At 41.4% G+C, this 143,708-nt stretch overlaps 1 protein-coding gene across 1 annotated transcript; it reads left to right on the top strand.

Moving 5' to 3' along the window:
- Window positions 1-31,522: 31,522 nt before the first annotated feature.
- LOC124545808 (odorant receptor Or2-like) lies at window positions 31,523-131,757 on the top strand. The gene is made up of 5 exons (XM_047124754.1): window positions 31,523-32,325; window positions 50,078-50,177; window positions 64,907-65,008; window positions 68,223-68,378; window positions 131,596-131,757. Exons 1-5 carry the CDS (start codon window positions 31,523-31,525, stop codon window positions 131,755-131,757), a joined length of 1,323 nt encoding a protein of 440 aa, XP_046980710.1.
- Window positions 131,758-143,708: the final 11,951 nt, after the last annotated feature.

The following is a 143,708-nucleotide window of genomic DNA, read 5'->3' as shown; positions in this document are numbered from 1 at the left end:
TATTGATAGCAATCGATAGTTTTGCACCAAAAAAATTAACAGACGACAGAGCTCATCCCTCGTGATACACAAAACTGGTTAACATGCTACTGCAAGAACAACGAAAAACAAATTTAAACGAACGCAAAATCCCATCGATTGGCGATCTTTTACAGAGGTTCGAAATTTTGCATGGACTTCAAACCGAAATGCTTATAATAGTTTCCACAACGAAACCGTGCTCGAAACTTTGCAGAAAATCCAAAGAGATTCTGATGGAAAGTATGCTAGCATCAAGTCACAAACAATGCCTTCTCTGCACGATAGCAGTGTAAATACTATGGATGACAGCGCTGCTAAAGCCTTCCGAAATTCCTTTGCCAATGAAGAAGAAGTTAATATTTTGGAATTCGAGTTAAGAAAAGCTGCCAATATGAGTAACTAGAAGTATGTATACTCGGAGTAGTGATGCAACTTAAATAAGTCTTCCGGTCCACACTCTATACCAATTAAGTTCCTGTCAGAATGTGCTGATAAAATAGCTCCATACCTAACAATCATACACAGTCACTCGCTAGATGAAAGCTCCGTACCCAAATACTGGAAAGTTGCACAGGTCACACCAATATTCAAGAAAAGCAATAAGCGTAATTCACTAACTACGGGACAATGCTATTAAAGTTGATATGCAGCAGGGTTTTGGAACATATATTGTTTTCGAACATTATGAATCAGCTCGAAGGGAACCCTATATTATCACAAAGTCATCTTTCATTTAGAAAACATCGTTAATGTGGAGGACAACTAGAACTTTACTCACGGACATTGTTGAGTGCTATCGACAAGGGATTGCAAATTGATCCGTGTTTCTAGATTCCCCGAAGGCTTTCGACACCGTATATCATAAACGGCTTGTAATCAAATTGTGTGCTTATGGAATATCGTCTCAATTAAGCGAACAAATGCGTGATTTTCTATCAGAGAGATCCAATTTTGTTGTAACTGACGGAAATTTATCGAGTAAAACAGGAATGACGAGGTTTTGTTATAGGCCCTCTGCTGTTCCTGATCTATATAAACGATTTAGGACACAATCTGAGCAGCCGTCTTAGGTTGTAAAGTCATCAGAAGATTAAAACAAATTGCAAAACGATATATGTATTGCGCTAAAATTGGCAACTGACCCTAAATAATGAAAAGTGTGATGTCATCCAAATGAGTGCTGAAACGAATCCGTTAAACTTCGGTTATGCAATAAACTAGTCAAATCTAAAGTTCATAAATTCAATTAAATACCTAAGAATTACAATTACGAACAACTTAATTTGGAAAGAATACAAAGAAAATGTTGTGGGGAAGCCAAACCGAAGTCCGTTTTTCATTGATAGAACAATTATAAAATATAACTTATCTACTACAGAGAGTGCTTACACTACGCCTGTTCTTCCTCTTTTGGATTTCTGCTGCGCAGCGTGGAATCCTTACCACATGGGGTTAAAGGAATATATCGAGAAATTTCAAGGAAGTAAAGCACGTTTTGTGTTATCGAGAAATATGAGAGAACTTGTCACGAAAGCGACACAGGGTCCGTGGTGTACATCACGAAATTTTGATCATCAACTTTTTCCTCCGAACGCGGAACCATTTCGTTGACGCCGGCCTACGTCATCAATTATGATCATCATAATTAAATAAAGGAAATCAGAACTCGCACGGAAATAAACAGATTTTCGTTTTTTCCGCGAACTGTTCGAGAGTGGAATAATAGAAAATTGTAGTGAAGGGGGTTCGACGAGCACTCTGGCAGGCATTTAATGTGATATATGGAGTATCCATGTAGATATAGGTGTAGATGTAGTGTTAGATCAATTTTTGATACAGACCGCAATTAACGTTCTGCACAAAAAAAATGTAAACTTAGTGTTTATAGCAGTGTTTAATAAGAAGTTGTATTCGCATTTCATCAGTGTGTAACAGCCAGTGTGTTTTTTAAGTAGATAGAGTTCATTTGAACAGTCATGTCTCATATATATAACTCTTTTTGCGGGGAGCAAATGCAGAAAATATGAACAAAATGTCCAATCAACGCAGAGGGCCATAAGAACCATAACCAAAAATACTGACAGAGTTCATCGTAAAAATCTGATAATTACTACAGAGACAGCTCTCTCCAATACCTGCAACAAAATTTTGACTGAACTTGTATTTACCAAGAAAGAATAAACGTAAAACTCAAAACTGCATTTTCTACAAAGTTATGAAATTTTACAATAAATTGACCGAGGAGATTATAGAGATCAGTGAAAGAAAGTTATTTAAGAACAGTGTTAAGAAGTAAGTGTTAAGCAAAACGTTCTGAAGACTAAAGGATAGCTTAGGCAAAGCGGAGTAGTAGTTTGATAAAAAAAGTGTAAAACTATAAAATAACATAAAAAACGATCACTATAACGTGTGTCAATTCATATAACATTTTCACACTATGCTCCTTTTCCTTTCTGGAAACCTCATCCCCAAAGCAATACAATTTATAATACTGACACCTTTCCTGCTATTTCAGCACAGCATCTTATTCATTACACAGTAACGATGATTAAATTATTCGGGTTAGCATGAAGTTGTGTTAGCAAAACAGATACCAGACAACAATACAACAGTTCTGATGTCAACTGATGGTGTGTATAGTATTCCGTTAAGTGTGTGTAGTATATGCAATGAGTACAGTGACTGGGAATGAGAAATGAACAACGTAGTAGCTGTCTCTTACATCAATAAATAACTTCTTTGCACAACAGTACTGTACATTAGGCATAAACCGAATGAGGTAGGATTGTTTCAGATAGATTGGATTTATGTTCAGGAAGATGAAGATTCCACTCCCCTGATTTAGCTTTTCTGTGGTTTCCCGTAATACCTCAGGCAAATGCTGGGTTGGTTCATAGTGTAACCACAGGGCTGAGTACATGTGGCGCCCCTGTCAAACTAAAACTGTAAATATGTAACATATGAATTATGTCACTTTTGTGTTTCTTAAGTAGTAATACTACGATTGTCCTAAATCTCAGTAATAGTAAGCTGCAGATGAATTTAACTATTACTACTGCTAATAGTACATATAAATACTACAGTTTCAAAGGCATGGATCAATATACTTCCAACTACGACAAAGTTACACTTTGGAAAGGTAATACATCAGCTTGGTTCATTATTATTTGAAAAATTGGTTTAAGAACTATAACTGTTACTTTAGTAGTGTAACTTTGTTGGAAAGTGTCATACAAACAAGAAAAAAGTGACAGTAAATGTTTAGCGCAGTGCCATATGTTGTTTTCAATAAAATTTTTCTTTAATCTGTCACTGAAACCTTATAGGTTTTAACTTATAGGTAGGAAACATTATTCTTAAGAGAGCATATGTTGTCTAGTTCCCTGAGTGACGGATCGCTGTTTAACGTAGTAAAGCTTTATCTGAATATTAACTCAGATAATATCCACAACTGAAGGAACAGCGTGAAATACCAGAAAAGTTTACAGAAAAACGCATTGACTAACAGTTTTAGTTTATCATAATGTCCAAGCAGTCTTGTTCTGTAACAAACACAACTGAAACCACTGTTCGTCCTTAAACAGAATAAGCTGTTTGATTGCAGCTGTAATTGTGAAACCTAGGCACAGTAGAAGCTTGAGAAAACTGTAAAACACAAAAAAATTATACACGAGCTTATCTGTATAGATTCGTAATTTTTATTGTGAGATACACAAAACTGATTAAACTACACTGTTTAATATATCACGGGATGGAGAATATCAATCGGCCTTCTAACAGAATCAGGAACCCCTCCTCACTGTAAGACAAGACGCTAAATGAACATCGACATATGTGTTTTATAGTTTTCACCACTGCACAGAAAAAATACTACGAATCATTGCAGTATCCCTATTTGTAAAGTGTTCTCGTTTCGCCCAACCTGACTCATAGCTGGTTCAGCTTCACCATGGACCACTCTGAATTACCTAACTTTCGTAAATCTTTCGGAAATTTCGTTTCTCACTGCCGCCTGAGGAAAAGGCAGCGGGAACTGCCCATTCGCCTTGCTGATTTTCGAATTTTACATTTCGATAACTAATAACTAAACAATAACGAACTAACCATAAACAATCGTAGCTCAATAAAATCTTAATCGATCACAATTGTATCATGCAGAGCAGTGGAAACACAATGAACATGATATAGTTCTGCCATTAGCTAGGTTTCATCGTTACTCCCACTATGTTTACGTATCATGTCTTTGCATAGTAACAGGTTGATAGTTATGTAAATAAATAAAAATATGTCGGAAAGGTATATAAAAAACTAAAAATTTGACGGAAGTACTCTGTTTCTGAACGTAAGCCAGCGCTGTGGTAATAAATGAACTGTCGTAATGAAACTTGTACTGTCGTAATGTGAAAGACAAGCTTCACTGTACAAGACTGCAAGAATTTTAAACAGTATAAATTGCCTGAAAAATTAACTTGGACATGAAACCTAGAGTAAATGGTTTTGCAAAATTGATCAGAAAAACTGTCCCCTAATAACCTAAGTTGGCCCTGATTGAGTAAAGAAAAAAAATCATATTATTTTCCCCTTACCTCTATTCTGCGCAAATCTGGATAACGCGTCGCATTACTGATCTGTCTTGTGCACCGCTATGCTAAACCTACACATTACTGTATCTACAGAGAGACACTCGAGAGGTGCCATGAGTTCTCTGTTAATTGCAAATCGAACAGTTTATCGAACATGCTGGACTGGATGATTCATTGAAAAGAATTGTACGAGAAAGGTTGGTAAAAAAATGAAATATGCGCAAAATTACAACTCTGTGTTTCTTTTTTTTGTCTACACCTACATCTACGTCTTCATGGTTACTCAACAATACACACTTAAGTGCCTGGCAGAGGGTTCATCGAACCATTTTCATACTACTTTTCTACCATTCCGCTCTCGACTGGCGCGTGGGAAAAAGGAACATATAAATCTTTCCGCTGGTGCACTGATTTCTCCTATTTTATGATGATGATCATTTCTCCCTACGTAGGCGGGTTTCAACAAAATATTTTCGGATTCGGAAGAGAAAGTTGGTGGTAGAAATTTTGTAAATAGATCTCGCCGCGAAGAAAATCGTCTTTGTTTCAATGACTGCCACCCCAACTCGCGTATCATATCTGTGTCACTCTCAACCCTATGACTCGATAACACGAAACGGGCTGCCCTTCTTTGCACTTTTTCGATGTCCTGCATCAATCCTACCTGGTAAGGATCCCACACCGCGCAGCTATATTCCAGCAGAGGACGGACAAGTGTAATGTAGGCTGTCTCTTTAGAGGGTATGTCGCATCTTCTAAGTGTTCTGGCAACAAAGCGCAGAATTTGTTCCGCCTTCCCCACAATATTATCTATGTGGTCTTTCCAATTTAAGTTGCTCGTAATTGTAATTCCCACGTATTTAGTCGAATTGACAGCCCTTAGTTTTGTGTGATTTATCAAATACCCAAAATTTATCGGATTTCTTTTAGTACCCATGTGGATGACCTCGCAATCTTCTTCGTTTAGTGCCACTTGCCACTTTTCGCACCATACAGAAATTCTCTCTACATCATTTTTTCATTGGAACTGATCGTCTGATGATTTCACTAGATGCTAAATTACAGCATCATCTGCAAACAATCTAAGGGGGCTGCCCAGATTATCCCCTAAATCATTTATGTAAATCAGGAACAGCAGAGGGCCTACGGCACTACCTTGAGAAAATGGGCTCAATGCACATTTTATGTTTAATGAACTTCTCAACATCCAAACAATACGCTTTCCTATCTCCCAAGTCTAACAACTTTCATTAAAATAACCAAGTTAGTTCGGTGGCGAAGCAGTAGTGATAAGAACCATAACATTATTATTGTATTTACATGACATTCCATTAGTTTTCTTCCTTTACAAATCAGTCTGATAATCAGGTCGACTGAAACATCATAATATTGCCGTAGCTTCCTAACTTGCATAACACAGATGAACTTCGACAGCACCCTCTACCAAAGCTAAACATTGTCTGCTCCCCATTGCGCCCTCGCACTGCTCAAAGATACTTAACTTCTGCGATACAGCTTCCAACTTCGCTGCTCACTCACAATCGATTCAGTTACCAAAAATTCAGATACAAAAATTATACATAACACTTATCATTACCTCGCGGTCCGGCGGACCAAACTTTGACATGCGAAGTGATTTCAGTGGCATTACTGAGACTGGGAAATTTTACTTTACAAAAACATAATTCTGATAGAGAGATGTAGAAAGGTGAATAAAAAAGTTTAATGATACAATACGAGTACACAATTAATAATAAAACTGTAAATGACAGAAAGTGAGTAAACATTATTGCTGGTCATAAACAGCTTCATATCTGGAAATAAGTACAAAATATTACTTGACATTAATAGCTGCATGACTGAATATAGGCACAAATCATTGCTTGACAAAAACAGCTGCATGAATGAAAATAGGTTCGAATCATTACTTGACATAAACAGTTGCATAATTGAAAATAGGTACAAATCATTACTTGACATAAACAATTGCATAACTGAAAATAGGTACAAATCATTGCTTGACATAAACATATTGTTGAAGTATATTATTTGCTAAATATTATTGTACACTCAAAGTAGTGCACACTGCATCACATGTGTGGACTCTTAGTACAGGGAGCCAATAGTACACTGTACGTAGCAGTGTCCAAAGCGCAAAGAAAACGTTTATCACCACCCTAGGTTGATGCACAGTAAAGTGTCCTAGGAGCAGTAAAACTTGTAACTGCCAACCGTAAGTGCGTAGGCAAACTATATGACACGCTGAGGGAAAATCTTGCAGTCCCACTGACCAAGACAGTATTGAAAGTTCCCCTTTGTATGTAAAGAATGACTGTGCTGGTAAACGTCTACGTTATTTGACACTGAAACAGCTGAGTAAAACTGAACGTACGCAGACAGTTTTCTCTTTACTTATTCTGATCATTGCTAAACTAACAGACAATATTTTAGCGCAACGCAATCTGACTTTAATAATCCCTACAAAAGAATAGCCGTGACTAACAGTAACCTATCCTTCATGAATCACTTACCTCACCAAAATCTACTTTACTCGAACTACAGCAATACAGCGAGCGCCAATACTGCGAGCTAAATAAAAGGTTCTAACTACTGAAGGCACTAACTACTGATAGGCATACAGTTAGCAAATGAAAGATTTTGATAGAGAACAAATAATGTATTTACCATTTAACTTAATAATGTTCAAAAGTCATTATATTCGTGACATCCAGTTTGACAAATTTCCTTTTCCTCACGGACACACGTCCAGATCGTCTGCTCATATTAACGTCTCAAAACTCTGGCATCTCTCTCCCCACATCCATCACTGCTGGCGGCTCACCTCCACCTGCCCAACGCTACAGGCTGTTCACATCCAACTGCCTAACACTACACTAGCGAATAATCCAACAGTGAGTCCAACCAGTGACAGACGCAGTCAGCGATTTTAATACAGAGTACTACGAGGCGTCACCAACATAAAAACCTAAACAGCTTACTTACATCGCCCCATGCTCCCCCCAAAAAATTTACAAATTGTTTTGTGCAGTGGCCAATACTGATATGCTAAAATTTTTCATATTAACGATAAAAAATATATCAAATCCACACACTTATTCGTTTGCTGTTGGTCAAAAGTAAAAATTGTCCTCACAGTCCATAAAGACAGTCCTAATCATTCATCAAAGTAGTAACTGCAGTCTTATGCACAAAGTCTGAGCAGTAAAAGAAAATGCACATGGAACTAGTGTATTTCCACGCAGTCTTGAAGAAGTAGTGCTGTCCTTCCAACGGAAAGACAGTGCTGACTCTTGACATGCAGACCGGTAATGGGCCGCAACAAGGCAAACCCACAGCAGAGTCAGTCGAAGTTTTGAAGAATATTGGTAGGTAGATCATCACAGAGAGATAATGGTATTAGTCAGCCATCACAGGTGCAGACCCACTGTAGTGTTGCTAGAGACTATGGTACTGTGGGCCCCCACAGGTGTAGACCCACGTTAGTCCTTGTAGAGATAATGGTGTTGGAGGGCCACCATAGGTGCAGACCCACTGTAGTCCTTGTAGATATGGCTATCAGCCATCCATTGTAACTGCGCGGGTGCACAATCACCAACGAAGAGACTTGCGGATAATATAGCAAGTACATGAACCACCACTTGAGCATTCCCAAAAAATTTTTTGAAATGTTCTTAGAACCAGCAATGCTGTTAACGAGTCCCTTGCTGAATTATCAACACACGTGCAAGCACCAACAGTCCTTTTTGTTTTCTTTTAACTTCTCACATATTGTGCATATAGGCTACTATGACTAACAGAAATGTCTGCAGTGAAACGAAACCCCACGATACACTTAATTTGAAGAACTGGTGTATAATTTTATAACATGATAATACAATTACATAGGTACAAAAGAAACTTAGTTAAAAATATAAAAATAACATTAGTAGTAATCCAGGCGTTACAGAAGAATATAAATAAGCATATGCATGAGTATTATAGGAATTGTGACATAAGTAAGTAATTGAAAAACATGAGAATATTTGTGTGCACATCAAATTGATACATGAAAATAAAAAGGAAAACATAACAGAATAACTAATATCCAAACATTTTTTCAAACTAAAGAAAAGGTTGTATCTGAGGATAACAGTACTCCTCATCATAGTAAATGCACCTTAGTATTAGAAAAATCCTACAACATAACTCTTATCAGATATACACATGAAGACAGGAAGAACATAGACACACAAGGGTACACATAAACACATAGTGAAATAACACAAGAGGAAAGGACAGGGTTTGTTATCAGTATAACGTATGGTACTGCAGTATTTATCGTATTTCGTTTGCAAACAAAACTTTCTTTACTTCTCAGAGGTCTCCCTTAGTTTATCAATATTCCCAAAAAGTTCTATCTACGCATGATTTCTGTATTAGTATTTTCACGTATTTATTACCCCCTTATGTGTTTTCAAGAAAATCCTACCTAACAATGTTGTCCATAAACCCTACTTATCTATTCATATCCTCTTTCAAAATAATTATTTCTCATTGTACAATACTCATTTTGGCCCAAATATAACTTCTCAATACTTTTATTACCTATTCTCCATAGTTAGTTTCTTATATAGCATCCCCCCCCCTTAAACTAACTTAAATTTACTGAGCTCAGACGCATAAACTAAGGGATGAGGCATTGCAGCAGCACGGACATTAACACAAACAAGAATGAGGAAAAAATGCAAAGTGGCGAAGCAAGCAGCAATAAATGTAAATTATCAAAGAAAATGCAGCATTAAAATTAATATGAGCCAATGTGCAGCAACAAGAAAATAAATCAGTAGTAAAACTGGCTTAATACATCGTAAAGATCAGTAGGACAATGCCTGGCAAACAGCAGCAACAAAAGCAATAAACTATACCTAAACATGACAAAGCTCAAGCAGAAAAAATATTACAGTAGAGATAGTAAACGTCTAATAGGCCTACCTATGTCACATATTAGCACTAGAGTGATGCATCAGAATCACTTACTCTACCAAACAAGTTACCAAGTCGTTAAAAATTGTGTATGCAATTCCTGTCATGGGAAATGTCTATTTACATCCAAACATCTATATCAGTTCTCCTTCCTGTACTTATTTTGTTTCCTAGTGCCCCTTTTTTTAGAGAAAGTAGATCATAAAACTATTATTATTAAGTAAGGTGATACTATAGCAGTAGTTTTTCCTGAGGGCATGAAGCTTTACTGTATGGTTAAATAATGATGGCGTCCTATTGGGTAAAATAGTCCCCCAGTCGGATCTCCTTGAGGGGATTACTCAGGAGCACGTCGTCCTAAGGAGAAACAAAACTGGCGTTCTACGGATCGGAGTGTGGAATGTCAGATCCTTTAATCGGGCAGGTAGGTTAGAAAACTTAAAAAGGGAAATGGATAGGGTAAAGCTAGATGTAGTGGGAATTAGTGAAGTTCAGTGGCAAGAGGAACATGAGCTCTGGTCCGGTGAATGCAGGGTTATAAATACAAAATCAAATTTTGGTAATGCAGGAGTAGGTTTAATAATGAAAAGAAGAAACGCGGATAAGCTACTGCGAAAAGCTTAGTGAACACACTATTGTGGCCAAAATAGACAAGAAAACCCACTATTACCACAGAAATACATATTTATACAACAACTTGTTCCGCAGATGATGAAGAGATTGAAGAAATGTATGATGAGTTAAAAGAAATTATTCAAACGGAGAGGCGAAGTTAATACTCATGGGGGACTGGAATTCGATAGTAGGAAAAGGAAGACAAGAAAAATTAATAGGTGAATATGGACTGGGGGTAAGAAATTAAAGAGGAAGCCGCCTGGTAGAATTTTGCACTGAGCGTAACTTAATCATCGCTAATACTTGGTCTAAGATTCATGAAAGAAAATTGTATACATGGAAGAGATTGGCAGACAATGGAAGGTTTCAGACTAATATTATGGTAAGACAGATATTCCAAAAACAGGTTTTAAATTCTGAGGGTGACAGGGGTAAAAAATAAGAAGCGGAAGGGTCTTTTGTAGTTTTACAGAAACCAGAAGAGTCGAGGGGCACGAAAGGGAAGCAATGGTTGGGAAGGGAGAGAGATAGGATTGTAGCCTTTCCTAGATGTTATTCAATCTATACATTTAACAAGCGGTAAAGGAAACCAAAGAAAAATTTGTAGTAGGAATTAACATCCAGAGAGAAGAAATAAAAACCTTGAGGTTTGCCGACGACATTGTAAATCTGTCAGAGACAGCAAAGATTTGGAGAAGCAGTTGAACGCAATGAACCGTGCCTGAAAGGAGGATGTAAGGTGAACATCAACAAAAGCAGAACGACGGTAATGAAATGTTAAGGTGATGCTGAGGGAAATTGATTAGGAAATGGGACACTGAAAGTAGTGGAAGAGTTTTGCTTTTTGGGCAGCAAAATAACATCCAATGTTCTACCAGTACCCAAGATGTAAAGTGGATTTATTCTCTTCCTCATTCCTGCCCTACTGGGTCTCTCGGCGGTAGGTTCACTGGTGGGGGCGTAGCGGCTATTGCAAGGACGGAATGCACAAAACTCCCAGGAGCAAATGCAGGAGGCATGAAGACATAACTGAATGATGGAGGCAGCAGCCAACGGAAAAGGACTGAACTTGAAACCATGTAAGAAAAGACAAGCTACCTTCATAAACAAAAAATATCCCCCTAGCAGTACTACCATACAGCGCGCTTACGAATACATATCTGCTTAAGCGAGTTCAGAAGAAATTCAGAATTCTGAGAGTCCGAGGTGTGTTTATGCGGAAATCATTACGAAGACTATGTGGAAATCGGGAGAATGCGGAACTGTGAATCTAGATGTAGCAAGAGGACATGGAACCCACATGGGTAGCATTCGTTAGAAAAATACAAATAACGTTTACAGCATCGACTCATTTGTCGACCTGTAACTTCCAGAAGAATTACAACGATACTTTACAAGAAGAAGATATATGTTCTACAATTGTCGACGCTACCTAAACTTTAATTCATTCCTGTGTGGTCATCTAAGCATCATGTTACTCCAGACATTTGAATGAATGATATATACTGAAGCGCCAGAGAAACTAGTATAGGCATACGTATTCTAGTACAGAGATATGTAAACAGGCAGAATACTGCACTGCGGCAGGAAACGCCTATGCAAGACAACAAGTGTCTGGCACAGTTATTAGATCGGTTACTGCTGCTACAACGGCAAGTTATCAAGATGTAAGTGTGTTTGAATGTGGTGTTATAGTTGGTGCACGAGCGATGGGACGCAGCATCTCCGAGGTAGCGATGAAATGGGGATTTCCCTTGCGACCATTTCACGAGTATACCGTGAATATCAGGAATCTGGTAAGACAATGCATCTCTGACATCGCTGCGCCCGGAAAAAGATCCTGCAGGAACGGCACCAACGACGACTGAAGAGAATCGTTCAAGCAAGAGAAGTGCATCATTCGGCACATGCTTGGCCGTCAACAAGTGTCAGTTAGTGACCGATTCAACGATCATCGATATGGTCATTCTGAGCAAGAAGGCCCACTCCTGTACCCTTTATGTGTGCACGACACAAAACTTTACGCCTCGCCTAGTCCCGTCAACACCTACATTGGACTGTTGATGACTGGTAACTTGTTGCCTGGTTGGACGAGTCTCGTTTCAAATTCTATCAAGCGAATGGAGCCAACTTTATGAACCCATGGACCCCGCATGTCAGCAGGGAACTGTTAAAGCTGGTGTAGGTTCTGTAATGGTGTGGGATATATGCCATTTGGGTGATATGAGACCCCCTTGCGTCCAGATACGACTCTGATAGGTGACACATGCGTGAGGATCCTGTCTGGTTGCCTGCAAACATTCGTGTGCATTGTGCATTCCGACCGACTTGGGCATTTCCAGCGTTGCAATGATACGCCCTACACGTCCCGAATTGCTATATAGTGGCTCCAGGAACACTCTTCTGAGTTTAAACACTTCCCCAGATATGGTCATTATTGAGCATATCTGGGTTGCATTGCTATGTGTTGTTCAGAAGAGTTATCCACCCTCTCGTAATCTTAAGGATTTATGGACACCCTTGTAGGATTCGTGGTATCCATTCCCTCCAGCACTACTTCAGGAATTAGTCGAAAAAATTCCACGTCGCATTGCGGCACTTCTGCATGCTCAGTGGTCCCCTACACGACATTAGACAGTTGTACCAGTTTCTTTGGCTGCTCAGTGCATAAGGAGGGGCATTAAGCATCCATTCAACAGTTAATGTTTAGATGCAATGTCGAACACTGTTGCTGTCGTTGTGGTGGTCTTCAGTCAAAATACTGATTTTTATGCAGCTATCCATGCTACTTTATCCTGTGCAAGCCTCTTCATCTCCGAGCAAATATTGCTGTCTACATCCTTCTAAATCTGCATAGTGTATTCATCTTGTGGTCCACCTCTACGATTTTTACCCTCCACGCTTCCTTCCAGTGCTAAATTGGTGCTCCCTTGGTGTCTCAGAACGTGTCCTACCAAACGAACCCTCCTTGTAGTTGTGCCACAAATCCCTCTTCTCCCCAGTTCTATTCAGACTTCCTCACTAATTACGTGATCTACCCATCTAATCTTCAGCATTCTTCTGTAGCAACACATTCTAAAACTTTTCTTCGTGTCTACAACGTTTATCGTCCAAGTTTCAGATCCATACTTTCGTAAACGGCTTCCTGATATTTGAATCTATACGCAATGTTAACAGATTTCTTTAGAAACTCTTTTCGTGCCATCGCCAGTCTATATTTTATATCCTCTCAACTTCGACAATCCTCAGTTATTTTGCTGCCCAAAAAGCAAAACTCATCTACTACTGAAAGTGTCCCATTTCTTAATCAAATTCCCTCAGCATCACCTGAACATTTCATTACCCTCGTTCTGCTTTTGTTGACGTTCACCTTATATCCTCCTTTCAAGACACGGTTCATTGCGTTCAACTGCGTCTCCAAATCTTTGCTGTCTCTGACAGAATACAATGTCGTCGGCAAACCTCAAGGTTTTTATTTCTTCTCTCTGGATGTTAATTCCTACTACAAATTTTTCTTTGGTATCCTTTACTGCTTGTTAAATGTATAGATTGAATAACATCTAGGATAGGCTACAATCCTATCTCTCTCCCTTCTCAACCATTGCTTCCCTTTCGTGCCCCTCGACTCTTCTGGTTTCTGTAAAAATACAAAAGACACTTCCGCTCCTTGCATTTTACCCCTGTCACCCTCAGAATTTAAAATCTGTTTTTGGAATATCTGTCTTACCATAATATTAGTCTGAAACCTTCCATTGTCTGCCAATCTCTTCCACGTATACAATTTTCTTTCACGAATCTTAGACCAAGTATTAGCGATGATTAAGTTACGCTCAGTGCAAAATTCTACCAGGCGGCTTCCTCTTTAATTTCTTACCCCCAGTCCATATTCACCTATTAATTTTTCTTGTCTTCCTTTTCCTACTATCGAATTCCAGTCCCCCATGAGTATTAAATTCGCCTCTCCGTTTGAATAATTTCTTTTAACTCATCACACATTTCTTCAATCTCTTCATCATCTGCGGAACTAGTTGTTATATAAATATGTACTATGTGGTAAGAGTGGGTTTTCTTGTCTATTTTGGCCACAATAGTGTGTTCACTATGCTGTTCGTAGTAGCTTATCCGCGTTTCTACTTTTCATTATTAAACCTACTCCTGCATTACCAAAATTTGATTTTGTATTTATAACCCTGCATTCACCGGGCCAGAGCTCATGTTCCTCTTGCCACTGAACTTCACTAATTCCCACTACATCTAGCTTTAAGCTATCCATTTCCCTTTTTAAGTTTTCTAACCTACTTGCCCCAAAAGGATCTGACATTCCACACTCCGATCAGTAGAACGCCAGTTTTGTTCCTCCTTAGGACGACATATTCCTGAGTAGTCCCTACAAGGAGATCCGAATGGGGGACTATTTTACCTCCTGAGTATTTTACCCAATAGGACGCCATCATCATTTAACCATACAGTAAAGCTCCATGTCCTTGGGAAAAATTACAGCTGTAGTATCACCTTGGTTTCGGCCTACGCAGTACCAGCACAGCAATGTAGATTTGGTTTATGTTACAAGGCCAGTTCAACCAATCATCCAGTCAGTTGCTGCTGCAACTACGGAAAAATTGCTGCTCCTTTACGGGAACCACACGTTTGTCTGGCCTCTGAACAGATACCCCTCTGTTGTGGGTGTCTGCATCAGTGGGACACGAAAGCCTTCCCACCAACATCAAGGTCCATGGTTTATGGTTCACGTGGTCCCATGGTTCACGTTATTTACGTACATTATAACTTTAAAACACGATCGTCTTATTAGGTGCGAATTACTTTTCACCAATTGGTTTAAGAGTTGGAGATATCACACTGATTGGACTGGAACGAGCAACACCATACCAAATACCACAGAGGCTAACCATAAACAACATTTGGAAATTTATCGTAAAAGCAAAATTGTGTAAAGTGAATCTGTTGCATACGATATTGACGATTTAAACGAAGTGTTAAAACAGTCTGGAAATGGGATTAAGCTCTGAGGAAACATCAATACACATAAATGTCAAATGAGGACCGTCAATGCATCCATTGACTTTTAGCTTAAAGGTTGTAGGCTCACTGCTGGATTTCCCAAAGAGACAGATTTTGAACACAGATCCCAGTACATTTTACAAATCTCATCAGGCTGTGGATATTCTCCCTGTCAGTACAATCGTGGTTGAATTTAACTGTGCAACGAACTCATATCTCAATGATAAAATGACTCATTCAAACCACGCATTCTTCCCATTAGCTGGAACAGGGTATAAGATTTTTGTGACTTCTACCAACGCTACGTAAGTTCCAGTGACAGCGCAGACATTCGACTAACTGCAGCTGCGTGTTGTGCACCAGAATAACCAACTGGTTGACTTTCGTGGTGAGGAAATCATTGGACGACTACATCTTAGACACAACGGGCGTAAGGTATAAAACCAGCGCACACTGCGCGCAGCACTGTACGTCACAGCAGAACCGCACGGTGATAACACGCGTGAACTACTAATTTCTTAAATCAGTAGACTTGAAACCTCCCAATGACGTCGTCGCCCAGTATAACTCACCCAGTGGAATATGATGAGCGAATGATACGAGAGGAATACTTCTCTCATAAACCTTGTGCTACAATGAAATTTAACAAGAATGATGAAATTAAGATTTTCATCCAGCTCCGTGATGCTTTATATGTTACGTGTAAGAGTTTAAAGATTGGATGAATCGTAGAAGGAAAAGGATGGTAGCCATACTGTGGGATCAAAGCTTACCGGTAATGCCTTCGCCTTTCTGTTCGAGGAAATATGATGTGAACTGAATGTGGATCGTATTGATTGTACACGTAATGTGGGCATAGCATCAACACTTAAAAATATGTCCCATCAACACCCTCGGACTTGAATTGTTCTGAAAATGCAGGTTGGTGTATAGCTGATCCTCTGGAAAGAGAGGCACAAGATTACCGCCGATTTACTGACACATACCTCTAAGAGTCGAGGGGCATGAAAGGGAACGAACGGTTGGGAAGGGAGTGAGACAGGGTTGTAGCCTATCCCCGATGTTACTCATTCTGTATATTGCACAAGCAGTATAGGAAACAAAAGAAAAATTTGGAGTAGGAATTAAAATCCATAGAGAAGAAATAAAAACTTTGAGGTTCGCCGATGACATTGTAATTCTGTCAGAGACAGCAAACGACCTGGAAGAGCAGTTAAACGGATTAGACAATGTCTTGAAAGGAGGATATAAGATGAACATCAACAAAAGCTAAACGAGGATAATGAAATGTAATCGAAGTAGGGTGATGCTGAGGGAATTAGATTAGAAAATGAGACACTCAGAGTAGTAAATCAGTTTTGCTATTTGAGGAGCAAAATAACTGATGATGGTAGAAGTAGAGAGGATATAAAATGTAGACTGGCAATGGCAAGGAAAGCGTTTCTGAAGAAGAGAAATTTGTTAACATCGGGTATAGATTTAAGGGTCAGGAAGTAGTTTCTGAAAGTATTTGTATGGAGTGTAGCCATGTAGAGAAGTGAAACGTGGACGATAAACAGTTTAGACAAGAAGAGAATAGAAGCTTTCGAAATGTGGTGCTACGGAAGAATGCTGAAGATTAGATGGGTAGATCACATATCTAATGAGAAGGTACTGAATAAAACTGGGGAGGAGGGAAATTTGTGGTACAACTTGACTAGAAGAAGGGATCGGTTGTTAGAACATGTTCTGAGGCATCCATGAGTCACCAATTTAGTACGGTGTAGCCAGAAGATGTGGAGTTTGGAGACGCTCAGTATGAGCTTCCAAAAACAGATAGATTTTGTAACAACTACTGAAACCTTCGACATCGCCACACCAATGAAGTTCTCATTGAAAATAGTGACCCACCCAAAATATTGTCTGGCGATCCTCTCTCATACTCCCCAACAACCATCCCTTTCGGCCCTAATCCAAATATCGCGTTTACTTCTTACATTATACATGGTTTTACCGAAAATGTTATTATTCTTTCATTTATAAAAATCTTTATCGAATTCACTATTCATGTCCATCTTCTTTTCGGTATTTAATTCATCATACTCCTTCAACCAGGGAGACTGAAGGAGATAACCTGCTTAGTTCTATTTGTTCCAGGTGTCTAATTATGAGCCCTATCCAGCTGGCCTTCCTCTGAAGAATTGCATTCAGAGTAATTTTCTTCTCTTCTAGTCTCCTCAGTAGATGGTCGTCTGTCTACATGATCTTCTCTATTCTTCACCATCAGCACAATGCAAAACTTTCCAGGTATTTTTCTCCATTTTTCTTGCGGCCCACGTCTATGCTGTGTAGTGTGCAATGTCCAGATGTTACACCTAGCTAGTTTTTTCCTTAGTTACAAACTCACCTTGCTTGTCAGCAGAGATCTCTTGCTGCTTTGATCATGGCGATTCTTCCTCTAATTTCATTGTCTCGTTTTGATGTTCGCATCAGTAGTAGGGTAATGTCAGTGTGAGGACGACTTTGATTTGAAATTGATATCAAACTGATATATAAATTAATTAAATTGATAAATTAGTTACCCCCACCAACAACCCAGATTGCATCATGTGTTTTCCTCACGTTGTTGCCTGCACCACTTCCACTGTCTCCGCCTCCCTCTCATCCCAACCCTCACCGTCACCTGTCTACCCTATTGACGAAAATTTAAAATTCTGGCGGGAATTTCGAATTTCGGCAGGAATATTTTTATCCCATAGCTATGATGAAGTCTCATCCTGCCCCCCATCCTGGAATTCGAGGGAAACTGGAGATTGTGGTGCCCTTTTTGGGACACAAACCCTGGTCCATCTGGTCAGAAATCCCAAGTGCAGTCACCAACACATGGAAACTGTCCAGATGCAGTAGAGAAATGTAATGTTAGTGTATTTCTCTTTGTGGGAAACTGAAGTAAACAGCAGTCGTAATTACGTAATTAATCATAAAGATCTGTCCTAATAACGCAACTATATGAATAGTGCTACACAAGGAGTGCCTAAAATCACAGTACATCTCAAAAACTGACGATGCCATACAACTGGTGTTAACTTGATGGGAAAAACTTCATCACACAACTCGAAACTAGTGGCAGATGTACTCAAATTCAACCCTTAACTGGCAAGCTGTCTGGGAGTAAAGGGTAGAGTGAGAGGCACTGTATTAAATTTTTTGGTGGGACTTGAGTTCAATTGATGAGATGCTGGTGAGGAATTTAACAAATGTATTGTCTGTAAGCATACAGCTCAGGACTGTATCTATTGCTGTTTGATGTCAAATACCTGCTCGACAATCACCCTGCAGCCCACGTAAGTGAAATCAATACACTCTACAGCAACTGATGGAAGATGCATCACTGCTCTACTTACACATCGTAATTCTCGTGAAAAATACAGCATTCACAATCTACAAGCAAAACAAGGATAATGGAATGTAGTCGAATTAAATCGGGTGATGCTGAGGAAATTAGATTAGGGAATGAAAGACTTAAAGTAGTAAAGGAGTTTTGCTATTTGGGAAGCAAAATAACTGATGATGGTCGAAGTAGAGAGGATATAAAATGTAGACTGGCAATGGCAAGCAAAGCATTTCTGAATAAGAGAAATTTGTTAACATCGAGAATAGGTTTAAGTGTCAGGAAGTCGTTTCTGAAAGTATTTGTATGGAGTATAGCCATGTATGGAAGTGAAACATGGACGATAAATAGTTTGGACAAGAAGAGAATAGAAACTTTCGAAATGCGGTGCTACAGAAGAATGCTTAAGATTAGATGGGTAGATCACATAACTAATGAGGAAGTATTGAATATGATTGGGGAGAAGTGAAGTTTGTGGCACAACTTGACTAGAAGAAGGGATCGGTTGGTAGGGCATGTTCTGAGGCATCAAGGGATCACCAGTTTAGTGTTGGAGGGCAGCGTGGAGGGTAAAAATCGTAGAGGGAGACCAAGAGATGAATACACTAAGGAGATTCAGAAGGATGTAGGTTGCAGTAGGTACTGGGAGATGAAGAAGCTCGCACAGGATAGAGTAGCATGGAGAGCTGCATCAAACCAGTCTCAGGACTGAAGACCGCAACAACAACAACAATCTACGGGTCATAATGCAACATATGTTGTGGGGATAATTGTAATCCCAAAAGATTGCAGAGGGGCAGCAGTTGACCATGCATTCTTCTCGAAGTACAATCACAGACTGCAGAAATTAGTTGCCCTCTTACCTCCCCTCATCCCTTCCCCACCACTTCCCCTCCACTTATGGTGGGGACACAGACCTTTACAAATGGTCAATTGCTCCAAGCGCCTTGAGGCGGCATTCTGCATCACAAAAGAATTTAATCCCAACTAAACAACATGAGATAAATTAGGCCAGGCCACCAAACATCCTGCACCCTAGTCGGTGCACAGATGCCTAGTGGAACCACACAGAAGCCCACACACTGGACCATCACCACATACCCCCCAGAAGTACCCATCTGGGAACAGAATTGTAACAATTATATTTAATGCCATCACACCTCCTACAATCGAGCAGCTATTGAAATAGAAAACACAATCGTGACGATAATAAATGTCCTCTTTCCACTAAAATAGGCACAGACCATTTTCTTTCAGTTTTATAAGCAAAATCGGTGTAGTATTCATGTTCGACTGCAGAATACAATTCGCATCTCATTATTTTGTGACATTTAACGAAGTGCACCACCACCGATTACAGATGACCAAAATTCAGATGTTGGAGTATAGAACCCTTATACATTTCCACCCTGTGTAAGATTGGAAAAAAACTTTCACTATTTTGCTGCAAAAGTTACCAATCACTGCAGAATGTTTTCACTCCACTGAAGCCATCATCGGAGTAAATAAAAAGATAGCTCCAAAGAAAAAAAATATGTTAAGCAATTTCTTTCAGCTTGCTGGGCAAATTACACGACCTGAGAGTGTCTCTCGTATTCAAATCAGTGTCTGTAAATCATCTGTCATGCACGTATGTGTTACAAGCATTTCAGATACTTGAAATAGCATTAGAGAATACAATCTTTCACGCCATTTACTCACATGTTGGCAAAATCATATTAAATTCGACAAAAACACGTTATAATTCCAGAGGATAATGCTCTTCTACATATTATGGCAAATACTGTTTTACCAAAGCAAAGGTGGGTCACACTGGCGTTCATGAAACAAATCGTGAGATCCTGTCTTGTAATAGAATATCCCATAAAAATTTTCGTGTCTTTCTCTTCTGATACATCGAAAGCAGCAGATTTTTGTGCTCAAGTGTTGTAAGCAATTGCTTCATCACAGCCTGATCACACACAATTTACTTACATGTCGGGAGAAACACTATCATTTTCAGGTTCCACAACAACCTATAATTCAAGCGATGTCTACTTTATAATTAGAGATTATGAACTATGAAATAACATAGGACTTTCAGTAATATTTTTAAACACACAATCGTGATGATAATAATAAAAACAGTAATGATTCCATGAGAATAGATACAGCTGATTTCTGTTAGTTTTAGGAGCAAAATCTGTTTAGTTTTGACAGAACTGGATGAATCCAAACTTTAACCAGTTATACCACTCCTTCTAATAGAACCTCCTATAGATTTTCTTCTGCTGTATCAAAAAAAAAAAAAATACCGTCTGCAAGTTGACATCGAGCATATTACGTATATACCTATCACTCCAGTGGAGCTGTAGGCCAGTGGTCGAAGTTGTTTGCAAAGTCTGCACAAAATTTTGTCGACTGCACTGGAGGAAGACCATATCCAACAGATTAAGAATTACAAGACAGGGTTCCTGTATTGGTCCTTCATAAACAGGTTGATACATTGCGTTTTTGCCTTTAACATATCCAAGCAGTGTATGACTACAGTTTTGTATACCGCCATACACTTTGCTTCTCTATTATGACTGAATGTCACATGATGTAAACTAAGCACCTCCCACAACTCACAGGTAGCTAGAAATGAAACACAGAGATGATGTTTCTCACTGATAAAAGTGTATAAGACTTTACTACAAATAGAAACTAAGAGTTTGCGGCATTGGACAGCGTTTCAAATAACTACCTCCAGATGACAACCTATATAGTTAATCGTATCTTCCACAGTGATAGGGTGGCAGATGTCTCAGTGTTCCGTTTCGTCATTTTGCAACCATGTAAATGATTATTGTTCCAGTGCTGACCATTGACAGAAGGATACTGAGGTAGTAGAAATAAAAAGTGATACTGGGTGAAGAAACACAGACATGTGAAGGGGGTTGCAGCATATGGCAATAGGACAAGTCGGCAGCATTGAGGAACACTTCTGAACAACTGTCTGAAGGCAGTGATCTCTACTTTTAACCCCATGTTCCACAGTGAGAAGCAGCAGATATCCATATTTCCACCAAGTATCTCTCCATCTCAACCAAGTGAAGTCAGTTAGTCATCATGTGGTTATCAACAGCTTACCATCGGATGGATGGGATGTGAAAGACACAATTGATATGGGACTGTATACTGCAATATACACTTCAGTTGTTAGGATGATCGTTTCATCAAATTTACCAGTTGTTTCGTAATTTCTGCACCAGCCATAACACAGCAGAATGCTTCCCAATTTCTGTGTCATCGCTAAATCACCCCTGCACTACTACTTTTCGAGTACCATATCCTAGATCGCAAATGTAGATAGATGACTGTGCAGTATGTCCATTCAGTTGTATACATCGAAGTATACCAGCGGTTTCGTAATTTCAACACCAGCCAATAACAAGTCAGAATACTTTCCAGATTCTAAATCATTCCTAAATCACCTATCCACTACCTTTCAAATACAACATACTAGATTGGGAACACACACAAAAGTGTACCAGAAAGCGTCCTATACCGATGCAATTATCTACATATTTCCAGAGCATCCGTCATAGTGAAGAATTAAGAAGTACGACTGGCCATCTTTCCCTGTGTGGATGGCCGTCACAGAGTACTCTCGCATTCCTATGATGAAGTCGGAGATTGACAGATCCCTCCCACATTGTCTTTGACCAGTCTCTCTTGCGACACCAATCTTACCTGCAGCATCCACTAAAATGCACAAGATTTATCCAGATGTGTGCAAGTCGAGTAGGATAGCACCACATGTTGGTGTATAGCAGACACGAGCGTATGTAACACCTATTTTGTATCTGTATCGATATTTCTGTGTCAGTTTGTAGTATTGCTTGTGTATGATGTTGTATCTATCATGGAAATTCTTTGACTATGTATACATGTTTCAGTTATGTGAAATTTTGAACGATTTTTTAAAATTATGCTTGTGAATTTAAATACCTATTGAAATGATTGCTGTTTAATGTACTACAAATGACTTGGTGCACAATTGGGAAATGTAGGATTAAATGTAAAAGATTTGGGAAGCCCCACAGCTAGGGAGGTAGCCTGGCGGAGTGGAAAAGTTGTGGTTGGCGCGCAAGTGACAACTCGTCCTTTGTGACGGGTAAGGAGTCTGGGCTGAGCAGTGCTGTGGTTAACGCCTAGCTAGCATCAGCGGATCATAGTGGCTCATATTCCTGGAGTTTTGAGACCAGAAGAGATTAAGGGAAATATTTATGGGCCTCGGATGCTGCATGTAGTGATATAATTATCATAGTATGGTTTTCGGCGCTATAATTATAATACCAACGCCAAGAGGATATGTAACAGGGCGAGGCCAACGGTATTGCTGTGATTGCATCGCCGCCAGGTTGACAGCCACTGCAAATTGCGCCACCAGTGCCACCAGCCTTCCACAAAATTTTTTAAATTTGGCACTCTGTAAACGGACCAGGTATTTGTGAAACTTGGTTGATTTTGTAACAATTATTGTGGTGTTGCTAAAGACTGTATCTTACACCTGTGATTATCCGAAATCAGAAACCTGGACAGGAATCCTATCCTAGTGAATTTAATCCCGAGTGTCCTAATTCATTATGAGAAAGTGGTTGAAATTGAATATAATATTGTGTTGTTATTCGCAAGACCAATTATAAGTTTGAGTAGTCAAAAGACTGCTTATGAAAGCACATTTGTTAATTGAAGAGTTATGGTTTGTTACGCTTTACTTAACTAATAATTAATGATACGAATACTTACCATTTCTCATACGTAGTGGCGTACTTCTGGCTAATGAGCACGGTTCTTCAAACCATGAAAGTTGAGGTGCCTCATCAACTAGGCTAATTAGTTAATGAAGCAATGCAAATACTCCTTCAGAGTCACAGTTGTTAGATTTACATTCTGCTTAGTTGCTTCAAAACAAGTTTAAGAAAGAACTATTTACTGTGTTATCTATTCTAATGCTAGTTGGTTAATGCACAGGCATAGAGTCCCTGTACGAAGCAATGAAGTAGCAGAGTATGATCAGTAGCAGACCCCTTGATTTAAATTCAGAATCATTTCAAGCTTTTTCCTGTTCAGTATTGCTACTAGTTTCATGTAATTGGTTTTATAAACTGTTGCAACTAGTTCACTTAAGATACGTGTTGTTGAGAGGCATATGTTACTGTTTCCCATATCACTGGCCATTTGTTCATCTGACTTACTAGTTCGTAGCACATTTATCTGCAAGGTTAGGTTATAGTGTTGTAGTGTGAACAGATACAAGGAAAGAGCCTAGTGTGTGTGTGTTTGTGTTTGTGTGTGTGTGTGTGTGTGTGTGTGTGTGTGTGTGTGTGTGTATCAAGAAAGGTTAGGTTAGCCTTAGCACTGCCTTCTGCTTTATCATGTTGCCTAATTAGGCTGGCGACCGATTCTAATATTTAATGTTAAAACTTGTTTTTGTGCTGGGAGTACGTCTGTTCCTGACCCACCTGGTTACTGTTAGTGATACTCTGCTGGAGTGTTTTGGAAACGAATCTCAGTCTGATTGTTCTCTTTCCATTAGGTTATTTCACGGTCACAACTAACAAAAATTCTTCGCAGAAGTATAACGTTAGCCTGATTGCTGTTTATGGTGGTCGGTGGTACCGTTACAAGTGTTGCAGCGACATAACAAACGGTTAAGAAGAAATGTGTGGTTTATACCTGATGGTGCTCCAAACAGATGTAGTTTGAAACATTTTACGTAAATCCATAGTTCTATCAATTATGAAGCCCTATTCCATTGTCTGGATTAAGTGCCGGGAAGGTACCGGAATCACGGAAATTATCGTAGAGCATAAATACACACTCCTATGGTTACATGGTTCTGCACCTAAAAATGCTATGCTGTTAAAGCCATGTGGTTTCCGACGTACTGCATCGGTATAGGACACTGTCTGGTACGCTTTTGTGTGTATTCGCAATCTTGTATATTGTACTTGCAAAGTAGTGGACGGATGATTTTGCAATGATTCAGAAATTGGAAAGTATTCTGCTTTGTTACTGGCTGGCGTTAAAATTACGGAAACGCCAGTATACTTCGAGGTGTATGACTGAATGGACTGTATGGTACGTGAAAAGTAATAGTGGAGGGGTGACTTAGCGATGATGCAGAAATTGGGGAGCATTCAGCTGTGTTACTGGCTGGGGTTGAAATTATGGAACAACTGGTAAAATTGCTGAAATTGATCATCGTAACAACTGAGACTGGTTCCTGCACGAACTGCCCAAAAATTGCAAAGATGGATTTTAATGTTGCCTCAATACCAGTACGAGATTGTGTATCGTCCGACAGCTCAATATGGTAATACGGACGCACTTTCACGTCTTCCGATTGGCCCTGATACAGACTTTGACGCTTCTGCTGCATCTTATTATCAAATGGTTCAAATAGCTCTGAGCACTATGGAACTTAACTTCTGAGGTCATCAGTCCCCTAGAACTTAGAACTACTTAAACCTAACTAACCTAAGGACAGCACACACATCCATGCCCGAGGCAGGATTCGAACCTAGAACCGCTCGACCACCCTGGCCGGCGCATCTTATTATCACATCGATGCTCAGGATTCTGAATTTCTTTTGTCTTTTCCGATGAACTATAGGAAAATTACCACGGAAGCTGATTCAGATTTGAACATTTTGCTAAAATGCATTCGCACATCTTGGCCTCACTCATTGAATAGCGTAAAGAACTCTTTAGTGCACTAATACTTTGCCCTTCGGCATAACCTCGTTGTATAGAAAGGTGTAATTCTCATTCAAAATGACTGTGGACAGTCACTTGTGTTGATCCCTAAAGGTTTGCAAAAAGAAATGTTGCAGTTACTTCACCAAGGACACTGGGGGACTGTTCGTACGAAGCAGCGCGTCAACACTGTACGTGACAGGGTATGGACACCCGAATAGAGCAAATGCCTTCACAGTGTCAGGCACGTGCGGAAAACTTGTTAGTTGATTGTGGTTGACTCGTATAGCAAATTTCCTTTCGCCACGTAGCACAGTTCAGGTGTTGTCCTCCATTTTTTGCCTAGAAGGTATAAATGAGATAATAGTGTCAGACAACTGCCCTCAGTTCACGTCAAATGAATCTGAAAAATTCTGTGAACGCAATGGCATACATATCTAACTAGCGCACCGTTCCATCCACAGTCAAATGGCGAAGTGGAACGTTTTGTCAGAACATTCAAGCAACAGATGGCCAAACTTCGCTCCGCACACACCAGGGATCAAGCATTGCAACTGTTGATCGCTTCCTGTCGTTCGGACTACCAAGGTGGAACATCGTCGGCGGAATTGTTTCACGGCCGCCGCCATCGGACACTGCTGCACCTTCTCCAACGTCCTCAGCATCCGGCGCCGAAGGAAGGCCGCAACTATCGCTTCTCGCCGCATGACATTCTCTTCCAGAAGGTTTTCAGCGGCAGCAGGCGGTGGGCGCGAGGCGAGATCGTCCGTTGACTTGGCGCTTACATGCATCTTATTTGAGGTCCAGATGGCCTGCAGTGCCGCCATCAAGACCAGCTTCGCCTCTGTCTAGTGCATGATGATCTTTCAGTGTCTCTTCCACTAGACTCACAGGTCCAGAGGGCAGCGCCGCGGCCACAGTAGCCGCCTGAGGGTCCTCACGACACCGCGGAAGGACCACATGGAGACGGAGCCTTCGCCTCCTCCTCCTCCTCCTCCCGTCTTATCGATGGAGCTGGACCCGCCCACACCGCAGCAGTCACCGCTTTCATCTGGTTCATGGCATCAGGAAGGGGTCGCGTACCCTTCTCGTTGTTTTCCGGAGGACGTTTCCGCCAGAGTGAAGGTCAGATGGCGGGGTACGACTGGAAACATGACGTCCCTTGTTCCCACAGCTTCCGGTCCAGCGATGCGCCCAAAGTCCTGCCTCCCCCGCCGTGGTCGAACTCCCTACACGACGAATATAGAGAAATGCCGTTGATTATTTGGATGTTTCCCAACGCTTGCTACGCCATTGTATACCCAAGTTAAGTATTGTCAGTCTACTTTATTGTAATAAAAGCTATTAATGAGATCTGCTTGAACTGTTGTATAGTCGATCGCTGTTGGCAAGCGGGGTGCACTCAGCCCTTCTGAGGCAAATTGAGGAGCTACTTGATTGAAAAGTAGCGTCTCCAATCTCGTAAACTGACATACGGCCGGGAGAGCGGTGTGATGACCACATGCCCCTCCATTTCCACATCCAGTGACGCCTGAGGGTTAAGGATGACATGGCGGCAGGTCGGTCCCTTTGGGCACTCATGGCCTGTTAGGGCGGAGTGTAGTTTTAGTTGAAAGTGGTGCAACTATAAACAACACCTGGAACGAACACTTACAAAGAATGAACTATAGACTACCTCCTCAACTAGTATTAACTTATGAACTAGCATCAAGAAGATATGTTGGATGATCTAAGAAGAGAAGGACAGGCGATATGTGTAGACGGAACAGTCTCATGGTCCAATCCATGAGATGTATAAGAAGAAGAAAAATAAAACTACAGCAAAGATTAGATTACTATTTTGAGTATAGCCACCAGTAGACTTTCCTAAAAGGAATGACATTCATTTCCATAAGAGCTGTTACTACTTTTTGGTGAGGGTGACAGCAAGTTATATTCGGGGTGGAAAGGAGGAGCAGCGTCACAACACAAGTCAAAATCTGTAGCCTCTCTCCCTACTCAGTACCGAACGCAGGAATCGACCCTGAGGCGGACTGCAGGTGGTAGACCGACGTATAAAGCTGCAGTAAACCAGTCTTATGACTGAAGATCACGGCAACATTGCCGTTGGGTCAATGAATGTGTGTGCAGACGATTCGACGTAATAAATGATTGATCGTTTGAAAGAAAATGATATTGAATGTAGCTTAACAACTTATCTGATAGAACGTCCAAAATGAGCAAACAGTGCGCTATTGTTTATTGGCATCGACAAAGTCAACTGATGAGTAAAATATTAGTAGTGCAGAAGCAGTAGAACAGAAGTAGTCCTCCACTGTTATTACTGCTACAACCACTAGTACTGCTACTACTCCATTGTAGTAGAAGTAGTACTATCAGTAGTACAAGGAGGCTACTACTACTACTACTACACGTAAGTCTGAAGCGATTTTAGCAAAAGCACAACTGTTGACGACGTAACTCCTAATTAGTAGCATTTGTGATAATCTGGGGTACTGTTGGTCGTTCGTTGTCTTACTTGTATTTTCTTGCACTCAGTGGGCAATGGGGAAGTCCTCGACTGTTCAAATTCCAAGAAATATGCTCGCTCTAATTTTCCAAGTTTTTCTGTATGAAACTATTTCCTGAATAGCAATTAAACTGCTATCGTGACTTTGTTTGACAAAGTAAAAGGAAAATTAGTTGTGACATTTATGGAAATGAATGTTATTGTAAGTCTATTATCACGGTTACGATGAGTTTAGAAAGAGATAGAACACTGGAATAGGATCTTTCTCGATGTATACTGTCTTTTCTTGCCTTCACTCAACACAGTAAAAATACTACACTGTAACGTGTTTCCCCATAAATAAATAGTTATCAATACCAAGGACAATAAAATAATATGATCAATGCACACCAGAATAATTGCCTTCAATCTTTGTACGCAAAATGCTGACCTGATTGCACAATACAGTAATTCGTGTCTTGCTAGGAGAACGTCTGATGATAGAACGTCCATTCAATTAGTCTTCCTCTAAGAGACTGAAATCAGAGAGCAAAACTATATGTGATGGCAAAGATTTAAATTACCCACTGTGGGTCTCTGGTGTAGCACATACCTCATAATATGTTTTATGTTAATTTAACGTATTTTCAGAAACATTTAATTGCGATACAAAATCCGCGAATCAGCAGACATTTTGGAAAACGATTGCTGGCCGTAATAGATTGAGCAATTTACTTTCTGTTGCCTCCTTACCACGTAGCTTATGGGTAAGATATAAACACGGTAGTAGATATAATGATACGTTATTTTCAGTTCTAAGCAAAAAGTCTTTGAAAAAACTGACACCCTGCATGAAAACATAAAAACTCGTAAACGTACTTCTTGACCAAATTCGTCAATGGCTGAGAGATGTTATACTGATGGACAAAAGTCTGTACAAGGAGCGAATGCTATCAATGAAAAGAGTCGCTGTGAATTTTTGTAAATACAGGTATTCGTGTTATAGAAAAGAAAAGACTGGATTTAAAAATGTCCTGTACATGATAACAATGATTTTTTTTGAACATTTCACGCCGAGTCCATTTCTACATTGGTCGTACAGCACCGGGACTTTCAATTGTCTTTCAAAACGCAAGGCCTCTCATGACAACAACTCATGACGACCGAAAATTATGAATATGAAAACTCCACTCAAATGCATCGCAACAGTGCATATAGCCGACGAAATTCTTAAAGAAAATGTATATGACTGCACCTGTAAACGAAACATATACGCAACAGCGCTTCATTAATCCCAGTGGCTACACTTCATCCGTACACCGCTATCTGCAAGGAAACATTTACACGATAACGCGATAACGGGATTTGCTATTAGCAATATCAGTTAGCTCGAAAAAGCTACACGATCCAAGTTAGCAAGAGAACGAATATTCGTCTTCTGAGCACGTCCTAGCTAATGTAGAAATGAAAGTGCGGCGGGAATATTGAACAGGCTTCTGCCACAGACGAAAGATGTTATGAGAGCTGGAAAGTAAAGAGCATTTGAAAAATAGAGTTCATGAACATAAATTTTTTACTATTTCTCTTTTGTAGCTGTTGTGGAAGAACGTAAGTCTGGTACCAACCTTAGCTAAGAAGTAATTTTATTTGTATGGCACTTGAAAGCGATGCTGATGTGTTTGATTAGTCGAAAACCGCTTTTTTAGTGGTTTAGAGCCAACGTAAATTCATGTGAAACTGGTGAAAGTTTACGATAGATATGGTCCATCATCTTAACAATTAATGGATGACTGAATTTTAATTTAGCAGTTCGACCACTTACTTTTAAGGTGTTCATAGCAAGGACGTTTAAAACTGCAGCCGCAGGCGAAAACATAAAGGAAGTTCGAATTGGGCTTCCACGTGATGGACGATCAAAGTTTGTGATATAGGTGATGGCACAGGATACCAAAACACAGATAACGGGATATTTTACTCGAATAATTAGTAGTGAGGAAGCTTCGAGAGCTACAGTTTGTTTAATGCAGAGAATGAGTAAATGTGGAAACTAATTTCTTCGAAACATTTGGAGCCGTTTAAAAACAATGCATCTTTTTTATTCACAGGTTTGCTGCCGTGGATGATAGAAACCAAACGGTAAAACAGTAGTCAGGCAGTGACGTCGCAGCTAACAAATTGGATTCCTTTCCATTATTTCCTTGGAAAGGGAAACCACAAGCAGCAAAAACTATGCATGTTTTTTATACTAAGTTCGAAAAAAATTAAATAATTAATCTCATTAGAAAAGTACAATACCAAATGAAAACCGAGGTATTTGAAGATAGTAGTTACTTATTTCTTTTCCCATCCAAGGAAACTGTCACTGAGAAATGTTTTCTATCTTGTGACGTAGTTACGACAGCCGTCGATGAGTATGTCGTCTTCCATACGCATATTTGAGGGATGGAATCTCCTCACAAGAATAACGCTGGACAGGTACATTCGCCTGAGAGTAGATCATGCTGAAAAATAATTTGTTCTTCTACACGAAATAATTATTATCGCTCTTCCACCTCGCCTAATTTTTTCTTTTCTTCGTACTGAAGACTGCAGGTTTCCAGAATTATCTGAATGTCTCATTTCTCTTGGAAATTGTAGCATCTGGACGTGGGAAGTGAAACTTATGCTGTAACATGATTCTGTGTTCCTATTGCTGCAAACGCTTGTTAGAGGACGATGCCACTCGAACTTGTTGCTGGATGTATTAGACATAATCATATTCTGGGAATAACGATGTACTAAAAACGCTATACGTTCAGTGACTTTGATTGGTAATCATGAAAATTATAAACGACAAATTTGTCTCTGTTTCGCATACAACTTTCCTCATCATAAGTTTACTTTGTTGTGAAATTTAAAGCCGCTACGAAGCTGAACGTAAACGTAGTGTTAATCAAACTTCTAGAGTTGCTCTTGTGCCATGACGATACTCAGTTCTTCAGAACAGCCAGGTACTAGAGCAGTTTCGGTTATGGCTTTCTCAGGAGGTGTAAGTCTGTGCTTGCAACGAAGTAATCAGTAATCATGCTTTCTCATCATCACGGACAGTGCGTACTGCCGTGTACTCATACATATTGTCACATAGCAGCAATTCCTTCGCATAGTGTTCTGTATTCCCTTTTGAACAAAATTGTTAAGTATTTTATTTTTTTACTTTTCGTTTTTGTGGAGATGTACATTAATTCAGCAGCTTTTTGTCTTCCATCTCGTAACATAAAACAGACGGAGATAAGTCTAACGGAATGAGGGACATGCAGCTTTTAAATATGTCGATTTATAGCTTTATAAATGCAGTAACTGATACCTGGGAACTCCTATTACTTATTGATACTGTCGTACTACGTCGGTTTGCATTATGCAACTGAGAAGAGGGTAAAAGTCGAAGAAATTAAATAATTCAGATATAGATGCTATTGTGCTGCTGGATAATTTAAATCTCATCTCAAACTCAGTAATTTCTGGGACCCACCTGCCATGAATATCTATACACAGGCTACTTTCAATTCGACTGGATTACGACAATGAGTGATCTGAAGTTTTCAACAGTATTTCACACTCCCCACTCCTCCGTCTAGCGTTGGGAAGGAAGCAGTTCAGTCGCTGGTCATTCACTACAAGGCTGGTACCGACCCCAGGCAAATACAAGAGGTGGTGGTAGCAGATCATACGGTTAATTCAATGGGCAGTGGACGACCAGCGGGTGAGCCACTCTCCTGGCCCTCCAGCGGACGATCGGTCCTCAAGCTCAACATACGTCACCTATGGCTCTTCGGAGTGTGGCCGTTAAGTAATTCCCGTCTTTTCGACCTGTACGTCGTCTTCGTTTTCGCGCTGGGCGTCTGGAACTTCGTGGAAGCTTCGCTGGCTGTCTTCTTCAGCTGGGGAGATTTCGAGGCCACAACATTGGTGCTAACCAATACCTTTACCATGTGCAGCGGCACTTTCAAGTTGGTCTTCTTCACACGAGACCGACAGCGGTACAACAGTATGGCTCGTTCCGTCGATTCGCTGATGTTGGCCCAGAGGGAGCAGTACTCCAGCGATCCTGCGCTGGAGAATATCGTTCAGAGGTCCCGCAGGAGAGCGACTCGCCTCACGTTGGGCCTGCTGCTCTTCTTAGCTTCACAATGCCTCCTGTGGTTCCCAATGCCTCTAATCGCTCACCCCGGTGAGCGGCGCCTGCCCTTCGCGCAGCATCCCTGGGACAACACCACCAGCTACTACCAGCTGTCCTACGTCATCCAGTGCGTGACGGGCACGTGGATGGCCGATGTCAGCATCGGCGTGGACTGCCTGTTCGCGACCATCATGATACTGGTAGCTTCACAGCTAGAGGTGCTCGCGCTGAGGATCAAGAAGCTGAGGGTGGACCAGAGTGGAGCAGGTGAACTTCACCGAATGCAGAGCGCATCTCCCGTCGTTCACGACAAAATGTACAGCGACCTTTGCCTTTGCATCGAAAGTCATCAGGAAATACTCAGGTACGTTACACTCAAATGTATTCGACCTACGCGTGATGTGAACGCTTTCGTAGTTTCAATACTGTGTGCTATGTCGGACTGTGCTAGGAACCATCTAAAGTGGAAACAGCCACTCTGTTTAGAATCAACAACAACAGAAAGCTGACTGGAATGGCAGGAAAAAAGAGAGACATATAGTAGGTAATCTTAAAGTTCAGCTTCGATTATAAACCAGTCGATTTTTAAAAAGATGGAGAGATCACGTTAAACTTTCACGACCTGCTTCATATGAGCGCTTTCAAACCAAGAGCAATGTAAGTAGTAATTATGTTCGTGTCTGTGCACAAAAAGATTTTTGAAACTCACGGAGTATGTGTCTGCCACAGCTTCGTTGAACCTCCATTCTACATATTGTGCAAGGATTCGAATAATCTTCGAATCGGAATTTAAATGCAGACTCTCATACGTACATACTACGCAAGTCTCGAGATGATAACAGAAAAAACTGAGCAGAAACAGATCTTTACGCCATAAACAGTCTATAAAATGGCGTGTAGAAGTTGTGTATTTGTAGTTACTAAAACAAAACATCATTGATCACTAATTGTTCCGAGTAAACAACTTGATTATCTGAGTGATTTACTAGTTTCCTTTGTTGTGGTCGTAGAGGAAATGGAACAAACCCGAAGCATCTGGATTTATGACACTGGACATATAGTCGTAAAGTGGAAAGCTCAGATCCCAGTCACGCCGTTGTTATTTACGCATTCACATTTTCCACATCACTTAGAGCAGATGAAGCAATGTTTCCTTCGATCTCAGTGGCCTGTTCCTTCCCACATACCCATCCAACAGCGGTGGCGCTCTGTCTGTATAGAACTCAATGTCTAACCATACTGTTATGTCTAACGTTTTATTTTTAGCAAATGAGCTGGCCATACATGCCTTCCCCTCGGCCCACCTCATCTTCCAGAGAAGCCAGATCGTGCAAAAGAGGAGGAGGGACTAGATATTGAACTATGGGGTGTAATTCGTATTACTCAGAAACTTAGAGTTTTTCACGTGCAAAAACCATTGAAACAAGTGAATGTAATTAGAAGACCTAGAAATATGTTCACGAAAAAAAAAGTAATAAAATTAGAAGCTTATGGATTTCTAATCTCCCAAGCAACCACCGCAGTTTTTCAGTCAATGTAACAGCTTTTTGTATGGCACACAGCGTCTCGTGATTAACCTACATCGGAACTGCAGACAAGAAAGCCTATATAATAATATTTCGCCAACATTTGTCTTACGCGTAGGTGACCTCTTCATCGTACAACAAACTTCACTGTGTATGCGGAGCCTGAGGGAAGAGTTTTCTCGCATCACCGTGAATTTGTTTTTCGCACCATATTAGTACGCAACTGCAGTCTGAATTTGAACTGTTTCAATATGCTCGATCAACGCAGCGACAGTGGGTATGAGGTTCACTGCATATGCGTTCTCATCGAAAGAGAAAGTCGGCGGAGCTATGGTGCAGCCTTACGGGAAACTGAGTACTAAAACGTTTTCAGAAACGAATGAAAAATTTTGTGACTTAAAATGTGCCCTACGTAACAGGCCACACCCACTAACTGAGCAAGTATATACATTTTCAGCATAAGTCTCAAATATTTTGTTTCAGGTCAAGTAGTCGATAATTTGAAACAAAGGTTATGAGCATTTACGTGGTAAACCACTGAGTTGATTGACTAGACCACTGTGTTAGCACACGCTACAAGGACTTAAGACAAGTGGACAATAATTCTGTACGACAAATGATTCGTCTTGTAGGGCCGTACTACCTGAGGATTATTCATCTATTTATCTATTTATGTGGGTTTTCTCAGTTACCAATTAATGTGACGCATTTATGTCACTGGACTCGCATTAGAGAGGACGTCCATTCTTATTGCTGTTCGGACATTCAGATTTAAGTTGTTTTGGTTTCCCTAAACCGCTTAAGCCGAATACTGGGAGGAAATCTTTGGGAAATACATGCCTCAGTCCCTTCTCTTCTTTTCCCGAACCAGTCTTGTGCTGTGACTCCAGTGGCTTCGTCATTAACAGGCATTTACACGAAATGTTCCTTCTCTCAGTGTCCTGTACATTTTTTGTTCCAACCCTGGGTACTTACTGTTGCACACGAAGTCTTTGCTTATCAATTGACATTTTTGTGCCTTAGAAACACAAGCGCAATCTCCGGTGAAGCTGACGGGGAAGGAGATTAGGCGTGTTATTTTTTAAACTGAACAACCGCAGGATTTACTTTATGTAATGGGATGGGTGGGAAGGAAGTGATAAGGTGCTGGGCCAAAATTACCTTACACATTTTGCTGTGAATAATGTATTACGCAGAAATTCAAATTCCGATATTAAAACCGAAGAACCTTGTTGTAAATGCCACAGAGTGAACAAAACTTTTATGATATCGTGCTACAAAAAGTAACAGTCTAACACAATGTGATGGTGATCCACAAGAAACTATAAATTTTACAAATGACCTACAGATCAGGAAAAGAGGGTTTCAAAACAGGCATCAGTTTCGTAGAGTTTAAGTTCCATCTATATAAGTTAAAGCCTGAGTTAAAACATTTAGCTGCGCTTTCGTGACTAGACGTAACTCAATTGCCAAAGAATGAACTTGCAATTATCATACAAATTATTAAAATTTGTGAAGGTGTTACACCCAAGTTAATTGCAGTGAACAGACATTGAAAGGAACAACAATAATTACATGACTTCAGCTAGTGAACCCTTCCAGTTATAAAAATTAAATGCACAAATGCCAAATGACGTAAATCGTAGGTTCAAGACGGTTCAGATGGCTCTGAGCACTATGGGCCTTGGCCATCTAAATCGTAGGCACACAGTCTTTTCAAGTGGTATCTACCTATAGGAACTAATGCATCTCATTAGAAACAGTGATAGTTCCAAAAAAACGGTAGTGAAAAGCTTATTAGGACATAACGATTCTTTGTAACTAACTGAAAGAAAAAATTATCATTTGCAGCATGACAAATTACAACACTGTCTAGATTACAATACGACAAAATAAAGCCCAGATTACTTAACTTAAGAGCCTGGTTTCCAATAACAACACTCAGGTACAAGCCTCACCGTCAATTGGTTGCTCCGTGTGCTTTTAAGAAAATATCAGTCATCAAGGTGGCCTTTGCAATGCATCAACAAAGAACAACATTTGGGTTCAAATGGTTCAAATGGCGCTGAGCACTATGGGACTCAACTGCTGAGGTCATTAGTCCCCTAGAACTTAGAACTAGTTAAACCTAACTAACCTAAGGACATCACAAACATCCATGCCCGAGGCAGGATTCGAACCTGCGACCGTAGCGGTCTTGCGGTTCCAGACTACAGCGCCTTTAACCGCACGGCCACTTCGGCCGGCAACAACATTTGGGTTGAACATAGATTTGTTACAACAAACAAACAACATAACTATAACACAAGGGATAGCACTTATACACTTGTTACGGGCAGTAACAATTGATTTGAACGGTAACAAAACACGAGCGTCTTGAGGTCACGACACTGCTCAAACTTTGACGTCAGACTAAACATAGCTCGGCTCTAAGATGCGACCAGGACCCGGAAACTTCTCACTACATTCTGTAGAACTCTGTAGAAGGAAATCACCGGCACAGAGCTTAGCTCTCTAGATCATCTAGAATTATTACGGTGGCGACAGGATACCAGAGTAAGAACAACTGACAAGGATCTCTGCAATAGTCTGCCAGAATCTCAGCAATTCATGCAGACTCCGTAAGAGACCACTAAACAGAATTCCAAAATAACACAGAGCCTCCTGATCTGCTCTTCAGGATACTAATGAGCCCTTCGAGACACACGTGGCTGTAGGAGTGGTAACGCAGACCGCCGTACTACACAAGTAGCAGCCGCCTTTGACGCACTATAGCCTGCTGCCCCGGCACCTGTGGTCGCACACCGCACACCGCGTCACTCGCGACACCTCGCTGAAGACAACCACACAACCCACGGCGCTCTTCTCGAAGAGAACCCATGGCAACTTGCTCGAACCCAGATTGCCTCGCACTAGCTGCACGAGACATCTGCCGAGAAAATTTGGAGAGAAAAATCGAGTTATCCAAGAAATAGAAGACGCAGCCAAATCATCGCAAAAGAGTGCGATAAAAGCAAGCCGGACGGCTCACTCTAAATGATTTACGATAACTATGGAAAACCTAAATGTGGATGATTGAATACGGATCTATGGTCTACTCCACGCCAGTCCTCTGTATAGTTCCTTAACCACTATCACTGCATCACTCGATTCCTGTCTCGAAGGCATGATGCAGAGTATGGAGGATTAAGCTCCATCTCAGCCTGCTTGTGGTACGAGATCCGATACAGAGTGGAGGACAAACTCGAGGTATATCACAAAGTGACGTCTGAAGCAGCACTAGGGTTGTAAAAGTCTTTAGAAATAATACTAAAATCTTCTATGTCTTTACTTCATGTAAGTTCTTCTTCTGCTTCCTATACAAGTCAGTGTTTCGGTTCTTACGCTGGGATGATTTTCAGAAATACTTCACGAGGCTAATCCTTAAATTAGCAAAAATTAGGGTTAATTTATATGTTTTCTGTGAACCACCTCTCAAGACTGAGGATTATCTTTGTTGGTTCTCTAGCATTCACCAAATTACTAACGCCGAAAGATCCAAATACTTTCTGACATCAAAATCCAAGAGGGCGGAATCCTAGGAATTGGGAAAGTTAATAATGCGGGATGGCACTTATGGGAGATTTACAAATGAAAGAAGTTACTGGAAAGAAATTCTAAAAATGCGCAACATTGTGAGCATTAAAAAAAGTCTACAAAGTCAATGATGGTACAGGTTTGCTTTGGACCCCTCCTCTGCCCTCTCCACTCTCCAGTCAGAACCTGGTATCCTACTTGTTATTGGTACATTGAAGAGCCAAAGAAATTGGTACACTTGCCTAATATCGCGTAGTGCCCTCGCGAGCATTCAGAACTGCAGAAACACCATGTGGAATGGACTCGACTAATGTCTGAAGTAGTGCTGGAGGGAACTGACACCATGAATCCTGCCAGGCGGTCCATAAATTCGTAAGATTAATAGGGTGTGGATTTTCCTTCTGAACAGCACGTTGCAAGGCTTTCCAGATATGCTCAATAATGTTCGGGTCTGGGGAGTTTGGTCGACAGCGGAAGTGTTTAAACTCAGAAGAATGTTCCTGGAGCCATTGTGCAGCAATGAAGGACGCTTGGGTTATCGCATGGTCCTCCTGGAATTGCCAAAGTCCGTCGGAATGCACAATGGACATGAATGGATGCAGGTGATCAGACAGGATGCTTACGTACGTGTCACGATGGGTCCCGCATCATTACAACTGCACATGCCCCACACAATTACAGACCCTCCACCAACTTGAACATTCCCCTTCTGACATTCAGGGTCCACGTATTCATGATGGTGTCTCCATACCCATACATGTCCATCCACTCGATACAATTTGAAACGAGACTCGCCCGATCAAGCAACATGTTTCCAGTTATGAACAGTCCAGTGTCGGTGTTGATGGGCCCCGATGAGGCGTAAAGCTTTGCGTCCAGCAGTTATCAAGGGTACACGAGTGAGCTTTCGGCTCCGAAACCCCATGTCGATGAAGTTTCTTTGAATTTTTCGTACGCTGACACTTTTTGATGGCGCAGCATTGAAATCAGCAGCAGTTTTCGGAAGGGTTGCACTACTGTCCCGTTGAACGATTCTTTTCAGTCGTCATTGGTCTCGTTCTTGCAGGATCTTTCTCCAGCCGCAGCAGTGTCGGAGATTTTATGTTTTACCTGATTCCTGATATTCATGGTACACTCGTGAAATGATCGTACCAGGAAATCCCCACTTCTTCGCAACCTTGGAGATACTGTGTCCCATCACTCGTGCGCACCATGTTCAAACTCACTTAAATCATGGTGACTTGCCCTTGTAACAATAATAAGCGATCTAACAACTCCGTCAGACAGTTGTCGTCTTATATAGACGTTGCCGGCAGGAGCGCCGTATTCTGCCTGTTTACATATCGCTGTATTTTAATACACATGCCTATAGCAGTTCCTTTGGCGCTTCATTGTAGGAAGAAGCCACTGACATTCAGGTAATTAGTACACATTAAAATAAAAACCATCTCTGTTGCTAATATGCTAGTACACAAGCTAGCACTGTGGTATTAGATATATGCATGTTTTCTCATTTCATTTTGTCCCATTTAACTGGAATGATGCACAGCGACACAAGGCTGGCTTTTGCTAATTTTGTATAAAGTAATTGAGTGAATATTTTTTTTTAATTTTCGGTCATCCACAAGTAATGTAGCGAATCAATATACGAAATACAATATTCATTGCGCCTCTTACCATGACTTAGTGAGGATATACGAGTATTATTCTCAATTTCAAACTTTAATCCAGTTGTGCCTAGTGTTGCTTACAACTAATCCTGCCAGGAATTGTCAGAAGACGAGAAGATGAACTTCAGCTCCCCGTCAAAATCAATGAATAAAAGTGTAAAACAATAATATATAGTTTCGTATCATTGCTTTATACAGGTATTAATGAGACATTGTTCTCAGTTTCAGATGAAATTCAAGCTGTCGCTAATGTTGGTTACAAAAAAGACTCATCAGGCTTTGTCAGAGGAGAGATACATATGGTTCAAGAGGAATTTACTGTACATTAACTTGCAACAGACCCACTTCCCAGAGATTGGGACTACTTCTCCGAAACAATACAAATGAATGCATTAGAAACAACTTATTCATGAAAATAGGAGCTGGAGAAGAAGATGGTGATTATGATGAGCAATATGAAGAGTAGATAGAAGAAGGGGAAGATGGCGATGATGATGATGACAACGATGATTATAATGCTTTCAATGAAGAAGAAGAAGAAGAAGAAGAAGAGGATATGAACCTGGTAGAGGGATTAGTATTCTTGCTAACTTCAGTAGTGGTGGGCAGTAATGCAATGGTAATGATGTACTATCTGTTGAAGAGGAACTTCGAGAAGAGTCGATTATCACAAGAGGTCGCAAAAAATAAAGTGTGATACTGGTTCGTTTCATATGAGAGCAATATATCCTACCTAGATTGGGATGATGACGGAACCATGCGAATGCTTTTGTGATGTTCTCAGTGTGGTGCACTTTAGGCTGCAGAGTTCCAGCTCACTTTAATGTTAGGTGTGTGTAAGTGAATTATATACAGACAAATTAGGGGTGGAAATACTTATTTTGCTTGCAGCGATTAAAGCTGTAAGCTAGGACAGCAGCAGAGCTCATATGTAACCAACTATTACCTATTTAGATGAATTTAGTGCCATCGATCTACTGTCATCTGCTAATCTGTTCTTCATTTAAGTAGTACCAAGAAGTGAACTGTGTGTACTGTAATAAGCAATACAGACACTTTATGTGCGAAATATTTAATTTGAAGAACCACTGAGTTGGCAAAGTGTGCTAAATGCTACTTACAGTAAAACTTTATTTTTGTTCGAATTTTCCTAGAGATCCTGGCACATCACGATAATCTTCCCTGTTGCATATATCTTAATAGTTTACAGAGACACTTCAGAAATATTTAGTTTGAAGGTCCATATAGCTTGACAGTGTGGTACGCCTATCTAACTTGTAGCGTAAACGAAAGCTGCTGAACCTAATAATTGTTATCAGTATTGCCGATATGCAAGCTACATGCATTTAATACATAGTACAGACAGTTTAGATGAAGAGACATTCAGTTTGCTTGCAAGGTGTGTAAAATCCTGCATACTACACAATAAATAATTATATTTATTCTCGAGAAATCCCCTGTGAAACCGTCTTTGGAGATGTTACATCTCTCTGTTGCTGTCTTGGGTCGTCACACGAGTGTTTATAAATGGAGCATATGGTTTTACAATTTAAGTGATAGATTACAAGAAAACACCTTCTTTCTTCTTGATCCCCAGAAATTGTGACGTCCAAGTTGTTGTAGTTTTATTAGATTTTCGGATACTTCATTACAGTTTGCACAAGCCATAGTTCTGAATGCAGGAGTTTGATCAGTCAGTAGTAACTTTTGCCTTCGACTGTAATTTTTCTAGTGATGCATTATCTTCCCTTCTAAGCTGGTGATGAAAAACATTTTTTTATGTAAGTACCCTCATCAGACTGGATATACTTCGCATATTTAGACACAGCGGAAACCGAAACATTATCTTGTATTGCTGACACATTTCTGCAGACACTTGTGGCCTTCAACAAAAGTCATACATGAGGTAAAATAATTAATATAATTCTAATTCTATGGTACTGCTTTTTGTACATAAACTCAGTCTGGCCTCAATCATTTGCAATAATATTTTCCAATTATATTTTCGTAGTGTTGCATTATCTTCACTCTCTAATCCATTAACACATATTTAATAGTTCACAATATGTTCCCTAAATACTAAATTTAAAGATATATGTGGAAATAACATTATCATGCCTTATGTTGACATTGTGATCATTGACATAAACATTGAATTTTTTTCATTGTTGATATATCTTGAAAACGTTTTAGAGTATTGCGATATTTGGTAATCATCATAGATGTGGAAACTAATCATTTAGACCGAACCTCAAAGGCTTTAACAAGTGCAGCCATCTGTTAAGGGCAATAAGAAACTGGTGACATAAATCAGCAGATGATTTCATTTCGAGTTTTCAGGTTTTGCAAGATAGTATTTAAAGTAAACTCATGCTTGACAATAATGCAGTATTGATTACATATTACTAATTCCTTTATTAAATCTTACAAGCGAATATTTGTTTTCAGTTGTTTCCTAATGAAAATTACCCGTGTGACAGGTGTGTCAGTCCATAAAAGTTTCTTTACAGACAGTAAAGCAAACATTGTTCATCATTTATTACGTAATTCAGATACTTTTATGTAGTGTTGATAAGTGTTTCAGGTATTTTTGAAGATGGAGCTACCCATAATTAACTTTTTCATTGTAATGGTTTTAAAAATAGTAGGCTCTGATTGGACGATGTGAAAGGGAGATCTTTTAAAAAATAATCCATGTCGTTCAGATACTTATGAGCACAGCCTCGATGGAACCCATTTTCAATTTGCTCTTTTATTTTCTTTGTTTAAAATACTGGACTCTGAAGGAGAGGAGAGTGAGGTGTGACGAGGAGAGAAGAAAGAGATGGTACACTGTAAAGTTCGTGTGTGTGTAGCTTTATGTAGCTAATCTTCTACGTTGGAAACATTTAAATATTATGCCAGCCATCTTTCACTTTCACAGACAATATCGTGTCTTCCACCATTATCATACACTAAAATAACAATATTTCAGTGATTAAATACAGAGATAGGAAAACACCTTTTAGAAGCAATGAATATTATAAGTTATTGCATTCTCAGTTTAGTGTCAGGATCACAAAAAATCTTTATAATCATTGATAACAAGTTGTGGCAAACCAACTAGCCTTCTTCAGATTGAATGAGACAAATGTTACTGTGTCTAGGTTGCTATGAGAACATTGTGATCGTTTTTATATTTTATGTGAAGATGGCTCCCTGTTTTGGCCAAAACTAGTTATCAATGATTGTAAGCAATTTTTGTGATTTTAACTAATATGGGAATTTATAAGAGTCCAGTAACTTTTAATATTCATAGTTAGATTAACTCTAGTATGACTATTTCAGGAAACAACAATAGGGAATATCTTTCAAGGTAAAAATGCAAGTCTTTGACTTTCTAATTGGGGTTACGAACTATTTACTACGTAGCTGAGGCATCATTTTAATACTGCATTATAACTGTAGGGGAAAGGACAGGGTGTGAGGCATAAAGCATCTATCGTCTTGGATATTGTTTCACTGGTTGGTTCATTTTGATACTCCACTCTGATTTGTAGGAGAGAGGTGAGAGGAGAGGGGAGGGTTTTTAATTTCCCAATGACACATGTGGAGTAGTGGCGTCATCTTGAATTTTTCACTGATTGTTACATTTTAATGTTGTGTTATGATTGGCTGAAGGCAGTGGATAGGGAGAGGTTTTCAATTTACCATTAGTACAATTCTCCTATTTATAGCATCTTCGGATTTTCATTGGTTATTTTATTTTGAGTAGTCAAGTGCGATTATTTGGCTATAGGAAGAGAAGAGAGGTAGCATGACTTCCTACTAACAAAGATGATATCATTAATTATTTCACTGGTGATATTACAGATTTGCTCACTGATAATATTGTGTCCTTATTGATCTTAGCTTATTCAAGGTCTGTCCTGATTCAGAAATTTCGTCACCTTTATATTCACTTCCTTTAAAGAATTCCTCTTTGGTCTATTTAGAGACCTCCTGCACCAAGCATCACACCTGAAGTGGTGTTGATACACTATGAGATCTTTCTCTGCCTCGTGATGACTGGGTGTTGTGTGATGTCCTTAGGTTAGTTAGGTTTAAGTAGTTCTAAGTTCTAGGGGGCTGATGACCATAGCTGTTAAGTCCCATAGTGCTCAGATCCATTTGAACCACTATGAGATCGAAAGTATCATGGCCGCTATATAATATAGAATCGAGCATTAGATGTCACAACAGGTGGATGAAGTGGGCCCAAAAGTATAAAAGGATGTGCAGAGTACTGTGTTATCAGTAGAGAAGGAGTTACAGCCGAATGGGTTGGTCAGGAGAGCTCAGCGGCCGGCCGAAGTGGCCGCGCGGTTCTGGCGCTGCAGTCTGGAACCGCGAGACCGCTACGGTCGCAGGTTCGAATCCTGCCTCGGGCATGGATGTGTGTGATATCCTTAGGTTAGTTAGGTTTAACTAGTTCTAAGTCCCATAGCGCTCAGAGCCAATTTAGAGCTCAGCGACTTCGAACATGCAGGAGTCATTGGATATCATCTGATTAACCAGTACATTACAATCATTTCAGTCCCTGTAAGGTTTCCCAAACGATTGCTGGTGATGTGACTGTGAAGAGGAAATGCAAATTAACGACCACAGTTAAATCAAGATTCAGCAGATTTATTTCTTTGTTTTAAAATCGCACTTACCAACGATGGATGATCACCTTCATTAGTCAGGACCAATCTAGCATTACTGTGTGCTTTTAAAAATCGCAGTAAAGTAATAGAATAAATCACTCATGAGTTCCAAGTGCTACGAGCAATCCATCTAGCACAATGACTGTACATAGCAGCGGTTCCCCAGAATACACACACGTCTTTAGTCAATGCTAAACAACACTTTAGCTGGTTAAAGAGCGATGCCACTGGGCAGTGAATGACTCGACACGGATGGTTGGGAGTAATGAATCCCATGGAATAGTTTGGATTTATCGAAAGCCAGGAGAACGCTACTTGCCACGATGTGCAACGCTAATAGCGAAGAGTGAAAGAGATGGTGTAATGGAATGGAGTATTTTTCAAGGTTAGTGTGACGTCCCCTTATTGCACATAAGAAAACGCTAAATGAGAGGGTATGAACAGGTTTTACAGCATAGTGTACTGCGTACAGTCGAGAAACAGTTCAGAGATGATGACTGTTTCTATCAGAATGACCATGTAACCGTCACAAAGAAGCATCAGTGAGGTGATGGTCTGAGGACCACAGCAATCCTTAAGTGAAATGGCTGACCTGAACCAAATGTAACACCTTAGGAATGAGATTGAAAGTAGCCTTCACTCCAGTCTCAAACATCAGTATCTTTTCTGGTTTGGCCTTTTCAAGAAGAAACGTCTGTCATTCCTCCAAAGACATTCAAACAACACATTGAAAATGTCGTGAGCTGTGACCAAGACGATATAGACGAACGGAGACACACACCTCATATCAATGTCCACTAATAGGCGTCTACATACTTTTGATCACGTAATGTATGCGTCAGGTAATCCACATTTTGTCCAACGTGAAGCACTACAGTGAACTGCATTTAGCCTTTTACACAACCTCAAAAGCCTAGAGCTAGTAGGTATACACTCATGTCAAGTCTTATAAAGTTGCTGTCGCTAATGTCCAGAGTCCATCGTGAAATTTTAGTTCTTTATTTGCTGTGTACTTTGGATGAGGCAATGACATTTCACTTCAAAACCACGACAGTTAAACTCCTCAATATACAAATACCTTTTCTGGGTTTTTTTTTGTTCCGTCGTTACAACTACAAGAAAATGCGTTTGCTTTTCCCACCAGACGTGTTCCGCTTTACTGAAGTATAGCATCATCAGTCGTCTGTTATTAGAGGTATTTGCAGTTTGATTTATTTTCTAGCTCTAAATCAGTTCATTAATAAATATTTGGTCTTTACGTGCGGTAATTTCTACTTCGTTTTTCGCCTACGTTAGGTAGTGCCGTCTGCTAGCAAATTTTTGCTTCCTTTCTTCGTTGGGTACTGACAATTGAGGTCTAATTTTACGTTTCTTAGCGAAACTATGCATTTTTTAACTTTAATACAGCACAATTTCGTACACCATTGTTCACTGTTTATTCGTACACTTCTAAGTGTATATCACGTTTTCTAATGTTGCCGACATTTCCACTAATTACTCTTTGATCTATTTTATTCTCCCTCTCTGTTTTTCATTATAAATGTGTTATCCAATTTAATTATTTTACAGTGTGTTTTTACACAGTGTAAGATGAATGAAGAAGTAGTGACGAAATTTAAATCTTGTATAGTGAATTGCTGGGGCAAAGGGGACGAGCAAAGATGAGTTGGTAGTGAGTGTACCGTAGTGTGATTGACAGGGGGTTTTATGAGTCAGTTTTCAGCTTCCTGCTTTTCTTGAATCAAACCTACATGCGGCATGATTCTTTGTGTAGCACGTGAGGATATCTGCCATAAACAGTCAACGACAAAGAATTGCGGCAATGGTTCTCAACAATGCATCACAGTGGGTACTGCGCTTCATAAGAGATGTTCCGTAAAACGACCTAAACATGTACATCTAGCACGGAATTTTTATTTTTTTTATTTGTGCCACCTCAGCCACCGCCGGTACATACTGAATCACTCTCTCTCTCTCTCTCTCTCTCTCTCTCTCTCTCTCTCTCACACACACACACACACACACACACACACACACACACACGCACGCACACGCACACGCATACACGCATGCACATACGCGCACAATAACACACACACACACACTCGTTTCGCAAATATTGTTTACATTGGTCGTAAATCTATTTCTTACACCACGATGTGGTTCCATCATTGCCATTAGATGTTACTCCAAATGCCAGTTCTACACTGAAGCGCCAAAGAAACTCGTATAAGCATGCGTATTCAAATACAGAGATATGTATACTGGTAGAACACGGTACTGCGGCCGGCAGCGCCTATGGAAGACAACAAGTGTCTAGTGCAGTTGCCAGATCGTTTACAGCTGCTACAGTGACACGTTATAATTTGTAAGTGAGTTTGAACGTGTTGTTATTGTCGGCGCACAAGCGATGGGACACGGCATCTCCGAGGTAGCGATGAAGTGGGGATTTTCCCGTACGATCATTTCACGAGTGTACCAAACAAAAAAAATACAAACAAAAATTTTCGAATGTGTGTGAAATCTTATGGGACTTAACTGCTAAGGTCATCAGTCCCTCAGCTTACACACTACTTAACCTAAATTATCCTAAGGACAAACACACACACCCATGCCCTAGGGAGGACTCGAACCTCTGCCGGGACCAGCCACACGGTCTCTGACTGCAGCGCCTGAGACCGCTAGGCTAATCCCGCGCGGCACGAGTGTACCGTGATATCAGGAATTAGGTAAAACATCAAATCTCCGACATCGCTGAGGCAGGAAAAAGAATATAATTGAAGATTGAAGATAATCGTTCAACGTGACAGAAGTGCGATCCTTACCCAAATTGCTGCAGATTTCAATGCTGGGCCATCAACAAGTGTCAACGATCGAACCATTCAACAGAACATCATCGACATGGGCTTTTGGAGCCGAAGGCCCACTCGTTTACCCTTGATGACTGCACGAAACAATGCCTTACGCCTCGCCTGGACCCTTCAGCACTGACATTGGCCTGTTGATGACTGGAGACATGTTGGCTGGTCGGACGAGTCTCGTTTCATATTGCATCAAGCGAATGTACGTGGAGACAACATCATGAGTCCATGGACCCTGCATGTCATCAGGGGACTGTTCAAGCTAGTGGAGGACCTGTAACGGTCTTTGTGTGCAGTTGAAGTGATATGGGACCTCTGATGCATCTAGATACGACTCTGATAGGTAACACGTTTGTAAGCATCCTGTCTGACCATCTGCATCCATTTTTGTCCATTGTGCATTCCGAGGGACTTGGGCAATTGCAGCAGGACAGTGTGACACCCACATATGAAGAATTGCCACAGAATGGCACCAGGAATACTCTTCTGAGTGTAAACACTTCCGTTGGTCACCAAATTCTCCAAACATGAACATTACTGAACATATCTGCGATGCCTTGCAACGTGCTGTATAGAAGAGACCTTCGTCCCCTCGTAGTCCTACTGATTTATGGAGATCCCTGCGGGACTCATGGTGTCAGTTCCGTCCAGCACTACGACAGACATTACTAGAGTCCATGCCACGTCGTGTTGCGGCCTTCTACGTGCTCGCAGGGGTCCTACACTGCATTAAGCTGGTGTGCTAGTTTCTTTGGCTTTCTAAGTGTATGTAGAACACATAACATTCATGCCTCTACAACTTATTTGTCGTGCAATGTTTACATCGATTAAGCTGTATAAAAGTGTTGATATTCGCTTACTTATTTCGAATTTCATTTTTGGCCACAGTACGGTTGCCATCCATCCCGATATATCAGGACCATCCCCGTTATGCGCTTTCTTGTCCCAACATCCATACAAGATTCCGATTTTGCAAATACCGTTTCGACCTTCGCTCAAGTAGTGGGATCCATCTAAGTGCAGTCTCATTTAGTTTTAGTCATGTCAACCAGTTTATGTTGATATGATGGAGTCACAAGTGGCACTGCATATTGCATATCCTTTATCGATGGTGCAAGCACCTTCTTGATCTAGAGCCATCATTCGAGAAAATACCAGACTTCTCCAGTATTACGCGGCTGGGACTATTTAAGCAGCGCCATGCGGAAGAGTCGGGCGGTTCTCATTTGACGAGCGAGCTGATAAGACGATTCTTTCTAAACGTAATACAAACAACGAGAGCAAGTTAATAATGACGAAAGTCTTTACTGCCGGTATATAGGGCATGAAGTGTATAGAGACACGTACTTCGATGCCTAAGGTGTTATTGTTGACTATTTACGTTCCAATAAACTTATTATAAGTTACGAAACTGCCGAAGAACGGAAAATGTGACGTTTCGGATGATTACACAAGAGAGTCGTCATTTGTAAAGAAAGGACGTAAGGATCAGGAAGTGTTATGTAAGATTTGTACTGTTTCTTCTCAGTATGCTAGGGACGGTGTAATCAGTCTTACAGTGCCATTTTAAATAGGAGATGACTTTTAAAAAGGAGAAAAGACTTGCTGAAAAAGGCAAATTCTTCCGAAAGATGTGGGTATCAACTACTTCTTCCGTAATAAGTTCCACGTAGTTGTGTTCCAAATAAAATGTAATTACATCAAATAAAGTTTTTACTTCATTTCTACACCCCCACCTCAAAGTGTCCCGATGATGTCCCAGCTAGGGATGGCAACCCAACGCGCAATCAAAGTACGCTACGCCAGTCAAGTAGTCTGGCCGTACATACTGCTACCCGTCCGAAGTTGGGCCGGTTCGCTAATATGGACACAAATATAAAATTTCCATCATGTTTAGACTTATCTTATTTCTTATAACTATTGCAAAAGCGAGAAATACTAATGCAATGCTCCAGACTTGCACTTTTTTAGCACCGTAAACATAAATACGACAACTGACCATCCTGTAAGTAGCCGACAGCCTTCGAAGATTTTACAGAAAACTGGGTTACAGCTAGGCGTGAGGTCTTCCTAATATTGGTATGTTTTGAAGAGACCTCCGCTTATTTAATCAGATTTTCAATGCGAGAGGAGGATCAACACAGTGTACTCGTGATTGACACTTAAGAATACTGTCACGGTGGCAGACCTAAATCTGCAATAATCTTTCCATAATAAAGTTTCTTTGTTCATGTTCCGTAAAACGCTTTCGACTCACGGAAAATATTTTCGCTCTACGGAATGGATTACAATCTTAAGTATTTGTACATATCAATCGATGTGTAATCGAAATACAGCTGATAACGATTCAGAATTTTTGTAACTGATCCCAGAAAGTGGAAAGAGAAGACATTTGCTATTACTAAGTGGAAGAAAAGCTTAGAGGGTACAATTTTTTCAGAATCTGGTGTACCTACGCAGGAGCTTCTGTACAGAACATGGTCCTTTTCACACGTTCTGCCAAAGTTTCCAGTCGATTCTTGAAGAAACAGAAATGAAATAGGCAGCAATGAACTACCGTCACCGACCATGGGTTTTATTTTCTATGGATGTGTGGGTGGAGACGTGGTCCCCGAAGTCCTGTTTGTATGCTTTAAACATTTGAGTGAAAGTGTTGTTTTACGCTTTCATTCATTTTTAACATTACACTGCTCTGCAATGTACAATTCACTAAAACCAGCGATCTTATTCTTTGTATCTGTAACAACCACCTTAATTCATCTGCCGGCCGTAGTGGCCGTGCGGTTCTAGGCGCTACAGTCTGGAACCGCGTAACCGCTACGGTCTCAGATTCGAATCCAGCCTCGGGCATGGATGTGTGCGATGTCCTTAGGTTAGTTAGGTTTAAGTAGTTCTAAGTTCTAGGGGACTGATGACCACAGCAGTTAAGTCCCAGAGTGCTCAGAGCCATTTGAACCATTTGAACCTTAATTCATCTAACACCCAACCACTTTATCTTTCGTCTAATATAGTAATTTTACTTTCCGACTTAAGTTGGGAGATAACCGTTAATCAAATGTGGCAATACCACTCACAAGTTCTTCAGAAATGTAACTATAGATTCTTCACACCCAGTAAATTTTTAGTCTATAACAGTGAGTGCTTCACAGTTCTTAACGATATTTCTACATTATTTAAACGTTCGTCTACAGTTGTAAGCACCATTTCACAAATCACCTTACAAAACGGCTCTGCGCTAATAATAAGACGGCAGAATTTATTTGATCATGCGCAGAAAACGCTGTAACAACAGCTAGCGACATCCAGGGGTACCCATATCTTAATTGTAAGTGCCAGAAAATATCGGTTTTCGCGGATGTTTGTAAATAACCTGCCCTGTATCGGCGGTTGATGCTTGGGTTGTGCTCTTCAAGTGGCTTTAAGTGATAGTGGTTCAAATGGCTCTGAGCACTATGCGACTTAACATCTGTGGTCATCAGTCCCCTAGAACTTAGAACTACTTAAACCTAACTAACCTAAGGACATCACACACATCCATGCCCGAGGCAGGCTGCGAACCTGCGACCGTAGCATAACTGATAGTGGCAAAAAAGTTGTTTGTTAGGTAAAGTGCTAATGAAAGTTAATTTGAGGCTTGTACGTCTATTCTGAATGAACTGACGTAGCTTTTTAAACTTATCAAAACTGTGAAACTCATTATTTCGGACAGGTTAAGAGTGTCCCCGTGCTTAAAAGTTCAAGTGTTTCACATGAAGGTCTGTATCTGATGACGATGCTACTATTGCAGCTCACTGTTTCACTGTTCTCATGTTGCAGGTTCGTCAGCCACTTAAATGTTACCATGAGCCCAATGGTAATGACGCAGTTTGTCTCCAGCGTCCTCGTCGCCTGTTTGTCGTTGTTCCAGGCAACATACGTAAGGCTTTTCATGAACTTGGTTTATGTATATTATATATAAAGCTACATTCATGAGCAACTGACCCAGGGTTATTTATAGCAAGTAGCGCCCCCTTTCTCCCTGATGACGGCTGTGGCACGTTGTGCGACGTGCTCCAAGGGACGCCGTAATCCTTGGAGAGTCACTCTGACCTACGACAGCCCAACCCATCACACTACACACGCGTACAATTTACAGAGTATATTGCCAGCCGGAGTGGTCGAGCGGTTCTAGGCGCTATAGTCTGAAACCGAGCGACCGCTGCGTGGTGTAGCAATTTTAATGGCCAGTACTGTACATCTTAGGCGATGGCATTGTAAGTGTGTAGTAGGAGCGTTAATAGGAGACCTGAGGTAATGCTCATGCCTACTACATGTTGCTGCAGCCATCGCCTATGAGGTAGGGCAAAGCTTCATAAATTGTCCCACTTTCAAATGTTTTCTGATTTTAATGAAATTTAATGAACGTTATCTAAATGTAATACTATTAACGTGCAGCTCATTATGCTAAACACGTAAGTCCAAAGTTTCGTACATAAATTTTCTACGATTTGAAAGATGCAACACAGTATACTTAGGTGACAAAAGTCATCGGATGCCTCCCGTATCGCTTCGGACCTCCTTCTGCTCGGCTTAGTGCAACAGCTCAGGCTGACATGGACTCGAGAAGTTCGTGGCAAAAGTATTGAAACATGTTGCCTCTTTAGTTGTCCATAAACGCGAAACTGTTGCCGGTGCAAAATTTTGTGTACGGACTGGCCTCTCGATTATGTCCCATAAATGTTCGATGGGATTCATGTTGGGCGATAACTATTTTCAGACAATGATCGGTTCAGTTAGACCAGAGGATCCAGTCTATCTATGTGAACATAGCCCACACCATTATAGGGCCACCACCAGCGTTGTTGATAACTTGGGTCTGTGGCTTCGTGGGATCTGCGCCACACTCGAACCAACTGAAATCGGGACTCATCTGACCAGGACTTGGCTTTTCGGTCGTCTAGCGTACAACCCATATGGTCACGAGCCCAGGAGAGGCGTTGTAGGCGATGCCTTGCTGTTGGCAAAGGCACTCGCGACTGTCGTCTGCTGCCATAGGCCATGAATCCAAAATTTCGACGCATTGTCCTAATGGATGCGTTCGCCGTACGTCTCACATTGATTTCGGGCGCGTTTATTTCACGCAGTGTTGCTTGCCCGTTAGCACTGACAACTCTACGCAAACGCCGCAAATCACGGTCGTTAAGTGAAGGTGTCGGCCCCTGCGTTGTCCGTGGTGAGAGGGAATGCCAGAAATTTGGTATTCTCAGCACACTCTTGACACTGTGGACCACGGCATACAGAAGTCCCAAACGATTTCCGAAATGGAATACCCCATGCGTCTAGCTCCATCTACCATATGCGTTCAAAGCCTGTTAATTTCCTTCGTGCGATCATAATTACGTCGGAAACCTTTTCATATGAATCATCGGAGTGCAGATGGCAGCTCCATCAGTGCAGCCCCCTTTCATACATTCTGCACGCAATAACACCCTCATTGTTATAAGTGCTTATCGTTATCCCATGATATGTGCCACCGCAGTCTAAGAGGAGAGGGACGAAGTGGTACAATTTACAAGCAGGTCTTCAAAAACAGTGTCATTGGTAATATAAGGTGTACGACTATTTTTTTTTTAATATAGCAAGAAGGAAAGAAATTGGGTGAGTATGACCAATATGTATTTTAATTTCGAAGACATTAGCAAACTAATCTGAGCCGTTACTTAAAATATTAGACTACTTTTGTACTTACACCAAACAGTTTTAGATACTCGTTCCGGTGTCCAACTGCACAATAAATTAATTTGTTCTTTACAAGAAAAATGGTTCAAATGGCTCTGAGCACTATGGGACTAACATCTGAGGTCATCAGTCCCCTAGAGCTTAGAACTACTTAAACCTAACTAATCTAAGGACATCGCACACATCCATGCCCGAGGCAGGATTCGAACCTGAGACCGTAGCGCTCGCGCGGGTCCAGACTGAAGCGCCTAGAACCGCTCGGCCACATCGGCCGGCTATTCTTTACATTTATTATCGCACAACTGGTATGGATCGACACTCAGCGTTTGAGAACTTAATCATTTTTTGGTCCTGGTAAACTTCACAGATCTTGCAGTATCAGTTTGAAGACGTATTAGCACGTTTGGTATAGCCACTCTACTTTTGCTTTTATCAGATTCTTTTTCAGTGAGGTTCCTCTTGTAAGTACTACCTGCTACCTCAACAGCAAAAACGTTGCTGTGCTTCTTATTCTTCTTCGTAGAGTTGGGATAGTGGATATATATTCTGGACCTACTCAAACTCTCCCATTAGAGTTCTTTTTGTTTGTTTTTTTTTCTCTTTTTGTGGGAGTTGAAGGATTCCGGGATCCACTGTTTCAATTAGTTTGTCCTGATTTGCCTGAGAGTTCCTGACTTGTGTTACCGTGTTATCACTCATTTCTATTTTCTGAGAACCCGCCTTTCCTTCCATGCCAGGGCACCTGTCCTCGCCATCAACGACATCCTAAGGTTTGGTTCGGAATCTGTCCCACATCAGACGCCCAGTTCCTCCCACATAAAAGGCCCAAGAACCTACAAATCCTGTAATACCGCAGCTGGATAAACACATCAGTTGTTATTTTCCTCCATATAAATACATCCTACAGTAAAAAAATAACCCTTTTATCCTTTACCAATTCAGCGTCATTCGTCTTTCATCTTCGTTAAAACACTCACTTTTTAATGCCACTTGCAATATTTTAATAAGTTTGGAATTTTTCAATTGGTTTGTCAGAAGAGCGATGATATTGTATCCACTAAAAGCCCAACACCACCCATGTGGGGACATATAGACAAATAGTCGGAGCTAGGTCTAAAACAAACACATCTCTCTCAGTGCAGTTTCTGATAAGCTTTCTATGATTGAGGTGAAGTGGCATGGACGATCAAAAAATCACTTGTAAGTTTATGGAGTTTTCTACAAACTCTTCTGGCATAATTCCAGAGCACATGGAGTGGTGTATACTCTTATTGAAGGTACTGGTTGACAGTGTATTGTTGTAGGTGAACAAATAGACCAACACATTTCTGCGGTATGTTAAAGCACAATGCGCCGGGATGAGACGACGGTACACGTATCCGGGGCCCAGTTTCTATTACATGTGACCATCCTTCACACGAGCACACATCCATCACCTTCTTGAACGGTCCACATCCAGCATGTGAGATGAAACACACTGCGTGATTTTTGATGGAGTAGTACTACGCCGAAAGTGTGTATCAACATCTATTCTGACTCACCAATCGAAACTAAAGTTTTTCCGTGCATCGTTCTTTCAATATCTCTGTTCCTGCGCTCATATAAACCTCTGGGCCACGTTAGGTGTGGCGCACAGAAGTACACATGCCGATCATGAAGAAGGGAAGACTATTGTTCGACATCCCGTGCATGACAAGATGCTTACAGACAGAGCACAAGCTCTGTTTTGGGAAGGATGGGGAAGAATATCGACCGACCCTTTGCCAAGAAACCATCCCAGCATTCGCCTTTAGTGATTTAGTAAAAAAAGTGCGAAACCTGAATCTCTGGGCAGGGTTTGATCCGCTCTCCTCTCGAACACGAGTCCAGTGTATTACCCCTGTAACTCGTTGCTCATTGACATGTAGAGCAGTGAGTTCTGTCACCCACAGCGAAGATGTATCACTGAATTGTTATGTCCTCCTTGGTGTTGTCCATCATTGGACTCGTGATTAATTTGAATACATAAAATATAAAATAATAAGAACCAATATGTGAGCTGTGGTTCGTCTATCCACTGACACACTTGTTAGCTGTTGACGGTGCCTTCTCGTCACCAATACGTTACTTCACACGGAAGTTAACTCATGCAGCGTCAGTTTTCCCCAATTCGAGGTACTTGTGGCACATCACACCATAGATACGGTGCCAGGTTAAATCCCAGTCCGCAGCTTGTGGTCGTGCGGTAGCGTTCTCGCTTCCCGCGCCAGGGTTCCCAAGTTCGATTCCCGGCGGGGTCATGGGTTTTCTCTGCCTCGTCCTGACTGGGTGTTGTGTGATGTCCATAGGTTAGTTAGGTTTAAGTAGTTCTAAGTTCTAGGGGACTGATGACCATAGATGTTAAGTCTCATAGTGCTCAGAGCCATTTGAACCATTTTGTTAAATCCCGGCTCGTACGTAACCTGGGAAGTGGAGTGTTTCATGATTCAGGTGCCAACAATCAGCTTCTAGAATCTTAAAGCTAGAATGTATACCCCTCGGCCTCAAACAACTTAGGTGAATGCAGCCAGGTGAAGTCTTCAACAATCGCCAGTAATTCGACATGTGAACATCTCCTCATTTTCAGTGCGTAAGTACAATGAGAGAGCTTCATGCAAGAAAATTTAAACCCTCAGTAGGTGGCTACTAAGAACCATAATACAGCGTATGCACACAGGCAATACATACGGTGGAAGCATCTAACGCCACTGCACATCCAAAGATGACTATCACTGCGCAACCAAAGATGACCGACGTCATACGTTATAGCTAGCCAATATTGTTTACCAGTGGGTGAGCAAACGAAAGGGATTTCTTTATAAAACTCTTGCTCATTTTTCTTACAGTGTTTCTGCCTCTTGGTGACATGTGCTGCAAATCATTGCCTTTTTCCTTTTTTGTGGCGGACGTTGAAATCGAAAGAAACTTTATTCTACATGTACACTTAGCAGTTTCTTTTCCTTTTTCTTTTTGTTTTTTGCCTTTTTGCTTTTTCTGTTATGCTGCACTGGCGTTGTTTCCACTTAATATCACTTTTGCAAGTAGAACTGCAGTTATATGTGCAGTCTTACGGTGTTTATATTTGTTAGTTTTTCTTGTAGGTTGTGAGCGTTTCCAACTTGTCATATACATTTTTTAATAACACATAATTCATATATGAGTGTGTGTAAGGGAAGAGAAAGAAAGAAAGCGACAGAAAGATTAGACTGCGGGGAGACTAGAGGGAGAATGTGAGTGTGTCTGTGTGTGCGTGTGTGTGTTTGTGAGTATGGATGGAGGTGTGTGACCTGATGCAAATTAGTGAAGATGTCTTAAGATGACTTATATGTTCAGCACAGTTTAAGTGGCGGAGGGGAGGTTGGGAGTTATTTTTCTAATTTTGGGGGGAAAGTGCTTAAGCCCGCATCTCGTGGTCGTGCGGTAGCGTTCTCACTTCCCACACCCGGGTTCCCGGGTTCGATTCCCGGCGGGGTCAGGGATTTTCTCTGCCTCGTGATGGCTGGGTGTTGTGTGATGTCCTTAGGTTAGTTAGGTTTAAGTAGTTCTAAGTTCTAGGGGACTGATGACCATAGATGTTAAGTCCCATAGTGCTCAGAGCCATTTGAACCATTTTTTTGGAAAGTGCTTATAGGAAGGAAACAGGGAGGATGTAGTTGTCGTGAATGGGATCTGTGCTCATATTTATAAATTTAATATTTTTTCTTAAGTGGTCAATTAATTTGACGGAGGTGTGGTTAGACAGGTTGGTGTGATCCTGTATATGTTGTATGTGTTGTTTCTCAAAGTCGTAGCTTTCTTGTAAAGTGTGAAGGTATGTTTTGTTGTTATTTATCCTTATGAAGCCCATGTCTGCGTCTCTGATGGTGAGCTTCTGTTGGTGTTGGTGTAAGTGTTCTGCTATAGTTGAGTGATTCATTCTATACTTTTATTCTTTGTATTTGGTATAAAATGTTCTCCTGGTTAAATCTATGTATCTTCCATCACATGTGTTAGATTCCAGTGGCTATATTCCCGATATCTGGTAGAGATCAGCTTTTCCTATGGTTTTTGGAAAGCACTTCTCCATTAAGTTGTTGATGTGGAGTGCTATTTTTATGCCTTGTTTCTTGAAAATATTAGATATCATATGCGTGTATTTGTGGTTGTATTTCATTGTGTAGCATCTCTTTTCCTGTTTCTTTCTCACTTCGAACTGTTCCTGTCTTGTGTTTTGTGTATTTGTTTGTATGAGAGACTGTCCATCTTTTGGTGATAGGTAGATGTTTGCTCTTTTTTGTTTCCTAGTTTTATTGCTCAGCTTTTTTTATTAAGTTTTCTTCGTATCCTTCGTTGTTGGTTATTTGTACTATGGTATTCATTACTTTTTGGTAGTTGGCTGTGTTTAATGGTACTGTGTTTTGTCTATGGAGGATGTATCTCAGTGATGGCTGCTTATGGGATTTCGGGTGCTGTGATGTTTGATGTATATCCGTGAGAACCACAATGTTTTCTTCATCCGCTCTTGTTATAGTCGTGTTGCGTTCCTGTAGCCTTTTTTTAAAGTTTCACTAGTGTATGGAGTCTGTACTGTTTTTGTTTCCCATGTTTTCTTTCACTAGTGTTATTACGTTTTTGAGTTCACTGCTTACTAATCCTCTCGTCAGACCAACGTTTACCTCAATTATTTCGTTTGTATTTTCCTGTAAGAGAATGCTTTCTCACACAATTATGAATTTTTTAATGTATTTTCGTCTATTTACTTACTGACTTTATGTTTCAGACGTTTTTATTGCAGTTTGATTTCTTTTGTATCCAACATAGTGTCAGTGAGATTTACCATCCCCGAATAAAAGTAATGTTTTTCGTTAGCCTTTACGCTGTTTGCGCCGATGTTAGCTGTTTGTTTAACTCTTAAATTTGAAATCTTTCTTCTATGCGTTTTTTCATTTCTTGTATCATTGTACATGTACGATTTTCAATCTTGCTTGCAAACTCGGAGAAAACAATTTTTTTTTCAGAACTTTCGAAATATTTAGATGTGCTTTAAATATTTCGCCGTTTAGGGATAGCCTTCTGGCGTAAACAGACTGTATTAGATTCTTTTGATCTACTTGTTTTCTGTGTACTGGCGGAACTCGTTTCGGCCTGTAGATTAATACATTTACGGATAACATTATTTGATCTTCAGATGTTATGAAGCTTTATATGTTAGACAGTTCTGCGTGGGTTGAGATGTGGCCTTCTAAGCTTCACCTGTTTCATTAATTGCAGTGAGCTTAAGACGGAGAGCCGGCCGGATTGGCCGTGCGGCTCTAGGCGCTGCAGTCTGGAGACGTGCGACCGCTACGGTCGCAGGTTCGAATCCTGCCTCGGGCATGGATGTGTGTGATGTCCTTAGGTTAGCTAGGTTTAATTAGTTCTAAGTTTTAGGCGACTGATGACCTCAGAAATTTAGTCGCATAGTGCTCAGAGCCATTTGAACCATTTTTTTTTTTTTTTTAAGACGGAGAAACCAATAGTAATTGCCCATGATGTGTCGAACATACAGTGTTGTCACTGCTGCTGTAGACTCTTCACCTTTCTGTTCCTGAATAACATCGCCCAGAGTGCACCATCTTGGTGTTTATCTACACGTCATAGTGATAATACTCCCAACGATCTATGGAGTTACCACCAAATAGCAGTACTGAGCATCAAATTTCTGGAACTACTCATATACAAACACATCTACAAGGCTATAGATAACGTGACGCCATCGTTCCAAGCAGACATTCGCTTTGAGTTTGTACATAGAAGCGGGTTATTTATTTTCTTAACGTCGCAAGAACATCAAAGACGTCAGAAAACACTATTGCCATTCGCAGAACTAACAGCCGACTACAGTACTGTTTGGTTCTAAGGACGTTTTCTAAAACTGAAGAAAGTGATTCTACGTCTTCAACTTACGATCCCTACAGAAGATGTCTTTAACTGCAATTTTAAAGTGGATAATGGAATGAGTTTCATTCAGTATCAATATTGGACCACTCCAAGGTTCAGTTCTTGAATTATTATTCTACCTACACATTAGGGGTATACCTTAAAAAGTGAGAAAAAATTCGGATACGCTGATTATCTGACCATAGTGGCGCATATTGAATGTGTTGAGGAAGGGGCAAGGAGTCTGGGTAGCGATCAAGAAACCCTTAACAGATACTACAGATTGTGACGTTTGCATCAAAATCCATCTGATCTCAAAATAAGGCGCCAATAAACAGCTGAAGATGTCACTTAACCAGAAGAAGGTGAAATGCAACTTCCAGCGTATTACGCTGGATAAGTCCTTGACCTCTTAAAAATATCTTAAAAATGTTGATCTGAAACTAAAGACGGATACTATTCCTAGAAAACTGGTTTTCTGTTCTTGGGAAGTAGATGCCTCTACACTGTGAACAGCAGTAACTTCAATAGTCTTCACCACTGCGTAATGCTGTGCCCCAGTCTGGCAAGGAAGTCACCAACTGGCAAGGTGGACGTGCAGCTCCACGAAACCTTGAGTAAAATCGCCAGTGTTCTCTATCGTAAGTAAGATAGCTCCTTCAAAGCTAAGACGATAAAAAATAACCGTTAAAGAATACGGCAGACAGGGCATGTAAAAAATTTATCTATTCAATAGGTAGCAAAGAACTTATCAAATACATGCTACACATGACGGAAGCCAACATGGAGCAACAGCAGTGTAAGGGATAGAAAACCTTCACCCTGCTGCGTACGTAGATAAACGACTGGGAGAAATCAGTTAGCAATCACCAACTTACAACCGATCCCTCAAAATCACTGCATGGGTTCAACTTCCTAAAAAAAGAATGGACTACATTCAGCCGTGTCCAAGGTGACCGCACAAGGATCAAAGCCATGCTTCTTAAATGGGGATTCGTGGGCAACCCAACTTGTGATTGTGGAGGGACTAAGCAGGCTCTGCATCATGTAATAAAATATGACCTATAAGGAAATATTATGAATCGCCTGAGCTCTTTGTAAAAGTCACACCTCATGCCACAAAATGGATACAAGATCTCTATATGGATGTGTAGTCAGCAACTAGTCTTATAGGCTATACGTCATAAGCGTGGTTGGTTATTTTGTGACACTATTTATGTCCTTTATATTGTGTTATTTGTGTTGCACACTTATATTCTTGTCTGGTGTTGTACTTATGTCTATACATGTGCTGCTTTCATGTGTCATACTATAGATAAATAAAATAAAACAAAAGTGGTATTTTGCAATAACAGATCTGCGCAATTGTGCTAAACGTGTGTGACACGTGTGCTCCATACATCGCTCTTTATAATCCTGATCATCCAACCAACGTATGACATGCCACAACTGCATGGGATACGGCATATACCCATCTTACGTAAACCACATACAGACCCTAACTCACCCCTAATCTTAGATGGTGTATGAAATACACATTTTACTCCGTGTTGACGTAGAATACGACCAATCCTATTGGAAGCTTCACTTTTTAGTATGTACTCAAAACCAAATATTATCTACGTTTTGCAATTAAAATTGTGTATTGGTTTTACAAGCGTGTTTCACAAAATCTTATAATTGATCTTTAAGAGATAAAAGAGATGTGCACACAAAAGGAATAGGACGCAAATCCCTAGCTTGTTTTTGCATATTGTTCAGAAACTGAGATAAGCTAAAATTTCTGCCGGGAAACACTCTGTACCTCACAACAGTTTATTGGAATTTAACAGTTATCTATTTTATCCCTTTTTAGATTCCTGAAAGCTCCTAATCTGATTAGGTGAAACATACCTGGAAAAAATCAAGTTGCAAAAGACAGGTAACAGTTATTATTATCTACATGATAAACATAGCAGATACATTTGTAGCTTTAAAATTCTAGAATTGTCTAACAACCCCAAATTTATGATCAAAGTGTTAATGACAGTTATAGTTACCAAGTGTGATTAATGAAAAAACTATTGCTGTCATACCAGGCGTGTTTTAAAACTTCGCTTATCAAACCATCACCATAACCATTCGCATAGGGTCCTGTTTGTCACAGAGCCATATCATCTGAGTATTTATTTCATGTGATTCAAGAAATGAAAATCGTAATGTGAAAGTTATATCCTGCTCAATGGCAACTAAAGGTGTCCATCAGTATCCTCTCTCATGTAAATGGCCCACACACTAAATGTGACCTTAACGAGAGCTGGTCTGTTACGTAATTCAACACGTGTACTACAGATCAGAATTTTCAGTTTGTTACTCCAGGACTCCACATTTTAATACCTGTGAACACCGTTATGCAGTTAATGTGGGCTTACAAATCCGTTTAAGGGGGTACGACGTCAAGCGGCCCGACTTGGAGCAAGACAGGCTCCACATGACATTTTAATTCCCACTGTCTATAATTTTACAAATAAATTCGTAAAACTTTGTCAACATGACCAGGAAGGATTCCGGATTCACACTCATAACAGTGGAAGTTCAAACACATAACATAATTTTTTTTTTTTTTTTTTTGCTTGTGAAATTTTAGCATTTTTTCACTTACTATTGGCTGCATTTGTTGCTATAGGTACACTTTTCGTCATAAATAAGAGAGATTGTTCGATGAATTTTGAACAGCATACAAACCATACCTATAGGTGTATGAAACTCTAGAATTTTCAAAATGTATTAAAAACTGTGGTACAAATTGAGGTAATTAACTATAAGAATTGAGTTTTTTTTTCTAAACATGAAGTTTAAAATGCAACAGCTCATTCATTTTTCCATAAATTAAATAAATTCTAGAGTTTCATGTACCTGTAAGTATGGTTTGTGTGCTGTGCAAACTTCATCGAAGAATCTCTCTTACTTACGAAGAAATGTGTACCTATGGCAACAAATGCAGCCAATAGTAAATGAAAAAATGATGAAATTTCACATGTAAAAAAAAAATTATTTTGTTATATTTTTGAACATCCACTACTATGAGTGTCAATCCTGAATCCCTGCTGGTCATGGTGACAAAGTTTTACGAATTTATTTGTAAACGTATAGACAGTGGGAATTAAAATGTCATGTGGTGCCTGTATTGCTCCAAGTCAGGCCGCTCGACGTCCTACCCCCCCCCCCCCCCCCCTTAAGTTGTGATTACTTCAGGAGCCTAAAGGCTGACGTGATGGGCGCTGAAATCCACAGTGCAACGCAAGCTATTTTTATTCAAAATGTTAGGTAAAGTACCCTTTAGAATTCTCTTCACATACGAGATATGAAAAGACCTCTGAGTGTATGAACTCAAGTTATCGAATCAATATTTTCGTCTATTGATAGTGTGGGGCGGATATTTTGCTATGCCGAAAATAAATCTGATTTTTTAATGGAGTGGTGTACTTCTTTCAAACAGTTCTTTAAACTGCAAAAAAGGAGCATGGCTATGGGCATTCCAGAGAACAGAGTTTAAATCGCTGTTCAGAGCGGCCTTCATGTGACTTCATCAAAATGTCGCTCGTGGGAAATTCAGAAATCCAAGAATGCAAACTCCAGGACCGTTACCAATTAAAAATGGTGGCTAGCAGAATATTTAAGAAGTGCAAGACGGCACTACTGGCCATTAAAATTGCTACACCAAGAATAAAAGCACATGATAAACGGATATTGATTGGACAAATACATTATACTAGAACTGACATGTGATTAAATTTTCAAGCAATTTGGGTGCATAGATTCTGAGAAATCAGTTCCCAGAACAACCTCCTCTGGCCATAATAACGGCCTTCTTACGCCTGGGCATTGAGTCAAACAGAGCTTGGATGGCGTGTACAGGTACAGCTGCCCATGCAGCTTCAACACGATACTACAGTTCATCAAAAGTAGTGATTGGCGTATTTTGACGAGCCAGTTGCTCGGCTCCATTGACCAGACGTTTTCAGTTGGTGACAGATCTGGAGAATGTGCTGGCCTGGGCAGCAGTCGAACATTTTCTGTATCCAGAGAAGCCCGTACAGGACCTGCAACATGTGGTCGTGCATCTGAAATGTAACGTCCACTGTTCAAAGTGTCGTCATTGCGAACAAGAGGTGACCTGAGACGTGTAACCAATGGCACCCCATACCATCACGCCGGGTGATACGCCAGTATGGCGATAACGAGTACACGCTTCCAATGTGAGTTCACCGTGATGTCGCCAAACACGGATGCGACCGTCATGATCCTATAAACAGAACCTGGACTCATCCGAAATAATGACGTTTTGCCATTAATGCACCCAGGTTCGTCGATGAGTACACCATCGCAGACACTCCTGTCTGTGATGGAGCGTCAAGGGTAACCGCAGCCGTGGTCTCCGAGCTGATAGTCCATGCTGCTGCAAACATCGCCGAACTGTACGTGCAGATGGTTGTTGTCTTGCAAACGTCCTCATCTGTTGATTCAAGGATCGAGATGTGGCTGCACGATCCGTTACAGCCATGCGAATAAGATGCCTGTCATCTCGACTGCTTGTGATACGAGGCCGTTGAGATCCAGCACGGTGTTCCGTATTATCCTCCTGAACCCACCGCTCAAAATTTATTATTTGAGCCAATTCCAAAAGTATTTATCCAAGAACTTACACAAACGTTGTACCTTGCAGTATTCAGAGAATGCACATGTTTTTGAACCATTGAACGTTGCACTATTTCAGATGAGAAAGCTTGTGTGTGTGTGTGTGTGTGTGTGTGTGTGTGTGTGTGTGTGTGTGAGTTTTGAGAGAGAGAGAGAGAGACCTTACAAAATTTTTAAGTAAATATCGGTGTGGGAAGTTATTGTAGTAGAACTAGATACATCTGACTGTGGCAGGATTTGCCAAAAAAATATACAGCACTCTGCACTGCTGCAGAAGTTTTCTTGTCAGCAGTATCTTGCTTTGTAAATGGCTGAAAAAAATATTTTCTGTCATCACAACATGGCATTTTTTAAAATTACCGCCTTGGATATCCTTTAATTTTAACTTCCGCGCCTTGTGGCATCTTTAATTTTTAAATTTCTCACCATCCACCATATTAAAATTTTTAATTTGCCCTCATTGGCCATCTTTTCACAGGGGCGTCCGGAAAAGTAATGTCCCAAATTATTATTGTGAAAGCTCTGAAAAACTTTTTAAATAACACAACCGTAATCAACATTCTACATCTTTGATCTATGTCTACAGAGTTATATCTCAACATCGTAACCCTGCCGACGAACACGTTTCACCGAACGAAAAACCAGTCCGTTGATAGAACGTTTGGTTTCGTCGGCGGTGCCAAAAACTCGCCTCTCTTTGCACTACTTCTCTACTATCAAAATGAAATCCTAGACCCACGCCCGGGCTCCCGGGTTCGATTCCCGGCGGGTCAGGGATTTTTCTCTGCCTCGTGATGACTGGGTGTTGTGTGATGTCCTTAGGTTAGTTAGGTTTAAGTAGTTCTAAGTTCTAGGGGACTGATGACCATAGATGTTACGTCCCATAGTGCTCAGAACCATTTGAACCATTTTTTTGAAATCCTAGGAAATGTTCTTTAATGTTTGCAAACAGATGACAATTGGATGGGACCACGTAGGGAGTGTATGGAGTATGATCGATGACAGCGAACCCATGGCGTCGGATTGTTGCAGATGTTGGCCGGCCGGTGTGGCCGTGCGGTTCTAGGCGCTTCAGTCTGGAACCGCCGGACCTCTACGGTCGCAGGTTTGAATCCAGGCCTCGGGCATGGATGTGTGTGACGTCCTTAGACTAGTTAGGTTTAAGTAGTTCTAAGTTCTAGGGGACTGATGACCTCAGACGTTAAGTCCCATAGTGCTCAAAGCCATTTGAACCATTTGTTGCAGATGTTGTAGCGCTCATGCGTGTTCTGGCATTGTTAGACCGTAGGAGGGAGTGCACCATGTGTGGACAAACGCTTCGAATTCTAAACTCCATTATAGCCCACTGTATCTCATGCACCGACATAGTTACATTACATGCCGCCATGTTACACAGTTGAATTCGGAGCGGACGACTGCAAATATGTTGACATGTAGGATGAAGGTGTAGAATGTTAATAACTTCTGTTTTATTTAAAAAGCTTTCAGAGTTGTCACATAAAATATTAGGAGGTAAAAATTTCCCACCGTCTGCGACCTTTAATTTTTCAATTTCCATCCATCCCCAAACAACAAATTTTATGTTTCTCACCGTCCTCCATCTCTGATTTTAGAATTTCCTGCCAACACGGTATTGAATGTTCGTGACTGCAGCACTGACTGGGAGTGGAAAACTGAACTGTGCATTGGAATGCATATAGTTACGTACTAACACAATACTAATTTTGTAAAGTTACTGTAACAAATGGACCAGAGAAATTAAGCGCAGCATTTTGTTACCTCGTCTCTCAATACGCATGGCGTACGGAAGTTGAACTTTTCTGCTAGTACCACTGCCATTCACTTAGTGCACATCATTAAGTTATTTCACCGATACTATTTTCTATTTTCTCCAGACATTGAAAGGTGAAATTTTCCTTTCTTCCTTGCAGGAGTTACGAAATCTCATTGAAGTTTACAGAACTGTATCTCGTTAAACTTTCAAAACATAAAAACAATAAAACAATAAAAGTTATGGCCGATAACTTCCCTTCTTATTGCCACTTTCAGAAAATTTCTTTTTGGTATAGTGCTACAAACACGTTATGTTAATGGTATTCACCTTACTTGGGATCTTGTGTATGCTGAAAGTTTCTGCTTTAATAGCCCTAAAAGAATTCCCATGCTAACTGTTGGCACCTCGAGATCGCTTTCTCCAACATCTTGGACTCTTTCGTGTGTGTACGTACTCTTACTACGGAGTCACGTTTTTGACTGAACCGCATCTGGGTCTAGTAGCTGGCAAAACTATGGATTTTTTTTCTGATTCGAAATTCTCGTGATTTCTTTTCACAGAGCACTGATGTCACTGCAGTTATTAAATGTGTCGCGTTTCTCCCCATTCCCGGAGGCCAGGTGTATCTCTATTGTTGGGCTGCTCACCATATAGCAGAACAGGTGAGTATTACGCATTTTATTGATAAATTTCACAAATGCCAAACTGTAGTAATTTCGTAACTCACCTACTAGCTCAAGAAACATACTGCTAAGAAAGGCATAGTATGAGAGATGCGAGCCGGCCAAAGTGGCCGTGCGGTTAAAGGCGCTGCAGTCTGGAACCGCAAGACCGCTACGGTAGCAGGTTCGAATCCTGCCTCGGGCATGGATGTTTGTGATGTCCTTAGGTTAGTTAGGTTTAACTAGTTCTAAGTTCTAGGGGACTAATGACCTCAGCAGTTGAGTCCCATAGTGCTCAGAGCCATTTCAACCATTTTTGAGAGATGCGATTAGGCTGATGCATAAGTAGTTTTATTTACTGGAACCCCGCTCGCACATCCCTGGGTTAAATATCTACATTTATAACACAATAGTAATCGTAAAGCCTGAATAAATACTACTGCATTTCTCACAGGTATATTTGGATCAATAAAATCATACAGAGAGTTTGGAGCTACAACTACGTCACGCATTGTCAGGAAGCGTTTCCACAAGCCAACAAGCTAAACAAATGATTTTCTTTTTGTAAACATTCAACAAAAGGATAAAATGGATAAGTATACACACAAGTTACCATCAGTATTTACTTACCACATGTGATCAAAATTATCCGTACACCTGGCTGAAAATGACTTACAAATTCGTGGCGTCCTCTACCGGTCATGCTAGAATTCAGTATGGTGTTGGCCCGCCGTTAGCCTTGATGGCAGCTTCCACTTTCGCAATAATACATTCAGTCAGATGCTGGAAGGTTTCTCGGGGAATGGTAGGCCATACTTCACGGAGTGCTGCAATGAGGACAGGTATCAATGTCGGTCTGTGAGGCCTGGCACGAAGTCGGCGTTCCAAAACATCCCAAACGTGTTCTATAGCATTCAGGTCAGGACCGTGTGCAGGCCAGTCCATTACAGGAAGTTATTGTCGCCTAATCACTCCGCCACATGCCGTGCATTATGAACAGCTGCTCTATCGTGTTGAAAGATGCAATCGCCATCCCCGAATTACTCGTCGACAGTGAGAAGCAAAAACGTGCTTAAGACATCAACGTAGGCACCTGCTGTGACAGTGCCACGCAAAACAACAAGGGGTGCAAGCCCCCTGCACGAGAAACACGACCACACCGTAACACCACCGCCGCCGAATTTTACTGTTGGCACTGTACACGATTGCAGATGACGTTCACCGGGCATTCACCACACTCACACCCTGCCATCGGATCGCTGCACAACATTTTCCCAGCGTTCAATCATCCAACGTTTACGCTTCTTACACTAAGCGAGGCGTCGTGTGGCATTTACAGACGTGATGTGTGGCTTATGAGCAGCCGCTCGACCATGAAAGCCACGTTTCCTCACCTGCCGCCTAACTGTCATAGTACTTGCAGTTTGTAATTCCTGTGTGATGGTCTGAATAGATGTCTGCCTATTAAGCATTAAGACTCTCTTCAACTGTCGGCGGTCTCTGTCAATCAACAGACGAGGTCGGCCTGTACGCTTTTGTGCTGTACGTGACCCTTCACGTTTCACTTTACTATCACATCGGGAGCGGTGGACCTAACGACGTTTAGCAGTGTGGAAATTTCGCGTACAGATGTATGACACAAGTGACACCCAATCACCTGACAACATTCGCAGTCCGTGAGTTCCTCAGAGTGCCCCATTCTGCTCTCTCGCGATGTCTAAAGACTACTGAAGTCGCTGATATGGAGTACCTGGCAGTAGGTGGGAGCACAATGCACCTAATATGAAAAACGTGTGTTTTTGGGGGTGTCCAGATACTTTTGATCACTTAGTGTATGTTTGATAGCAAAATGAAGGGAAATCGTCTGACAATTGTGTGAGAGAAGCGAAACGTGTATGAGTGTCGAGAGAAAAAGAGAATTTATGCTTTCTCAAAGCACAATCTTTAGAACGAATCTTCTGTTCAAGTAGGGGAGAGCTGGAAAAATTTGCCAGACAAAGATATGCCTATTTTTTATGTTCAGCAGCCACACTCCGAAACGCATAAAAATGAGTTATAACATTCTGCTGTTACTGAAGTTTAATATCGAACAATTTAATTATATCAGGGCCAAATTAAGTACTTCAAACAATTCCATTTTCATAAAGTGGCAAGATAGCCCGACAAGAGCGTGCAGAGCGGCCACTTAGATTTAAATTAAAAAATAGGCATTGAAAACCTGTTAAAACAAGGAAGTAAATATATTTCGTTATAAAACATGATTCGAATTAAATTATTTAGATTTACACAATTAAATGTTAAATTTTCTTCAACTTCTGTACAGAGTTCGTAGGCACAGTGGGAACAGAACTGGCTACAAAATTCACTGCTCTTCTGGCCCCGGATCTCAAAATTTTTCTTTTCAATACTTGCACTTACTGTCTGCATCGTTGTCGTCATGACGAGCCCTTGGTAGGGTTTGGTTTCCTGCTCTTCGCATACTTCTTTTTAAGACTGGTTTGAGTTTCTCCATATTCTTACTTTCCTTATCTCCTCTTCCTTTATTTGTTGCTTCTAGGTTATGTTATAAGTACTGGCTGTAAGTATCGCTCTTCTTTCGGCAGCTGCTGTTATGTTTCTCCTCTACACAAAGTGGCCACAAGCCACCACCGAGGTGGCTACTTTCCAGCACTGACGCATGACATAAAAGCTACATACCCTGCAACTGCAATTACATATTTCAATATCTAAAGCAGGATTCTGGAATCCAGATATCACACTTACCACACAACGTCATTAAAACGACGTAAGTCAGTTTCCCTCACCACAGTAAATGCACAAAGTAACCGTTTACCTTCCATCCGGATAACTAAAATTTAAAAAAAGAAGTTATAGCTTTGATGAGAGGTACAGCAAACAGGTTAGACTTCATGGGGTGACTGGGCCCTCAAGGGAGAATCACTTTAATCATTTCCCGCACCATGCGAGCACCTTATACCCAAACAATCTCTAAGGCCAACATACTCGGCTCTCTCCTAGACACAGACGAATAGTGAGCTTTCCTAAACAAGACTCACTCAAGATATGGCTATTTAACCTGAAGAGAAGTACACTCCGTATCTCCAGAGTTGATAAAGTTCACTGCTGGGCGCCGTCTATCGCACGATGAAAGAAACTTTTCCTAACAGTGTAACTAGCGTGGAACATAAAATTTTCAGTTTTCCGATGTCGACAGGCGGAGGCGGTCTCGACTGCAGCGTACTGCTGTTCTTGGGTGGACGCGAGTGCTCGCTTCAAGCGTGCCCTAAGGATCCTCATCTGCCGCGCCCAGAAACCGCTCATTCTCACAGCGGGATACATCTACCCGATCAACAGGGGCTCCTTTCTTTCGGTCAGTACCTATACACGCATCTGCTCCCTTGCACAACTGCCTTTTGTAACAACTGAGTTTACCTGCATGACTTTCCGTTTATTTGGTTATTATTATTGGCCAAAAGTCTATACATCTCATACAATTAGCAAACTTCTGTCTAAATGCCAATTTCAAGTTATCGGTATAACCCAATAACTCTGGATATTGCAAGTAATGTCCAAATTCTATCTGTATCTGTACACAAATGCACCATACATATCCTGACATTCACTTGGTAGTTAACAGTACGTTCTGATACTCAATAGTACTGCATTAACAATATCTGTATATTGAGTGACTGAGTATGGCAATGCATTGTTCGCACTTAAATCAGTTTCAGAATAGAGCTACTACATTTTGTACTTATGTAGTTTGCATAAAACGTTTAGACAGATGTCTATTAATCTAGCCAAATAAAGGAAAATTGACTTCTCTTCATTATTTTTGGAACCCCTGTTCAATAATTTGAAATATAACTTACTGGCAATTATTTACTATAGTGTTCGGTTGTGTGTGTGTGTGTGTGTGTGTGTGTGTGTGTGTGTGTGTGTGTGTGTGTGTCTTTCCATTTCCATGACTGGATACGAGGACAAAGTAAAAAGGTTTCAGCTTACTGGTGAATGACTACATCTTTATTTCGAAACCATTTATTTTTCAACATACACTCCTGGAAATTGAAATAAGAACACCGTGAATTCATTGTCCAAGGAAGGGGAAACTTTATTGACACATTCCTGGGGTCAGATACATCACATGATCACACTGACAGAACCACAGGCACATAGACACAGGCAACAGAGCATGCACAATGTCGGCACTAGTACAGTGTATATCCACCTTTCGCAGCAATGCAGGCTGCTATTCTCCCATGGAGACGATCGTAGAGATGCTGGATGTAGTCCTGTGGAACGGCTTGCCATGCCATTTCCACCTGGCGCCTCAGTTGGACCAGCGTTCGTGCTGGACGTGCAGACCGCGTGAGACGACGCTTCATCCAGTCCCAAACATGCTCAATGGGGGACAGATCCGGAGATCTTGCTGGCCAGGGTAGTTGACTTACACCTTCTAGAGCACGTTGGGTGGCACGGGATACATGCGGACGTGCATTGTCCTGTTGGAACAGCAAGTTCCCTTGCCGGTCTAGGAATGGTAGAACGATGGGTTCGATGACGGTTTGGATGTACCGTGCACTATTCAGTGTCCCCCCGACGATCACCAGTGGTGTACGGCCAGTGTAGGAGATCGCTCCCCACACCATGATGCCGGATGTTGGCCCTGTGTGCCTCGGTCGTATGCAGTCCTGATTGTGGCGCTCACCTGCACGGCGCCAAACACGCATACGACCATCATTGGCACCAAGGCAGAAGCGACTCTCATCGCTGAAGACGACACGTCTCCATTCGTCCCTCCATTCACGCCTGTCGCGACACCACTGGAGGCGGGCTGCACGATGTTGGGGCGTGAGCGGAAGACGGCCTAACGGTGTGCGGGACCGTAGCCCAGCTTCATGGAGACGGTTGCGAATGGTCCTCGCCGATACCCCAGGAGCAACTGTGTCCCTAATTTGCTGGGAAGTGGCGGTGCGGTCCCCTACAGCACTGCGTAGGATCCTACGGTCTTGGCGTGCATCCGTGCGTCGCTGCGGTCCGGTCCCAGGTCGACGGGCACGTGCACCTTACGCCGACCACTGGCGACAACATCGATGTACTGTGGAGACCTCACGCCCCACGTGTTGAGCAATTCGGCGGTACGTCCACCCGGCCTCCCGCATGCCCACTATACGCCCTCGCTCAAAGTCCGTCAACTGCACATACGGTTCACGTCCACGCTGTCGCGGCATGCTACCAGTGTTAAAGACTGCGATGGAGACGGCAAACTGGCTGACACTGACGGCGGCGGTGCACAAATGCTGCGCAGCTAGCGCCATTCGACGGCCAACACCGCGGTTCCTGGTGTGTCCGCTGTGCCGTGCGTGTGATCATTGCTTGTACAGCCCTCTCGCAGTGTCCGGAGCAAGTATGGTGGGTCTGACACACCGGTGTCAATGTGTTCTTTTTTCCATTTCCAGGAGTGTAATTCCTTTTTAGATGAATGGATTTTGGCGGTCATTTTATTTCAATAGATATGTTTTATCGTTGATGTGCTATTGTAAAATGTCTGTAAAATGCACGACTGCGGTCTTCATAACATATTCGGTGGATAGTTACCCAGACATAAATTTGCTTAGATTTGGATGTAATTGATTGTATTACGGTGAGGTTGAGAAACCTAAGAAATATGGTTGATAACCCGTAAGTCCTATTTAAAAACCTCAGTTTCGCTATTGTGTACGTACTGAAAAGGCACAGAGATTTTGAAAACACATAAACTTTAATATATATGCTCTCTTGATGCCGGATGTGGTAATGTTAGGTAAGATGCGGCTTTGTAAACCTATGTTTAACACGGAATTTTTTCGTCTTGGTTATGAACAACTTCTGTCCGAGGTATTCGTTGGGCTACTGGCGCCGTTGGGGCGCAGCAACCGACGTTACGGTTCAGAGCAGGTGCAGCAGGGAGGCCTCATCGCCAGCCGTAGATCCAAGGAATACGCGAGGCGGATTTCATGAACACAAAATGAACAATCGAGAAGAAGAGAATACCAGACACGGCTGTTAATTATAGGCAGTCTCTTATCTGAAGCCTCTGATCAGATCTCTTAACGATAGCGCCTTCTGTATCATACTGTGTATAACCAAGTCTGGGGAATCAAGTAATTTGTCAACAAGAACTCCAGTCTAGTGATTTAAGTAGACTGAGTAAACAACTCTTTCGTGGTGTATTAAAATTCAAGAACTGTACGGGAGTATTGCTCAATCAGCACGGTCACAGTACAACGCAGTATAACTAACACAATTCGTGGTGCACACCGAAATATATATTGTGAAAAGGTGTACATTCTTGCTAAAAAACCTTCTTCTTTTTTCTGTCAAGTTTGTTTCTGTGACTTTATTTTTCATCCCGTTGTACAAGAAAATGATCATAGTATTATCCAGATAACATTTTATCTTACGTAAATTCACTAATGTAAAAAATCCCTTTTGCAAATTTGAAAAGAATGTTCGATGCTTCAACGGTAGATGAATTGGACAAGGTTCCCATTTGACACTGAGTATCTTGCGTGACGTGGTTGATCAATGTCTAATCCACAATAAGATATCAATTAATATGGTCAGCTGGATTCCTATTACAATGACCCAACAAATATTTTCCCGCATATACAAAAATGTGGCAACCATCACGGCCAGTTCTACACGTAAAATGTATCTTACACTTAATTACCATGCCAACAGCCTCTAAATTTTCAAGCACTTTCAATCACTTATTACATAATAAAGTGCTGTACAATTTATCGATGCATAGGTTGAGTTTCGGGACGTGTTCCACGTTCATCTTCTTCTAGAGTACAAACGCGTTTGCACTGAAGCATCCATTACTTAACAGTCGCTATGACGAACCAGAGTCATCAACGTTCAGCAACTGGCAGACACTTCTTTTGGCGATAAAAAGTCCACAACACACATACACCCTAAGACTAATTAAAAAAAAGGAACAGCATACCGCGAAGGAGTCATCCAAATGGAACGGAAATCGGTAAATGTAATGTGCGTGTACAAACAAACAAACGGAAAAATTAGATGATTATTTCAACAGTAGCAGTTTCATAGTAATGAGTGTGTCCACCTGTGGCCCTTATGCAAGTAGTTATTCGGCTAGGCACAGACTGACAGAGTCGTTGGATGTATTCCTGAGGTATACAGTGCCAAATTCTGTTCAACTGGTGTGTTAACTCGTAAAAATTCCGAGCTGGTTGGAGGGCCTTGGGCATAACGCTTCAAAACTATATCCATTGGGAAGAGATCCACCTGCATTGCTGGCCAATGCTGGGTTTGACAAGTACAAAGACAAGCATAAAAACTCTCGAAATGTGAGAAAGGGTATTATCTTGCTGAAATGTAAGCCCAGTGTGGCTTTCGACGTACCGCACTGTCACAAGGCTGCCTGGGACGACAACCAAAGTGGTCCTGCCATGAAAAGAAATGGCACCCCAGACCGTCTCTCCTCGTTGTCAGGCAATTGGCAGGCTACAGTCAGGTTGGTATCTCACCGACGTCCAGGGCATCTCCAGACATGTCTTTGATGGTCATCGGAGCTCAGAAAATGATCTGTTTCTCGTTTCTTTTCGTTTTAGAAGTGATTCTTCACGCAATTTTTCGTCAGTAGTTAGTATGTTTTCGTCAAGTCGAAGTGAGTAACTGAGCTGCAGTGAAATTTACTGTCGTTACTTGATTTCTTACGCTAAATGTATGTGATAAACTGTGAGAATACATCGCACTTAATGCTCTATAGCAACGCAAGTACATTGGTCATTTGGAAGTCCACGTATGGATACTGATCGAAATTGATATTTAAGATATTGCATTAGATCCAAACCAACAAAAATCACTGATTTCTTAAGCTAAACAGAGTGGAAACTGCCGATGCTGGTGTCAGCAAAGCCGACAGTGGTGCCTAATTGATATTACACAGATTTAGCACAAAGGAACAATAATCACTTCAAAACTATTCCTTGCCACATAGGTCCTATGTGACGAACAAAATCAAATTGGTTTCCATGACGTTTGCGTAGTCAAGTAGATTGATATTCGTACAGCATATGTCTATGATCGTTAATACAGATTACTGAATTGAGCTTATGAGGAGAGCTAATGTATAAACGCTTTCCGCAGATTTTGTCAAGGAATTTCTTCTAACGATTTGTAATTTCATTAAATAAAACGTACTGTTCTCCACCGCCATGAGAACTAAGGACTCGCGCAGCCATTGCATCACAAGAAATTTGTGGAACCACTTTTTTATTCAAGATTTTCGATGGAACCTCCCTGTCGTCCAAAGGATATGTGGATGCAAAGCGGGAAGGGGTCGGAACAAGAGCCCTGGCCACTACGTCCCCTTTCCTGCCCCTGAAAGCAAGGAAAACGTAGGGGGCATGGAGAAGAGGTTCAAAGCACATCAGTGAGACAACCTTTTTTATATTATTATTAGTACGCCAACCTCCGTCCTGGGGAGGAGGGAGAGGCAGTTCGTCACCTCGGTTGGACTACCGAACGCATAGATAGCCGGCGACGAACTTTCCCATGAGCAGAGAATAACCGGTACTACTAGCGAAAAGTACTTGGATCAGATATTCATTGCAGTAATACCCCAACTCCGAGGTGCGTTAGAGAAGACACAACAGATAAAATTAGAGAAAAATAGTCTTTATTTGCAATTGTAGAAAACTGGACAGTGTCGCTCATTAAGTGTCAAAAATCAAGGATATTTTTCTCGGCCTCAGCTAACAAGCAGCGAGCTTTCTGTCCAAAAGTCAAATTTACGGAGTTAGACTTCGTTTGTGGGATGTATGGACGTCGGGAAGAGGAGCAGGTAATTAAGGCCAGCATCTGTCCCACCAAGATCTAGATAATTGTAGCCGATCCGCACACCAGGCGATGCTCGCCTGTGTCCAGAACATCGCAGGCGACACACCACGAAGTATCTACAAACTGAATCCCATCAAGGCATGAGTGGCATACTTGCTTCCAGTTAACCGTTAAAGTACCATGCAGACTGGAAATCAGAGACAAGATAAAGAGTACACACCGATCACCAGAAGGCATGCCAGTGACGTGGGGGTGCGAGCGCTTCTATGCGCTTCAGTCTGGATCTGCGCGACTGCTACGATCGCAGGTTCGAATCCTGCCTCGGGCATGGATGTGTGTGATGTCCTTAGGTTAGTTAAGTTTAAGTAATTCTAAGTTGTAGGGGACTGATGACCTCAGAAGTTAAGTCCCATAGAGCTCAGAACCACTTGAACCATTTTGAACGTGGGGGTGCTTCCCCTCAACCACACTCGGTGCCCTGTTTTGCTGAAGAGAGCCAGAGATTGCCTTCGTGGGCATCTAGCTAATGTCGAAGTATGGAAATACCTCAGTTCAAGGAAAAATGGCTTAAGTAAATGAAGGATGGAGGGATGTCCGAAAGCTAGATAGCGGCTGAGAGAGAGAGCTTCGTGCAGGGGTCTCCAGCTGTATGCTGGTAACATACCTGGAACAATTGCGCTACAGCACCATTTGAGAGCCGATGCAGAGTACTGTCGCTCCAAAGGGACATGATAGAGCGCACTGACTGCCTCTGCACCGTTTAAGGTTGAGACTCTCGCACATCAAACAGCAAACGGTGGCAAGTATAACAAGCCGTGCCATGCAGCGGGCCATGGAAGTATCTCTGTCACATGAAGGCTACGTGACGCCAAATATACATTTACATGTTGTGTGCTGTGCTGTAGATCGAGGGCCCCTAAACATTGATCTAGGAGCTCATCTGGGAGAGTAGATGCCGGCAGCTGACGACAGTTCCGAGACGAAAGCATACAATAGTGCTAAGAGTGGGCAGCCTTGACCCACCAAACGATGTGTCATCCATCCCATCTTGGAGCTGTGAGAAGGCCATTGCAACGTACACGGGAGATCGCTCCACGAAAGAAGCGTATTATGATGTCGATGGCAGTATCAGGGTATCCCATATAATGGAGCACCTCTTCCAGGTAGTCGTGATCGTCTTGATCATGCACCTGACTGAAGTCAATAGCTGCCGAAGTCCAGCCACACGATGAGTGTGAGCAATAGTGATTATGCTCTGACCGCAACAGAGGGCAGTGCGGATGTGACTGAGAACTTCCAAGAGATTTCATAAGGGGATACCACGTACTGGACCATCTGTTTAACATCTACATCTACATCTACATTGATACTCCGCAAGCCACCCAACGGTGTGTGGCGGAGGGCATTTTACGTGCCACTGTCATTACCTCCCTTTCCTGTTCCAGTCGCGTATGGTTCGCGGGAAGAACGACTGTCTGAAAGCCTCCGTGCGCGCTCTAATCTCTCTAATTTTACATTCGTGATCTCCTCGGGAGGTATAAGTAGGGGGAAGCAATATATTCGATACCTCATCCAGAAACGCACCCTCTCGAAACCTGGACAGCAAGCTACACCGCGATGCAGAGCGCCTCTCTTGCAGAGTCTGCCACTTGAGTTTATTAAACATCTCCGTAACGCTATCACGGTTACCAAATAACCCGGTGACGAAACGCGCCGCTCTTCTTTGGATCTTTTCTATCTCCTCCGTCAACCCGACCTGGTACGGATCCCACACTGATGAGCAATACTCAAGTATAGGTCGAACGAGTGTTTTGTAAGCCACCTCCTTTGTTGATGGACTACATTTTCTAAGCACTCTCCCAATGAATCTCAACCTGGTACCCGCCTTACCAACAACTAATTTTATATGATCATTCCACTTCAAATCGTTCCGTACGCATACTCCCAGATATTTTACAGAAGTAACTGCTACCAGTGTTTGTTTCGCTATCATATAATCATACAATAAAGGATCCTTCTTTCTATGTATTCGCAATACATTACATTTGTCTATGTTAAGGGTCAGTTGCCACTCCCTGCACCAAGTGCCTATCCGCTGCAGATCTTCCTGTATTTCGCTACAATTTTCTAATGCAGCAACTTCTCTGTATACTACAGCATCATCCGCGAAAAGCCGCATGGAACTTCCGACACTATCTACTAAGTCATTTATATATATTGTGAAAAGCAATGGTCCCATAACACTCCCCTGTGGCACGCCAGAGATTACTTTAACGTCTGTAGACGTCTCTCCATTGATAACAACATGCTGTGTTCTGTTTGCTAAAAACTCTTCAATCCAGCCACACAGCTGGTCTGATATTCCGTAGGCTCTTACTTTGTTTATCAGGCGACAGTGCGGAACTGTATCGAACGCCTTCCGGAAGTCAAGAAAAATAGCATCTACCTGGGAGCCTGTATCTAATATTTTCTGGGTCTCATGAACAAATAAGGCGAGTTGGGTCTCACACGATCGCTGTTTCCGGAATCCATGTTGATTCCTACATAGTAGATTCTGGGTTTCCAGAAATGACATGATACGCGAGCAAAAAACATGTTCTAAAATTCTACAAGAGATCGACGTAAGAGATATAGGTCTATAGTTTTGCGCATCTGCTCGACGACCCTTCTTGAAGACTGGGACTATCTGTGCTCTTTTCCAATCATTTGGAACCCTCCGTTCCTCTAGAGACTTGCGGTACACGGCTGTTAGAAGGGGGGCAAGTTCTTTCGCGTACTCTGTGTAGAATCGAATTGGTATCCCGTCAGGTCCAGTGGACTTTCCTCTATTGAGTGATTCCAGTTGCTTTTCTATTCCTTGGACACTTATTTCGATGTCAGCCATTTTTTCGTTTGTGCGAGGATTTAGAGAAGGAACTGCAGTGCGGTCTTCCTCTGTGAAACAGCTTTGGAAAAAGGTGTTTAGTATTTCAGCTTTACGCGTGTCATCCTCTGTTTCAATGCCATCATCATCCCGTAGTGTCTGGATATGCTGTTTCGAGCCACTTACTGATTTAACGTAAGACCAGAACTTCCTAGGATTTTCTGTCAAGTCGGTACATAGAATTTTACTTTCGAATTCAATTAACGCTTCACGCATAGCCCTCCTTACGCTAACTTTGACATCGTTTAGCTTCTGTTTGTCTGAGAGGTTTTGGCTGCGTTTAAACTTGGAGTGGAGCTCTCTTTGCTTTCGCAGTAGTTTCCTAACTTTGTTGTTGTACCACGGTGGGTTTTTCCCGTCCCTCACAGTTTTACTCGGCACGTACCTGTCTAAAACGCATTTTACGATTGCCTTGAACTTTTTCCATAAACACTCAACATTGTCAGTGTCGGAACAGAAATTTTCGTTTTGATCTGTTAGGTAGTCTGAAATCTGCCTTCTATTACTCTTGCTAAACAGATAAACCTTCCTCCCTTTTTTTATATTCCTATTAACTTCCATATTCAGGGATGCTGCAACGGCCTTATGATCACTGATTCCCTGTTCTGTACATACAGAGTCGAAAAGTTCGGGTCTGTTTGTTATCAGTAGGTCCAAGATGTTATCTCCACGAGTCGGTTCTCTGTTTAATTGCTCGAGGTAATTTTCGGATAGTGCACTCAGTATAATGTCACTCGATGCTCTGTCCGTACCACCCGTCCTAAACATCTGAGTGTCCCAGTCTATATCTGGTAAATTGAAATCTCCACCTAAGACTATAACATGCTGAGAAAATTTATGTGAAATGTATTCCAAATTTTCTCTCAGTTGTTCTGCCACTAATGCTGCTGAGTCGGGAGGTCGGTGAAAGGAGCCAATTATTAACCTAGTTCGGTTGTTTAGTGTAACCTCCACCAATAATAATTCACAGGAACTATCCACTTCTACTTCACTACAGGATAAACTACTACTAACAGCGACGAACACTCCACCACCGGTTGCATGCAATCTATCCTTTCTAAACACCGTCTGTACCTCTGTAAAAATTTCGGCAGAATTTATCTCTGGCTTAAGCCAGCTTTCTGTACCTATAACGATTTCAGCTTCGGTGCTTTCTATCAGCGCTTGAAGTTCCGGTACTTTACCAACGCAGCTTCGACAGTTGACAATTACAATACCGATTGCTGCTTGGTCCCCGCATGTCCTGACTTTGCCCCACACCCGTTGAGGCTGTTGCCCTTTCTGTACTTGCCCAAGGCCATCTAACCTAAAAAACCGCCCAGCCCACGCCACACAACCCCTGCTACCCGTGTAGCCGCTTGTTGCGTGTAGTGGACTCCTGACCTATCCAGCGGAACCCGAAACCCCACCACCCTATGGCGCAAGTCGAGGAATCTGCAGCCCACACGGTCGCAGAACCGTCTCAGCCTCTGATTCAGACCCTCCACTCGGCTCTGTACCAAAGGTCCGCAGTCAGTCCTGTCGACGATGCTGCAGATGGTGAGCTCTGCTTTCATCCCGCTAGCGAGACTGGCAGTCTTCACCAAATCAGATAGCCGCCGGAAGCCAGAGAGGATTTCCTCCGATCCATAGCGACACACATCATTGGTGCCGACATGAGCGACCACCTGCAGATGGGTGCACCCTGTACCCTCCATGGCATCCGGAAGGACCCTTTCCACATCTGGAATGACTCCCCCCGGTATGCACACGGAGTGCACATTGGTTTTCTTCCCCTCTCTTGCTGCCATTTCCCTAAGGGGCCCCATTACGCGCCTGACGTTGGAGCTCCCAACTACCAGTAAGCCCACCCTCTGCGACTGCCCGGATCTTGCAGACTGAGGGGCAACCTCTGGAACAGGACAAGCAGCCATGTCAGGCCGAAGATCAGTATCAGCCTGAGACAGAGCCTGAAACCGGTCGATGTGAGAAGTCAAGTGACGATACTCGCATATCCGTGATTCACTCCCAAGTATGTGGATGGGAATGAAGAGACTGTCGAGGACACTGTCTGGAATCTACACGACAGGTGACATAAGGACTCAACAAATTTCGTTTCATACCGGCTCCAGCAGAGGACGAAACATCCGATAAAACTCCAGCTGGAGGCCGTCAGGGCCTGGTAATTTGCCTTTAGAGTCTGACTGGGTAACATCCGCTCTGACGTCAGCAAGCAGATTCATTGTTGCATCCACAAGAACAGAGCGAAAGATGAGTAGGGGGATCGTCATAACGTTGGTAAAATAGAGTTCATGCATGGTAGATCCTGTATCTCAATAGGTATCTACACTGTAGAGCCAAAGAAACTGGTACACCTACCTAATATTGTGTAGGGCAGAAGTGCTGCAACACGAGGTGGCATGGATTAGACTAGTGCCGGAGGGAATTGACACCACGAATCCTGCACGGCTGTTCATAAATTCATAAGTACGAGTGGGTGGAGATCTGAACAGCACGTTGCAAGGCATCCCAGATATGCTCAGTAATGTTCCTCTCTGGAGGAGTTTGGTGGCCAGCGGAGGTGTTTAGACTCAGAAGAGTGTTCCTTTAACCACTCTGTAGCAATTCTGGACGTGTGGGGTGTCGAATCGTCCTGCTGGAATTGCTGAAGTCCATCGGAATGCACAATGGACCTGAATGGATGCAGATGATCAGACAGAATGCTTACGTACGTGTCACCTGTCAGAATCGTATTTAGACGTATCAGGGGCACCATACCACTCCAAATGCACATGCCGCACACCATTACAGGGCCTCCACCAGCTTGAACAGTCCCCTGCTAACATGCAGAGTCCATGGATTCATGAAGTGTCTCCCTACCTGAACATGTCCATCCGCTCGATACAATTTGAAACGAGACTCGTCGACCAAGCAACATGTTTCCAGTTATCAACAGCCCAGTGTCGTTATTGACAAGCACATGTGAGACGTAAAGCTTTGTGTAGTGTACTCATCAAGGGTACACGAGTGGGCATTCGGCACGGAAAGCCCATATCGATGATGCTTCGTAGAATGGTTCGCACACTGACACTTGTTTATAGCCCAGCATTGAAATCGGCAGCAATTTGCGGAAGGGTTGCACTTCTGTCACATTGAATGATTCTCTTTAGCCGTCGTTGGTCTCGTTCTTTCAGGATCTTTTTCAAACCGCATGAATGTCGCAGATTTGATGTTTTACCTCCTGATATTCACGGTACACCTATGAAATGGTGGTACGGGAAAAACCCCACTTCATCGCTAGCTCGGGGATGCTGTGTCTCATCGCTCGTGCGCCGACTATAACACCGCTTTCAAACTCACTTAAATCTTGATAATGTGCATTGTAACCGCAGTCACCGATATAACAACTGTGCCAGACAGTCATTATCTTATATAAGCATTGCCGACCGCAGAACCGTCCTCTGTCTCTTTACAAAGCTCTGCATTTGAATACGCATGCCTAAACCAGTTTCTTTGGCGCTGCAATGTAAGTAACACCCTTCAGCAGTTGTAAGAACATTAATCAAAGTTCTCTGACAATGGTGCTGTTTGCTATCAGGTGGTACATAGATGGACACTCCTGCGCTAACCCCTCGTGCGTGCGTGCTCTGACCATAGCTCCTTCAGGGTGACCCCCAGGGTGGGCAGTGATCTGTACCTTCATACAGTTTACTACAACATGTCGCTCTTAACTGCGTTCATCATGGCCACACTGTGATATCCCTTCCGTAACCAATCAAGGCATTTCAGTGGACACGCTTTGTACAGAGGACCCACCATGATAGCGCAGACTGATCTGCATCGTTGTGCGAACGAAATGCTGTCCAAGTGGCTCAAGGAGCTACCGACAGTCAAGTGAAGAAAGACGTATCGTGTTCAGCTTCCATAGTCCCCAGCTGCGTCACACCTCTCCACGGTAGAGATCGACGACTCTGATATAGGCGTCACGATCTGAGAAAGCAGGAGATAAATACGACTGAGGCGACAAGAACAATGGCTAGCGAAATGCGTAAACCCAGGACGCTCACCATGAACATTCTCCCAAGAGTCAACAAGGTTTAAGTGCTGCGCAGTTGCAGGTAGTGCCACGAATGGAGATTGATGTGACAGATGGTCGAATGGAGAGTGATGTGACAGATGGTCTTTGGGCATCTGCGTTTAGTGAAAGTCTCCTCTCATTATCAAGGGATCCTGCTGACTTCCATTGCCCCCTTACACAACAGAGTCGAACTAGTACGGCAGCAAGAAGAATGAACCACATGGTGAATATACTTTGATGATCCTGAAAACATTAAACGTTAGAGGGGGGGGGGGGGGGGGGAAGCTGCAAACTGCACCTCTCGGAGTAGGGCAACGTCAACGTCCGCAGCATACAGCATCTCATGGAGTAATGTCAATTTATGGCATCCATCTTCAGCATTGACGTCCTCTACCCAGCAGACAGAAATCTCACAGGGCCGGTTCAGTGGAGGATTATCATAAGTGTGCCTATAGGTAGTGTCAGACACGGAAAGGGGGGAAACCGCATCAGATGCAGGCGGGTGAAGGTCGGTGTCCGTAGGTGGATGCTGACCGGAGATGGGGCAAGGAGAAACATCACATCATCAGGTGCCATGTCATTGGATAACAGGGCATCATCAATTGAAAAGTCGTCGTCCTGGGCACATATCCGATGGAGGTTCTCATCAGAAGAGGTAAAGCGCTGTCTCTTGCGATTCCTTGGTGACCGTTGCTTCCAAAGAAGCTTTTTTTTTTTTTTTTTGGGTCGTTAACGGCTGTCGTCTACCACGCAAAACGGCTGAATAGTGGAGGATGGTACAGCTCCGTGATAAACTACCAAGGGATCGGGACAGACGTCTTGTCGCTGCTGACGGCCATCGTCCTTTGGTTTTGATTGTATGGACAGTGTAGAAGATGTAGGCAAAACGTCGACTGCATCATCAAGAGAAGTCGACCATAGTGAAGAGTGATTCATACTGGGTGGAGCTGAAGGCAGCCTCGCCATGAATGGGTAAGATTGAGGTAACACAGCGAGAGCGACGTCTCCGACCGGCGTGTGCGCAAGTGTATTTTGGGCGTTCAGGAGGGACAAAGGCCTCCTGGCCACAGTCTGAAAAAGTATGCGGATGGCCATCATACATGACAACACTTCAGCCATCAATAACCAAGTTATAGGGCATGTGTTTCCACAGTTCAGTTTTTATCTGATGAATACCATTGAGGACACAGCAGGTTTGAACGTCTTCAGCGTTTCAACAACGTGACTGACAAGTTTGCCGTAAAGTGCAAAGGTGGCCACCACAACGTCCGACGGCACCTCAAACGGGAGTTCGATAACCCTCAATATTCGGAGGCCAAAATCAGGGTGATCGACGACAATAGCACTGATTGGCAGTCAGATTACCGGAACTTGAGATCGTTAGTATGGCGCTGCACAACGTTGGCGCACAGCTCTTCATTTCCCAGTGCTGCACACAGTGGTACTAAGAATCGAAAAATGAATCCCGAGAACATCATGCAGGGGGAGATGCATTTCGTCCAGTATAAACCGCTCTACTTCATACGCTTTTGGTCGTTGATGATGATCCAAAGAAAAATTTAATTTAATCGTGCCTTGGGGATGGGGAAACGCCATGATGGTTGATGAATACGGACGCTCGCAAGCAGCACAACAGGGAGACGAAACTCTGCAGCGGAGTGTGCGCTGATATGAAACATCCTGGCAGATTAAAACTGTGTGCCCGACCGAGACTCGAACTCGGGACCTTTGCCTTTCGCGGGCAAGTGCTCTACCAACTAAGCTACCGAAGCACGACTCACACCCGGTACCCACAGCTTGGTAGAGCACTTGCCCGCGGAAGGCAAAGGTCCCGAGTTCGAGTCTCGGTCGGGCACACAGTTTTAATCTGCCAGGAAGTTTCATATCAGCGCACACTCCGCTGCAGAGTGAAAATCTCATTCTGGAAACATCCCCCAGGCTGTGGCTAAGCCATGTCTCCACTATATCCTTTCTTCCAGGAGTGCTAGTTCTGCAAGGTTCGCAGGAGAGCTTCTGTAAAGTTTGGAAGGTTGGAGACGAGATACTGGCAGAAGTAAAGCTGTGGGTACCGGGCGTGAGTCGTGCTTCGGTAGCTCAGTTGGTAGAGCACTTGCCCGCGAAAGGCAAATGTCCCGAGTTCGAGTCTCGGTCGGGCACACAGTTTTAATCTGCCAGGAAGTTTCAAGATGTGATATGCTTGCCTCACAACTGCCGAAGGCAGACTGCCACTGAGCTAACGAGGCGCTGCTGGGAGATGAGCTCTCTCGCCACAGTATCGTCTTTCAGCCTCAAAACGCAAGGCTATACATAACAGTTTTACTGATGTGAAGTATGCCATTTCTAGAGTCCAAAAATTAGATCATCTTACTTGAGGATAACGTGGCATAAGTGATCTAATTCGAAAGGAAATGCCAACGGATTGACAGGAACAGTTCAAGACCACATGAATGAGTAAACGCACTGTCACAGGGTTGCCAGCTATGTAGCGAATAACTTGTCGTCCTCGTCTTATACGAGCTCACACAGAGCAGGTGCGAGCGTGTTTGATTCTTATACAGCGTTTTCTCCTGAATTTTTTCTAACGTCGCTTTCCAGGCTACGTATATTTATGGGATTTAATAGACTTCCTCACTTTTTAAGCTTTCCTACTTGGTAAGGGGTCTGCTAACGCTGTCTGTTATATAATATGAGTACAGATATAGCAAAATTAGTGATACTACTATCCACTCATGCAGCATGCGGTATGTGACATATTGAGATATATAATTTTGCATCGCAATTACAAAAAAATGGTTCAAATGGCTCTGAGCACTATGAGACTTAACATCTATGGTCATCAGTCCCCTAGAACTTAGAACTACTTAAACTTAGCCAACCTAAGGACATCACACACATCCATGCCCGAGGCAGGATTCGAATCTGCGACCGTAGCGGTCACGCGGTCCCAGACTGAAGCGCCCAGAACCTCGCAATTACAATGTACCCAAAGTTCAAACGAATGAAACATTTACTTTGATAATTTTCAACGAAAACTTATATCGGTGGAATAAAAAGTAATTGAAAATCTACCTAGTTGTATATGTAATTAAAGAGAGGTTGGCTAATGATCCCTTCAGTGCCGATGCAAACCAAGCTCGCACTCTTACAGGAATCGGCGAAAAGCCACGTGTAACGGAGGTAATGGACAGGAGAACTTCGTCTGTAGTGTGTGAATAAGTGGAGAATTTGAATCTGAACTGAATCGTGCTTGCGTAATTTGTGAAGTTGCGATGACCACTGTTTGTCTGGATGGCTTAGCCGTCATAGCATATGCCTAATGAGTTAGTGAGCCGGGTTCATTACCATATAATCTGATGCCACGGAGTAATGAAATCTTTTGAGGATTCAGAAGAGAAGAAACTGAAAATTACCTTCCTTAACACAGAAACTAAGTTGTAAAAGCGAGCGCTGTGCAATTCTACACCTTCGTGTGTTTTTGTCAGTGTGATCTATACATGTAATGAATACTAACTAGCCTGTTCATTGGTTTCGTAATGTTCCCTTCTTGTTTGGTTCCTAAATGCAGAGAAGAATCCAAATCCGTGTGACTGATCTTTCCTTCGATCCTTTCCAGCGACTTTTTGTGTAATTTTGCTTGATAATCGTAAAACAGACCATTATGACTGCTCTCAGAATGGGTTGATATTCTCACAAAGCTTAAGAATTGTATTAAAAATCGAATGTCACAAGTAAAATATGCACTTCATTACCCGGAATTTCATTTCAGGTTGCGTAACTGTGTAAATTAAAGCAGCAGGAAACCGTGATTTACCCATTGGCTTAACTCATTCGAGCAGCAGCACAACAAAATTATCAAACAGCATTTCCCGTTAATAGCTGTAACAATACAACCAGCAGCTGAGCCAATGGAAACCAGTGGCAGCGGTCGAAAATTCGTAGCTATCTGTGGCTGTGTCAAAGTCCATATAACGCGACCACCACTCCACGCTCAAGTCCCCTTCCGCAGGATACCAGGCCGTACTCAGCTGCAATACACTGCGCCACCAAAACATTGCTATATATGGTGCGTGAATGAGCAGCGCCAGCGGCGACGGTGCGGCTATGTAAACACGGCAGTGGCACTACACGCCTGTCATCCACTTGACGATGAAAGAGGGTATCTCTGCCGAAAGCTCGTGCGCAGTTAATCGAGGCGGCTTGAAACCCGATAATACACCATTAACGAATACTGTCACTGGAGCATGCAGTCGTACGTATCGTACCTCTACAGGAAACAGATGTAGTGCAGCATCGACCACCTGGGGAAGCTGCGCCTGAACAAGGCTAATTTATTAAGTTCGCTAGCCTTTCTATTACGTTGTTGTGATGAGAAGACAACGCCACGATATGCCATTATTAAAGGTCACGTGGACACTGTAACAACGAAAATAATATTTAGCCATACCAGGTTTGCGACGCTGGAGGAGGGGATTCACGTCAAAAGAAAACAGCTGGACGCAGACGGCCGTGAGCTTTCGGCCGTTCAGCTGCTGATGAAGTCGTCACTTTTGCACTGATATTGGGACCGGATCTACCCAGCGATGGTGGAACATGTAACGTTATCAAGGCGGAGAGCCGCTTAGTAGCAGTAAGGGAAATTCAGTCGTCTTTCACCACAACAACATGGAGTAGAAGGAAAAACTGCGTCTCTTGCTGTGATCAACATGGCATCAAGAAATTTCTATACGCTGCCACCTCTGCACTTAAGGAGGAACATGTTCCCTCGCCACGAAGTATCCCTTTCGCTGACTATTAAAGGTGCTGAACAAGCAGTTCGTAAGTTTACCAGTGGAATGGCAGGAGTAATTCTTCGAGGAACTAACAGCATTCTTTTACAGTCCAAGCTGCCAGCACCAAACACATCTAGAGCTGAACGCGATGGCTTCCATGCTCTCCGCAACGATCTTCATACCATCGTCCTGTCAGTTGACAAGCGCAAGCTGTCATCCCAATGTTAGGAGCCGACTATGGCGCGAACATCCGACGGATGCAGGAGGAAGATACGTACCAAAACCTGCCTTGGCACCCAACAATCAGAATAGTGAGGAAGACCTCTGAGCTTCTACAACCGGTCATCGCTAGAAGAGAGTGTTATTACGAACCTCCTCTGTCAGGCACGCAGACCACATACGTTCTGCGGTCTGTCGAAGGTACATAAGAATAGGTACACCTTTGAGGCCTGTAGTGAACACCAGCGGATCGCCGACATGTAGACTTACCAAACATTTGGACAGCTTTCTCTCGACGCATTTAGGACACTGTGTGCTCCATATAAAAAAATACTGCGGACTTCGTAGACCTAATTAAACGTCTACGCATTGGCGAAGGAGATATTACAGTTAGTTTTGAATATAATATTGCCAAGGAAACGGTTCCAACAGATAAATTTCGGAAGGAGTTTCATCTATGCCACGAAAGCAGAAGAACTCCAAAGAAGGCACGAAGAGTTTAGCGTTTTTATTGTTATGTGGTTCGATGACAGGAAAGATCATCCAGCTCCTGAAGAGACGTAAAACCACACAGTCATCAGATCGCCTGCAAAGACCGATAACTAATGAAGCCTGTGAAAGACGATGTAGAATATGTAAAACACAGCACTCTCAATAAAGACGATAAAATACAGATGAGTGCAGCCTGAGATCCTCTGATTGTGGAGTTAAAGCGGGCACAGCAGCCGCACCACCGAAACATTACCATATATGCTGCAAGACTGGGCATCAATGACGTCACTGGCGATGGCGTGACTATTTAACCGTGGCAGCGGCAACTACATGACTATGACTACTTGACAATGACCGAGGATATCTCTACTTAAAGCTCGTGGGTCGTTAACCACCTGCTAGGGCTTGAAACCAGAAAATGTTTTATAAATGTGTACATTCTGCATGGGGAAACATCCAAAATTCCATTCTTCCAGATTCACCAAAAAGGGACAGGAGATCTATTACAAATAAAGAAATAATTGCAATAACACTGTAGTAAGAATAAGAAATTAATATTACAGAAGAAAATTAATGGTTAAAAATTAAATTAAATAAAAATAAGCTGACTGTTCAGTTGTTGCAATGCAAAGGTCTTTTGAGTGTTTTATTACTGAATTGCTTTCTGGCTATTTGCAGAGAAAATAGTAGTCCAACGACATCTTAACCAACAACTACTCTTACCTGAGATCACGATACGGAGGAAACATGACATTGCTTCATTCATCTTTCTGCCATTGTTGTAGTGGTAGTTAATGCAGATAGTTCACAAAATGAAATACAAAACTAGTTGAAAAATGAACGTGGAATTACCGTCCTAGGCTCGAGCAATTAAATTTATGATCTCGATGTCATACAGACGTGACGACTATTCAGGCTACTTCAGCAATACTAAAAGAGAATATTGATTGAATTTACCAGACTTACTCATCACCGACCTCGCAAATGAGCGAACGATCGCGAAGTGTCAGACATCGTCCGCAATTTCGCCAAGTGTCAACTGCACTACTAACATGCGTAATTAGACTGATCTCTTAAATTGTTATTCCGGATGCGTCAGAAAGTGAAACAGATTGTAGATGTCCTACCATTCCACTCAGGACCTCAGCATTCACACTAAAGGAGCTATAAAGGTTTAGGCAACGATCAGTTTCGACCGCGAGTCCTTATATTAACGCGACTCGCTGTTCACCGCTTTTTTTTGTTTTTTCATTTTGTTTTTTATTGTTGTCCGCATTTGGTCTGGGGAGATGTCACTTGACACTCCTTCAAGCTCAGCGTTGAATACTTCACTTAGTTTTTACAAAGGGCAGCCAGCCCTCTGAACGAACATGCTGAGCTACAGTACCAGCTCCGATAGGCCACATTTTAAGACGTAGCACAACACCTCGAACTCAAGACTATACTTCCCACAGGAACTACGCAATCCACAGTGTTGCCACATTGCGCAGATAGGCGGACTCTAAGAATTCTCAATGTGGCCACGTTATTTGTACCACGTCGCCATCGGCGCAGACTTATATTCTGCGGCTGCCGATCGCCAGTCACATTTTGCGTTATAGAGAACACTTAAGTGAGGTGTACATTTATTACAAATTTTAGCGTACATATCCCTCACATAAATTTCTAGTCAGTACGTTAAGAGCCAAAGCGATTTTCAGTCTGACGCTCGAGATATACATTGGTGTGCAGAACTTCACGGCAGAAGTTACTTTTTCATGGTGAGTCACTGCCAAATAACACAGCCCAATTAAACTTCGAGCGTACACTGACAGAACTACAACAGTGTCTTAAAGAAGATAACTGAAATGAATGTGCATTGAGACGAACAGACCACTTGACTTTACGAATCGCGGGCAAAGGTTCTTACAAGGGAACCTCCCCATCGCACCCCCCTCAGATTTAGTTATAAGTTGGCACAGTGGATAGGCCTTGAAAAACTGAACACAGATCAATCGAGAAAACAGGAAGAAGTTGTGTGGAACTATGAAAAAATAAGCAAAATATACAAACTAAGTAGTCCATGTGCAAGATAGGCAACACCAAGGCTAATCTTACTTGTTAGCTCAGGAGCCGTGGTCCCGTGGTTAGCGTGAGCAGCTGCGGAACGTGAGGTCCTTGTTTCAAGTCCCCCTTGTAGCGAAAAGTTTACTTTCTTTATTTTCGCAAAGTTATAATCTGTCCGTTCGTGCATTGACGTCTCTGTTCACTGTAATAAGTTTAGTGTCTGTGTTTTGCGACCGCACCGCAAAACCGTGCCATTAGTAGACGAAAGGACGCGCCTCTCCAATGCGAACCGAAAACATTTGATCGCAAGGTCATAGATCAACCGTTTCCTCCACAGAAAAACACGTCTGATATATTCTATACGACACTGGTGACGGCATGTGCGTCACATGACAGGAATATGTTGTCCACCCACCTAACTTGTACACTTGGCGAATGGGTAAAAAGATTCTTCTACTCTGCCCGATTTAGGTTTTCTCGCGGATGTGATAATCACTCCCAAAAAAGTGATGAAAACATGAGTTTGTCACATAAACTGAAAATAAAAAATTAAAATTTTCACACGAGGGAATATTTGAACCAAGGACCTCTCGTGCCGCAGCTGCTCACGCTAACCACGGGACCAGGGCTCTCCGGAGCTCATCTTATCCTTGTGTTGCATATGATTCGCATGGACTACTCAGTTTGTATATTTTGCTTATTTTTTCATAGTTCCACACAACTTTTTCCTGTTTTCTCGATTGATCTGTGTTCAGTTTTTCAAGGTCTATCCACTGTGCCAACTTATAACTAAATCTGAGGGGGGTGCGATGGGGAGGTTCCCTTGTTAGTGGCTTGTGTTGCCACGGACGGGGAGGTGATTTCATTCGCTGAATTCCCTTTCGTCGCAAGAGCTCTTCGACCTCCACTGTCAGATGTGGGCGTGCACTGGCATCCACAAAAACGAAGTCAGGTACGAATGCACCCCCGAAAACATGCACATGGGAAGGAGCACAAAGTCACAATAACGTTTATGTGTACCGTGTGCAAAGATTTGGAGGTCAGTGAGCCCATGCGACATCAAGTCCTCAGACACCATAACACCTGGACGACCAAGACGATCACGTTCCACAAATTTGGGGTACTGTTGTGTGACGAAAAATGTGAGCTCTTAATGGTTCCAGGTACGTTATCGATCGCGATGTTTTTGGTGGACAAGGTGTTACAGTGTCAGAAGGCACGATGTTGCGTGGGCGTACTGATGTCCCAGTGTTTGAACACAGTACACACGTCCATCAAAGTAATCGTGGCACTGCACTGCCTCTCCACGTGCGTTTTCTCTGGGGTACATTCACCTTGATTTCACTTTTATGGATGACAATCCGCGAACGCATCGAACAACGCAGAGGGAGTTCCAGGAACGATAGGATATTCAGTGAATGGACTAGCCCGCAAGTTCTCCCGACCTAAATCCCATCGAGCACTTGTGGAACGCATTGGGCAGAGACACTGTAGCATGTCCACATCCACCGACTATCACCCAGCAGTTGTGAAGCATGCTGGTGGGGAAATGTAACGTCCTACCACAACAACTCCACACCAATCTTGCGGCCAGCATGCGGTCATGTTGCACAGCATACTTTCCCGTCCGCGGTGATCTCACAACCTACTAAGAACCATGGCCCCTCTCTTGTAATGTACGGGGAACCAATTTAAATCGTGCTGACAGCTATGTAGTTATTGTGTTTCAATAAAAGTGTTGTTCCTGTTCGTCCCATTACGTATTTCTTCCTTTTAGCTTTTGTGCCGTAGAGTGGTAATTCGTTCTATGTATGCTCCGAGATTTGAGGAGGTATGTCACTTGGCTGTGAAACATCTTGCAATAGCGAGTTTCGTCCCTAAATTTTGCACCTCATCGTATTTCCGGTGAAAAATGTCACATATTAACGGCGGGGTACAGTGGACTGCGGTAGTCGCCATGGGGTTGTGGACCACTGCGGCTGCGTCGGGGACGGAGCCTCTCCGTCGTTTCTAGGCCCCAGTTAACAATACAACACAAATTCTGAGTTAATAACGAGCATCAAAACGGATACAAGGATTAGTGAACTCAGGGTTGTCGTAGCGAGACTGACTATTGTAACCCACAAATCCTCCAATAATAAATGAAAAATATACCTGTTCAAAAAGCAGATAAAAATTCACTTGACGCCTTCCTGAGAGACAATCTCCACTTCTTCCAGGTTAATAACATAACTGTAGTCCAGATGTGGCTTAAATTCAAAGAAACACTATACAGTAGAGCGTCGATTATCCGAACGTCGGTCAGCCGAACGACCGCTTAACCGAACTGTTTACTCGCTCGCCCCTGTTACTCTCCCACCCTATCGTCCATCATCCCCCTCACTCCCAAACCAAGTTTCCCACAGTAGTCGCAGCACTGGGCCATCGCTGGCGGAACATCGCTTCTAATGGGACCTTCTCAAGGCGCTGCTGACAGGCCTAGCCGCCAGTCGCTGTGTTTCAACAATCAGCACCCTTCTGTCGGCTTGGCACTGGCAGTAGAAGTAGCGGCAGTATCAAAGCTGTTCACAACACAGCTCGTAAGCGTGTAGGCTTGCTTAGACAGACCTAAATAAAGGATATTTTTAAACGTTAATTTTGTATACTGTGTGTATTGTTCATGCAAAATGCGTATGTAATATGTATATATTTTTGTTTAATAATCTGTGCCACATACTATGTATTCCTACTGAAGTTGCCTTTGTAGCTTACTTTGCAATACTAAAAGAGATGCCTGTTTTTATGAATAAATTTACTGTACAGTACTTCTTTTTGGCAAATAAACATGTACAGTTCGATTATCCGAACAAACCAGTTTTCCGAACACCCATGTACCCATGTACTTCGGATAAATCGACTCTCTACTGTATGTTGAAATTGAGAGATTTATGCCAAATAAATTAACGAACGTCGGAGCTGATCCTCCTTAGTACACAAAACGGTTATAACACTGTTGCAGAAACAAAGAAAAAAACATGCCAAATGTAAACAGACACAAAATCCCCAATATTGATTTTCTTTTACAGAAGCTCGAAATTTAGTGCGGACTTCTATGCTAGATGCTTGTAACACTTTCCACAACAAAACTTTGTCTCGAAACATGGGAGAAAATCCGAAGAGATTCTGGTCGTATGTGAAGTATGTTAGCGGCAAGAAACAATAAATGCCTTCTCTGCACGATAGCAATGGACATAGTATCGACGACAGTGCTGCCAAAGTAGAATTACTAAACACAGTCTTCCGAAATCCCTTCACAAAAGAATACGAAGTAAATATTCCAGAATTAGAAACACAAACAGATGCCAACTTGAGTAACGTAGAAGTAAATGTCCTCGGTGAAGTGGAGCAACTTAAAGCACTCAATAAAAGCAAGTCTTCTGGTCCAGACAGTACACCAATTAGGTTCCTTTCTGAGTATGCTGATGCATTAGCTTCATACTTAACAATCATATACAACAGTTCGCTCGACGAAAGATCCGTACCAAAAGACTGAGAAGTTGCGCAGGTCACACCAATATTCAAAAAGGATAGTAGGAGTAATCCACTACATTAGAGGCCCATATCATAAACGTCGATATACAGCAGGATTATGGAACAGATATTGTGTTCGAACATTACGAATAACGTCGAAGAGAACTGTCTATTGACACACAGTCTACATGGGTTTAGAAAATATCGTTCTTGTGAAGTGCTGAGTGCTATTGACAAGGGGTTTCATGTATATTCCGTATTTTTGCATTTCCGCAAGGCTTTTGACACTGTAGCACACAAGCGGCTTGTAGTGAAACTGCGGGCTTATGAAATATTGTCTCAGTTATGTGACTAGATATCTGACTTCCTGTCAGGGAGGTCACAGTTCGTAGTAAGTGACGGAAAGGCATCGAGTAAAAATGAAGTGATTTCTAGCGTTCCCCAAGGTAGTGTCATGAGCCTTTTGCTGTTTCTTATCTATACAAACAATTTGGGAGTCAATCTGAGCAGCGGTCTTAGGTTGTTTTCAGATGACGCTGTCGCTTATCGACTAATAAAGTCGTCAGGAGATCAAAATAAATTGCAAAACGTTTTAGAAAATATGTGTGAATGGTGCGAAATTTAGCAGTGGACCCTAAATAACGAAAAGTGTGAAGTGATCCACATGAGTGCTGAAAGGAATTCGTTAAACTTCCGTTACGTGATAAATCAGTCTAATCTAAAGGCTCTAAATTCAACAAAATACCTAGGTATTACAATTACAAACAATTTAAATAGGAACACATAGAAAATTTTGTAGGAAGGGTTAACCAAAGACTGCGTTTTATTGGCAGGACACTTAGAAAATGTAACAGACCTACTAAGGAGAGTGCCTACAGTACGCTTGTCCGTCCTCTTTTAGAATACTTCTTCGCTGTGTGAGATCCTTACCTGGTAGGACTGACGGAGTACATCGAAAAAGTTCAAAGAAGGGCAGCACGTTTTGTATTATCACGAAATCTGGGAGAGAGTGTCACTGAAATGATACAGGATTTCGGCTGGACATCATTGAAGGAAAGACGTTTTTCGTTGCGACGGAATCTTCACACGAAATTCCAATCACCACCTTTCTCCTCCATATGTCAAAATATTTTGTATCAGAGCTCGTACGGAAAGATATAGATGTTAGTTCTTTCCGCGCGCTTTACAAGGTTGGAATAATAGAAATTAGTGAAGGTGGTTCGATGAACCCTCTTCCAGCCACATAAATGTGATTTGCAGAATATCCGTGTAGATGTAGATGTAGATGCACCAGTGAAGGGAACTGACGGGACGTGTGGGCGGGCAGGGACAGGCAGCACATTGGCGAGGTCGCGAAGTCCTCTATGCGCGGACTGCATGACGCAGCCGCCTTCTTATTTGCACACCACTATAAGTGCAGTCTAACGCGGGATCATCACAAGAGTATGAAATATTATTTTTACTTGCAGTATGCAGAACATATAATTCATTTCACAGTTTCGCAAGTATCGTTGATTCGTCACAGTAATATTGAAACCAAATGTTCTAAACTGATTAAAAGAAGTCTTCTCTCACCCTCATAAGTTTCACAACCTTCCTTTTCCCCAACATTTTACGAAACATATATAATGGAAGTATAAGCACAGATGAATTCTCAGATATGTTCAATAGACAGGACTGTGTCTCTTATCGTTAATTTATCAGTGAGGCTTGCTTACACTATTCCATCTGTTAACATACACAGAAGGGGAATTTCATTCACAGACCACGCTCATTGCGTTGGTTGTTTGCTATTGCCCGTAAACAAGACTTTAGTATACCGTTACGCATTACGTAGCACGTAATGCCCATAGATTTGTTCTGACGACCTGATGGCCCATTTCCGGAGGCTGGTGTTTTGCACTGTAATCGATTTGTAATACCGCAAGATGATGAGATTATATTTAGAGTACATGTATCATACTCTAAAGAAATGGCTCGTTGACTTAATTTTTAACAGTAGATTATGTGCTACAAGAGACCTACACTCACTCTACTTGTAATTTTGCTACCTGCATCTGAAATGGTCCTGTATCGGCCCCTTTCATGTAACTGTGGTCAGGAGTACTCAGTTCGCATTCAGTTTGTCTAGGAGATTACCCTTCTACTGTTTATGTTGTATACGAGTAAATAATAGCTGGGAGAAGGATTGTGCAGGGAATCATCGTTTACTGATTTCATTTTTCTGTATTTCACATCAGCAAACTATGTTATCCTCCATTCCTAGTCCCCACCAAGGATATTTTCTATAATGTGTGGATGTGCGAGTACTTGGAATGCTCTTGTAACTGAAGGATCAAGCTACTTTTGTCTAATTGTCTCCTTGCAGAGGCTGCTTTACTTACTTGAATCTTTTTTCAAAACCTGGTTTGAGACCTGAGGTTGCCATTGGCTGTTTGCGTCCCTCTGTTTATAAGTGCCAACGGCTTTGGCACAGTGGTAACACAGGCTGCCATCACGTCACCGTTGTTATGCGCTGTCAGGCTTGACTAGCACTTAGATGAGTGACAGACCAGGCCTGCTGAGCGCTGTCGGCATGGGGGGGGGGCGAGGGGGAGGGGGAGAGGGCGGAGATCCTCAGCGCTTGTGAACTGCTTGACTGAGATGCAGCGGCTCTGGTCACGAAAACTGACAACGGCCGGAAGAGCGGTCTGCTGACCACCCGTCCCTCCATATCGGTATCCAGTGGCGCCTGTCGGTTGAGGATGAAACGACGGTCTGTACCGTTGGGCCTTCCGAGGCCAGTACGGACGCAGAGTAGTCTTTGGAGGATAGTTTACAAGATAATAAATGTTTATTTCACGGAACGTAATCGATTTTCGTTTGCCCCCATGTGCACATCCTTCATATCACGTTGCATCAGCCGGCCGAAGTGGCCGTGCGGTTAAAGGCGCTGCAGTCTGGAACCGCAAGACCGCTACGGTCGCAGGTTCGAATCCTGCCTCGGGCATGGATGTTTGTGATGTCCTTAGGTTAGTTAGGTTTAACTAGTTCTAAGTTCTAGGGGACTAATGACCTCAGCAGTTGAGTCCCATAGTGCTCAGAGCCATTTTGAACGTTGCATCATTGACAACAACACTCCCAGCTTGTCAGTTGATTACTGAAGGTCTGATGTATTCTGATCACATTACTGTTGTGTTGAAATCAAGGTATAAAATTCCGTCACGCACTTGATACAATTTAATGGGCCAATTTCTTTAATGATTTCATACGACAGTGGACTCATTGGAATCAGGATACAGTGAGTCTTTGCTTACTCTTAACAGCTCAAAATTAATAACTGTTCACCTTTTACATCTGTTAACCATAAGAGAAGTAAATCCTACTAGAATCAAAATGAAAAAATTAAATTAATTAGGTGACCACATATTCTTTCTGAAACACCCGAAAATCAAAAATCTTAGAAACCAAGATTTATGAAATTATTATTCTCTGGCAGTAAATTTGGTTACTCAATGATTTTTTGCCCCATTACTGATAAATAAAATGATTTCATGCCCCTACAAGTTCATTAGATTACGAGAAAAAAATGGTTGTGTAAGAATAAACAGGTTGTAAAAAACCTAAATATAAAAAACAAAACACAGCTTACTAGTTGTGAACTCTGAATATTGCATTGGCTGCACTTCTTGGCCACTGAGGGTCAAATTAGAGTTTCGGTATGTCACCACACGTTCAGTAATAACTAAAAGCATGTTTTGTCACTTTCAATTTACAAATAATACTACATGGAAAACTACAATCTGAAAGTTTTGGAAACAGTATTACATGATTTATTGCTGCTGTCTACATGCTATTTATATTAATGTCATTGACGCTTTGTTTCTTCTGCAAGTTAGCATTTTTGTCTAAAGCAATAACGAAACTGTCTTTGGTTTTTTTTTCAATTTCACAGTTCACCGACTACTTATCGTTAGTCCTTGCCAACCTGCTGATCGTATTGGTCCAATTGGCACAGGCAGATACTATATTTTCTCCGAAACAAAGCACTCATAAAACATCAGAAGCTACACACCTACCGTCACGCCAGCCGGGTAAACTCCAACTTCCCGCTATCGATTGTCCATCTTAACGCACCAGAAGCTCTCATTACAAAGGATACATACCCACATGTCAAAACTCTATGGTTTATACATATATTAGCTCGTAATAAGAAACAATGTTCAAATAGCTAAACATTATAAAACAACAGACTGGGAACTGTGACACACGAATGATATGACCGACGTCCAACACTCGAGATCAATGGAAGGTGTTGGAAATTTCTAAAACGGAGTTCATTCAGCCTCGTGAGGTCAGAAGTCTTTCAAATAAAATAAACGCTGACTTTGAAACCTGAGAAACTGAAGTGGCACAAAAACGGAGGGCTTGCACTAAAATGACAGTGAGACGCATCGCATGTATTTTCATCGCACAACAGATCCGGTGACATTCGTACACCACATGAATAATATGTATCATGACGCTCGTCTCCTCTTCATCGTATATCCTTGAGATTGATTTGCGCAACGTTCTGACTCCTAGACAAGGAAGCGTTAACACATGATAATTGGGGATGGGGAAAAGAGAGCAAACTTTCCTGTTTTAAATTTCACTGGTATTGAGGGGACCTCGAACACCCGAACACTGAAGCCTATGTAAGGTCTACGATCATCACTCTTTCTCCTTTTCGCTGTTTCCTCTCTGTTTTGCTCCCATAGCTACTAACTCCATCCATCCCTTATTGTTTTTACTGCCACTGTCTGTCACTGATCGTCGCTATCTCCTCTCTCTTTAGCTCTCACTGCTATCATCTTCATCCACCTATCTTTCTCTTTCACTGCCACTCCCTCTCTCCCACCATCGCTGTCCCCTCTCTCTTTCTATCCCACTGGCACTCTCTCCTGTCTTTTCTACTGTCACTGTCTCTCTCCTAATCTGTTTCACTACAAAAAGTGCTAATATGTTCGCATGCCTAAATTTTTGGCGAGTAAGGCAGAATGAGAGTTGAGACAGCTGGTTTCTCACTTTTCTGTCAGAGTCTTTTCAAGATGTGTGCTGCATTTATAAAACGAAATCTATAGATCAATAAAGATTGTACTCATGTAAACAATCAGTCTGCATAATATAAGGTTAACAGAAAATTGTCTACCATGCAACTCAAGTTCACTATGCATTACTTATGTAAAAATGCACAATATTTATAGCTATATCTGCAGTTTACCACACAATGCGGTATTTGATTTGCAAGTACAAACAATTTCGTGTGACAAAACAACATTTTAGAAGGTGATTATGCCACCAGATGGCACCGTCGAATATTTTCAAGACAACATGTATAGGAGTGAAGTGCCCATTACATCTTCATCCACATCCACACTCCGCAATCCATCTCACGGTATGTGGTGGACGGTACATCTGGTAGCGCTAATTAATCTCGCCTACCCTGTTCTATTCACGAACGACCAGTGGGAAGTATGATTGTCGATAAGCCTCTGTTTCTAAAACGGAGTTCATTCAGCCTCGTGAGGTCAGAAGTCTTTCAAATAAAATAAACGCTGACTTTGAAACCTGAGAAACTGAAGTGGCACAAAAACGGAGGGCTTGCACTAAAATGACAGTGAGACGCATCGCATGTATTTTCATCGCACAACAGATCCGGTGACATTCGTACACCACATGAATAATATGTATCATGACGCTCGTCTCCTCTTCATCGTATATCCTTGAGATTGATTTGCGCAACGTTCTGACTCCTAGACAAGGAAGCGTTAACACATGATAATTGGGGATGGGGAAAAGAGAGCAAACTTTCCTGTTTTAAATTTCACTGGTATTGAGGGGACCTCGAACACCCGAACACTGAAGCCTATGTAAGGTCTACGATCATCACTCTTTCTCCTTTTCGCTGTTTCCTCTCTGTTTTGCTCCCATAGCTACTAACTCCATCCATCCCTTATTGTTTTTACTGCCACTGTCTGTCACTGATCGTCGCTATCTCCTCTCTCTTTAGCTCTCACTGCTATCATCTTCATCCACCTATCTTTCTCTTTCACTGCCACTCCCTCTCTCCCACCATCGCTGTCCCCTCTCTCTTTCTATCCCACTGGCACTCTCTCCTGTCTTTTCTACTGTCACTGTCTCTCTCCTAATCTGTTTCACTACAAAAAGTGCTAATATGTTCGCATGCCTAAATTTTTGGCGAGTAAGGCAGAATGAGAGTTGAGACAGCTGGTTTCTCACTTTTCTGTCAGAGTCTTTTCAAGATGTGTGCTGCATTTATAAAACGAAATCTATAGATCAATAAAGATTGTACTCATGTAAACAATCAGTCTGCATAATATAAGGTTAACAGAAAATTGTCTACCATGCAACTCAAGTTCACTATGCATTACTTATGTAAAAATGCACAATATTTATAGCTATATCTGCAGTTTACCACACAATGCGGTATTTGATTTGCAAGTACAAACAATTTCGTGTGACAAAACAACATTTTAGAAGGTGATTATGCCACCAGATGGCACCGTCGAATATTTTCAAGACAACATGTATAGGAGTGAAGTGCCCATTACATCTTCATCCACATCCACACTCCGCAATCCATCTCACGGTATGTGGTGGACGGTACATCTGGTAGCGCTAATTAATCTCGCCTACCCTGTTCTATTCACGAACGACCAGTGGGAAGTATGATTGTCGATAAGCCTCTGTTTTAACGTCAGTTACACGAATTTTTTCATTGGGGTCGCTTTACGAGATGTATGTGTGAAGGAAGTAATATGCTGTCCGAATTTTCCCAGAACGCACTCTCTCGAAATTTCAGTAGTAAAACACTCTGTGATGCGCAACGAATCTCTTGGAGGGTACGTAACTAGAGGTTGTTGGCAATCTCTGCGACGTTCTGGCACCGTGACGAAACGCACCACTCTACGCTGAATTTTCTCGAACTTCTACCTCTTAAGGTTTCCAGAGTGACGGACAATATAGAAGAATCTACGAGACAAGCGCCTTGTAAACGATTTATTTCGTCGATGAATTAAATTTCCTTAAGATTCTTCCTATGAATGTCAGTCTAGCGTCTGCATATTCTATAATTTGTTCTATGTTGTCATTTCATTTATGGTCACAAGGGATAGTTGATCCATAATATTTTATTGTATGTATGATATCCAGATATGGCCGCTAAATTAACCAGTTTTCCACGCACGGGTTTCTTAGAATATATTTGTACAGATGCTGACTGATAAGTTAAAACATTTACAATGCTATGATAAGCTAATCATATTAAATTCTATGTTCCGGGGACACATTATGGCTCAAATTTATCTATGGTAAAGAATACAGGCAAAAGAAAACGAATTAAAATTAGTATAATTGCTGGAATTTGAACCCAGGTCTCCTTCTCGTCAGACAGTTATGCTAATCACCGCACTGCTCTGACACAGCACCTAACACAGCAGCACAGCTGTATAGATTATCCTACTAAATCTCCATCCCTAACACAAACCCCAACTCATGCCTCAATCCATCTTAATGTTTCCTTTCTTAATTCATGTTAGTGGGCCTTGTGAGCAGGAGACTTTAGTTCCAATCGTAGCTTTGGTACAAACTTAAGTTATTGCTTCAGCCTTTATTCATTATCATAGTGATGATAAACATTAATGGGCGCAAAAGCATGCATGTAATACTGCTTATTATACAACAAGTGCACAACATGAGTTCCATATACATCAAAATACCACTGATATATACAAACTGCACCGCAAATCTGGGTTAATGTTCTGTAAGCGATTTATTAATACTTGTCTGGTAATCTTATTTATGATTACAAGAATTTCTTAAACTCAAACAATGATTTCCATAAATTTTATATATAGCTGGAAAAAGTTTAAAAATTACTATATCCTGTTAGAGGTTTCGAGTGCTCTCAAGATTTATAGTTGTCACAGTGCGTATGAAGTACATGAAATGACTGCGCCTCCTCGACCTGTTCATGTACTTCTGCAACAGTAGTTGATTGACAAGTCGCATGAGTATTTTCTGATCCCATTATACCCCACATGTGCTCAACTGGAGACAAGTCTGGAGAATATGTTGGCCAGGTACATTTTTGAACGTCTTGCAGAGCATGTTGAGTTTCACAGGCAGTTTGTGGGCGAGTGTTATCCTGCTGGAGCAACACATCAGCTTTCTGTTGCAAAAATAGCAAAAGAACGTCTCTAACAACTTTGTGGATGTACCGAACACTGGTTAGCATCCGCTCCTGAAAGACCAAAGGCGTACAAGAGTTGTAGCTTATCACATCCCAGATCACAAGGTCTAGTGTGGGGCCAGTGTTTTTTGCATAAATGCACGCATGCAATAAGACTGCACTCGCCAAGTCTACATCATATTGGCAGATGACGACCAGTTGCACGTAGACAGAATCTGCTTCCATCACTGAACACGACAGTGCACAATTCAACCGTCCAAGTGATCATCTGAAGGCACAAGTCGAGCCGTGCACATCGATCCTGTGGCGTGTGTGAAAGAAAGGTTAGAGGAGTGTGTGTCCATAGTCCCACTGCTAATAAAATGTTTGCAAGCAGTTCATGTTGACATGTCTGGGCTCACAAGCACTCTTATCTGTATTGTGGTTGCTGTACAATCTGCCACTGCTGCCTTGCAATGTGACAGTTATCATGCTTGTATGTCTAAGAGTTGTATCATCGCTGTATGTTGTGACATACAGCGATGATACAACTCTTAGAAAAGTATTCCATGTGGCCTCCAAAGACTTCTATGGATGAAGTGACTAATACATATGTTCAAATGTTGCAATGTGTAATTCAAAGGCGACATTGTCAGCATGATTGCCTGCTTCCAGTGTCTACACATCCGGAATGGCCTCTGCGTACACGACTTCTCTGAAGTGACTCTACAAGTACATATCTAAAAGAAAAGGCCTGGTGACCAAATGGACCATGCAAGTGGGCCAGGTCATCTAATCCATTGGCTGGGATAGATGTGGTTGAGAGGTTCCTGCACAGAAATGCAGACTGAGCTGTAGTACCATCATGTTGTAGCTACTTTACTGCTCTTACCAACTATGTGACATCAACCAACAGTGGAGGGAGAGTCAACTTCACAAAGTACAGATATGCCTTGCTGTGAGACGTTGTGGAAGGAAGTCTGGGTATGCCAGGCAGTTTTCTATAACCCCCATATACAGTTTTTGATGGAAATGATGATGATGAATTGCTACCACGATACCACAGTAATTCTCTCCAGCCCACAGGGGGTGTTATGAAGAGTGATGTTACGATGCCATGTGAAGGTAGCCTCTCCTGTAAACAGGACAGATGACAGACATCGCAACACTCCAGCGATAAAATAGTTGCTGTAGAGGCAAGTCTGTAGGTTGTAATTGATATGGACAGTAGCAGTTGTCCTGGAGAAAGTACCCCACACTCGTGAACCACCTGCCTTTTGATGAGATTGGGACCATATACTACACTCTTCAACACCTATTCCTCCAAGGCCAGTAGATATACTGGAACATTAGCCTTTTATGGCTACCCTTTCTTGTAGACTAGCCTGTCTCACAAAAATGATGGAACACTAACGATAGGAGAGTATGGTGGGGCTACTTTCGGCAAGGATACTTTTTGAGGTACAGTCTTGCTGCCATTTGCCCATTTCTATTTGCCTCCTTCCGGTTAGCACATGATGCTATCATCTCTCAGCACTGCACTACACACCATGAGTCGACCATGACCGAGTCCACAGCAGCACTGAAGCAGATGCCCCCTAGTATTTATGAATGATTGCACGTCTGTCATGGACATTACCGCCCTCTTAGCTGCGTGGTCAGCGTGGTGAACTGACATGTGCAGGACACAGGCTCGAGTCCCAGTACTGGCAGGGAGTTTTCGTTAGTTGGAGGTCTCAAACGATATGCACTTGGACTCATGATGTCACTTGCGGAGCTATTTGACCGAAGAGGAGCGGCTCCAGGTCACGAAAACTGACAACAGTTGGAAGAGCAGTATACTGACTCCACTGTCCTCCACAATGCATCCTGTGATACCATTGGTTTTATGTCAGTACCGATGGACCCAATGGGAGCTGAAATACTAGTATGGATAGTAAATTACCACTTGCCTGGTGTGTCCTCATTGAAATCTGCACTGATAAGCCAGAAACAAATCCGGTCAATAACAGTGTCATCTCGCAGGAAATGACTGCTAGTCAGATATACAGGCATGGAGAATGTAGTACCAGTGAGTGTGCTGTCCAAGTGTAGAATGAGAAAGGAACATGATCTATCTGAGTTTGATCGATGGCAGATTAAGATGGACTGGAGGCTTGGCACGATCTTTTCTGAGACTTCACGACTTGTTGGCAGTTCAAGGAGTACTGTTGTGAGTGTCTTCAATATGCGGCAAATTCAAGATGAAACCACGTCCAGAGTTCAGGGGTTGGGCAGCCACCCCTCATTACAGATGTCAGATGTAACAGGAAAGACAGCTAAGTGTGGCGTAACTAACATGAGACTTTAATGCTACGCAGAGTACAAGTGGGTCTCAACACACAGTGCTCCAAACACTCCTAATGGTGGGCCTCTGCAGCTGACGACCCACGCATGTGCCAATGTTAACAGCACAACATCGGCAACTAAGACTGTAACGGGCACATGGCCATTGGCACTGGATATTGGCGCAGTGGCCGAGCGTTGCATGGCCTGATGAATACCGATACTTCCTTCATCATACCGATGGGAGGACTCGAATCTGTCGTCTTCAAGGAAACAGCTGTTTAACACTTGCACTGCGGGATGGAGACAAGCTGGCGGCAGTTCCATTATGTTGTGGGAACATCGAAGTGAGCATCCAAGAGTCCAATGGCCCTCGTGCTAGGAACCATGATGGCCAAGGAGTGGTTGCAGACCACATACAATCATTCATGGTGACCATGTTTCTTGATGGCAGTGGTATTTTCCAGTAAGATAATGCCTCATGTCACAAGGCCTGGAGTGTGATGGAGTGTTTCGAGGAACGTAGTGGCGAGTTCCAATTGATGTGCCCCCCTCCCCCCCGCCCCTAGCTTGCCATATTTGACCCCAATCAAACAAATCTGGGATGTGATTGAACTTGGTGTCTGAGCTCATAGACCCTCTCCCCAGAATATACAGGAATTAGGTGACTTGTATTTGCTGGTGTGGTGCCAATTCCTGCCAGAGACCTACCAAGGCCTCATTGCTTTCATGTCATAATGCGTCACTACTGCTGTCCACGCCAAAGGTGGGCTTTCCGACTATTATGTAGGTGATCATAATGTTTTGGTTGATTGATGTACACTGTCAAATATCTTTTATCTCCGCCTTCAAGTGGATTTACCTCCCTCGGAAAGCATTTCTGGTCATACTTCCAGTGACTTTTTTTGCTCCTTATCCACTGAGCGATTGTTTTCTACAGTTTGTACACGTTTTACAAAATCATCATTTATACAAGGTGTTACAAAAAGGTACGGCCAAACTTTCAGGAAACATTCCTCACACACAAAGAAAGAAAATATGTTATGTCGACATGTGTCCGGAAACGCTTACTTTCCATGTTAGAGCTCATTTTATTACTTCTCTTCAAATCACATTAATCATGGAATGGAAACGCACAGCAACAGATCGTACGAGCGTGACTTCAAACACTTTGTTACAGGAAATGTTTAAAATGTCCTCCGCTAGCGAGCATACATGCATCCACCCTCCATCGCATGGAATCCCTGATGCGCTGATGCAGCCCTGGAGAATGGCGTATTGTATCACAGTCGTCCACAATAGGATCACGAAGAGTCTCTACATTTGGTACCGGGTTTGCGTAGACAAGAGCTTTAAAATGCCCCCATAAATGAAAGTCAAGAGGGTTGAGGTCAGGAGAGCATGGAGGCCATGGAATTGGTCCGCCTCTACCAATCCACCGGTCACCGAATCTGTTGTTGAGAAGCGTACGAACACTTCGACTGAAATGTGCAGGAGCTCCATCGTGCATGAACCATATGTTGTGTCATACTTGTAAAGGCACATGTTCTAGCAGCACAGGTAGAGTATCCCGTATGAAATTATGATAACGTGCTCCATTGAGCGTAGGTGGAAGAACATGGGGCCCAATCAAGACATCACCAACAATGCCTGCCCAAACGTTCACAGAAAATCTGTGTCGATGACGTGATTGCACAATTGCGTGCGGATTCTCGTCAGCCCACACATGTTGATTGTGAAAATTTACAATTTGATCACGTTGGAATGAAGCCTCATGTGTACAGTGGCTGCTACGCTATACATGGTACGGAAACAACTGGTTCTCCCGTAGCACTCTCCATACAGTGACGTGGTCAACGTTAACTTGTACAGCAGCAACTTCTCTGACGCTGACATTAGGGTTATCGTCAACTGCACGAAGAACTGCCTCGTCCATTGCAGGTGTCCTCGTCGTTCTAGGTCTTCCCCAGTCGCGAGTCATAGGCTGAAATGTTCCGTGCTCCCTAACACGCCGCTCAATTGCTTCGAACGTCTTCCTGTCGGGAGACCTTCTTTCTGGAAATCTGTCTCGATACAAACGTACCGCGCATGGCTATTGCCCCGTGATAATCCATACATCAAATGGGCATCTGCCAACTCCGCATTTGTAAACATTGCACTGACTACAAAACCACGTTCGTGATGAACACTAACCTGTTGATGCTACGTACTGATGTGCTTGATGCTACTACTGCAGGGCAATGAGTCGCATGTCAACACAAGCACCGAAGTCATCATTACCTTCCTTCAATTGGGCCAACTGGCGGTGAATCGAGGAAGTTCAGTACATACTGACGAAACTATAATGAGCTCTAACATGGAAATTAAGCGTTTCCGCACACATGTCCACATAACATCTTTTCTTTATATGTGTGTGAGGAATTTTTCCTGAAAGTTTGGCCGTACCTTTTTGTAACACCCTGTATATATTGTGTAGTAATAACAGTAGTTTCCTTGTGTTCTCTGATTTTGTGAAATCAATGATTTAGGTATATAAGGCACGTTAACTATATGAGAATCATTTTAAGATTATTACTGATTATCTTTGAAAGTTTTCTCATTTCTTGCCTCTTTCCTTGCAGCTGGTGAATGCCTCCTACTCTTACTATGCGCTACTGGGTCAAATAAACAACCGCTCTGCAAACTGAAGAGCATTGGGCAATAATATGAAGTTTATTAGCACTGTTACAAATATTATGGACCGGTTTTTTGATACAGGTTATTTACAAAAAATGCAGTGACAAAATAAAACGCTTACGTTACTGTAATTAATAAATGTGGAGAATCTGTGCATAAAGTAGGATAAACACAAAATAATTTTAGCTAGTGCAATGTAACAAAAGAATTTGATTGTATGTGTAGTGTTCATAATGTGTTCTGAAGTATCAAACAGCTCTGATACTACAGATACATACACTAAACCTTTTTCAATGATAAACGGTAGTTATGATACATTAACGGTTAATTTTCAAATAATTCTGTACTTACATGTTTCCATAGGCTTAAGATGGAGAATTACATACACTTAGAAATCAATACAGATATTTTATGAGGTTATTGTACATCAAAAATGAATATGTATTTTGCTGCCTAGAGAAAAGCTCAAGTTCCTTCTTCTGAGTTCTTTTATATTTCTTACTTTTTTAGTGCTGGCTCTGTTAGCATTACTTTATAACATGTTCACACTTAGACAGTATCATGTGAATCAGTTTATTTCAAACTGAGTTGCATATTGATCATTTCACTAGCTTTAATTTGTTATTCTCAATAAAATGCTCTCAACGTTACACTTAAATTTTATTGTTGAGTCGAGGTTTAAGTGCTGTGCTGATCACAGACTTTGTACTCAACCATGATAGTGCTGCATCTCTGTAGAAAATATTTGCCTGGAAATAATAGTTCCACAGTTACACTTTAAATTTTTATTTATATTTCTTTCCTTCCACATACGCAAAATAAAGAATAAAGTGTAACGATGGATCTGTTATTTCTAGATAATACTTAATTTGCTTTGAACCCACATTTAAAATTATTTTCCTATGACAATGGAAGAATCATGAAAATGTGGCATATTGGGATTGATTGAGTCTGGCTCTGTAAGCTGAAACTATAAGCAAATAAATATGTAAATAAAATCTTGCTGTGGAACTGATATTTCCTGGAAAAATTGTTTTCAGGTCTTTGTAGATATGTAATAATTTTCAGAAACGAAAGCTGTAAGAGCATTGTAACTGTTCAATATTGTCAAATATCGATGAATGATCAGAAAAGAAAGGCAGTGACTACATAGATTGCTGTGAATAATGTGGGATAGTTTTCTGCTCAAAATGTGTAGCCCTACACAAATTGTTTTATTTTTTAATACGAAACTAGCTGGTACCTTTCAAAATACAAATGATATCAGTATGAGTCTAAGAAACATCAAATACATATTTGCATAAATGTTAAGCTGACCCTTTGTCATCTGTTTAATGCAGACTTTTCATCATTTGCATCTATAGGTACTTCAGTCCTACTGTATTCAGTAACGTTCTCAGTTCCTGTGCAGCAGGATACATGCATGGCAGGATACATGTATGCTTGTTACAAAATATTAAAATCAGGCAACACACATATACATGGAGATATTTTTGTATTTTGCTCTTTAACACAATTTTCGCATGTCTCTGGTAATAAATAATGGAAATACACTGTGGTCTGCTGCCAAAATTTTGAAATTTTTAAGTTGATTTGTGAGGATGATAACAATTTTCTACATTACACACCACATGTCAACCGAAAACTATTTTCAAGTGCATTTGAGGTTCATATAACGGCCGAATTATAACTAGACGTAATTTTGACCAAACAAACCAAAACTAACTATCCACGGCTTCTTTATATAATTTTTATTGCCAAAAAGCTTATTGGAAAAATGAAACTTTACGAAACGTTTAAGTCTCGTCACCTTTTTATGGCTTGGACTTGATAGAAATACATTAAAATTATTACAACACTTGTTACAAAAAATGTTTCCTGCAAAACTCCGTTTCATAGTAAAACGAAATTTTAGTAATGAAAAAAACTTACTTCACTGTAACCATGAGAAGACTTTTAGAACATTACGTAATCTTCACTACGTATGGGTAGTATGGATGGCGTCTCTCTTTTAATTATGTACGCTTTTTCAGAAACTTCTCATAAAAAGCACTATTGTTGGCGTCCTTGTCCTGTTTGCCAATAGTGTCAAGAGGGAACCGTTTCCTATCTTTAATATTTTTTTTCTTACAGTTCTTAGCGTCTACAAAAATTTTACATTTTCAGCACCAACTTCCTGATGAAATACCATGGGGACTCCATCTCACATTTATTCTTACATCAGTTCCACACGAGGGTACTACAAAAACATCAACGTCCACTCAACTTTCGGGTATAGGTGAGTCTCGTACCCTGTTTCCACAATGAGCGTGCCTGCAAAACACAATACTTCTATACCAAACAATCATTACTTCGATTCTTGCAAAGATGAATATTATTGATATTTTTTCCGCTTATGTACACTATTTGTTTCTAGTCATTTACAAAGAGAATTTTCAGGATTTCCCTGACTTGATATATCCATTAATAATATTCCTCCACTAAAGTATAAATTGACATACATTCTTCTTCAGAGCAAAACTTTTTTCAGTTAGCAGTGAACTAACCTTTACTGATCAAAAGTAAATGGTACTCTAATTGTCCCTATCTTACCCAACTCAAATTCTAAAACAGCAGTCTTAAAAAGGCACTTCAGACTCCAATTCACTCAAACGAGCTACTACTGAAAAACGTAATGTCTTTTCTATGCAGGTTCTAGGCTTCTGGTCAGAACTTTTTTCAACTTTGCTCTCAAATACTAGTAAACACATTTTATAACTTCCAGAAAATCTTTATATATAAATGCTAACATCTGCGGTTTCATAAGCTTTAAATAATATATATAATACATAATGAATTAAAAATTACAATAAGAGCCTCAGTTGGCCATAGTCACACAAGGAACTTGTTCGCCTTCATTTCTGTACAAAAACTCTTGACTTTGTATTTTGTTAATCATAACAGTAATGCCTCTGTTGTGGAGCTCTTACATAAACAGGTGCAGTTACATTTCATCACACTTACATTTTACATTATCTTATTGTAACAAATATTTGCATATTCTCCCCATACTCATTCCTCTTCCATTATACAGTATGTTAGTCTCCTACAAAGCCCAGTGTAAACCATACACACAAGATATTGAGTAAAAAACAGAAAATAGCAAAAGTTCTGAATGAAGAATATCTAACATTATGCACGGTTTCTGTTTGTTCTATATCGTGTCTCCCTACCACTTTCGCGCAACGACGCTCTGAGCATGTTTTTTAGGGAATTGAGTAGTTTGAACCTGGGACCTGTTGCTGGTAAGGAGACGCTAGACCACACATGACATGTAGAATTCAGAAGAGTTCTGTGAGACTAGCGATGATATAACCAAATACTTAATGATTTCAGCGTCAGCTCCACTGCACTCCCTGTAAAAGAATCTTAATACTAACTAAATTTACTGGAAGGGGTTCAAGGCTTTCCTATTTTTAGTTACCTGGTAAAATAACGTCGAAAAAGCAGTTAAGTTTACCATTGGAAATTTTATTCTACACACAAAACATTGTTTATAAATTGCACTATTGATAAAAGGAAATGTTTTAATACAGGATGGTAAAAACCAACTGTGTTCAACAAAAATGTGAACGAATATTCCCTGAATGGGTTTCCAAGTTCTACAGTGGATATAAGGATGACCTATGCCGTATCACATCCATAATCTAAATTTAAATTAAGTTTCACAAAATATCAAAATGATCTACAGTGACCCTCTATTATCTTTAATTACTTATCTAACTTGTCGTAAATTACAGTGGCTGATGTGGCTGCTCAATAACTATATAAAAGAAAAATCATCACATTTCAGATTTTTACAAGTGGCAAATGTGAACACCATGAGCTTTAATTGACGATCGACACTAGTATTACGCAAAAAGGCGGTGTAACAGTTGAGACTTTTACAGTTCTGAGTGAAGCTTTATGCGCTGTTATGCGGCATCGCGTTCGTTCATTACCTTGTCGGTGTTTGTCAGGGGGCGGCGGGTAGCACCGCTCCGCTCACCTCGCCGTCTCGGAAGCAACTCTCTCCTAACTTCTCCTTACTACAATTTACAGAAGTTGGTTTAAAAAAACTATCTGGCTGTGTTTTCATCTGACCAATCAGGGTTTCAATGTTAACCTTAAGCTCTGCCTACAAAACTTCTGTCCATCCAATGAGAAATGTTATACTATTCATGGTGGGGCAATGATTTTAAAGTTTGCAGCGTAACAGAGACGCGAAAAAGTCTCACGCTAAAACTGGCAGCTGGTGTGGTCCTTTTAGTGTTATCTTAAGATCTATACTGTTTTTCTGGAGGGCTCGATCTTTTAACATGGGCTGGGGGGTGGTCCTGACGTAACAGAGATGCGAAAATGTCTCACGCTAAAACTTGCCGGTGGTGTGGCCCTTTTTGTGTTATCGTAAGATCTATACCTTTCTTCTGGAGGGCTCTAGCTTTTAACATGGGCTGGGGGTGGTCCTAGCGGTTAGCTGGCGACGTGGGTGTCCGTCCCTTATCGTAGGGCCTTCCAGCTTAACACAGTTCTGCTCTCAGCTTCTGTTCCCGTTTCTCCCCTCGGAACTGCGTCTGTCTCATGGTGGGAAGGTATGACATGCATTTAGGCATTCTTGCGTTAGTCTGTGGTATTCCATTTGCTCACTCGTTACTCGTATTACTTTGGTTAATTTAATGTCACGATTTATTCGGAGCTATGTGACATACTACTGGATTTGCTTATCATGTCAGGGTTTTCATGGAAGGTGTTGGATATGCCTGACAACTTACATATCACCACCCTTCGAACTTAATTTTTGAACTGAAGTTAGGCAATGATTGAATCGTTGTCCAAGCCAGTCAAAAATTCTGTTCTATGCTAGGTTGTATTACTAATTTATATTTTTATATTCTTCCACATTATTATCAAAATATGTTTATATTGACAAGGGAAGAATATTTTTACTCTATTATAATTAGTATTTTTTAATTATTTTCTTTCTTTATTTAATTGTGAAGTTTGGTTTTTAAGAAGTTTGTTATCGAAAGTGAGGAGTCTTTCACATCAATTTTCTTAGAAATATTGTTTTTGTAAATGTAGTAATTAAGTAAAATCTATTCCTAACACATTTTCTAAATATCATGTACAAGGAAAATGTTTTTGTTTCTAGACACTCATTTCAACATTGTTACACTAACAAATAAGAATTATTTCCAAGAATTGATTTGACAAAGAAAAATACATACATAAGTATTGAGATATTATCCTAACAAATGGTACAAATGTTAAAAAAAGGGAAAGCATCCAACAAGATAGTTTTATATTCTTTGTTTTTATAAGGAGAAAATAAGTAAAATATATTTATTCTTTTATTTTTATGAGAAGAAAATAAGTGGCATATAGTTTTTTTGTTTATTATGCCTTACTTTTGTTCTTTATATACTGTCCATTTCAGAACTAATTGCTTATTTTTATCGATAGTCTATTTTTTACTTAAGTCCATAGTCGATGACTGTTATTTTGTAGTTTATTAGCTGTCTGGTGAGCTTAACTTATTTAGTTTTTCACACATTTCTTTTGCACAATTCCTACATCACATAATTTGATTTCACACATTCACACAATCCTATGAATGTTTAAGCACGAGGTTGGCGAATGTTCTTTTTTTTTATTTTTTTTTTTTTGTATGAAGGTGATGGACTTGAGCGAGATGGATATGGGCAAGTATTTGATGTACAGCTTTGTTCGTCATTCATTGTTGGCTTTGCAAGTGTGTGTTGCTGTTGTGGATGTCCCATAATGGAATGGAGCTGTGAGTGCAGAATCTCGTTGTTTACTGGTTTTGTATGCGTGAAAGTCATCGTTATGTGTCGCTGAAAGCGGTCGTTTTTCGTTGTAATACTTTGCAGACGACTAATTTACAATAGGATAGGGATTTGGGAAGGTATGTCGTCTATTCTTCACCAATCTTCTTTCTTGGTCTCAATCTTGTGAATCTTCAACTTCTGTTCTTCCTGCTTTTTCTCTGCTTCTTACTTGCTTCTTGGTTCTTCTCTGGGCAGGATATGGAAATATTTATTGATAACTAGTCGCTTTGAAGTTCTCCTCTTAGAAACAGTTTGATAAATTTTTTGAGCATGTCATTTTTACTTTGTGGAAGTTTTCTTCAATTTCGTGCATCAGCGTGCTGTTTAATAGAGTAGTGTGACTTTTACACACATTTGTTTTTTCTTTAGCCAGAGGTGGCTTGCCCAAGCGGTCTTCTCATCGGGCCTTTTTTGCTCGCTCCACTGAGTCGGGGCATTCCGTGGTTTACGAGCAGTGAAAGTCTGGTGTTTGCTTGTCAGTCCCAGCACCGGTCCCTTCTGGCGTTTGGTGTCCTGTCATGGCTCTGCAGGGTTCCGCCACTGTGTGGTTCCGTGTTCTGTCCCAGCAGGGTTTCGCTTAGCGGGCAGATTTACGGCCCACTTCCGCTACAAGAGCCTTCTGTTGGTCTTGCTATCCTTTCCTTTCTCTCGTCACTTCTGCCTTGTAGGAATCGTGTCTTGCTAATTACGTCTTTTTCTTTCTTGATACTTCTCTCGTTGCAACTAGTGGGTCGTTGCATCTTGTCATTGCTGGAGTTTTTACAATGGTTCTTACAAAAAGTTTTACTTATAATCATCTAACATATGTCTAGTACCTACATTGTTTTACGCCTTCTTAAAAGCTTTTCAAATTTCGGTGCCCTTTCCATGTTACAATTCTAGGATATTTTGAGTCATAACTTCTAAAAGAATCCTCAAATTCGTTTTTTATTTTTGTGTAGTGTCGTGGTGTATAGCTTTTTAGTATTTCATGCTGTTAGACTATCTACGCTTTATCCTTTCACCTTCATCTATGGTACTATTGGTGTTATTTTTGTTTTTGTTTTTATTGAAACTACTTTCTTTTTCCCACCTTCCTCTCTCTTCATTCTTCTTTCTCCTGACGATCTTATCTGCAACATAATCTTGAAATATTGTGCTGATTATTTACCAGTAATAAAATGAATCTTCAAACTTGTACTGAAAGTGTTTAATACTGCCAGTCTTAGGTAAAAATACCTCTGCTTTATCTCGTAAAATACCCTCTAATTCTCTTTTACTGTGTTCCAAAATACATTGAACTTCTGCAATTTTTCGTCGATTTCTTTATGGACTTCTAACGTGAGTTGAGACGATTCCCCCTTTTGTGCATACCATTCTAATTCTTCATCCTCTGTATCTCGCATCATTCTTAATTGTTTGTTTATAACTGGTATTTCTTCTAATTTTAGCTTTTGCTCAAAGAGAAGTGTGACATTCCTGACTGTTACGCTACCTTTCCCCACATCTATTATTGCTCGTCTCTCATTTAAAAAATATGCACCTCTAATCAAATCTACAGTTAGTTTGGATATAATCACAAAGTTGGCTTCGATCTTTTGACCTTGGCATGAAAGAGTTAACCTTGTTTGTCTCGTAACTTCCGCAGCATTTTTTCTAATAGGACCTCTTACTTTAATCTTACGTGTTTTCAGAACTGGCAATTCCTCATTGCCATTACACTGCATGTATAAATTTTCTGAGTTCGCAGTCAGTTCACTTCTGCTATCAGTTACAATATTGACTGGGATATGCCTTACCATGGCCTTCACAATTGGTTGAATTTGAAAGGGTTGGTTCTGTTCTTCTTCTTCTTGCATCAACGAATTCTCCACTGAATCATACATGAGTCTTTTTAGGAATTTCCCTTGTGAATTCGAACTTTCTGTAGGATAAGCTTCGACTGCTACTTCTCTCTCTTTTATTTCCTCTTCTCTATTTCTTCCTTCATTTACGCTTTCTTCAACATCCTCTACTTTTTCCCCACCCTCGTCTATCTTCTCCTTCTTCGTCGCTACTTCCACATAATCGCATCTAAATGCTCTAATTATCGCTTCATAGCTTCCTTCATTATATACATTGGGTTGTGTGCCCACTCGTAACTTATTTTCAACTTCTGTCGACTGCGCATTATCCTCATTGAATTCGCATTCCCTGGTTTCCATCTCAAATAGCTCTGCAAAACTCATTACTTCGTCCTTCCCTCTTACATTCGTTGTGCATGCCTCTGGTAATTCATCTTCCTCGTCAGTAAGCTCCCAATTAATTTCGTCCCAACACGATATTGTTATTTTCTTGTCTTCGTTTTCATCTGGTCCCTGCGATGTTGTTTCTTCCTTTTTCTCTTCTCGTGATAAGGTATTTACTTCTCTGTGCAAGGTGCTGCAATTGTCCTGGGTCGGTGCGTCATTCTCTTTGGCATGGGCTCTTAGCTGTCAATTCGAACGTTTAACGGGGTTTGGTGGTCTTACCTCCACCTCTTCTATCTGTATTCTTTTTTCTTGCGCCGCTTGTTGATATTGGTTTCTTTGTTGATAATGTAACGTCCCCTTAGAATAATTATACATGACTGTGTTTAAACTGACACACAATATTTTTAGCGCAACGCAATCTGGCTTTCAAAAATCCCTACAAAAGAATGGCCCTGACTAACATTAACCTGAACGTTTCACAAATCACTTACCTCACAAAAATCTTGGTTACTGGAACTACTGCAATACAGCGAGCGCCACTACTGCTAGCTAAATAAAAGATTCAAACTACGGAAGGCACTAACTACTGATAGGCATAGTTAGCAAATGAAAGATTTTAATAGACAACAAACAATGTATTTACCTTAATAGTGTTGAAAAATCATAATATACATAGCAGTTCATGACATCCAGTCTTACAAATTCAAAACTCCGCCATTTCTCTCCCCAAATCTACCACTGCTGGCGGCTCACCTCCAACTGCCCAATGATACGCGCTTTTCACATCCAGCTGCCCAACACTACAATGGCAAACAACAACGCAAGCTAGCCACAGACTACACACAGCACAGCCAGTGATTTTCATACAGAGCGCTACGTAACGTTGCCAATAAGAAAACGTAAACAGCCTACTTACATAGCTAACTTACAATAATTTGTCGATCTATTGGTTCTCCAGTACCCGTTCCGGTTGTCGTTATTCTCTCTGTAATAGTTGTTGCCGTTCCTGGGTGAATTATAGTTATTGCCATATTCTCTTCTAAATCCATAACCGGTTCTTTGTTGAAATCTATTGTCGTTTCTTGGTGCGAAGTTATCACATGGTTCGTAATTATTGTTTCTTCGTACTGTGTCTTGTTGATTTCACTGCATTTTGCTTTCGTTTTCACGTGCGCTTCGTCTTTTTCTTGCGTCATCTTCCGAAAATATGAACTCTAGTTCCCTTAGAATACCTTTAACGGCTTCGACGGCATTGCCTCCGCGACCTACTAATGATTGCTGGTATTTCAATGGTAGCTTCATCGCGCATAATTTAATCAACTCTCCGCCACTGTATGGTACATCTAAGCATTGATTTTTCTTTGACATTAATTCGAAAAATTTCACGGGACTCTTCCCTCCTGAATTTTCAAAATATGGGATCTGTAATAATTCGTACTTCACTCTGTTCTGAGCTTCGCTGGACCAATATCGTGAGAGAAACTTCTCTCTGAAATCTTCGTACGATCGGCATGTCGCTGCAACATTCTGCGTGGTTTCTGCGACTGTTCCTGACATGTGTGCACATATAAAGTCTAATTTGTGTGCTAGCGTCCAGTGTTCTGGTAATCCTACTCGGAATTGATCAATAAAAGTTCGTGGATGTAATGAGTTTCCTTCTCGAAAGTGTTGAAATTTTCTGACTGTTAGGAAATGATCGTTGTCGTACTTCGTCATAGTTCCATATGAAATTCGCGATTCTTCGCCACTTTTGTTTCTGATCATTTCTCCCGTCGTTCTTTCCGGTTGTGGTAGATCCATTGGATATTGTCCACTGTAACTTTCGCCTACCCCTGCGTAGTATCGTTGGAGTGGTACGCAATAATTTTCTTCCATCGGTTGTGAACGTGTAGCTGAATGCATTGTACCGTACGCTTCGCGATCTGGCTTTCCATTGTCAGGTATTGGTTCGGTATCTTGTCTGGCTAACCCTGCTGCTTCATTGCACGATCCAAACTGTCTTGAAACAAACATTTGTGGTTCAGCGTGTGTTTGTGATGACGTTTGTTCATCAAGAATTTAGAAACGTGTTTGTTGCTGTGCAGACTGTCTGATTTCACATATGTTACTTTCTGCCTGTGATTGGAATCGCAAATGCGTAATATCTTCGTTAATTGCTTGTTTTTCCGGTGCTGTTACAGGTACGGATGTGGTTCCAGACTCTGTGCTTGTTCGATCCTGTTCACTACGCTCTTCAATGGTTTGCAACAACTCTGTTCGCAATTTCTGAAATTGTCGCTTCGTTTGCGCTTCTATTTTGACTATGCGGTTATTATATCATTTCAGCGCTGCTTTTGTGATACGTTTGTGTAACACACTGTTTTTAACAACTTCACGCGCTGTATCTGCTGCTTGTCTAGTAATTTCGTTTATCTGTTTCTCTAGTTTCTTGACTTCTCCCTGGGTGTTGTTACGTAATGTTTTGATCTCGTCCTGAATGTCATTACGCAATGTTTGTACGTCCGCTTGTATCATGTCAATGTCTGTTCACAATTGATTGTGACCTTTTACTAAGTTTCCTATCACTTCTCGAAATTCTTTTGCCTCGTCTTAAATATAACTTAGGTGTAACTGAATTTTTTTGTTTTGTTCTTTAATCTCACGCATTTGTCTCGTGGTTTCTGCATTCTGAATTTGAATTTGGTTCGCTATGTCTTTATTTTGCCTTGTCATGGTTTCCGTAATTTGTTGTAATAATTCTGCCGGATTGGTGGGTCCTATTGCGTTTTCTTCCGACGTCCTGCCCTCTGTGTTTTCGCCCAAGTGTTGGTTCGCAACCGATTGCATTGAACTGTGCTGTGACACGTTTCTGCTCGCATTCCTTGTACTCTGTGGTGAGGGAGCTCTGATTACTTGTACTATGGGTTCTACGTATTCAAGACGCAAGTTAGAATCCTCATCGACTATCTCTCTACTTCCCTGCTCCTCTGTCGTATGCTGATTTACGTTTTCTACGCCTTGACGTACATTATCCTCGTTATGGTGCATTATATGTCCTATTTCTCGTGATACTGCATCGTCTGTTGTACTGTCCTCTTTTCACTGTCCATTTTCATGCTCGGTCTCTACCTCAATTCGGTCAAGGTCTCGATCTGCCGTTGCTAATCTTTCCGAATCCCTTATTTTCTGTTTTAAAAGCAATTCACGCGCCCTACTTCGCGTCAACATGCGATCATACGATCTCACGCGTTTCATAAACTTTTTGCACACACGACTTGACAATCCATTCACTTACTTATTGGGTCAGAACCAACTTGTCAACGATGTATCCACCACCTGTGTGCTTGCATTGAGGAGAAAACTTAATTCTAACAATTTTTATAATTCATAACTTAATTATGCTATTGTCTCTGCTAGAATGTCTCACTATCTATCGCTGCAGCTGCTGTTTTCAACTATTTAGGCCTTTCAAAAAAATTTTTTATTACGAAAATTTTTTAACAGGATATTTTTCTGACCTAGTTAGGCATGTGGTCGATCTTCAATCATGGTATTTTACCATCCTGTCAGGGTAGCCATTTTCTAACATTCTGCATTGTGTCTGTTTGTTCTATATCGTGTCTCCCTACCACTTTCGCGCAACAACGCTCTGAGCATGTTTTTTAGGGAATTGACTAGTTTGAACCTGGGACCTGTTGCTGGTAAGGAGACGCCAGACCACACATGACATGTAGAATTCAGAAGAGTTCAGTGAGACTAGCGATGATATAACCAAATACTTAATGATTTCAGCGTCAGCTCCACTGCACTTCCTGTAAAAGAATCTTAATACTAACTAAATTTACTGGAAGGGGTTCAAGGCTTTCCTATTTTTAGTTACCTGGTAAAATAACGTCGAAAAAGCAGTTAAGTTTACCATTGGAAATTTTATTCTACGCACAAAACATTGTTTATAAATTGCACTATTGATAAAAGGAAATGTTTTAATACAGGATGGTAAAAACCAACTGCGTTCAACAAAAATGTGAACGAATATTCCCTGAATGGGTTTCCAAGTTCTACAATGGATCGAAGGATGACCAATGCCATATCACATCTATAATCCAGGTTTAAATTAAGTTTCACAAAAGAGAAAACTATCAAAATGGTCTACAGTGACCCTCAGTTATTTTTAATTACTTATCTAACTTGTCGTAAATTACAGTGGCTGATGTGGCTTCTCAATAACTATATAACAGACAAATCATCGCGTTTCAGATTTTTACAAGTGGCAAATGTGAGTACCATGAGCTTTGATTGACGATCGACACTAGTATTACGCAAAAAGTGGGTGTAACAGATGAGACATCTACAATTCTGAGTGAAGCTTTATGCGCTGTTATGCGAACATTGCGTGCATTCATTACCTTGTCGGTGTTCGTCAGGGGGCGGCGGACAGCACCGCTCCGCTCACTTCGCCGTCTCGGAAGCAACTCTCTCCTAATTTCTCCTTACTACAATTTACCGAAGTTGGTTTAAAAAAAACTATCTGGCTGTGTTTTCATCTGACCAATCAGGGTTTCAATGTTAGCCTTAAGCTCCACCTACTAAAATTCTGTCCATCCAATGAGAAACATTATACTTTTCCTGGTGGGCAATGTTTTTAAGGTTTGCAACGTAACAGAGACGCGAAAAAGTCTCACGCTAAAACTTGCACCTGGTGTGGTCCTTTTAGTGTTATCGTAAGATCTATACTGTTTTTCTGGAGGGCTCTATCTTTTAACATGGGCTAGGGGGTGGTCCTGACGTAACAGAGATGCGAAAAAGTCTCACGCTAAAACTTGCGGGTGGTGTGGCCCTTTTTGTGTTATCGTAAGATCTATACTTTTCTTCTGGAGGGCTCTAGATTTAAAATGGGCTGGGGGTGGTCCTAGCGGTTAGCTGGCGACGTGGGTGTCCGTCCCTTATCGTAGGGCCTTCCAGCTTAACACAGTTCTGCTCTCGGCTTCTGTTCTCGTTTCTCCCCTCGGAACTGCGTCTGTCTCACGGTGGGAAGGTATGACATGCATTTAGGCATTCTTGTGTTAGTCTGTGGTATTCCATTTGCTCACTCGTTACTCATATTACTTTGGTTAATTTAATGTCACGATTTATTCGGAGCTGTGTGACATACTACTGGATTTGCTTATCATGTCAGGGTTTTCATGGAAGGTGTTGGATTTCCCTGACACCTTACAAGTAGGTAGGTTCACAAAACGGAAACAAAAATAAAATAACATTGCCAACAACTAGGGATGCCTGGTATTGGTCAAACAGCTGACAATGCAAACATGCGCCTCCCCTGAGGCCAGTTAGTTAGTACCGCCTCCATCCTCTTTCTGTACATACTTATTTAGGTCAACAATGTTGGGTGGTCCTAACAGTTTGTGGGATTATAATACTCTATCCTAGATGACAACTATTTTAAAGAGACCCACATATTCATCTATGAATTTCTTGGTTTCTGCGAACAGTTTTTTGTTTTTGTTTTACTTTTCCTTGGTTTTAAAGTGTAGCAAGTCTCCAATCTGAAAACTTGCGGGATGGGCCCTATCATCGTGTCTTCCCTTTCTTTCCAAGGCCTTCCTCCTAATATTTGCCCTTACTATTTTCTTTTTTCGCTCCATAGCCAACCTGTTAGTTTAGGAAATTCTACTACCTCGAATAATAAATTATTAGGTCTTATCGCACACATCAGTTCTACACACCCAAACTTTAAATGATTAATCATTTCTTTAAAATATCCAAGATAATTGGCCCAAGCTGAGTGTTTCTTATGACAATATGTCCTCCAAAGTCGATTCAGTTCTTTCATTATTCGTTCACACATATTGCTTTGTGGGTATTACGCAGAAATCTTTATATGTTCAGTATTTCTATTTCTCAGACACTCTTCAAACCTCTTAGATACAAACTGTAACCCATTATTTGACAGTATTGTCTTTGGTACACCTGTGGTCACAAAATAGTCCTTTCCGAGCTTACTGACTGTTACTCTGGAATTTGTCTTTTCAATGTGGTAAAATCTAACATACTTTGTGAATCCATCGACTGGTACAAATACAGACTGACAACCCTTCTTGAAGCAGGCAGCAAGCCAAACACGTAGACTGCCACTAAATCTAGTCTTTTCTAAGGTTCTACTGAAAACATCTGCCCCTGTACTATTCTGTTGTTGGCTCTAATCTTTTGCCATCTATCACAGAACCCTAAACGCTTTTGAACTCTTCTCCACATGTTGTTAAAAATTACACCTTCACTCAATTTCTGAATGCATTTTCTGGCCGCGTGATGTCCATATTGTCGATGCATATAGGCTATTAGTAAATCAATATGTGGTTATGTACAGCAAAGTCACCAGTCCTACCTAACCAGCTTCCTTCGTCTGAACAGTACACCTTGATGTAATCTATAATATGACGCTAATTTTGGAATATGTGGATGACCTAATATGCTTCTTAACTAATTTCATCTTATCAACTTGATTTTACTCTCTCCTAATGTCTTTACAAATTCTTTTCAGCGGTCTCTTCTCTCCAAAGTGGGTATTTATATTATAAATGTAGACTTCTTCTGGATCTAATCTTCGTTCTATTTTCTCTTGGATTCCTATAGACTGCACAACAATGCATCAGCTACCACATTCTCAGAGCTCTCAATATATTTAATTTCGTTATCAAACTGCTGTAAATACAACAGCCACCTTGTTAGTCTTGGGTGCTTTAACTTACAAGTTTGCAAGAAGGTCAAAACACAGTAGACATTTTTATGGCCTAGTAGGTAATGTTGAAATTTCTGTAGCCCAAATAAAATTGCGAGGGGTTCTAGTTCGGATATACCATAGTTATTCTCAGTCTGTTGCAAATATATAAGAAATGCTATTTTTTGTAGACTTGCTCTTCTCCTTCGTTTTCAATTTGAAACAATTCCACCCGAGACCATATTTACATGAATCTGATGCTTGGCAGAAACGTTTGGAGAAATCAGGATGATTTAAAATTGTACTGTTTATCAAAGCTACCTTAATTTCTTCAAAGACCCTCTGGCACTCTTCTGCCCGCCTACACGGTCCATGCTTTTTCAATAAATGTCTTAAACAAGGCGCACTGAATAATTATCCTCACACGAATTTTCGATAAAAGCAAAATAGCCCGAACATTCCTTTCAAGTCTTTCCTATTTGTAGGCGCTGCCAATTCTTTAACAGCTTTTACCTTGTCATGATCTGGCATTATCCCCTCTCCACTGACAATACATCCCAAGAATTTTATTTCTTTCTTCACAAGCTGGGTATTACTTAATTTCAACTTCATTCCGCCCTTCTTATGACTTCTAAAACTCTATCCAGTATCATGCAATATTCTTCCCAAATAGGAGTTGCCGTTAACGCATCGTCGACATACACAGTTATTCGCTTCAACAACTTGTCACCTAATAGTTGGGACATCGCCTGACGAAAGCATAAACACTGGTAGTCAAACCCAAAGGAAATACTTTGTACTGATGACAACGTCCCTCAAATAGGAAAGCTATGTACTTCCGTGATTCTTTTGCTAACGGAAGATCTCAGTAACCACAAGTAACACCCATAGAGGTGACAAATTTCACGCCTTTAAATTTCTGTAGAAAATCTTCTGTATTTTCAGGCCTGTTACTTTCTGACAAGATTATTTTGTTCAAAGCCCTTACGTCCAACACGAGCCTGATCTATCCGTCTTTCTAGGGGGCCACAATTAAAGGAGTATTAAATACACAAATGCCCTTTTGTATTATGTTCCATTTAATCATTTTCTGAATCATTTTCCTTACCGCTCTTTATGCACCTCTGCAATCACAAACGCTTTTTTTTAATTGTGCAGCATGTTTTACCGTTAGATAACATTCGTAATCCTTGACTAGTCCTGGCTGGTCCGAAAATACGTCCTGTGTTTATTTAAAACCCGTTTTATCAAATTTTTCTGGGTTTCTGTCAAATCCGGTGATTCCTCCATTTTTTTTTCACCTCTGATGCTCACGTTTTCTATGTCATCGGGACGTATTTCCTTCCTTTCTCCATATTCGTCGTACCCTACGATATCCTCTTTTTTTTGTGCAGCAACGTATAGGTACATCACAATTCTCACCTGCCGGAAGCCGCTTCTTCCTGCAAAGGGCACTATGAAGCACTTCCCATCTGCGGTAATGACAGCCTCGTTGTTCGAAAATCGACATTCGCTTTTTACTTTTTTGCAGAAAATCTTCATACTTAACCCGAAAATTATTAGGAAGTTCTGGAACAGTTGTTCTTCATCTACAGCTACATTTATACTCCGCAAGCCACCCAACGGTGTGTGGCGGAGGGCACTTTACGTGCCACCGTCATTACCTCCCTTTCCTGTTCCAGTCGCATGTGGTTCGCGGGAAGAACGACTGTCTGAAAGCCTCCGTGCGCGCTCTAATCTCTCTAATTTTTCATTCGTGATCTCCTCGGGAGGTATAAGTAGGGGGAAGCAATATATTCGATACCTCATCCAGAAACGCACCCTCTCGAAACCTGGCGAGCAAGCTACACCGCGATGCTGAGCGCCTCTCTTGCAGAGTCTGCCACTTGAGTTTGTTAAACATCTCCGTAACGCTATCACGGTTACCAAATAACCCTGTGACGAAACGCGCCGCTCTTCTTTGGATCTTCTCTATCTCCTCCGTCAACCCGATCTGGTACGGATCCCACACTGATGAGCAATACTCAAGTATAGGTCGAACGAGTGTTCTGTAAGCCACCTCCTTTGTTGATGGACTACATTTTCTAAGGACTCTCCCAATGAATCTCAACCTGGTACCCGCCTTACCAACAATTAATTTTATATGATCGTTCCACTTCAAATCGTTCCGCACGCATACTCCCAGATATTTTCCAGAACTAACTGCTACCAGTGTTTGTTCCGCTATCATATAATCATACAATACAGGATCCTTTTTTCTATGTATTCGCAATACATTACATTTGTCTATGTTAAGGGTCAGTTGCCACTCCCTGCACCAAGTGCCTATCCGCTGCAGATCTTCCTGCATTTCGCTACAATTTTCTAATGCTGCAACTTCTCTGTATACTACAGCATCATCCGCGAAAAGCCGCATGGGACTTCCGACACTATCTACTAGGTCATTTATATATATTGTGAAAAGCAATGGTCCCATAACACTCCCCTGTGGCACGCCAGAGGTTACTTTAACGTCTGTAGACGTCTCTCCATTGATAACAACATGCTGTGTTCTGTTTGCTAAAAACTCTTCAGTCCAGCCACATAGCTGGTCTGATATTCCGTAGGCTCTTACTTTGTTCATCAGGCGACAGTGCGGAACTGTATCGAACGCCTTCCGGAAGTCGAGAAAAATAGCATCTACCTGGGAGCCTGTATCTAATATTTTCCGGGTCTCATGAACAAATAAAGCGAGTTGGATCTCACATTATCGCTGTTTCCGGAATCCATGTTGATTCCTACATAGTAGATTCTGGGTTTCCAAAAACGACATGATACTCGAGCAAAAAACATGTTCTAAAATTCTCGTTCACCGTGAATCTTTACAGTTAACATGAGGAGTTACTTCTTTCTTACTTTTACCTGTGGCTGCTCTAACGTTTAATCTTGAGACTGGCATAATGACTATTTCCTTCCGATTGGAATATCATCTACAAAATTCTTTGACACTGCACATACATCTGAACCACTATCAAGTAAACAAGGAACTTTTTCACCAAAAACTACAACCTCTATTGTCGGGTCCGCAGCTCATGGTCTAGTGGTTAGCATTACTACCTCTGGATCACGGGGTCCTGGGTTCGATTCCCAGCCAGGTTGGAGATTTCCTCTGTCCGAGGACTGGGTGTTTGTGTTGTCCTCATCATTCCATCATCATTCATAAAAGTGATTAGATTGGATTGTGTACAGACTGGGAATGTGTATGGACGCTGATGACCGCGCAGTTGAGCGGCCCACAAACCAAACGTCATCATCATCTATTATCGATTGCACTCTGATGATTTTTCAATTGTTTCAGAAACTGGTTTTTGAAACAAAATTCCACCAGTGGAGTTTGAAGCTTTGGCAATAACAGACAGACGTGCTGGCGAAACGTCAGATAAATCATCAAATAAACAATGATCAACAGGCAGTTTGTCAACAAGTAGCCATGAAACCCTTAATAATATGTAAAATGTAATTAAATTACCGAATTGGTGAGCAATTGGGTCGACAATAGAGAAAAAATTGATCACTTAATTTTGAAGAATGAATTTAATACAGTATTCAATGAGCAGAGTATGGGACTTATGATTACCACACGTAGACTTACTCTGGTTTACAAATTAACTTTGAAAAGACTTCAGAAATTCAAATCAGTTCATCGTCTACAGCCAGTGACTCTTAGAAGACAGTTTTGAAATGCTTTCCCTAACATACGTCCAGAAAGTCAGAAAATTGACACATGTGTTAGCTACGTTAAAAATGAAGCTCACTTGTGGAAAGGTGAAACTTTTAAAGAATTTGAAACAGCTTTTCCGAAAAATATTAGTCATACTAGCCACCAAAATATTACACATGGAATGAGGGTATCTTGCAAGAATATTTGCAAAAACTGTCGTATAGAAACGCATATTTGTATGATCCAATAAAATATTACTAATTAACTGAAATTTTCATTCAAAGGCTATCTTTTGAGGTGCGAAAACAAGTGGTTTTGTCTTTGCACCTTGAAATAGAAATATATGTCACATTAGATCGTATGTTGAATATTGATCAAGAAAGGAGAAAATGTGACGAAAAAATTTTGACGGAAGCAATTGCGAGGCACATTTTTCACCACATGAAGATACGTTTCCCATAGTTACGGGTCACCAAATCGCTTTGATAGAGAGGAAGACGAACAGCACAGAAACATAGATTGCAGACAGCCTAGGCACGATTGTAATCGTTATGAAGAGGTTTATCGGCTGGACAGTGATGCCCGAACTCAAAATAGGTTGGTACATAGAGAAAGAAATGTTCAACGCACGCCAGCACGTCCTTCACAGTTAAATTAAATGAAGTTTCCTATGGGGCTCAAAAACCGTTCAGATCAAGAGTAAACATTCACAATTAATAATAATCAGTTTGATATACGTCAAGGCGTAAGAGGTGACTTTATGCGACAGCAGGTGGTGAATACTGAAGATATGTTGATGCTCATTATCGGCATTTATGTTTGCAGGATTAATATTGAGGGGCTACTGGACATCGGTAAACATGGCCGCGTACCATCGAATAAAGTGTATCTTCAGTGAAGTGAGATTGCACAGATCCACTTTGTTCCTTTGGGTAGTGTACGTATTATCATGTCTTTGGAAAGTAGAGGAAAGCTGGTTGAGAGTCATGTATTGCTAAAGCTTAAACCTAAGGCAAGGAATACGAGCAGAGCTTCTTGGTAGCTCAGTCACTATCTTTTGAGTATACTTTAGGCACAGAATGGGTGATGTAGAGTAAATTCAGAGAGGACGGATTATATGGTGTATGCAAAAGAGCAGCACGGAAATAAAAGATGCATTTAGAGGACATGTCAATAAGGAGGATATGTGCGCTGCATGCGTTAATTTACTGTATATTAATGTGGCTAAGGAGAGAGCTGTGTCCCTCGTAAAGTTATTGATAATGTTACTAACGAAGTGACCACAAAGAAAAAAAAAATGAAAAAGCTTTTCTCTGCCAAATCCGTGAAAAAAATCAGGAAATGTCTGATTTCTCGGAAGATACGAAATGAAAATTAAAGCACTTTTTCACTACAATACGACACTTTCTAAGAGGGGAAGATTAATTAGAGGGTGTAAAAGTAAACTGAAAGCAAAAGAGTGTGACGCGTTCCACAGCAAAAATTATTCTGTACGATCTGAAAGGGTGACTCTGTAGAGCTTGAAATCAATGACTTCTCATGTATTGATGACTTACTGATTTACCCTTTGTTAAGCTTGAGGCTGTTCATAATCAGCGACGGCACTCCAAGGAAGGAACCCAGAAACATAACGCATGTGGTCGACGTAGATGGTAGTGTTACGTTACACGAAGAGCATAGTAAAGGAGGAAGCTTATGAACTGCTGACACTATAGGCAGCTGTCCCGGGTATAAGCTTTAGTTCGGGAACTATCTGTACCTCCAGACACCGTCTGGACATTGTTGTAAGGGACCACATTATATGGCAGACACAAGCAGTCACTTCTTAGCACAAGTAACAAACATGTTCCTTGCTGTGGAAAACCACAACACCAGTGCATTCACAAAGGGTAGAGTTAGATAGGTAATGAGTAAAACTGCTGAAACGGAAGTCTCGTAAAACACTAGTGTTCCTAGCCATACTTGGAAGGTCAGCGACGTATAGCTTTCAACTGCAAGTGTTCGTACGAGACAAGGAGTTTGTTAACGTAAGGGCCAGGAACATCCCGCATACAGAGTAGCAGACGGGGAAGGACTCGAACGTAATTGGCTGGAGACAGCAAAGCTCCACGTCAGATTAGCCGTTGACTGCAAAGTGACAGTAGGATTGGTGGGGCGACTGCAGAGTGGGAGAAGCGCTCTACCGTCGGGATCCTCAAGAAACAGTGGATTCCCGTCGTCAAAGGGGTCGTGAGACAGAACGTTTGGACGCCAAGTCGCTCCATGCTAGCCTTTGGTAAGCTTCTGTTCAGTCTATTTTCTCACTTGGAGTTCTGTTCTCACATGTTAACATTTTAAGATACTGCCAGTCATTGCTATTTCTGTTAGCTCTCGTACCTAGGAATCAGAGAATCAGACACTTACGTCTGTCGTAACAACGGTGAACCCTTTGATTTTTCTTAGATTTAGAAATAGCTTTCAGTGTAGCAGTGTAGTCTCAATGCAATAAATAGACCCTTGACGTCCTTGAGTCTCGTCCAAGTAGTCTTAACTAGACCCAAGATACACACTACTAGTAGGTGTCCGTTTGGCAGCATGTAGCAATATACCAAGCAACCACTTGCCGTCAGTGGAAGTTTATCTTCCTGACCTCGGAATTTGCAAATCCAGACGAACCCCCTTAAGTTCTCATACCCTTCCCATAGCCTTTGTCACAACACGACAGAATGCTGTTACATAATATTATCGAAAGAACAGATAGTGATTATTTAACTCAAAAGATGTGCTTAATAAACGAGATGTATCTGTCGAATTGGAGTTAGGGGCAAAAGCAATCAACAGAATTATTTTACCATGAAGGGACCGACAGAAACTTTAGAGTAGTTGTTACAGCGTTTTAAAAGTGGCAAGTAACACACGAACTGCCTACAAGCACTACCTGGCATGTGGGGTTCATGAATAGGGCAGGAAATTTGTCACTTTTTCGTATAACGGAAGAAGTTATCAGTTTAAAGTAATAGCATATGGACTGAGCGTGTCTGCGGCTGCTGTCTTGTGCATTCCGAACGACGTTTTTGAAGACATATGATGAAAGATGGTCGTTGTCTACAATGATGATACATTAGTCGGTTTAGGGAAGTTAGGGAACAACATTTGGTGACCATTTATAAAATTCTGCAAGCGGTCAGACATTTGGGAAGAACAATTGATTTGGAGAAGACAAAATCTGAAAAGAATCACATGAAGGTTTTAGGACACATAATCACACAATGAGAAATCGAAAATGATGTTGACAAAATGGATGCTTCAGGAAATTCTCTATACCAAAGAGTTCTAAAATGTTGAAGTCATAAATTGGATTCTACAGTTTCTACTAATAAATCATTGATGGTTATTATTTACCACTGTTGCTACTACTGAACTTGTTAAAAAGGAATACTCGTACATTAACTCTGTAAAATCATATAGACAGTAGCATATCCAAAATGTAAAGATATATCACATATGTGACTGACTTTACTGTGCCAGTGTTATGTATAATTTCACTGTGTTATAAATAGTTTGCGGAATTGTGAAACATGGGGTTAAGAAGTGTATTGTATGTTAACTGAACTGTATTTGAACAGCATCTAAGTGGGTGCTCCATCTGTTAGACACAGGTTATGGGATTATTTTGAAGTTTATGTGCAACTCTTACACCACTATCTGCGAAACCGGTGTCCATAGCCTGTGACCAAACGAGCAGTAGGTTGTCGCCGATTTCCTTTCAGAACTGCTGTAAATGGGCCATGCTCACATGAAATAATTCTCCATCCTGGCATTAGAGTGAGTTTGGATGCCATATATGTACCATCACTGTCTGCTGCAGGGGCTGGAACACTGTCGACTCACCTTATGATGGCCAGGCCGCAGCAGTAGTGAATTTCATTACGCCATGCCCAGGCCTGGTGCTGCTCGAGTTCCATGGCCTACGTAATCAAAAACTGTTTCCTGTCACAACAGGGCCCGGTCTAACGGCCACAAATATCGCCATCTCCAGCTGTGCAGAATCTGTCATCGTCCGCAACCAGCAAGCCCGCTGACAAGTACTCCAAGCCCATCGAAACGTGATAGGAGTCGTCCAGCTTCAACTAAATCAATGCATTTCTTCTATTAACTGCGGAGCTCTAGGTTGCGACTAGTCCCTACGCTGCTAGCAGCTGAATTGGTGCTTTCTAGCGTGGAGCCAGCTGATGGCTGACATCTGAAAACTTCATGACCCTTACCTGGAGGTCCTCTGCCTGTAGTCAGTTCTCAAGCGCCCTAAGCTCTGAACCCACAACAGACTGATAGCTGGTCGCTCACCTCAATCTCGTGGAGGCTACTTGAGGTTTTCTCCATTAAGACCCTGAGTCAAACTCGCCCTCCTGCTTAAGGCCACTGAACAGACCGTCGCAGCTAATTATGTACATAGACACGACATAATTTCATGGAGAGATACTCGTAATCAAACAGTCGACAATTTGATGCGTTGGTGCGAAATTTGATTTCTTAAATGTGAACTACACGGCGGAAAAAAAATGCCGGACGCTTTAACTGAAGTCGAACTGTTGTTGTTGCGGTCTTCAGTCCTGAGACTGGTTTGATGCAGCTCTCCATGCTAATCTATCCTGTGCAAGCTCCTTCATCTCCCAGTACCTACTGCAACCTCCATCCTTCTGAATCTGCTTAGTGTATTCATCTCTTGGTCTCCCTCTACGACTTTTACCTTCCACTCTGCCCTCTAATGCTAAATTTGTGATCCCTTGATGCCTCAGGACATGTCCTACCAACCGATCCCTTCTTCTAGTCAAGTTGTGCCACAAACTTCTCTTCTCCCCAATCATATTCAATACCTCCTCATTAGTTACGTGATCTACCCACCTAATCTTCAGCATTCTTCTGTAGCATCACATTTCGAAAGCTTCTATTCTCTTCTTGTCCAAACTATTTATGGTCCATGTTTCACTTCCATACATGGCTACACTCCATACAAATACTTTCATGAACGACTTCCTGACATTTAAATCAATACTCGATGTTTACAAATTTCTCTTCTTCAGAAACGCTTTCCTTGCCATTGCCAGTCTACATTTTATATCCTCTCTACTTCGACCATTATCAGTTATTTTGCTCGCCAAACAGCAAAACTCCTTTACTACTTTAAGTGTCTCATTTCCTAATCTAGTTCCCTCAGCATCACCAGACTTAATTCGACTACATTCCATTATCCTCGTTTTGCTTTTGTTGATGTTCATCTTACACCCTCCTTTCAAGACACTGTCCATTCCGTTCAACTGCTCTTCCAAGTCCCTTGCTGTCTCTGACAGAATTACAATGTCATCTGCGAACCTAAAAGTTTTTATTTCTTCTCCCTGGATTTTAATACCAACTCGAAATTTTTCTTCTGTTTTCTTTACTGCTTGCTCAATATACAGATTGAATAACACCGGGGAGAGGCTACAACCCTGTCTCACTCCCTTCCCAACCGCTGCTTCCCTTTCATGCCCATCGACTCTTATAACTGCCATCTGGTTTCTGTACAAATTATAAATAGCCTTTCGCTCCCTGTATTTTACCCCAGCCACCTTAAGAATTTGAAAGAGAGTATTCCGGTCAACATTGTCAAAAGCTTTCTCTAAGTCTACAAATGCTAGAAACGTAGGTTTGCGTTTCCTTAATCTTTCTTCTAAGGTAAGTCGTAGGTCAGTATTGCCTCACGTGTCCCAACATTTCTACGGAATCCAAACTGATCTTCCTCGAGGTCGGCTTCTACCAGTTTTTCCACTCGTCTGTAAATAATTCGCGTTAGTATTTTGCAGCTGTGACTCATTAAACTGATAGTTCGGTAATTTTCGCATCTGTCAACACCTGCTTTCTTTGGGATTGGAATTATTATATTCTTCTTGAAGTCTGAGGGTATTTCGGCTGTCTCGTCCATCTTGCTCACCAGATGGGAGAGTTTTGTCAGGACCGGCTCTCCCAAGGCTGTCAGTAGTTCTAATGGAATGTTGTCTACTCCCGGGGCCTTGTTTCGACTCAGGTCTTTCAGTGCTTTTACAAACTCTTCACGCAGTATCGTATCTCCCATTTCATCTTCATCTACATCCTCTTCCATTTCCGTAATATTGTCCTCAAGTACAAAGTACGTCGCCCCTGTATAGACCCTCTATATACTCCTTCCACCTTTCTGCTTTCCCCTCTTTGCTTAGAACTGGGTTTCCATCTGAGCTCTTCATATTAATACAAGTGGCTCTCTTTTCTCCAAAGGTCTCTTTAATTTTCCTGTAGGCTGTATCTATCTTACCCCAAGTGAAATAAGCCTCTACATCCTTACATTTGTCCTCTAGCCATGCCTGTTTAGCCATTTTGCACTTCCTGTCGATATCATTTTTGAGACGTTTGTATTCCTTTTTGCCTGCTTCATTTACTGCATTTTTATATTTTCTCCTTTCGTCAATTAAATTCAATATTTCTTCTGTTACCCAAGGATTTCTACTTTCTACTAGCCCTCGACTTTTTACCTACTTGATCCTCTGCTGCCTTCACTACTTCAACCCTCAGAGCTACCCATTCTTCTTCTACAGTATTTCTTTCCCCCATTCCTGTCAATTGTTCCCTTGTGCTCTCCCTGAAACTCTGTACAACCTCTGGTTTAGTCAGTTTATCCAGGTCCCATCTCCTTAAATTCCCACCTTTTTGCAATTTCTTCAGCTTTAATCTACAGTTCATAACCAATAGATTGTGGTCAGAGTCCACATCTGCCCCTGGAAATGTCCTACAATTTAAAACCTGGTTCCTAAATCTCTGTCTTCCCATTATATAATCTATCTGATACCTTTTAGTATCTCCAGGATTCTTCCATGTATACAACCTTCTTTTATGATTCTTGAACCAAGTGTTAGCTATGATTAAGTTATGCTCTGTGAAAAATTCTAACAGACGGCCTCCTCTTTCATTTCTTAGCCCCAATCCATATTCATATACTATGTTCCCTTCTCTCTCTTTTCCTACTGTCGAATTCCAGTCGCCCATGACTATTAAATTTTCGTCTCCCTTCACTACCTGAATAATTTCTTTTATCTCATCATACATTTCTTCAATTTCTTCGCCATCTGCAGAGCTAGTTGGCGAACTATCACCTGTAATGCGAGGGCTGTAAACAAAACAACGTTTGCGCATACGATCCATGCACCTGTCTCGCAGCAAACGCTCATTGGTTTCTGGTGTTCACTGTGATGCAAACAGTAGCTGCATGCGGCTGTAATTCGGACCTTGCCATGGCTATGCCAATTGCGAATCCCGTCGACTTTGAGGTGCGAGGTGTTATTCGTTTTCTTCAGACGAAAAATGTTAGACCCTGTGACATCAGCGCAGACTTATTACAATTTATGGCAATGATTTAATGAATGCAGCTAGTGGATGAAAGTGGTTCATAATGCTTAAAAAAGAGAAAATGGATGTTCATGACGAAGAGAGATCAGAGCGATCCTCCATGTCCACAGATGTGTTGGAGCAAAATGTGGATCGCATCATGAGAGAGAATTGACGATTCATGGTTAGCGAAATGCATGAACAATGTCAGTAAGTGTCCCATTCAATTGCGCACCAAACTGTCACTCAGCACTTACTGTACCACACAAGCTCTGCACTTGGGGTACCACGCACGCTCACGGATGATCAAGAAGCAGCGAGAAGGAATGCTTCATTATTGCTCTTGGAGCGTTACGAAAGTTATGGTGTGACGTTCATTGACCACATTACAGAAGATGAAACGTGGTTTTCTTAAAGCACGTCCACATGAAGCGACACTCTAGGAAATGGCGTCATCCTCAGCCGCGCAACAGAAGTCAGTATTCATTCATAGTGTGCTACCGTTGAACGTCTTCGTCGGGCTATCCAGAACCCAAAAAACGCCAGCTTTGGCGTGGAATTGTTCTGTTGCACTATCGTGCTCGTCCCTATAGTGACTGGCAGACAGTCATTTTTGCATGAGAAGTTACGGTGGGTCATCTTCGAGCATCCTACCTACAGCTCGGACGCGGGACCGTCGGACCTTCTCCAGAAATCAAGGAGCACCTTGCTGGTAACGGCTTCGCAAATGATGAAGGCCTGAAGGATGATGTCGTGACATGGTTAAAAATCCAGGCGGCCACACGTGATGAAGAAAGTGTTACCGCGATGGCGTGGTTCTGACTGTGTCTAAAACTAAAATACGTATATTCATTAAAAACACTAATGTCAAAGGCGACTGGAGGAAAATTGCGCAGAGTATAGTCCAAACATGAAAATTTAGTTTCTGTATTGTTATTAAAAGATATTTTGGTATATTTTTTATTAAAAATGAAACTGCTCTAGCTGTAGTTAAGATTTCATATTTATTTGGCTATTAGTTTCGACGTTGCGTCAACGCCATCTTCAGGCCCGTACACTTTGATGATATCAGTTGTGTGTGGCTGAGTACTAGAAGTCCGCATTGAGACCAGTACGTGTTCCACATGGATGGCAGGCAGTAACTCCACGCAGTTACTGCCCGCCATCCATGTGGAACAAGTACTGTTCTCATCAGACCAGTTTACTCCAACAGCCGCTGCGGCGCTGCCCGCCGCCTTCTCTGTCTACATTCTCACTCCCTTCAGAATTTCTCTGGCCTCAGCCGGGCACTAAAGACCTTGGCAGCCTGTAACCAGGAGTATACCGATACCTAAGAAACAATCGATTTATGTACTGCACTGTACAAAATGCTTTAGCTAAAATAATAGTTATGGTTTAAATATGGACTATTCCTTTCGATTTATTCACTTACTGGCTTATAACTTGTATGTTTACAATATGTAGGTTCACGAACGACACAAGGCAAGCTTTGTGAATCAGGGGATCGTGACAAAAAGAAGTGCACCGGTGAAATGGCTCAGTTTGAGAGCACTTCACCGTCATGCATTACCAACAAAGCCTTGAAGTATTTCGTATTGCATATGCTAAATACTGCACGTTAGTTGCGCTACAACATCTTTCACGATTGATTGTAACGTCTCGGTATATGATATTTACTTGACAGAATTTGATGTCAACCCTTTTTTTTCCTGTTGGTAGTTGGCGACACAGCACATCTCCATACATTGTATACTCTACTTGAATTTTTACGTTTCAGATAATCGAAATTTGGAAGTCTGACTAGGCAACTAATTATTCTTTTAAATTTAACAACATAATAATTCTTGCTGAAAGATTTTTCTTTATTTTTGCTACTGGTAACAGAATGTAGTAGTAATTTCTGCTCATAAAAAAACTGGCATGTAATGTTAATTTTGTTATTTACTGTATCAATTTGTATTCTAATGTGCCCAAAAGACGTTCTTCTCAGGTTATACATTGTTATTTATGTCAAGTGCGAGTTGTACAGTGTGTGTGAAGTAAATGTACAGTACAGAAAGGGAGAAATCAGGCTAGCTGTCGCCCCAAGTAGCGAAACAGTCATCTGCATTGGGAAAAAGGCATTGCAGGAGATAACTGCGGAGATGATGGAGAGTATTTCGGCGCTTAACGCAGTATGTGGTGGAAATAAGGAATGGACCTGGTTGGCTTATGATAATAAAATTCTGAAGTGGAATTATAGGCTGATGAAACTAATTTGTTACTTCCCAAGCACCATCATGCGTTCACACAAGGGCATATTAGTTTAACGGCTTAACTACTGGTCTAGGGTCCTATTTGTTCACTGTAGCATTGTGCCCTGAAGAATTCTTTCAAAACATAAAACCATGCAATAGGGGACTATCAATGAATAAATTGCAAAATACAAATAAACGTGAAATATTAACAAATGTGTCACAGGAACAGTCTGATAGGACAAGGATGTACCCTGACAGTGCTATAATCTTCAGTATCAGTTTTATTTAGCACAATGAAACAAGTTATTAACATGGTGTCCTTGTAGAGCCTAATATTTTTTTTACAGTGAAAGAAATGTAATCTGAAATAGTAGCGAATTTATAGCAAGCAGAGCATTCATAGGCAACGTTTTACTCGTTCCAGTCGGATTGTGCAATGCACCACAAGGTTAATTTTGAAGAAATTCCCCGAATTTCGTAATTCACTCAGGTCTACCTGAATACCTATTGGCCAAAGTCAACATTATCTAAAGTATGTATTAACACACAATACAAATTATGAAGTTGCAAACTATTGCGTTGAAATTACTATGTCGGCACAGACTGGAGGCATGCGTAGTTCTGTTAGTTCCGACAGAACCTGGATCAAGTCCAGGCTACTCACTGCTGCCCTTGGGAAACTGCAAGCCGTATGAAAAGCTCGCTTTCGGCAATACATAAGTGTCAGGCCTGTGTGTTTCTATCGACTTCCTATTCACTACCGATGTCACAACAGTGAGGATTGCCTAGTGTAAGTGCGTCTGACACTGTGGGCACTGTGCCACTGTACCTTGAGTGTGTATGGTCAGATATTCTGAGACAAGATATGTGCAAGTTGTGCTCATTAACAAGTGACATTTGTTTAATATGATCCGAAGGCGCATGAGTCGCATATCAGTACTAGGTTTATGGACATGTTGTTTGCGTGAGGTTTGTTGATGATCAGACACGCTAGCAGCGACTGTATTAGCGCAGTACCATGTCCACTGATGTCAGTACTTCGTGCTAAGGATACTGTATTCTGTGTAATGTACTGTGTACTTCCATTTACGGTGAAATGAACAGTTCTAACTTAACAAGGGCCAGTAGAGCCAAGGCGACAGTTGGTCTTTGGTTCAGTTCAGATTTTTGTATCGCCTCCGCGATTTTGCCTTGTAGTGCAACGTGTTACCTAATCACTGGTAGTGATAACTGTATTTAACGTCCTTGTCTTGAGGCTCGGGACCAGCTGACCTGGTGAATAATTTACTCCTTGAGTAGCATTATCTTGAGGATTTATTATCTTGTTTTAAGGCTAATTAATAGGCCCTATACCACTTCAGTTAGAACCTACGCCTTAATCAAAGACTGTTCTGATGTTCGATTACGCCAATGCGATAATTGACACTAAGCCCTAAATATTACTGGTTCTGTGTGGATGGTGTTTATTCCTAAATGTTAACAAACTGCTTTAATAGTTTCCTTCTATTTAACATCTGGCGTTGCGAATCTCACAGACATGTTTCTCATTCTATCCCACTGAGGCACCTGACTTGGTATAAATGATTGAGATAAGACTAAGAAAAGAAGACTTACTTTCTTAAACGCGCCGCACCTCATGCCCAGTTAATGTATAATTTCAGATGATTTTAATGTCCGCACCAGGTAGCTGAGTAGTCAGCGCGTCAGAATGTCAATCCTAAGGGCCCGGGTACGATTCCCGGCTGGGTTGAGGGTTTTCTCCGCTCAGGGACTGGGTGTTGTATTGACCTAATCATCATCATTTCTTCCCCATCGACGCGCAAGTCGCTGAAGTGGTGTCAGATCGAAAGACTTGCACCAGGCGAACGATCTACCCGACGGGAGGCCCTAGAGACGACAGACGACTTTAATGAAAGGGGCAGTATTTCCTTAAACCCTGGGGTGACGCAGGTCACGTCTAAACTATGTTATATCTTTTGCCTGTTTAAGTCAATATCTGTGACATGCATCACGCTTAGCCAAGTTGTCTCTCTTGGCTCTTTTTAGGCAATACCTGTTTCTCAACAGTGACGTCCTTCACGTTTGGTTATTTGGTATCTTTGATTTAGTTTAAGTAAAATCTTGTCCTTCTACAAGGTGACAAACATCACATATTGCTGGGAGCATATCTTCCAAAACAAGTAGAATTTAAAAAAATTAATATTAAAACTGTATTCTGTCCGCCTGCTGAGACGAGAGTCCTGTTGGGCTCAGTTAAGGATGATTTAGGTTTGAGAAAGCCCGGGGTCTACAAGATTCCCTGCCATTGCGGGATAGTCTATATTGGACAAACGATCCGTGCGGTCCAGGATTGTTGCATGGAGCATCATCGTCATGCAAGTTTATTTCAGCCAGAAAAATCAGTAGCGGTGGAACCTTGTCTTATGGGAGGACGTAAAATGTTGTACGATGAGACGCAAGTGGTTGCCCCTGCGTCGCGGAATAGGGACTGTGTAGAGAAAGAAGCCACGGAAATCCTGCTATCTGACAATATTACAGAGATAAGGGGTATCCTTTAAGTAAGAGTGGGAACCTTGTTATGTTTCACATTAAGAACAACGGTACTAGTGTCGATCTTCAAAAACTGTCTATAGTGTTTAATATCGATTTATCATTTCTGCGAGCTTTCGCCAACTGTGCGCTGTTGTGGATGTCGCTAAAGGGCAGTTATATTCACGCACGCGTGGTAGGTCCACGATCGGTGTATAAAGGAGCCGATGTGGTGTGTTTGGTTTCAGTTCCGGCGACGGCCTACTCACAAGAAGATGGCGGCGTGATGGACCTCCGAAATATTGTGTCTAGATGACGAGATGTTCATGCTGGAGACCCGATATTGATACAACTAATTATTACGCCGGGAAACCTTACGGAGCCGACGCTGTTGTTTGGCTTCATATCATCAACGAAAAGACTCCGCTTTTCAGACAGTTGGTAAATGATAACGTGATGAAAGAAGCACCTCAAGCTTATTGAGCCTGGTACATTATCAAGGACAATTTCTTAAGGGCGATTACTTCCAGTACTGAACACTTCTTTCAAGCTTTTCAAATAATAGATTAGATATTATGTTTTCTTTCCTTGTTCACACCAGTATTCTGTAAAAAAAGCTTTTATTTGTCAAATAATATGCTATACCCACTGTGCTTTCGGTGCGGCACTTGTCAATCAGATTTGCATATTTATTTCTCGTTCTGGTGTCCCACTAAATGTCTCAACAGACAGTTCTGCAATGCAAAACCTCCAGAACTAAAAACCAACAGAATAATATGCTATTTTATCAAATAATGACGTTATTGCAGAAGTATTCTCGTTATATGACAAGGAATGTTTGCAGTGTACAACAGTAACCGACCACAGTTTGATTTGGTTCTTTCTACTGAGTAAAGAAAACAACGATACCAGATTCGAATTTATGCGTACACCCTCAGACGGATTACATGTTTGTATCATATCTTATGGTACAACGATTAAAAGCAAGGGCGCCCATACTATCTCTCAAGGAAAGAAGCGAGGTGTTTTTCTTCTAAGAACTGGAATTGATTTATGGTTACTTATAACTCATCATTCGTCTTCATAGATGTTAAAATACTGAGTACTCTCAGGGTTTGGTCCCCGTACAAACTATCCAATGGGCGCTCTTGTCTACCCCCCCTCCCCCCTCTTGGCCCCCTCCCTCCCTAGTGGCGTCCTTCATTAACAGGTAAGTTGCCGTGAAATGTTCTCAGCAACTGACCTGTAAACCCCGAAGTAAATAGTGCGTTCCGCCTATTCGCAAACTATAACGGTGCATTTTCAGTAAAGTGAATTAACACCAAACTGTGAGTGGTTACTGCAGTATACTCTCATAATTATGTATTCAACACGACAGAGACCGCCTGCTTATCTTGAACAAGCAGTTTGGGAAATATTTATAAGACATATTGAAAATGAAATTCATGGTTGGCAGAATTTTTCTTATAAAATGTTTTCGGCACGTGAACAGTTACGAACAGGACACAGCAGAAATAGATGTGCAAGGGAATGATCGAGGGGTTCAACACAACAAAGAAGTTTATTGCCAGCAGTGAGAACGATAACATCAGTTAAAAGCAGAAGAACAAGACGGTGGACTTGATGAAGTTGACTACATTACAATGGAGGAGGTTGAAAATCCTCTAAGAGAAATTAAAAACAGAAAAGCAGCTGGAACAGATATCATAAGCGTAAATGATGAGGATGACATATAGAGGTGGTCACACATATTTAACCTGTATTGGCAGGAAAGTAAAACACATCAATCACCGGAAATAGACGAAGTACTCTCCCTCTTGAAGAAAAATGACCAGGAAAGTTCTAGATATTATTGAATTTCATGAATGTATGTCCCGTCTATACAACTAAATGAAAGACAGTTTCTTTTTGCCATACGCTTTTAGCTTCTTTTACTTATGAAGCATCTCCAATGGTGTTCAATACATATGTCTTTTTATATATAGAATACACATACTACATTTTGTCATGTTTTTCCATTGTTTTTCTCATCAGGAAGAGCTTTTGTAGCACAAATATCGTGACTTTAAATTATCGTTTGGTGTCACGATTTTCAGTGTCCTTAGTCGATATGCGTGGTCCTGGAGATGTGTTCATTCGTTTCCCATATTCCAGTTGGCCGATTTATGATGCATTTTCACCCATATTTATCACAACACATCTCACATACACTTAATTCTCTAATTACAAGTGTGTGTTTACAGTTTGTCTTGTAGGGAACTATCGCTGTTTGTTTATCTTTCGTCTTTTATTTGTGCTGCGTGTTTGTGATTTGATATTTTTCATTTTGTATGTGTACTTTGAAATGTGTTAATGTGTCGCTTCTAGCCAGAGAAGTTTCTTTAAAGTGGATTAGTGTGCGCGCGCGTGTGTGTGTGTGTGTGTGTGTGTGTGTGTGAGAGAGAGAGAGAGAGAGAGAGAGAGAGAGAGAGAGAGAGAGGGAGAGAGAGAGAGAGAGAGAGAGAGAGAGAGGGAGAGTGAACGGGAGGGGGGCAGGAAGATCCAGTAATTATTTACTCTGGTTATATTTCAGATTTGTGTTTGTTATTGTTTCAGTAGCTAACATGATCAGTGAATTATTGCTTATATTAATTTGGTCATTAATTACTTCCTTTTTCAATGCAAGTGCTCTTTGTATGTGAAAGTTCTGTTACTGTGTCAGGGGTTTCTTTAATGTGTTTGATGTGTTTGTTCACTATAACGATTTTTGTACCTTGTTCCATGTTGGATGGTTCACGTCCGTGTTTTATCAAGTATTCAGCAAAGGCAGAATGGCTGTTTTCTTACTTCCAGCGTCTTAAATGCTCTCTATACTTACTTCTGAATTTCCTCCCTCTCTTCGCCAGACATACCAATTTACATTCTTGGCATTCTAATTGTAATATGCCTGCTATTTGATGTTTATCTGGTTACACTTTTTTTGTTTGTAAATGTGACTGGAGTGTGTTTATTTTTCTGTAAACAATGTGTAATCCCTTTTTCTGTAACATATTTGCTATCCTGTGTGTTCGTATGTTAAAGTATACCAACCTTTCTGTTAGTCATGTCTTGAATGCTGTGTTTCCATGTGTGCTGTAGCGTCTGCGTGGTTCTTTGGTGTTTCTGTTCTCTGCTTGTATTCATTTTTGTTTGGTTGAGTTTGGATTTTTTGGTTGAGCCTTTGTACTTCATGAATGTTGTAACCGTTGTTTGCGACTATGAGTTATATTGTTTGTAATTAGAGTTCATAGTTTTCTTTGCTGAGTGAGATATTATTTATTCTGTGTAATATGTGTAGTGGAGTCGCTAATTTTTGATTATCGGATGATTGGATGAGACATGTACAACTGTGTCTGTGGCTGTTCGCTTTCTGAAGATGTGAAATGTGTCCTTAATGTTGCCTCTCTTTTTTGTTGTATCCGAGAAATGTATTTGCTTTTGCTTTTCTTTTTCCATGAATTGAGTACTTTTATGTATATTATTCATGTCTGTATGAAGAATACCTATTTCCGTTTTGGTTCGTCTACCCTACAGGTTATGTCGTCCACGTATCTGTACCAGTAAACGATTTTGTACCCCTTCTTTGTGATGAATTTATCGAAGATTGTGTTTTCTGCGTGGTTGATGAATATGTTTTCCAATGTTCCTGATATTGGAGATCTCATTGGGAACCCATCTGTTTTTACGTAAAGTTCCATTTGAAACTTGACTTAATTTTATAATACAATTGCTTAGAGGGTCTTGGTTGTTTCATTACTTCTCTCTGCAGAGAGTTAGTTTCATGTTAGTAACTGTTCTTCAGTTAGTTTTAATCTGTCTGCAGTGGGAATCTAGATGTACATGTCCCTTATGTCGAAAGAGATGAGTGATGCTGTTTCGTGGAATGTTTAAGTCTTTTATTTGTGTTATGATTTCATGTGTATTTTTGCTGTTCTTTACTTCTGGGTTCTCTGATCCAACTGAAACGACGATTCACTGGAAATGGTTATTTTCGGCTAATTGGACACAATTTGCAGCCATTAATGGAATTCTTGTTCCCAGGCAACGACGGAATTTTTATGGAAGGCAATGTGCCAAGTCACAGGGCCACAACTGTTCGTGATTGCATTGAAGAACATTCTGGACAATTCGAGCGAATGATTTGGTCACCCCGATCGCCTGGCATGAGTCTCGTGGAACATTTATGGGAAATAATAGAGAGGTCAATTCATGCTCAAAATCTTGCACCGGCAACACTTTTGCGATTATGGACGCCTGTAGACGCAGCATGACTCAATATTTACTCAGGGGACTTCTAGCAACATGTTGAGACTATGGCACGTCGATTTGCTGTACTAAGCCGGGCAAAACGAGGTCCTACACGATATTACTAGATTTCGGATAACTTTTGTCGCCACAGTGTATGCAACAATAATAAAAAGCAGACTTACACAATTTCCGGGACTATCAGTAGTGAAGAACGGGCAAGGTTTAAAATAGGAAGATCATTTACAAACAGAGTGTATAACAGGTAACGGAGAAAAGGCGAGAATATAACCTACAAACACACACAGCTTTTACAGGTGTGGTTAGAGCATCTGACAATACATTGAAGAGCCAAAGGAACTAATACACCTGCCTAATATCGTGCAGGCTCCAGCGAGCACGCAGAAGAACGCAACACAACGTGGCATAGACTCGACTAATGTCTGAAGTAGTGCTGGAGGGAAATGACACCATGAATCCTGCAGGGTTGTCCATAAATCCGTAAGAGTACAAGGGGATGGAGATCTCTTCTGAACAGCATGGTGCAAGGCATCCCAGATATGCTCAATAACGTTCATGGTTGGGGAGTTTGATGGTGAGCGGAAGTGTTTAAACTCTAAAGAGTGTTCATGGAGCCATCGGTAGCAATTCTGGACGTGTGGGGCGTCACATTGTCCTGCTGGAATTGCCCAAGCCCGTAGGAATCCACAATGGACATGAATGGATGCAGGTGTCATAGCTAGACGTATCAGGGATACCATATCACTGCAACTGCATTACAGAGCTTCCACCAGCTTGAACTGTCCCCTGCTGACATGCAGCGTCTATGGATTCATTAGGTTGTCTCCATATCCGTTCAAGTCCATCTGTTCGATACAATTTAAAACGAGGCAACATGTTTTCAGTCATCAACAGTCCAATGTCGGTGTGACGGGCCCAGGCGAGGCGTAAAGCTTTGTGTCGTGCAATGATCAACGGCATATGAGCGGACCTTCGGCTCTGAAAGCCCATATCGATGGTTTTGTTGAATGGTCCACATGCTGACACTTGTTGATGGGCCAACACTGAAATCTCTAGCAAATTGTGGAAGGGTTGCACTTCTGTCACGTCGAACGATTCTCTTCAGTCGTTATTGGTCCCGTTATTGCAGTATCTTTTTCCTGCCGCAGCGATCTTGGAGATTAGATGTTTTACCGCATTCCTAATATTCACTGTACACTCCTGAAATGGTCGTACAGGATAATCTTCGCTTCATCGTTACCTCGGAGATGCTATGTCCTATCGCTCTTGCTCCGAGTGTAACGCTATATTCAAGCTCACTTAAATATTGATAACCTGCCAATGTAGCAGTAGTAACCGATCTAACAACTGCGCCAGACACTTGTTCTCTTAAATGGGCGTTGCCGACCATAGCGCCCTATTCTGGATGTTTACATATCTCTGCATTTGAATACGAATGCCTATACCAGTTTGTTTTACACTTCAGTGTAAGAACAGAAACAGTACATGGAATCTAATTAAAAGCGGTGGATATCCCAGCAAATTATTAAAGGCAATAAGAATCGTATACAAAGAATTCAAAATTGTAATAAATGCGGTACAAGTAAAATTAAAAAAGTGATTCTTCCGTGCAGATTAAAAGTGTGTGCCGGACCGAGTCTGGAACTCAGGACCTTTGCCTTTCGCGGGCAAGTGCTCTACCGACTGAGATACTCTACCCACTGAGCTACTCAAGAACGACTCAGGACTGGCCAGTGAAAATTTTGTTCTAGGAACAAACGAAATTTTAATAAATAATGCGACGGTGGTGCCGAATATCACCCATTCTTCTTAACATCTACATTAGTGGTATTATCGTAAATAGGAGACGACACATTCAGTGTGTAACGGATATAAGTAAATATAATTTTATTTGTGACTTAGGACAGTGTACTGCATGACACTACATTGGTATTTACTTCATTGGCAGGGTAATAACTATAGTTGTGAAGATGGATAGGCCTTTAGGTTGGTTAGCGCCTCCAAGTACACGTCGCGCTAGAGCAAGCCATTAACGCTTATTTTCCCTTGGGCAGGAGGTCAGTTTTTGAAGCGCGGCCGCGTGGGGGCAAAACAGTTAGTCTATAGTGATAGCCATAACCGTGCAGAAAACATCTGCTCTTAAAGTTCCTAACGTGTTTGTGTTATGTTGTAGCGGTCTGTGTGTGAGCAGAAGGCGGTCTGGTAAGTGATGCCTACAAATGAGTACTCTACTGGCCACTATCGAGCTCCACGATGGCGTACATGAACAACACAAATACTGTTGAAAGGGTAATGGCTCTTGTCTTTTCTTCAGTTTAATGATTCTGAATACGTTTATCGTGACTTTAGAGAGAGTACTGTTTTTAATAGGTCGCAAGTAAGATTACATAACTTCATGTTAACTGGCCAGGAGAGCTAACCGCTCTTTGGAGAATCGAGCGAATTACTTCACGTTGGGTAAGTAAGAAGTTTGATCTGACATTTGGCACTATAGGCGAGAGGATTCAGTTAGGCCCTAGTTCTTGTTAAATGAGTGCACATGACTCTACAGACAGTGTGAGTGTTCGAAACTCACTATATTGCGACGACAGTACATCCTGTCCAGAGCAGTTTTACGCCAGTGAATATCTGAGGTTGAGTTGTCAATGAGCACGGATATTTTGTGTTTGTAATAGTTCTGAATATCCATTTTGGTGCAGGACTTTGGTAGTAGGGCAGAGTTTGGATACTATTTCGTAAGAGAGAAATTATAGAACTGAACACAATCCTGTGTTGAGCTGAGCGGCTTCTGTTTTTTTTTTTTTTTTTTTTTCCTTATGTGCTTGAAAGTAGCCGTGACAACACTACGTGTTTAGCAGCCTACATACTTAGCAATTGCGAAATCTGATAGTGGTAAGAAGACTGGGTAATTACGAAATAATGAAAAAGATTCTGAACTCTGTAGGAAAGGGACAAAAGTAGTGAGCCCAAGATGGGAACAATCAACAGGAAGATGATAGCGTCAACTTTTTCTTCAAGCAGATTCTGTGTTCAGAGGCCAAACTTTAATGACATCTTAGCGGGATTCAATTAAAATGGAGCCAACGCTTAAAGAAGTCAAGTTTTGGTTGCAATATGTTCAGACAGAAAATACTGACGTTGGTAGTAACTCTGTATTTTCGAATAGGTGAGATTGTCAACAATACTTGCTGGCAAACACTGGGAGTCACGCACCTTCCCCGTATTTATAGTTTGTGTTTCGTAAATAAAGATTTTTGATATTGTTCAAAATTACAATAAGACCCGATTGCTAATTTTAGCCCTAGTTAACTTAAATAAAAAGAGAAAAACAAAATCAGCTAAAGAAAAAAAGATCGTCTATCTTTAAAGAAAAAAACAAATATAAGAAAACAAATTTGTAGTGAAGAAAAGGTAATATTTTATTCGTGATCAATTTACCGTTAAATATTATGCACATAAGCTAGTATTTAAAGGTTCAAATTATCTTTGATAAGGAAAACGCATTCCAAAGAGTGGTAAAAGTGCGTCACTAATTTGATGATGAGATATGTGAAGCAAGATAACTGTGACTATTTAGCTGATGTTAATCAACGTTCGGTAAATAAAAGAAACTAGAAAGTTCATAACAAAAAGCAAAAGAAAGAAAATATCGTAAACGAAGAAATGTCTAAATATGATAAGTCAACTATGTTATTAACGGTTATATCGACGACAATAGCCGTG

This window comes from Schistocerca americana, chromosome 8, assembly GCF_021461395.2.
Source record: "Schistocerca americana isolate TAMUIC-IGC-003095 chromosome 8, iqSchAmer2.1, whole genome shotgun sequence".
Lineage (NCBI taxonomy): Eukaryota > Metazoa > Arthropoda > Insecta > Orthoptera > Acrididae > Schistocerca > Schistocerca americana.
This window is presented reverse-complemented; position numbering and strand designations above follow the sequence as displayed.

Coding starts and splice junctions, on each gene's coding strand:
- LOC124545808 (XM_047124754.1), top strand. CDS start 31,523: ATGGGCAGTGGACGACCAGCGGGTGAGCCACTCTCCTGGCCCTCCAGC. Junction 50,178..64,906: donor CGTTGTTCCAGGCAACATAC/GTAAGGCTTTTC, acceptor TTCTTTTCACAG/AGCACTGATGTCACTGCAGT. Junction 68,379..131,595: donor ACAGGGGCTCCTTTCTTTCG/GTCAGTACCTAT, acceptor TCCTACCTACAG/CTCGGACGCGGGACCGTCGG.